The sequence below is a fragment of the Pelodiscus sinensis genome, chromosome 13 (genome assembly GCF_049634645.1).
Source record: "Pelodiscus sinensis isolate JC-2024 chromosome 13, ASM4963464v1, whole genome shotgun sequence".
NCBI lineage: Eukaryota > Metazoa > Chordata > Testudines > Trionychidae > Pelodiscus > Pelodiscus sinensis.
This window is the reverse complement of record NC_134723.1, coordinates 935,260-1,059,683: the sequence shown is the minus strand read 5'-3', so window position 1 is coordinate 1,059,683 and position 124,424 is coordinate 935,260. Positions and strand designations below refer to the sequence as shown.

The window sequence follows — 124,424 nt, the reverse complement described above, 5'->3', positions numbered from 1 at the left end:
GCCCCGACCAGGCAGGAGCCAAAGCAGAACGGACCAGAACTAACCCACCGCCCGCTGGACAGTCCCTGGGAGAACAAGGCCCCTTCTGCCGCCCTGGGAGCTGTCGGCCAAACCAGCCCAGCTGCGCTCAGGAGGTCCAGAGCAAGCGGTGGCCCCCTTCCTGGGCTCTGTGGGGCTGGGCCCAGACATGGCTAGCCCCTCAGGGCTCAGCAGTGAGATGGCTGCACCGATTCTAGGGCAAACCGCAGCCCTCCCCCTCGAGGCGGGTGTGAGCCAAATGGCCCCCAAGCCACCTTGTCCCGAGGCGCCTCACGGCTGCAGGGGCCATTTCAGATGCGGCTGGGGAGGGACCTGTGCACGCGGCCATGGGGGCAGTGCGAGGACAGCAGCTGGGCAGTGCTACTGAGCAGCAAATTGGAGGAGAAATTGACTCTGTCCGTCCTCCGCACACACACGCACCCCCCCCACCTCGCCAGGAGTTCCTGAACACTTGACAGCTCTAGCTTTATGGCCGGCAATTTAGCAAGTAGTTCTCGCTGACAGGCACGTTGCAGCCGCCTTCCTTCGGGATGACAAAGGTTAACTCACTTAAGAAACAAAGTCTGAGTTTTAGTGTCGATTACAAGGCTGGTCCTTGCCAGCTGAGCCCTGAAACAGCTGTGTAAGGCCGTGGCTCGGGCAGAGTCTGGTGGTGGGTGCGGTAATAAAGCAATTCCCCCGTGGCTCTGTGACGCTTTGCAGCTGTGCCTTCGGATGCCGAAGGTTACCTCAGTTTCAGTGCCGATTTAAAGGGCTGGTCCTCGCCAGCTGAGCCCTGAAACAGCTGGCGCACACAGGTGTCTCAGGCAGCTCTGGCTGCCAGGTTCCTGCTGCTGTTCCGCCCAAGGCCAGGCCAGCGGAGCGGCCCCGAGTCAGCCCTGTTCGGCACGTGCTTGCGTCCCGCTCAGGTGGAGGTGGAGGAGCCGTGCTCAGGAGAGGGGATGGACTGGCTGCGCCTGACGTGACTTGGTGTTTCCTGATACGTGCCCCCCAAATGCCACTTGTGTGAGGACGAACGCTGTCAGGGACTTTTCCAAACAGCAAAGCAATGCCATTCTCTCCTGACACGGGCATCGCACCCGGTGGCTGCTATCGATACCTCCTGTAGACATTCCTCCCTCAGCTGAGCCCAAGTAAACAGACCAACGCGCCTCCTTTATCAACAAGAAAGCGAAACTGTCCCCACCTCACCTGCAGAATTGGCTCTTATCAGCTTAGCAAGTCGCACAGTTCATGGTCTCAGACGCACAGTCCGTCCTTGTGCAAGACTAAAAAACTGAACCCTGGTTAGACCCCTGCACCGAGAACGCAGTGAACGCGCACGCACTGCCCTGCGAGTGCCACTTGTACCGCGCCACTGGTGGGAGTCTGGCGGCACTAGCAGCCTTGCCGGGATCCCTGAGCGCCACTGGTGGGAGTCTGGCGGCACTGGCAGCCTTGCCGGGATCCCTGAGCGCCACTGGTGGGAGTCTGGCGGCACTAGCAGCCTTGCCGGGATCCCTGAGCGCCACTGGTGGGAGTCTGGCGGCACTGGCAGCCTTGCCGGGATCCCTGAGCGCCACTGGGAGCCCGGCTCTGGCTACACTGCAAAGCACTGACGTGAACATGTGTAAAACCAGGGGACCCTCCTCCCCCCCGAGAACCAGGCTACTCCTGAGCTAAGATCACACGAAGGGAACCGCCTCGTAGCAAAGGGGCAGCGCTGCTCTGCTACTGTCATCGGCAAGCGGTGTGAGCAGGGCTGTGGTGGGCGGGGGCGGAGGGGGTGGGGTGGAGGAGAGGAGGGACATGAGGGGAAAGTGATCAGGAATAGCCAGCATGGATCCACCAAGGGCAAGTCCTGCCTGACCAATCTGATTAGCTTCTATGATGAGGCTCTGTGGACGTGGGAAAGTCAGTGGATGTGATAGACCTTGACTTTAGCAAGGCTTTTGATACGGTCTCCCACAATATTCTTGCCAGCAAGTTATGGGAATGTGGATTGGATAAATGGACGGTAAGATGGATAGAAAGAGGCTAGAAGGCCGGGCCCAGCGGGTAGTGATCAATGGCTCGATGTCAGGTTGGCGGTCGGTTTCTAGCGGAGTGCCCCACGGATCTGTTCTTGGGCCGGTTTTGTTCAACATTTTTATGAATGCCCTGGCTGAGGGGATGGATTGCACCCTCAGCAAGTTTGCGGCTGACACTAAGCTGGGGGAGAGGTAGATACGCTGGAGGGCAGGGGCAGGGTCTAGAGTGACCTGGACAGATTAGAGGATTGGGCCAAAAGAAATCTGATGAGGTTCAACAAGGACAAGTGTAGAGTCCTGCACATGGGACAGAAGAATCCCAAACATTGGTACAGGCTGGGGACTGACTGGCTAAGTAGCAGTTCTGCAGAAAAGGACCTGGGGGTTCCAGTGGATGAGAAGCTGGATATGAGTCACCAGGGCGCCCTTGTAGCCAAGAAGGCGAATGGCATATTCGGGTGCATTAAGAGGAGCATTGCCAGCAGATCCAGAGACATTATTCCCCTTTATTCGGCTCTGGCGAGGCCACATCTGGAGTATTGTGTCCAATTCTGGGCCCCCCACTACAGAAAGGATGTGGACGCATTGGCGAGAGTTCATAAGATAAGAAAACAATGAGGGGCTGTGACAGCGCGTCGGGGACCCCCCACCCTGCACCCCCGTAGCAGCGAGAGGAGACTCCGCCGGCCGGTAGAACAGGGGGGTTACTGCTTCCCCGGGTACAGCCCAGCACAGACGTGACGTGGTTACAGGAGTCAGGGCCAGGCAGCCTCAGCCCCCTTGGGGTGGGTCCACAGGCCCCGACTCCTCAGTACTCAGCTCAGTCTCCTCCCTTCATGTTTTCCCAGTCAAAAACCTGCCCCCTCCCCAAGCCACACCCTCCCTTTCACACCCCTTCCCTGGACAGGTGAGAACCGGTTGGTCCATGGATTACGTGGCCTGAGGGTCCTCGGGGACCCCCCGCTGGGCAGAGCTACAGACGCAGGCCAGCAGGGGTCACCCACAGCCCAAGCACAGTGCCCAGAGAATGGCCGAATGGACAGCACCCCCACTCCATCAGATCCCCCCCCCCTCGAGAGCAAACCAAGCAGAGCCACTCCTCTTGTAGCCTGGGGAAGTTCAGGCCCCCGCCAGGCACCCCAGCAGCTGTGACACTGGCGCCCCTTTGCTCGGGCCTGCCACGGCGCGGCCCTGCGGGAGTCGGCTCCGCCCTGTTCGGCTGCTGCGCGGCTTTGAGGGGCCAGCTCAGGCCCACTCCTCTGCGGCCGCACGAGCCCTTCCACGTGCCTTGGGGGGGAGTCTCCATCCCTAGAGGAGTTTCAGTCTCGGCTTGACACAGCCCTGGCCGGGTCGGTTTAGTTGGGTTGGTCCTGCCTAGGGCAGGGGGCTGGACTCGATGACTCCTGAGGTCTCCTCCAGCTCTGTGGTTCTATGAGGGTGGGGTGGGTGGGAGTCCCCCGGGGGGGGGGGTGCAGAGGGGGCCACGGGGAGCGGGGGGGTCTCATGGGGTGGGCAGGATGGAGGACGACGTGACGAGGGATCACCCTGGGGGGGTGGAGCAGAGGGGGCCACGGGGAGCGGGGGGGTCTCATGGGGTGGGCGGGATGGAGGACGACGTGACGAGGGATCACCCCGGGGGGGTGGAGCAGAGGGGGCCACGGGGAGCGGGGGGGTCTCATGGGGTGGGCAGGATGGAGGACGACGTGACGAGGGATCACCCTGGGGGGGTGGAGCAGAGGGGGGCCACGGGGAGCGGGGGGGTCTCATGGGGTGGGCGGGATGGAGGACGACGTGACGAGGGATCACCCCGGGGGGGTGGAGCAGAGGGGGGCCACGGGGAGCGGGGGGTCTCATGGGGTGGGCAGGATGGAAGACGACGTGACGAGGGATCACCCTGGGGGGGTGGAGCAGAGGGGGGCCACGGGGAGCGGGGGGGTCTCATGGGGTGGGCGGGATGGAGGATGACGTGACGAGGGATCACCCCGGGGGGGTGGAGCAGAGGGGGCCACGGGGAGCGGGGGGGTCTCATGGGGTGGGCGGGATGGAGGACGACGTGACGAGGGATCACCCCGGGGGGGTGGAGCAGAGGGGGGGCCACGGGGAGCGGGGGGGTCTCATGGGGTGGGCGGGATGGAGGACAACGTGACGAGGGATCACCCTGGGGGGGTGGAGCAGAGGGGGCCACGGGGAGCGGGGGGGTCTCATGGGGTGGGCGGGATGGAGGATGACGTGACGAGGGATCACCCCGGGGGGGTGGAGCAGAGGGGGGGCCACGGGGAGCGGGGGGGTCTCATGGGGTGGGCGGGATGGAGGACAACGTGACGAGGGATCACCCTGGGGGGGTGGAGCAGAGGGGGCCACGGGGAGCGGGGGGGTCTCATGGGGTGGGCGGGATGGAGGACGATGTGATGAGGGATCACCCGGGGGGGTGGAGCAGAGGGGGGCCACGGGGAGCGGGGGGGTCTCATGGGGTGGGCGGGATGGAGGACGATGTGATGAGGGATCACCCGGGGGGGTGGAGCAGAGGGGGGCCACGGGGAGCGGGGGGGTCTCATGGGGTGGGCGGGATGGAGGACGATGTGATGAGGGATCACCCGGGGGGGTGGAGCAGAGGGGGGCCACGGGGAGCGGGGGGGTCTCATGGGGTGGGCGGGATGGAGGACGACGTGACGAGGGATCACCCCGGGGGGGTGGAGCAGGGGGGGCCACGGGGAGCGGGGGGTCTCATGGGGTGGGCGGGATGGAGGACGACGTGACGAGGGATCACCCTGGGGGGGTGGAGCAGAGGGGGCCACGGGGAGCGGGGGGGTCTCATGGGGTGGGCGGGATGGAGGACGATTTGATGAGGGATCACCCGGGGGGGTGGAGCAGAGGGGGCCACGGGGAGCGGGGGGGTCTCATGGGGTGGGCGGGATGGAGGACAACGTGACGAGGGATCACCCTGGGGGGGTGGAGCAGAGGGGGCCACGGGGAGCGGGGGGGTCTCATGGGGTGGGCGGGATGGAGGACGACGTGACGAGGGATCACCCGGGGGGGTGGAGCAGAGGGGGGCCACGGGGAGCGGGGGGGTCTCATGGGGTGGGCGGGATGGAGGACGACGTGACGAGGGATCACCCCGGGGGGGTGGAGCAGAGGGGGGCCACGGGGAGCGGGGGGGTCTCATGGGGTGGGCGGGATGGAGGACAACGTGACGAGGGATCACCCTGGGGGGGTGGAGCAGAGGGGGGCCACGGGGAGCGGGGGGGTCTCATGGGGTGGGCGGGATGGAGGACGACGTGACGAGGGATCACCCTGGGGGGGTGGAGCAGAGGGGGCCACGGGGAGCGGGGGGGTCTCATGGGGTGGGCGGGATGGAGGACAACGTGACGAGGGATCACCCTGGGGGGATGGAGCAGAGGGGGCCACGGGGAGCGGGGGGGTCTCATGGGGTGGGCGGGATGGAGGACGATGTGATGAGGGATCACCCGGGGGGGTGGAGCAGAGGGGGGCCACGGGGAGCGGGGGGGTCTCATGGGGTGGGCGGGATGGAGGACGATGTGATGAGGGATCACCCGGGGGGGTGGAGCAGAGGGGGGCCACGGGGAGCGGGGGGGTCTCATGGGGTGGGCGGGATGGAGGACGACGTGACGAGGGATCACCCCGGGGGGGTGGAGCAGGGGGGGCCACGGGGAGCGGGGGGTCTCATGGGGTGGGCGGGATGGAGGACGACGTGACGAGGGATCACCCTGGGGGGGTGGAGCAGAGGGGGCCACGGGGAGCGGGGGGGTCTCATGGGGTGGGCGGGATGGAGGATGACGTGACGAGGGATCACCCTGGGGGGGTGGAGCAGAGGGGGGCCACGGGGAGCGGGGGGGTCTCATGGGGTGGGCGGGATGGAGGACGACGTGACGAGGGATCACCCTGGGGGGGTGGAGCAGAGGGGGCCACGGGGAGCGGGGGGGTCTCATGGGGTGGGCGGGATGGAGGACAACGTGACGAGGGATCACCCTGGGGGGGTGGAGCAGAGGGGGCCACGGGGAGCGGGGGGGTCTCATGGGGTGGGCGGGATGGAGGACGACGTGACGAGGGATCATTGGGTGGCGGCAGTGGTGGGGCTTCGGGAGGGACGGAGCAGGCAGGGGACGAGGCAGAGAGCAGACATGGCCACCGTCCCGACACCTGGGGATGGGCTGGTGTCAGCCGGGTCCCCCCTCCCACATCCCCGTCTGCAGGGGCCCGTGTTAGTTCACCCCCTGCACTGCCAGGGAAGCAGATCGGACCAGCCGGGCCACGGGGGGTAGCTCAGGGAGTGCTCCTAGCCGCGCCCGCCCCAACAGACCAGGGCTTGCCCTGCGCCAGCACGGCCCAGCCATTCTCACGCCTTCTCCTGCGGCTCAGCTGCTTTCGCTGGGTCTCTGCAGAGTCCCAGCTCAGCAGAGGGAAATGGCTGAAGCCACGGAGACAGAGCAGCATCTCCCCCTCCCGTGGCAGCCAGTGGCCTCGGCGTGGTGTTTCAGGGCTCAGCTGGCGAGGACCAGCCCTTTAAATCGACACTGAAACTGAGGTAACCTTCGTCATCCGAAGGCACGGCTGCAAAGCGTCAGAGCCAGGGGAGAATTGCTTTATTACCGCACCCACCACCAGACTCTGCCCGAGCCACGGCCTTACACGGCCGCCCGCCAGGCTTAGCAGGGCCCCAGACTCTGCCCGAGCCGTGGCCTTACACGGCCGCCCGCCAGGCTTAGCAGGGCCCCAGACTCCGCCCGAGACACGGCCTTACACGGCCGCCCGCCAGGCTTAGCAGGGCCCCAGACTCTGCCCGAGCCGTGGCCTTACACGGCCGCCCGCCAGGCTTAGCAGGGCCCCAGACTCCGCCCGAGACACGGCCTTACACGGCCGCCCGCCAGGCTTAGCAGGGCCCCAGACTCTGCCCGAGACACGGCCTTACACGGCCGCCCGCCAGGCTTAGCAGGGCCCCAGACTCTGCCCGAGACACGGCCTTACACGGCCGCCCACCAGGCTTAGCAGGGCCCCAGACTCTGCCCGAGACACGGCCTTACACGGCTGCCCGTCAGGCTTAGCAGGGCCCCAGACTCTGCCCGAGACACGGCCTTACACGGCCGCCCGCCAGGCTTAGCAGGGCCCCAGACTCCGCCCGAGACACGGCCTTACACGGCCGCCCGCCAGGCTTAGCAGGGCCCCAGACTCCACCCGAGACACGGCCTTACACGGCCTCCCGCCAGGCTTAGCAGGGCCCCAGACACGGCCTTACACGGCCTTACACGGCCGCCCACCAGGCTTAGCAGGGCCCCAGACACGGCCTTACACGGCCTTACACGGCTGCCCGCCAGGCTTAGCAGGGCCCCAGACACGGCCTTACACGGCCTTACACGGCTGCCCGCCAGGCTTAGCAGGGCCCCAGACTCCGCCCGAGACACGGCCTTACACGGCCGCCCGCCAGGCTTAGCAGGGCCCCAGACTCTGCCCGAGACACGGCCTTACACGGCTGCCCGCCAGGCTTAGCAGGGCCCCAGACTCTGCCCGAGACACGGCCTTACACGGCCGCCCGCCAGGCTTAGCAGGGCCCCAGACTCTGCCCGAGACACGGCCTTACACGGCTGCCCGCCAGGCTTAGCAGGGCCCCAGACTCCGCCCGAGACACGGCCTTACACGGCCGCCCGCCAGGCTTAGCAGGGCCCCAGACTCTGCCCGAGACACGGCCTTACACGGCCGCCCGCCAGGCTTAGCAGGGCCCCAGACTCCGCCCGAGACACGGCCTTACACGGCCGCCCGCCAGGCTTAGCAGGGCCCCAGACTCTGCCCGAGACACGGCCTTACACAGCCGCCCGCCAGGCTTAGCAGGGCCCCAGACTCCGCCCGAGACACGGCCTTACACGGCCGCCCGCCAGGCTTAGCAGGGCCCCAGACTCCGCCCGAGACACGGCCTTACACGGCCGCCCGCCAGGCTTAGCAGGGCCCCAGACTCCGCCCGAGACACGGCCTTACACGGCCGCCCGCCAGGCTTAGCAGGGCCCCAGACTCCACCCGAGACACGGCCTTACACAGCCGCCCGCCAGGCTTAGCAGGGCCCCAGGGCAAGGTGTGACGGCGCGTTGGGGTCCCCCGTCTCCTGCATCCCGAAATGGCACAAACAGACTGCACCAGCCGGTGGAGTAGAGGAAGTTTATTGCCTCTCCAGGATACAGCACAGCACAGATGGAATCTGGTCACAGAGCTGGGCTAGGATGCCTCAGGCCCCCTTGAGTTGGGGGGAGACTGGGCCCCTAAACTCCAGCTCCTCTCCCTAGGCTGTCTCCTCCATGCTCCCCGACAGCCACCAACCAACTAACTAACTTCCAGCCCTGCCCCCCAGTCAGGGCAGCATTCCACCTTCCTTTGTTCCTCTCCATGGGGGGTGTCTGGCCACTGGTTCAACAAGTTTGGCATTACCTCTGCCTAGTGAGGTTTTCCCTGCTGGGTCTTGCTCCAGACAGCAGGGGTCACCACAGCCCAGCAAGTACCCCCACTACGTCACACAAGGCAGGAGCTGAGACGTCAGCTGGCTGAGTGCAGGTGAGTCGTGGCTACATTCCTGGGCCCAGCTGTGATGGAGGCGGAGCGCCTGGGATTACTGGTCGCCCGGTTAACACTCGCGTCCGGGGGGAGGGTTGCGTTTTGCCTGAAAGCTGAGGACGCCCTCTGCCGGCTGTGCACTGACATGCTAGTCCCAGTGCCACATGGGGGGCTCCAGGGAGGCGGGGTACGGCTATGCAAGGGCCTCCTCTTGCGCTGTCCCCCGAGGGCTGCTGAGCTCTGCTGGGCCGGTTTTGCCGATAGCTCCTGGGGCGAAATGCTCCGAGCCCAGCAGCAGGAGGCTTTGGTCTCACAGTTACCTTGTCCCGCAGCCGGTGGCTTCTTTCTGTTTGATTTGCTTTGGCTCCTGTCCCTACAGGTGCTTTGCTATGGACAAGGAACCTTTCCCACACGGGAGGTAGCCAGGCACTCCCAGCCCCAGCACGCTGCCAACCCACCCACGGGCATTTGACTCAAGCGTGTGCGTCCCACAGCACAAGGCCAGGCCAGCAGCTAAAATTTTCTTCAACTTTTCTCAAATCCAAAAAGTTTTTAAAAATGGCTCGCCTGGGACCAGCCCCCGCCCAGCAGGGAATGGGCGGCGCCGTTTTGGCCTGGAGAGGTTTCAGCCCCTTACGGACAAAATTGGAATTGGCCCGTGTGGCCGGGAGCAATCGAATGGTTCAGTTTGTTTGCTGGCGCAGGGCGGGGAGCAGAGAGCAAGGAAAGGAATCCCACGGGCCCAGCTGGGCCTTGGAGCTGAGCGGTAGAAGAGTCTCAGGGCACTTCCAATGGGAGCTAAGTGACTCCTTGGCTTGGGAGCACTGAGGCAGGCCCCCGAGGGGATGGCTCCTAATGCACCTCAACCAGAGCTGGCGTCCTGTGCCCACCTCCGCCGTAGGCCAGTGTCCCCCACAACGGGTCTGTCTTACTCATTCATCCCGTTCTCTCTCCCAGCTGCATCTGTATCGATTTCCCATGCACCCTAAACCCAGATTAACCACCGCGCTCTCCCCTCCCGAGAAGGACACTGCCCTTGTCCATGGATGGGACGTACAATGGTGGAACCGGAATAAGCACCAGAAGAGGGTTAGGAATCAGCAAACAGGAGGAGAAAGGGGCCTTATAAATGTGCCGATCAACAAGCACTTAACAGTAATTGAGTGTTAGCAGCTGCCTGCAACACAACCAAGAGAGGGCAGAACATTCAGCGATAAGTGGCTGAAATCAGTCGCACGTCACCCAGAACGCAGGCAAACCCGCAGAACGGTACCGCTCCGATTCCTTGCAGATATTGGATTCCTCTTTGTAACCAGAGCAGCTCCTAGTCAGAACCCTCTGGTGAAAGCCTGCCCTGCCACGCCCCTTGTGACGTAGAGGGGGTACCTGGCTGGTTTCTATGCTGCTGGCTCTGGGGTAACCCCCACTGGCTGCCGTGGGTACCACGACCCAGCAAAACAGGATGAGTCACTATGCAAACCAGTATGGCCAGACACCCCCCATGGAGAGGAACAAAGGAAGGTGGATGCTGCCCTGGCTGGGGGGCAGGGCTGGAAGTTAGTTAGTTAGTTGCTGGCTGTCTGGGAGCATGGAGGAGACAGCCTAGGGAAAGGGGCTGGAATTTAGGGGCCCAGTCTCCCCCATCTCAAGGGGGCCTGAGGCATCCTAGCCCAGCTCTGTGACCAGATTACATCTGTGCTGTGCTGTATCCTGGAGAGGCAATAAACTTCCTCTATTCCACCGGCTGGTGCAGTCTGTTCATGCCATTTCGGGGTGCAGGAGACGGGGGACCCCCAACGCGCCGTCACACCCCTGCAGCGCTGAACTAGGAGCTCAGGGAGGACAGAAGTTCCACTCTGCACTGGGACGTGAGATTTCCAAATTCGTGTTTGTTCTGAAGTGGAAGATTTTGAAGTTTTCCGCGGGGAACAGCCAGCACAGTTTTGTGTGGGCTCATTTGCAATGTATCGTTTCCGTGTTGACTATTTGCATTTTGCATATCAAATATATTTTAATGGCACAATACACAACATGCTACACATGCAAAAAAAGAAAAAAAGAAACGAAAAGCTTTTTCAACCCAAAGCGGTTTCCTTCTGAAAAGGCTAGAACAGGCCGTAGCCACATCGCTGGGATCCCTTGTCCCCGTGAATTTCCTCCTACCCAAGGTGCGGGGCAGGCGGAATTCAGCTCAGTGCTTTCCCTGGAGCTGTGTATTCGATGGAAGACGGTTCTGCCCGCACACGCCCAGCCAGCGCTCCTCTCGACCAGCGGCTGCAGGCATCGCCATCGGGCCTTTGCTGCGTGGGGCATGAGCGCTGGCCTAGCAGCAGGAATCTACGGTTTCTAGAGCAGCAAGTGATTACGCGGCTTTGTCTGAGCCAGGACACTTCTCCGCCAGGGGCCAGGTTGCTACCAGCACACTCGGCGCGCCCGTGGGCCCCAGAGTTGAGCTCTGCCTCCCTCCGCGTGGGGAGGGGGGCGGGGAAGAGGGCTCGCTAAGGCGGAGCCGGGCTGGGCTCCTTGCCCTGCTGGTGGCCCCTGCTCCTCGTGGTCATTTGGTGGCAGATTTGAGCTTGTGAATAGCATAGGGGCTGGACTCTTTGAGCATCCAGATCTCCTCTCCCTCGTGGCCCCGGGGCTCCGTGGCGCCCTCCATGGCTGCCGTCAGCTCCGGGCTGAAGATGTTGTCGGACGCACGGTAGGTGCGGGTGAGGCGGCGGAACGAGGAGTCCGAGGAGCTGTCATCGTTGTGGTTGTCCTCAGCGTGGGCCTCCCGTAACTTGGCCCGGCTCAGCTCTGAGCTGCTGCCTGGCGCCGAGGCTGCGCAGGCCTCCTTCAGGTCCTGCAGGAAGGCCATTTTGGGGGTGAAGATGCAGAGCAGGACCAGCAGGCCCCCAGAGACCCCGCACAGAAAGTAGAGGCCCACCTTCTCGGGGACACCTGGGGAGAGACAGGCCAACACTTCACGAGGGCTTGCTGGATCACGCCCCTCCCCCTCGCGTGAGCGGGCAAGCACCGAGCAAGGGAGACGCGGATGCAAAAGAACAAGGCCCCTCCATCCTCATGCCAGGCAGGGACCCCCGTGGCTGTGACCACGCGTCCCGAGTGGCTGGTCCCGGCGGGTACATTCGGGGTCCGCTGACTAGCGCAACGCAAGTCGTGTTTGACTCCTGGCAGGGAGGGGCCTGGTGCCTCCGGCCTCACTTTGTAACACGGACACCAGTAACTCTCCAGGAGGGAGGCCTCGTTCGCCAGGGGGCCAGCGCCCTGCCCGGCTCCCCGGCTCGGGGCTGAGCCGTCAGCCCTGCGGGGCGCTGGCCCCTCCTCTGCGGAAAGGTGCAATCGGTGCCCTGCGTCGGGAGTGGGCCTGCAGCGCGGGGGCAGCCCTAAGCCAGCCCTGGTCTCACCCACGCCAGGACAGCAGCAAGGAAGCCGTGGGGCCCACACCTCTGCCCGGGCCCCTGGCTATGTTACCGGTTCTCCCTTGCGGCTGCGGCCACTGGCGCTAGGTCACTCAAAGCCCGACTGGCGCTGCCGCCCCTCGACGGCAGCACCCCCTAGAGGGAGCCAGGAAAGGGATGGCCCTGGTGCTCTGGCCTGTGGCCACGGAGGCAGGTGTCTCTGCTCCTCCCGCGGGTGCGTGAGGAGCGCAGCGGGCACCACAGGCATTAAGGGCCATGCCCCTCAGCTGGCCTGGGCACCCTCCGTGCCTGCGGGAGAGAGAATTTCATCCCGGGGTCTTTCTGTCCTGGAGTCTCCGCGACATGCTCCATCCCCGTGGCTGTAGCGTGGCAGTGGCCTACGCCCAAGGGTATCGGGGCGCCCACGGAGGGGAGGGCTGCTCCCCAAGTGCCCTGCGTCTCCCAGCACACTACAGCAAGAGAGACCAAGGGGAGCGTGGCTCTGCCCACGGGCGCGGAGCAGCCACGTACCCCGGAGGTGGGCAAACGTTTCCAGAGAGCTAGTAAAAATCATCAGATCTTCACGGAGCCTGGCCAGCCTGGGCCCACGGTACCAGCCACCTGCAGCGAACAAGGGGACATGGTCTTACTGGCCGGGGTGCAGGGACGCGGCTTCCCAGCGCCCTCCTCCGCTCTGCGGCCTGAGCCTCCCCCTACCCTGCCAACTTCCACTCCCCTCTTCCCCGCGAGGCAGGCGCAGCCTGTGTGAGAGGGGCTGGCCTGGCCCAGCCCCACGGGCCAGCATCCCAGGCAGTCCCCAGCCCCACGGGCCAGCAGTCCAGGCGGTCCCCAGCCAGCCTCCCTTCGCCCCCGTGGCCCAGCCCCCACTTACCGTGCGTGTAGTCTGAGAGCGAGAAGGGGTCTGGGGACTCCTGCCCCACCTCCTCCAGCAGCTGCCGTGGCACTGAAAGAGGGGAGAGGTGCTGAGTGGGCAGCGCAGCTGTAGCGGCTGGGCGGGAGGAGACACGAGGCTGCCCAGCCAGAAACGTACCCACGATATTCCCCGAGCCAAAGCAGCAGGCAGGAGGCAGCCCGGGCGCCAGGCTCCCTGTGGCAGGGGGAGGGTCTGTGGGTCAAGGGGGGCCGGGTTGGGTAAATTAGGGCCTGGGCCTTGAGCACCAGAGACACGGGCTCAGTTGGGGGCCTCCTCTGTGGCTGCGGTGGGCAGAGAGCAGGCTCCCGGGCTGGGCTAGCCGGGGCTGCCAGCAGGCCGGGCCGGGGGCTGCGGGTCAGCAGGAAGCTGTGTGGTCGAGCCGGGAGGGGGCCGGCAGCTTGCACAGAACCCGCCCAAGCCCAGGCCGGCTGGCCGCTGATCTGGCTGTCACGAGCCCTCAGCACCGTATGGTCCTTATGGACATTTCACTGAATGGGGCGCCCTCAGGGTCTCCTTCCATCCGGTCCCCGCCAGTGCGCGCGAGCTAAAGCGCCACCCACAAGTGGGGAGGCTGCCCGGGCTCCGGGACGCAGCGTCGCGGCTGGCTCTAGGCTCTCAGCCTGCCGCCCGGGCTCCGGGACGCAGCGTCGCGGCTGGCTCTAGGCTCTGAGCCTGCTGTCACCAGAGACCGAGGGCTCCACCTGCATCTGAAGTGACCCTGCCCAGCAGGTTCCCTGGGGCACTTTTGGCTTGGGGGATCAGGGGATGCCCTTCGTCCTCCAGACCCGCCCCCGGCCTTGGAAAGCGCTGGAGCCTTCCAGCCCCTCCCAGAGCGTCAGGCCCGGGGGTCTTACCGCAGGTGTAGGAGACCCTCAGCTGTTTCCTCACGCCCGGGAAGCAGGGGTCACCAAAGGTGGCCTTGTCAGCCGAAACGGTGCAGTTCTCCTTCCTGTGGCACTTCCGAGAGACTCTCCTCAGGGCGTCGGGCGCCGAGCACTCTGGAGATACAGCGCGGGCGTCACCGGCCGCCGCCTCGCCATCCCGCAGGGGCAGGAAAGCTCACGCCAAGCCAACGGCCCCGGCTCATCGGCGGGGGATGGGACCGGCGCCCTGAGGGTAAAGCCACGCGGCTCTCAGCCGACGGCACCCGCCCTTGCCAGCGGTCTCAGTGCCTGGGGGTTACATGCACATTGCTCCCGGAGCTCCCGCCGGGCCGCCGTCCGGACGCACCGCGGGAGAGCAAGCCAAGGAGCCCAGGGAGCCTGCGCTGCGTCCATGCCAGACCCAGGCCCGGTGAGGGGCAGCTCCTGGGACGGGGCCCAGGCAGGAGGGGCAGGGCTGGGGGCAGCCAATGCTCAGCGCCACCGGGACCACGATGCCCTCCCCAAAGCACGGCGCTCTGCCGGGACGCGTGGCCCTAGGGCCCCCGCCCGGCCATGGGCCTGTTACAGGCACACCCCTGCAGCCCTCTCCCCGCACTGGCGGCCAGCTGGGCTGTGTGGGGTCCTGCTGGGAGCGTCTAATGCCTACCCTGCAGCCCCTCGGCCTGCGTCACGGCCACGCTGAGCCCAAGGGCCGCCCAGCCCCGCGCCCGCCTCCCGCCCGCAGCCGGGGCCAGGTGCCCCTGGGGGAGCGCACGGAGCAGGCTGGCTAACGGCCTGTCCCCAGGGACTCGTCTGGCTCGAGGGCGCCCAGTCACCCTTGTGCCTCCAGCACGTCCCCGGCAAGGGGGCCGGGCAGAGTCCTCGCCCCCTGCCCACGTACCTGCGCCGGGGCCCGTCCCGCTCGCCGCGTCGCACTCCGGCTTGCCCCGCGGGGCTCTGCCGTAGCTGGCGGAGTAAATGGCCAGGACGGACTTAGCCCTGCACTGCAGCGTCAGCCTGTCGTTCTCACACACGGTCTTGACGCGGTGGTTGGCTGGGAGAGGAGAGTGCGTGAGCCCAGAGCGGGACTGATGCAGCGTCCGGGCCCAGCTGCGCCGCCCTCTCCGGAGTGGCCGCCGCAGCTCCTCCCCTTTGGCCTGACAGCAGCCCCCCCATCAAAAGCAGCCACAGGGGACTCCCCTGGCACCCCTGCCGCAGTCGCTGCTGGCCGGCGCGGCGGACACTTGTCCTCTGGGCTCACTGCTCTGCCACCCCGTGTGGTGGGCGCCGCACGCTGCCCGGGGGCCTTGCAGCAAGGCCGTTCTCTGGGCGGGCTGCCCAGGGCACAGTGGGGTGAAGGGACACGAAGCCCCTGGCCTGCAGTACAGGCAGCGCCAACGTCCCCGGCAGCCGGTGGGAGAGGCAGGGATGCTGCGTAACCCGCTCCGTGGCACTCGGAAGCCGTTTGCAGAGCTCACCTGGCCTGCACTTGTACGACACGATCAGGTACTTGTGGGTCCCGGGGCAGGGGTCCGGCCCGAACACGGGGCTGTGCACGGAGAACTGGCACCAGCGCTGGCCCTGGCACTCGTCCAGCAGTTTCTGCCAGGGGAGGGAGGGGCAGGAGGGAGGACAGACGTTAGTTTAACATCACACGTCCTGAGGTCACGCCGGCGTGCCCTGGAACCCCTCCCAAGGGCAGCCCGGGGGCAGGGCCCTGCTGCTGCTACCCCCACGCTCTCTGTTCTGCCATCTAGAGCAGACTGTTTCCGCAGGACCCCGGGCCAGGTGTGGGGGCCGGCTCTGTGCTCCCGGAAGGGGCTGCCTGGACCAGGCCTCCGAGCCACCTGGAGCACACAGAGCGCTGCTCCAGCAGAGAGCCACAGGGCCTGGGGCTCTGGCCACAGCTGGCACAATCACAGGCAACCCCTGGCCCTTCTGAATCGCCGGGCCCCCTTCACCGCCCCCGGCTTGAAGGGGTGTCCAGCTGGCTTCACTGAGTCTCAGCAGCCCCCCTTGTTCAGGGGCCCTGTGCTGAGCAAAGCGACAGTTCACCCCTCACTTCCTGCCAGCTCTGCAGGCAGCTTGTCCACCAGCGGGTCCTCGCCCCCCACATGGCTGCTGGCGCACACGTTGCCTGCAGACTCGCGGAGGCCCCGGCGGGGTCGGCTGTTTGCACCCAGGCTTGCTCAGCGGGGCCCGGTCTACATGGGCCTGGCAGGGTCGTCTCCCCAGCAGCCCCAGGGTTTTTCCACTGGCTCCCAGGAGAGCTGCCCCGGCTGTATCTACGCGGCCAGCCTGAGGCTCGCTGCTCCAGGCAGCCCGAGTGCCGAGTGTGGTGCAAGGAGGGGGCTGGGGAAGCAGGCTGCCGGACACCCCGTCTGCTGTCACGCCCCTGGGAGTCCCAGGTAAAGCCGTTCAGCAGCAGCAGCGAGACCAACGGGACCCCAAGCCCAGAACGGAGCCTGCCTCATTGCCAGGCTCCTTGGCTCTGGGCTCCCCGGCCTGCTGCTTCCACTGCCGCCACTGGGCAACCTGGCCGACGAGGCCTTGCACTCAGGGTAGGCCGGGGCGGGAGGGCCGCTGACCCACAGAACAATCCGTCGGGGAGAGAAGCAAAAGAAACCCCCTCGCTGACCCTCCCCATGTCCCCCTCACACCAGAGCCTAGACTGTGTGTGCCCCAGCCCTGCGGTGCCAGATCCAGGGAGGACGGGGGCTGCATCTGGCCCCACGGCCGGAGTTCCCCTCCCCTGAGTTAGAGACTCCCACTTTAATTTCAGTCTGGCCCGAGAACGCTGCCCGAGCAGCGCCAGAGTCAGCCAGCGACAGAACGGAAGAGCATCGCAGCTGCCAGACTGGGTCAGACCAAAGGGCCATCTAGTCTGCCCACAGTGGCCAGTGCCAGGTGCCCCACCCAATAGGTAATCCCCAAGTGATCCTCCTCTGTCACCCATTTCCAGACAAACAGAGGCCAGGGACACCCACCATTCCTACCCAGCCTGGCTAATAGCCTTTGATGGACCCAACCTCCATGAATCTATCTAGCTCTTTTTTGAACCCTGTTATAGTTCCAGCCTTCACCACATCCTCTGGCGAGGAGTTCCACAGGTTGGCTGTGCGCTGAGTGAAGATAAACTTCCTTTTGTTTGTGTTAAACCTGCCGCCTGTTCATTTCATTTGGTGACCCCTAGTTCTTATATTGTGGGACTAAGTAAATAACTTTTTCTTATTCACTTTTTCCACACCAGTCATGATTTTATAGACCTCTATCGTATCCCCCCTTAGTCTCCTGAAAAGTTGAAAAGTCCAATCTCTCTTTATATGGGACCCGTTCCAAACCCATCATCATTTCTGTTGTCCTTTCTGATCCTTTTCCAGTGCCAATGTATCTTTTTTGAGATGAGGCGCCCACACCTGTACGCAGCATTCAAGACGTGGATGTACCATGGATTTATAGCGGCAATACGCTATTCTCTGTCTTTCTCTGTCCCTTTTTGAATGACTCCCAACATCGATTTGCGTTTTGTGACGGCCGCTGCGCACTGCGGGGATGTTTGCAGAGAACTTCCACAATCGCTCCAAGATCCAGCTACCTCTCTGTCTCTGGAGTAGTTGTACCAAGTTAGCCCCCATCACGCTGTCTGTGGAGCTGGATTCTTTTGTCCAATGGGCTTGGCTTTACAGTGACCAACATGACATTTCATTTGCCATTTTGTGGCCAATCACTGAGCTGTCAGACTCTCACCGCACAGCATGTTACGTGCACTGGCCACTAGGTGGCGCTTCCTCCCACACTAATGCCATGAAAAGCCAGGCACCAGGGACTAGAGTCCTCTGTTAGCCACAGTGAGCATGGCCAATGTCTGTCCCTGTTCCCCCATTCTCGTTCCCTCCCTCCTCCATCCCCCTCTCTGCCATGTCCTTGTCCCCTGGACTCCCTGCGCCAGGCCCCAGGAGGGGCGGTGCCCACAGAAGCTCCCGGCACCATTGACGTGTGCTTGGTCTCTAAGGTGCTGCAGGCCTGTTCACTGGTTTTGAAGTTTTTACAATTACTGGCTGCAACTCGGCTGCTCCCTGAGGTCAGGCCCGAGGGCGCCGGGCTGGGGAGGTGCGACCCGACCGGTATTGGAAAGGGGCTGCCGGCAGCCCTGAACATGCATAGAAAGAGGCGGCTGGAGAGCAGCTCTGGGCTGAGCCGGGCTGGAGTCGCTTGCAGCTTGCAGGGCTGAGCTGAACTAAACCAGGCTGGTGCCATTCGTCACCCCGTGTGGCAGGCTCCAAAGCCCCTTCTTACAGCGCACCAGCGATGGGGGCACGCCTGCTCGCCTGCTCTGGGCTTCAGCACAGGGAGTTCCTCGGGGAGCCACTCCCACTGCTCTACGCATAGCACACGCCGACTGTGCATGTGTCATTTTCACAGCATCCTTTGGCGGAACCCTGGTGTGACGGCGAGTCGGGGTCCCCGGTCCTGCACCCCCGGAGCAGCCACAACAGTCTCCACCAGCCAGTAGAACAGGGGGGTTTATTGTTTTCCAGACTACAGCCCAGCACAGCCGTGATGTGGCCACCGGGGGCAGGGGCAGGATGGCTCAGGCCCCAGGGTTAGGGTCCATCACCCCTAGCCCCCAGCTTAGCCTCTTCTCTCCATGCTTCCTAGACAGCAACTGACCCTCCCCCCTCGCCCGCAGGTCCTTTGTCCCTCTCTTTGTATAACCGGTTTTTCTACCGTCCTGGAGCAGCAGGATACCCTGCGCTGGGCCGTGTCTACAGACGTCTCCCACAGCCCAAGCATAGCACCCAGCAAGGTACTGACACTGCACCACACCCGGGTTGGCTCCAGCCTTCACCAACAGGAGCCCCACGTGCAGCCAAAGCCAGACCTGCGCTGGGAGCAGGCTGGGAAGAATTATTTTAAGGGAACACAAGCAGCGCCTGAATGAGCGGAAGCCTCCACGCGGCCAGCAGTGAGCCGGAGAGACCTGGGTGTGGTCGTGTCAATGCAGTTTGCCCCTGCTCTGTCTGCCAATCCCGCAGTGTCCCAGAGCTCCCGTTGGGTACAAGCTGCCTTCGGACCGAGGGCAGGGTTACCCGGGGTAATTAGTGGGGGAGCACAGAAGCAGGACTGGGCGTAAGCTGTCCCAAGCGAGGGGGCCGGACCCTTGCTAGGCCAGTGGGGTGCAGGGAAAGGTCGGGCCCGGGCCCTTTGGGTTGCTGCACTGGAGGGCCCGAGGGAGGACGCTGACTCTTGCTGATGGTTTGTGTTGGCGAGCCGTTTGCGGGGTGCCCCCACTTCACAGCACGTTACTGCCTCCAGGCTGCTGGCAAGGCCCCTGGCTGGGGCACGAGCCGGTGGAGAGGGACCCCTAGATGCTGAACCGGCCCAGGCTGCAGCTGGCTCCCCCGTTCCACTGACTGGGCAGAGGGCCTGTGCATTTCCAGGGCTCCCTGGCTCCCCAGCTCCAGCGAGGGGCTTGGAAGGGGCTGCTGGGTGCGGTTTCTAATGAGGGAGCCTGGCTGCAGGTTTGCAGCCTTGTGGGGGGCAGGGAAGCCCCCTCCCCAGCCTGGCACTGCTGGAAGCTCCGCCACCCCGGGGAATGGCACGGAGAGGCCCAGGAATAGCCAGGAGCCATAAGGAGGGATGGGCAGGTGCCGGCCCCTCCCCAGGGAGCGTTAAAGAGACAGGGGCCTAGCGCGTCTTGCCACAGTCACAGCTCCCTAGGCCAGAGGGGCCTGTGCCCTGCCCAGCCAGGGACCCCGAGTCCTGGAGAGAAACGGCCCGTGAGGGGGAAGCCGCTGGGACTCCTGGGCCGTGGCTCCTGTGGCGACTCCCTATTCGAGATGTGCCCCTGGCTTCACTTCCAGCCCGGGCCCACGGCAGCCCTTCCGCGCGGCCGCCACGAAACGCTTGGTGCTCAGGGACGGCTGGCGAACCCAGTCACCCCTTGCCCTCGGTTCAGGGCGCCCTGGAGCCTGTCACCCGCGGGCCGGTCTTCCGACCCCTGCTGGTTCTCTCCAAGCTGTCTGCCTCCTCCCTGGCTCGCGGGTGCCAGAACCGGACTGTCCCGGCAGCGGTGCACCCGTGCCCGACCTGGCTGCCTGAAGACGGCCGGAGCCTAACCCAGGCAGGCGACAGTCACAAGCCCCTTTCTTCTGCATGCAGCCCAGGCGCCTCCCGGGGCTCCCAGAAGGAGAGGGGCTGAGAATGCGACCCAAAGGCCCTGCCCGGGGCATGGCACGCAGCATTAGCCCTTCGAGGTCGCTGGTATTGAGCGGAGCTCGGCCGGACAGGGCCGCACTGCACAGCCACCGGAGGAGCTGCCGTGTTCTGCTGCTCCCCTGCTGTGGTCCTGGGAGAGCCTGCGCCCCCCGCCAGGGATGGCAGCTCCGACCCGTTTCACTCGGGGGCCAGTGGCACCACCGGGTCACCGCCCGTCCGCAGCGCAAGATCCCCCAGCGGCGGGTGAGCACAGCCCTCCCCTGGCTGCTGGCGGCGCGGAGACGCGGGCGCGGCGGCGGAGGGGCCAACGAAAACAAGCCAGTGAGGTCTGCGGAACAAGCCGGCCGGTCCGGGTCCCCGGCAGGCGGCGGCGGATGGAAATGCTGCCCCCCCGCCCGCGAGCGTGGCTACGAGTTTCCCCGGGACGCCTGGTGAACGTCACGGGCCGCACATAGGCCACACCCACAACTAAATCTCTGCTTCGGGGGCCCCCTTGGACACCCCCTGGACGGATGCTTGGCTGCTCCTCGGAGCCGGCCCTGGAGCTAGGCGCCAGCTGCTCCAGCAGTCACAGGGCTCGCGAGACTCCCGGCTAACAGCCTCTGTGACATGGCCCCGGCCTGAGCCAGGGCTCCAACGGGCAGTGGCTGCACCAGCTATTCCCTGTTTGCCGTGTGGCCCGGCAAGGAGGGGCCCGGGGAGCGAGCCGTGGGGGCCCAGAGCGCTGGCACTGGTGGATGGGAGACGTTTGATGGGAACAGCCGTCGGGAACAGAAAGCCCGGCCCACGCGTGTGACTCCCCCGCACTTGGCAGCTGCCCACGCCGGGCTGTGGCCCCAAAGCCCCACCCCACCGGAACCGGGCTGGGGAGAGCCGTGTGGGCAGCTGTAGAAGCCGGCATGGAGCTGCGTAGCCTCCTCCTGAGTTCTGGCCCGCTGGCTGGGGCCGGGACACAGGCCAGGAGCTGTTCTCTGCATTTCCCTCCACATCCTGGGCCAGGGAGGCTCTGCTGCAGCTCCCCACGGCTGCAGGCTCCCAGGCAGGGCTCAGTGCTGGCCTGGCTGGGTCTGGGGCTTCCGGGGCGGGGTCGGGCTCTGGGGCCTGTCTCTTGCCTCTGATTCCAGCGCCACTGGCCCAGGGCCCCGCAGCAAATCAAGGTGGGAAGCAAGAGGGAGCTGGCATGGAGCATGGGCAGCGCCAGCCAGGCAGTCTGGGCAGGTTCTGCCTTCCCCTGCCTCCGCTACCCACTGCCCCTGTGTGCTGGTGCAGGGCGCCCAGGGCTCTCCCAGCTGCCTCAGGAAGGCTGCTCTTGGGGGGGGTAGGATGCCTAGGGAGGGTTGCTCTTGGGGGGGGTAGGATGCGTAGGGAGGGTTGCTCTTGGGGGGGGTAGGATGCCTAGGGAGGGCTGCTCTTGGGGGGGGTAGGATGCCTAGGGAGGGTTACTCTTGGGGGGGTAGGATGCCTCAGGAGGGTTGCTCTTGGGGGGGGGGTAGGATGCCTCGGGAGGGTTGCTCTTAGGGGGGGTAGGATGCCTCGGGAGGGTTGCTCTTGGGGGGGGTAGGATGCCTCGGGAGGGTTGCTCTTGGGGGGGGTAGGATGCCTAGGGAGGGTTACTCTTGGGGGGGGTAGGATGCCTAGGGAGGGTTACTCTTGGGGGGGGGTAGGATGCCTAGGGAGGGTTGCTCTTGGGGGGGGTAGGATGCCTCGGGAGGGTTGCTCTTGGGGGGGGTAGGATGCCTCGGGAGGGTTACTCTTAGGGGGGTAGGATGCCTTGGGAGGGTTGCTCTTAGGGGGGTAGGATGCCTCGGGAGGGTTGCTCTTGGGGGGGGTAGGATGCCTCGGGAGGGTTACTCTTAGGGGGGTAGGATGCCTCAGGAGGGTTGCTCTTGGGGGGGTAGGATGCCTTGGGAGGGTTGCTCTTAGGGGGGTAGGATGCCTTGGGAGGGTTGCTCTTAGGGGGGTAGGATGCCTAGGGAGGGTTACTCTTGGGGGGGTAGGATGCCTAGGGAGGGTTGCTCTTGGGGGGGGTAGGATGCCTAGGGAGGGTTACTCTTGGGGGGGTAGGATGCCTCGGGAGGGTTGCTCTGGGGGGGGTAGGATGCCTCGGGAGGGTTGCTCTTGGGGGGGTAGGATGCCTAGGGAGGGTTGCTCTTGGGGGGGTAGAATGCCTAGGGAGGGTTGCTCTTGGGGGGGGTAGGATGCCTCGGGAGGGCTGCTCTTAGTGGGGGGTAGGATGCCTCGGGAGGGTTGCTCTTAGGGGGGTAGGATGCCTAGGGAGGGTTACTCTTGGGGGGGGTAGGATGCCTCGGGAGGGCTGCTCTTAGGGGGGGTAGGATGCCTCGGGAGGGTTGCTCTTAGGGGGGTAGGATGCCTAGGGAGGGTTACTCTTGGGGGGGGTAGGATGCCTCGGGAGGGCTGCTCTTAGGGGGGGTAGGATGCCTCGGGAGGGTTGCTCTTGGGGGGGGTAGGATGCCTCGGGAGGGTTGCGTGGCCTGTGCCGTGGCAGGGAGGAAGGTTTTGAACGGTTCTTACTCCTCCTGCGCGGCTCTGGCCCCCTCACTCCGATATTCCCTCGTCCAGCTGCCTGGGCAGCCAACAGCCCGGGGCCGAGCGCTCCCACTGCGGGCGAGTCCAGAACACGGGGTGATGTGAGTGGAAGGGAGCCTTGGCTCAGCTGCAGAACCCGTCACAGCTCAGGGGCCAAGCCCAGCGGCGTCCTGTCCCGAGATAAGCCAGCAGGATGCAATTCCGCTCACAAGTAAAACGGCCCTTGGCTCATGGAGCAGAGGAGCAGCTGAGGCCCAGCCCCCGGCCCCGTTCTCACTGCCCGAGAGGTCAGCTGGGAGAGCCAAGAGTCTCTCTGCTGACTGAAGAGGATGGAGATCAGCTTGCTCCAGAGGGTGATAAATAACCAGCACAACAAAAATGTTCTGCTGGGACCTACATGGGGTCAGAACAGTTCCTGCCTGTTCCAGACAGCCAGGCGGCCTCCCAGCCCCACAGCAACTGGGGGAGAGGTCCAGACGCTTTAGAACCCCAAGAGATCACCTCGTTCTTTACCCAGACACTCTTCTTCCAATGGGGGACCCCGTCCACACCCGAGTGACCTGCCAGCTGCTGCTAACGTCAAAGAACTGTGGCCCCGCCTGGCTCCTGGCTCCTGGCTCAGTCTCTCCCTCCAAAGCCCCGCGAAGGCAGCTCTCTTCCCTGCGGCACGCAGTACTAAGAAACCGTTTAAGTAGGTTACCGTTTCCTTTTGCCATTGGACTCCCCACAGTAAAAGCACCGCTGCAGGGGTCTCGGTGACGAGCATGGGCGCATGGGCAGTCCTCGGGCCCTACGGGCTCAGTTACCTGTGTCACATTACCGAAATGGAGGGAAGCAGCCAGATCGCTGCTGCACCCCTAGGTGGGGGTGTTGGCCCCAGAAATTGGGATGAAAGGGAGCCATGGGGGGTATTGAATGGGAGCTTGTTGTTTTCTGATCCTGTGTACACTGTTTACGTGAGTGTATAATGTCTGTTTGTGTAGATCTGTAATCTGTGTGGAAGCTGAATATTTCTGTGAATGTGGTTAAGCATTGCTATGGACAGGCTGAGTAGTGAAGCCCGGTGGAACAATGGCCCTTGATGGCCCAAAGACACACCTAAAGCAGGAGGGCAGAGACCTAGGAGAGGCCAGCAGAGAGAGGCTGAGGACCAGGTGACCGGCTGAGACCAGAAGAGGCCAGGAAGGGGATAAAAGAGGCCATGTGGTCGATGCCATTTTGTTCTCAGCTCAGCACTTCATCCCAGAGGCAGCATTGCAGGGATTGAAGAGCCTGGAAGACCTGTGAACCCATCCTGATCCTAGGATGTGCAATAAGAACTTTTAAACCAGCAGCTGCAACATCTCTGCTAGAGCCTGCATTGAGGACTGGGAGATTCGGTGCATGTAACGTATTATACTTTAATAACCTTACTCTCAGGCTTTTCTTTCTTGTAATAATAAACCTTTAGATATAGATTCTAAAGGATTGGCCCAGCGTGATTTGTGGGTAAGGTCCAGAGGGTAAATTGACCAGGGATCTGTGGCTGGTTTCTTGGAACCGGACAGAACTTGTTCGGGGTAGGTGGGATTGGGTGCTAGGACCCCACACCTGTGTATAGGCTCGGGGCCATCTGGGGCACGGATATTGCTGGGGTGTCGGAGGGGTTTTGCTCGGGAGGCTTCAGGCAGGTTGCTGAAGCGCTCTGTGGGACTGGTTTGTGGCCTATTTGGAGAGGTCACCAGTCAGGGGGGGCTGTAAGGAGCCCCGGATTTGAGCAATTTGCCCTGAGCGGATGCCCTCAGCTGTGCCCAGACACGGCCCGGTCCGTCACAACCCGTCAAAGCAAAACAGCGACTTCCTTTGGTTCTACATCAGCAGAGTCCGGTGTGGATACAAAACTGGTATCTGCATAATTGCTCTTACAATGTCCACATCCAGCCAGCTGGCTACAATCCGGTGCCTGCCGGCTCTCCAAACTATGCCCAGGAAGTTAAAAGTCGTGGTATTTCTGAATTTCTCTCTCTGCGTAACATTCCAGATCCGCCCCAGGGCTCCCCCAACGGCCGCGACCTCTAGTTACAGGGCGGTCGAATGGCTCAGAGGCTGCTGGCAGGAGGTCTGACAACAGGGCACAGTGGAAGCCAGTGTCCTGTAATTCAGGAGGGTCCCGGTTTAATCGAGGGGGCTTATCTGGCCCCATTGCTGCCACAAGCTTCGTCGTAGCTGCCCTCATGACACCCCGTGAGCTGGGAAATGCTCTCAAGGAGACCTGAGCCCAGAGGAACTCAGGGTATGTCTACACTACCACCCTAGGTCGAACTAGCGGGGTAATGTATGCATACCGCACTTGCAAATGAAGCCCGGGATTTGAATTTCCTGGGCTTCATTTGCATAAGCCGGCCGGCGCCATTTTTAAATGCCGGCTTGTTCGAACCCTGTGCCGCGGGGCTACACGCAGCACGGGCTAGATAGTTCGAACTAGCAAGCCATTCCGCACTATCTGTACGCCTCGTGGAATGAGGGACACCCCAGTAGTCACCACTGCCGCGTCGTTAGGGTGTGCTGTGTACAGAGCATTTCACGCTAAGTCGATCTGCTACACGTGAGTATCATGTTGGGGCGTGTGAGCTGTGGAGTTCGGCCACGTACATGCTACTGACACGTTGCCAGGTTCCAAACACCCACAAGCAGCCTTCCAGCGCCACCAGCACGTTGATGGCTTCCCAAGGAGAGGCAATGGGGCACCACAGAACCCTGCCTGAGACAGCCCGGCCCCGTCGCAATGCTGCCCCCGGGTAACCCAGCAGGTGGGACGAGGGTGCCACAGGGACACTGGCACTGCGGGGGCCTGCTAAGGTACAGCCGATCTGTCTTGCGCTCAGTGCAGTGTGTGGGCTTTGTTTATTTGCTCCAGTCATCGGCTTGTTCTGCCTTGAATCCCTTTGCAGTTCGAGCAGTTCTCTCTTGTTCGAGCACAGCCCAGCTGTGTGATTCAAAGCTGGGGGGCTGGGAAGCTGGGCCGGACCTCCCTCCACACCGAGGGAGAGCGGGGATTTGTATGCGCTTGCAGGGGGCAGCTCTTTCTCTACAGTGTAAGGCAGCAGCATTACTGGGAGTTTATCTCCGCAAAGGGGTGTGCACATGCGTGCAAGGCGAGCCCCCCATGCAGAGTTGGCTAATGCAAGCGCTATTTATACGCCCCTTGCTTTGCTTTGCGAGAGGCAGAGGCGGCACGCCTACTGACATTGCTACTCGCATTCTGAAGTCTGATTTTGTAAGAAAGTCATTTTTACGTGAAGAGAAAGTTGGGGTGTGGAAGCCAGATCCGACCCCGAGAAGAGGGACAGTAATCTGCAGAGGCTGAGAGCCACTGGCTGACAGAACGGTCAGCGAGCTGTTCAAACAGGCCACTTGTAACAACGCGCTTTGCTTAGAATCATTCAGCTGTGTGCAAGTCCAGAGCTCTTTAAACACGCAGCAGGGCGTGTCTGGTATTCGTAGGACACTGTGCGTCAGGGATGATTAGTGACATTACTGAACGACACGCTGTTCTGGAAGAGCGCTCCGCCTCTGCCAATGGCTCTCAGGCGGTTCATGTGTCCGGTAGAGTTTCCTTAACAAGCCTGGGAATGTGTCCCGTGGAGAGGCCGGTTGGAGCGGGCAGCAGGCTGGAATTCTCAACCAGGGGTCGGGATGTTCAGGCAGTTCGATGGTTATTACATGTGGGGAAGGGGTTCCGAGCTGTCAGCCTCCACCCAAACCCTGCTTTGCTTCCAGCATTTAGAACGGTGTTAACTAGATTAAGGGTTGGTTTTAATGTATGGAGGGGAGGTCACACTCAGAGGCTTTCTGTGCGCTGTGGGTTGTGCGCTGTGGGCCGTGGGCTGTGCGCTGTGCGCTGTGGGCTGTGGGTTGTGCGCTGTGGGCCGTGGGCTGTGCACTGTGCGAAAGGGGTCACAGCACAAAAGCTTGAGAGCCACTGTTAGTGGCATCCAGAATCCATTTTGGGGGGTAACAGCCTCTGGACCACTCTTCCTCTCTAGGCCAAGCTCCGACATGGACAAATTTCCTCCCAGTTTTGCTTTGTAGGCCTGTCCCCAAATCCATCTAGGTTAAAAGTGGATCTGTGATGTCTCTTCTAGGTTTGCACCCCCGTGCACTTGCAGGAGCCGCCTTTCACCACCGCCCCCAGGCAAAACAGGGTCTGGAATTCTCCGGCACGTAGCAGGGCCGCACTGCAAGCTTCCAACCCACCCGTGACTTCTGAGTTGGACCCTGAGGCTACCGGGTTTGAGAGCTATTTGGCAGTTGAGGGGCTGCTCAGACAATCTGATCTACCTTGTCCCAGCTAGGGTTGCCAGATAGACCCCGCCAAAAAACCAGACACACTTGATCATGGGCGGGGGGGAGAGGGGGGAACTGGCCTGGAAGGGGGTGGGGAGGGAAGCAGAGCTGGCGGGGGGGTGTCCGGGGGCCGCAGGGCTGGCCGGGAGGAAGGGGGGGCTGGGAAGCAGAGCTTGGGGGGGTCGGGAGCCGTAGGGCTGGCTGGGAGGAGGGGGGCCCGGAGGAAGGGGGGTGGGAAGCAGACCTGGCGGGGGGGGGGGTTCAGCCACTGGCCACGGCCGGAGTCCTTTGGGCCGCACCCCTAGCAGGTACTCCCTTTAGTTGCGAGCAGAAGCCGGGTGGGGGGGTGGCTGGGATTCCCGCCCCCAGCCCTGCCCCACCCCAACCGGCCTTTGCACGTGCCCACAGGGCTCCCAGCACCAATCGTGGCCCCGCCTCCCCGTCGCTCCCCCGCCCCCACCAGGCTTCCATCCGGCGCCCTGCCGGGAATTCAGAAAATACCGGACATTGCACATTGCACATGTCCGGTATTGTCTGAATTTTTCTACTGGCCAGAGGGCGCAAATACCAGACCGTCCGGTAGAAAACCAGACCCCTGGCAACCCTAGTCCCTAACCCAAGGGCCCCCTACCCTGGTTTCCTGCACTCCCATGGAACGGTGCTACATGGGGATGGCAGGGCCCTTTGGCGCTTACCTGGCCGGCCGTGGCAGATGCGCACTCGGTGCTCTCCCCAGAGATATTGCCAGTGCTCGGGCAGAGGTTCTGGCTGGGCACCCGGCGCCCGTAAAACGCAGAGAGGATGCTAATGGAGGTCTTGTGGGGGCAAACGACGCCCAGTTGCTCCCCATCGCAGGCGTGGGCCGTGTGGTTCTTCAGCACCTTTTGGAGGTAACCTGAGAGGAGCCAAACACAGAGAAGTTGTGCGGGGCTCTCGTAGCCGTGCTGCAAAGCAGAGCCACGGGGCGACGTGCTAGAGCCACAGGGCAGGAGAGCATGTGGCCCCCGGGCAGGCTGCTGGAGAAAGGTGCAGGGCCTGCTGCTGCGGACGGGCCTGCACTGGGGCAGTAGCCCAGGCAAATGCAAACCCAGCGAGGGAGGGAGGGAATTGCACTTCTTGGCCAGGCAGGGGGAGAGGAAAGTTGTACATTGGGGTCTACCCGGGACTTGTCCCATTGGGATGAAAGTAACAAGCCGGCTTAGCCCTTCTGCAAGACTAAGCAAAGCTGGAGACAGCCAAGCATCGTAACCCATCTTAAGGTCAAAAGAACTGATCTGGGGTTTCAAGGGTTAGTGACAGAACCAACTTACTGCAGGAAGCGGCCGAGATGGTTCATAGCGTCCAAGGCCGGGGAGACAATTACACTCAGCTACTGTCTGCATAACAGAGCCAGTAATTCCCCAAGCAGTGCCTGCCTCGCGCCCAGCCTCCTGTAGCTCAACTAGGGCTTGTCTTCAAGGCAGACAGCCAGGCTTGGCTTGGCCAGGCCCAGTGCAGGAAAAGCGCCACGTCCCGTGGTGGCCCATGACTCACTGTCCGAGGTTCCAGTGGCTGGAAGTTGGTCACACCTTCGCCTGCCAGACTGAAGGGCCCGTAGTCACCAGTGCAGCCCGACACAGGTCTACTGGCCTCTAGGGACGCACGGCACTGGCATCCAGGGAATGGGAGTTCGGATACCCAGCTGTTCACAGCCCCTTCCTCCCTTCCTTCTCCGGCTCCCCAGCTGAGCAGGGGCTTGGGAGGGGCTCGCATTGAAGGCCTCTCCACGTCACTTCCACGAAAGCCGGCTTTGCCCTGAGGAGACTGGCCACAGACAGGGTCCCTGGAGCCTTTGGCCTATTGACTCTGGCGTGAAATCGGGAATCACACCACCAAAGCTGGCAGCATTGTACACGGCACGGCTAAGAAACCAGGAAAAACTTGTCTCTAGGCTCTGAGGGGCCACACGAGGCCTTCTGTCCCCAGGCGGGCCACTCCTCACCCTGCCCACAGCTCTCCCTGCGGGCCCCTCAGCCAGTGCCCCCCGCCTGCTCTCTGGCTGTTGGAGAGAGGTGACTCGATTAGTGACCCCGTGCTGCCCAGGAAAGCTCAGGTGGAGGGGCTCCCCCGTGCTGTACGGGAGCAGGATCTGGCCTCAGGGCACCACAGCAGCAAGAGAGACAGGGCTTAAAGCCAGCCAAGGCCGCAGCACCGAGAGCCACCGCCCGTCCCCTCAGCAGGTGCGCTGCAGCCGGAGATCTCCGACATTCGCGGGCGTGAGCTGGCTCCTCGGGAACCCTCCCTGCTTCAGGTCCCATGACCCCACAGGGTCCCACCACTGGACTCACACGCAGCCCTGGGTGCCCATCACTGGCCTAGTCGAGGACTCCGAGCAAAGGGAGGGGGGCCATGTGACTGGGCTGGGGGGCTGAGGAGAGAGCCACCATCTGCTCCGAGCACATCCACGTCCTCCCTTCGGAGCCATCCAGAAACCCCGGTACCAGGCTCTGCTGTACAATGGCCCTTTTAGCTCCCCACCAGTCAGAGCTGACACTGCCTCTCTGCTGTCTGGCGTCGGCACCCGGCCGAGCTGAGCCGGGCTCACGTCCACTCGCTCGCTGGCGCCCCACAGGGCTCCTGGGACACCGCAGCAGGCTGCTTTCCTGTCCCTGCGCTCTCGGCCTGGTCCCTCTTCCCGCCCCCGCGACGCAGAAGGCAGGATGGAAATGCAGCCAAACAGCAGCTTTGGGGGGAGCCCACCGCCCCCAGGGGCCGCAGTGACATTCTTTGGCACAGGCTCTGGCTCCAGATAAGAACCAGGCTGACCCGACCAGGGCCAAAGAGGGGAGCTCTGGGGGCACCGGGGCAGGGTCACCACAGAGCAACACGCGTGCCCTAGAAAAGTGCAGCTGTCACAGAGTCCAGCGGGACAAGCGTGAGATGTGGCCCAGAGGTCCAGTTAGCATCAGCTCATTTGTTCTAGGAACATGCTAAGCGACCGCCCCTGCTCCGGAGAGCTCGCCAGCTAAAAAGAACAGGCAAACAACGGGTGGGACAAAGCACTGCAGCTGTTCCCATTGTATGGATGGGGAAACTGAGGCTCGGAGAGACAAAGTGACGTGCCCCAAAGCCATGCAAGGCAGTGGTGGTGGCAGAGCCAAAAATGAACCAGCTTGGCGCCTTCGGCTTTAACATGTGAAACAAGGCAGCCCGCGCCGCACTGGCTAAAGGGCAGGGCTGAGCCAAGGGCAGGGCCCATACGGTCATTGCAGAGAAACGAATGAATTCTCTGCACTGGGCTTCACTGCTGAGGGGGATTCCCAAACCGGAGCCGTTCTTCTGAGGTGACAAACCCAAGGAACAGTCCCAGAGTGAGGTGTCATGAGAGGAGGTTTTGGAACAAAGTTAAATGCTCAATAATTTCAAAGCATTTAGAACTGGCCGACCAACGAGGAATTCTAAAGGAAGATACAGCCAAAAGAGCACCTATGCAGAGGGTTATACCGCGGAAATGACAGCTATCTGGGCATGTCTGCAGAACGAACGACGAGCGAAAAGCCAAGACCCTGGTATTCGACATAATGGATGGTGCGAATAGGAGAGGCAGGCCCCACGGAGAAGGGGAGATGACAGAGTAGATTGGTGCGGAGCTAGTCTACAGAAACTCGGCCACTCCGCACTGGACAGGGAAAGATGGAAGGAAATCGTGAGGGAGGCATCGGCCGCCAACGGGAGCTGAGCCCATGGTTGATGATGATGATGATGAAGTGTAAGAATGTACCAGTCTGCGTGGCCTATGAGCCAAACCCTGAAGACAATAGAGCTGCAAGGGATTTACACTGATGTAACTGACCACAGACTTTGGCCCTTTGGTGCCAACAACTTCCATGTGGGTGCACTAGAACCGGGAGAATTGTTTGGGTTGAGTAATAAATTCACCAATTAGAATGCAGCTTTGTGGCAATCAGGCTATTTAAATCTTGATGTAAAGACTCCAGCTTACAGAGATTCTACCATTTACTCTATTTCAAACTGGAAAGTGACCCAGGCCGCAGATGAAGCAAACCCCCCCTCACAGTCTCTGCCCCTTTGACCGGGGGAAATACACCAAATACATCAACCAGTTAGACCCTGGGCACACAGGTGAGACCCAAAAGTTACCTATAGTAACACAGAGCCTTCCCTGTCTAGCTTCCCGTCTCCAGCCATTGGAGTGCCTACATTAGCTAGGCTTGGCCCAATGAGCAATTATTATTATTTCATTTGCTGTAATTAATTATTTAGGAACCAGAACCAGACATTATTAAAAGAAAGACCCTTAAAAATAGCAAGATTCAAAGAGGGCCTGGACATTTATAAGGCTAAGCTGGAGATAAGACTATGCAAACATCAGAATCAACACCACCCAAAGTACTGGGAAAAGATACAAAACTTCCTGCTTCAGAGCTTAACACAACCTCTAGCTGCCAGGGATCGGGGCGAGATCCTTGCACAGTACTAGCAAGGCTGGCAGGTGGGTTAGGAGTGTCAGAATGAAGCAGACTTCAGCCCATAGATTCAGTTCAAGGAACAGGATCCGGGCATGCTGGGAATTCTCCTGCCTCGGCTCATCCCTCTCCCGGCGGTTATGAGGTTACCCGAGCCCTGCCTGATGGAGTCATTTCCCTGATCCCACGGCAGACCTGCCTGCTGCTCTGAGCACCCTCTTGCTGCGCATTTGTGCTTCCCAAGGTGCCGGGGCTGAAGGAAAGGCAAAGAGCTCAGTGTATTCGCTGACCCAGCTCTGGGCTGTTCCCCTGCAACCCCAAATGTGCAGCTGTTTCAGTCCGCTGCCGAACGAACGGGAAGCAGCTGGGTCACGCTCAGACATGTTTTAGAGTCTCTGGACCAAGGGGGGGTCTCTGTCTGGTGAGGCGCAAGCCCCGAGGCTGAGCTGTGCTTTCCTCGGCTTCCTTGGAGACGTGGCCCCTGCGGGAAGGGTCACGGCAGGGCCAGTTTCTCTACTTGCACACGGGCGTGACACCAGCACGGATGCGGCAGGATTGTGGGCGCACTGCTGGGGCCCAGGGATGCACGTAACTGGCTTGTTAATTCTAGGGCCGGACACGGAGCTGCTTGACAAAACCTCCATCTGCTACTTCAGCTCCGGGAAAGGCCCTTGAAGCAGGCGTTAGCTCCCGCCCAGGACCACAGCAGTGCCCGGTGCCAGTTCAGAGTCGGCCCTGCGACCCCGAATCACTGCCCACCCCTGGCTCTGAAGTCCGGCCCCATGAAAAACTCCAGCGGCTCTCAGCCCAGCCAGAGACTCCATCTGTGCCTGTGTTCAGCCTGACCCTGACGCCTGCCAGGTGTGCGGTGTTATCCGGACAGTCCGGAATTGGTGCTTTCTGAGCTGAGACAATGGAACTGTCGGGTCTTTTCTAGCTCAGCCGGAATGTCGATTGTGATGTGATGTCAAGTGCGTCCGGTATTTTTGTTGAAACCATCTGGCATCCTGTGACATAGTGGGGGGTACCTTGCCGGTTGCTGTGCTGGGCAGTGGGCTGTGGGTGACCCCCACTGGCTGCTGGCTGCAGCACGGCCCAGCAGGGCAGGGGGTGAGTCATTATGCAAGGGGGCTCCGAACCTGTCTGACTAGTTATCTCCCAGGGAGCGGAACAATGGGGAGAAGGGGAGTGGAGCCCTGGCTGGGGGCAGGGCTGGAAGTGAGTTGGTTAGTTTCTGTCTGGGAAGCAGGGGAGAAGGAGCTAGGGAGGGGGCTGGGATTGTAGGGCCCAGCCACCCCCATCTCAAGGGGGGCACTGAGGCCTCTTAGCCCCAGTTCCTGTAACCAGATTCCATCTGTGCTGTGCTATATCCTGGAGAAGCAAGAAACTCCCTCTGTTCTACCGGCCGGTGGAGTCTGTTTGTGCCACTACAGGGGTGCAGGAGGCGGGGGACCACGACGCACTGCCACACAGCCCTCCTGACCCTTCCCTTCATTCTGCGCAAGTTGCAGAAGCAAAACATTGCTCAAAGAAAGGTCCTAAATAAAGATGGCAACACTGGGCTGCCCTTCAGGGTCAGGCTGTGCCTGCCTCAGTTTCCCTCATTGTCTCCCTCTGGGGCAAACGCAAACCCTTCTGGCCAGAGAAGGCTGTGCTGGCTGTGCTGGGGCAGGGCGAGTGACACCGCTAGTCTGCAGCTCCGTCATGGAGAACAAAACCCCGTCACACTGTGCCTGCTCCTCCATCCCTCCACAGGCCTTTGTTCCCCGGTCACCCACGAGTGCCTGATGCGTAGTCCCAGTTCCACTGCCCTGTCCCAGGGGCACACTTGACATGACATCACAATCGACATCCCATCTGAGCGAGACACTACCGGACCGTTCTATTGTCTCCTTTCTATTGTCTCAATGTGTCTCCCGGACAGAGAGCTCCAATACTGGACCGTCCGGTTCACAACCGGGCACCTGGCAGCCCTGCGCACCACTTGGCAGGCTCGCCGCCCCCGCCAGGCCTCCCAGTGGCTTTCCACAGAACTCAGCAGCCCGATTACTGCCCCTCTGGAGCCAGCCTCTGCTCCTTCCTCTGTGCTCTGAGCAAGCTCTGCCCAGCCTCACCCCCTCAGGCCCGGTGCCTTCCCTTAGCTGCCAGCCACGGGGCCTGGGACCCAACTCCCTCTCCAGGTAGCACGCAGGTCCTGGGGTGCCTTTGCCTCCAGCTCACTTGTTCCAGGCCCAGACCTGCGGGGGCAGGGAGGAAACAGCCCCGCGGTGAAAGCCTCCTTGAGCCTCAGCTCACATACGGGATCGGCCTAGAACCCGTTTTCTGCTGTGGGACTCTGCCATTCGACCCTTGCAGGGAGGGCCCGGAGCCTAGGCCCTTGGGAGCAGGCACAGGGTGGCCACGGCTCGGGGAGGCTCTGAGATGGGCCAGACGGGGAACAGCCAGCCAGCCTGGACTCAAGGGGGTGTGTGAGCATCACTCATTCCCTGCCCCGCCAGCACCAAACGCAGCCTCCCAGCCCGCCCCCGGCAGGTCGGAGAGCGCTGGCCCGAGCGTACAATGAGAGGAAGTTGCCCTCCCGCCTCCACCCTGCCCCGTCCTCATCCACTGTCCGCTGAGGAGCAGTAGCAGTGACCCCCCCCCCACGGCGCCAGGCCCCCCACTCACCTGAGAACTCCGGGGCTGCCCGCAGCACCGTGGAGAAGCAAAGGGCGCCCAGCACTGCCCCCAGCCCTGAGACCTGCACCCCCAGCATTTGCCGAGGCACAGTCATCGCACGCTGCCCGGGGCCAGAGCCAGCGGGGCTCCAGGCTGGGTGGGAGCTCGGCTTTTATTGCCGCCGGTGCCGAGTGCTCAGAGGCACCCATTGTCCGTTAACAATGGGTGGTTCTTTGCATTGCCAGAATGACTAGCAACTCTGTGTGGGGGTGTGTGCACGGGTGTGGGGGTGTGCACGGGTGTGGGGGTGTGCACGCTCGTGAGCGTGCGTGTGCACACGTGAGTGTGCACGGGTGTGTGCGCATACCACATGTGTGCCCCTCACCCTTCCGTGAGAAATGCCTCATAATTGACCAGTAAAGGCTCATTGGCAGAGCTGGCTGCTCCCCCCTTCTCAGGAGGCGTGTGGCCCTGCAAAGGCCCCTGGAATTCTGCAGTGAGGCGGCGCCGGGACCGGGTGTGCAAAGCTCTCCTGGCCAGTGAAACTGGCAAAAACAAGCGGAACACAAACACCGTCCCTCCCCAGATCGGGGTGGGTGTTGCCAGATTGCTAGCTTGCACCGCTGCTTTCTCCGACCGGCAAACAGCCGTTTCCCCTGCTGAAAGCACAGAGCGACACACTGAGTCAAGTCTCCATCTCGGCAAGCGCCTGCCACACACGGGGCTGCCAGAGGACCCGCTGTGGCGCAGTGGGGGCTGCCTACTCTGGGGGCCTAGGCTCACTCTGGTTGGGCAGCCGCTGGGCGCTAGCTGGGCTGTGGCCGACCCTACTGCCCTGTCAGTCAGCACGGCCCAGCGGGGGGCGCCCTAGGACCCGCATGTCCCCTAGACAATGGCCCAGCTGGTGCTCACCTGACCGGGGAAGGGTCTGAACAAAGGGAGGGGGTGGCTTGGAGAGGTGTGGGGGGGAGCATGGAGGAAGCAGGCTAACCAGTGGAGGGGGTCAGGGGCCTGTGACCCCTCCCCCCAAGGGGACGAGGGCTGTCGGCCCGTCCTCTCACGCCTGCATCGTCCCAGGCCATGCTGCACCTCGGAGCAGCAATACCCCTCCATTCTCCCGGCTGGCGCAGACAGACGGGGGCAGGGGCGGGGGCTCCCCGAGGCACCGTCACACACGCGCACCCTGCGCCTCCCTCCCTAGTGCCCATTAAATGATCCCCCGCTCGAACACTCAGCTTGGGGCGATCGAGGGGGCTGGCTCTGCCCTGCAGCCGGGCCCCGTGTGACCGAGGCAAACGGGAGGGTTGGGCCCAAAGAAATCTGATGCGGTTCAACAGGCCGAGCGCAGAGAATCCCAACCCTGCGACACTGCAGAACAGGCCCAGGGTTACAGTGCATGAGAAGCCGGAAGTGAGTCCAAACTGCGCCCTGGTAGCCAAGAAGGCCAGCAGCATCCGGGGCTGCACTAGGAGGAGCGCTGCCAGCAGATCCAGAGATGTCATTATTCCCCTTTATTCGGCTCTGGCGAGGCCACATCTGGAGTATTGGGTCCAGTTCTGGGCCCCCACTACAGAAAGGACGTGGACGCACAGGAGAGGGCCCAGTGGAGGGCGACCAAAATGATTAAGGGGTGGAGCACACGACCTCCGAGGAGAGGCCGAGGGATTTGGGTTTGTTGGTCTGCAGAAGAGAAGCGTGAGGGGGATTTGAGAGCAGCCTCCAGCTCCCTGCAGGGGGGTTCCAGAGGGGAGGGAGCCAGGCTGGTCTCAGCGGTGACACGGCAGAGCGCGGAGCACTGGTCCAGGTGCAATGGCGGGAAGTCCTAGGAAAAGCTGGTTCCCCAGGAGGGTGGTGACGCACTGGGACGGGTTCCCTAGGGAGGGGTGGCAGCAGCCACCGATAATGACACACTCATGGCCCTTCCCTTCTGGAGCAAAAGCGAGCTGGCTCCTGAGGCGGCTTTAGCTCCAGAACTAGGCTCTTCGGCTGAGTCGGACAGAGATTCCCCACTAAGGCCCAGTTCAGCCACGCCCCCTGCTCCTGCGCCCCCCACCCCCACCCCACTGGCCTTTGGGGCCGCAGAGCCAGAGACACGGAGCCCTCCTCCCGCTCTGGGTTTGCATCTGAAGAGCTGATCGATTTGCAGGGTTTTCCATTGGGCCCAGCAGCCCCCAGTCAGCAACGGGCAGGGCACGGGGCAGAGTGAAATTCTCCAGCTTCTCCTCAGTCCCTGGCCGGACCTGCCCAAGGCCCTCTTCACCAAGCAGCCCTCTGAGCGAGCGGCACGTGGGTGGAGCAGGCAGCCCCCAGCTCTCCCTGCCACGCTGCCCCCAACTCGCTCCAGACAAGGGCTGAGCCAGAGACACGGGACTGGAGCGGAAACTCCCACCGAGTTGGGGGCTGCTCAGATTCGGGTTCTGCTCAACCCACAACAGCGAGAGGCCGGAGGGAGGCGGCTCAGACCCTGCCCTGGCGCTCGGGGGCTTTGCGCAGCGGGCGGGAGGGATCGCGAGCAGAGCTGCCAGCGTCTAAGGCAGAGCTCGTGGCAATCTGGCCTGGCCTCACCCTTTCTGTGGGCGGGGAGGGACGTGCTTTGGAGTCGGGACTTTTTGCCTCCTGACAGGAGAACGGGAGAAGTGACGGCTCCAACTGATGCGGCACAAGGCACTTCCACCCCGTTTCCTGTGATTGGGAGGCGCCTGCAGGAACCCAAGAGAAAGGGCCTTTTCTGGGACGTGAGCCCACAGCTGAGGGCGCCCAGGGCAGCAGCTGGCCTGCTCGATAGCTGGCGGGGACCTCGTGCATGCTCTCCGATACACGGGAGGCTGAGTCACCGCAGGGAGGCCCCTGGGGAAATACTCCCGCCCCAGCAGTCGCCGCACACCCCTCGCGCTCCTCCTCAGTTCAGAAGTCAGGAGGAGGAAGGAAAAGGCCTGCGACAGAACTGCCCATGGCCGAGTGGTGCTAGCGCAGGGCTTGGGGTGTCTTCATTGGGGGCTGCTTCGCTGGTCGCTGCCTGCCTGCACTCGGAGCGGAGCAGCGTGTGCAGCCAGCAGCGCGCACAGCAGGGAGGATGGCCAGCCAGCGGCACGGCCCTCGGAGGGAGCCCGAAATTGAGCTTTTTGTGAAGGTAAGTTCCAGAGACTCCGCGTGCCGGGCTCGCCGCGGGCAGGACAGCGCCCCATTGAACGCGCGGCTCCTAGACGAAGTTACCCGCAGGGGTTCTGGCAAGTGCTGTAGCATTGCCGAGCGCAGGGACTGTCCCATCCGCAGCTGTGAGTGGCACATACGGGCAGACAGACCCGCGTCTACGGGCGTGTGCACAGTGGCTGGAAATAAAATGTGTCAGGCCTGTGGGGGAATTCCCAGCCTCGGCTCTCCGAGTTCTGGGCACCCTCCTAGTTAGTGCCAAAGGAACCGGTGGGCTAGAAAGCTATCACGGGATCCAGTTCCTGTGGTGTGTTGCTGTGCTAGGCTGACATAGCTCGGACAGGCATGTGCCTTACAGACCCTGCTGCGGCATGGCCCTAGCCAGAGGAGATCCTAAACCAGAACACAGACAGTCAAAGCCAGCTTCTCTCAACGCTCTGGTTGCAAGCCAGGCTCTCTTTTCCTCTGCGTGTGTCCGCACTGCGGTGGAAGGCCGTTCTCCCCTCCGTTAAGTGCTTTGGAAGCCGTTTCCTTCAGGACATTTCAACTCCCCTCTTCAAAACATTCGTAAGAAAACTGCAGAAAGCAGCAAACAAACCTGAGAGCCTGAATTTCCAAATGACTGCAGAGCGCTTGCCTGCCACTGAATCCCCTGACCTGGCGTGTTACATTGATACGCCCTCCCAGGCACAGAGCCACACGGGAGCTCGTCTGGGGCGTTTTGACACAAACAGCAGATGCTCCAGATTTCAGGCAGCAAACAGTTGCGATGGTGCCTTGAAATGAGCCAGCAGGTTTTACTCTCCAGCGGTTACACCGACTCTGCCCACAGCAAGTAGCAGAGGGCGCCGCAGGCCCAGGCTAACGCCGGGGCGCAGGGTCTGTGCTCCTAGTGGCGGTGCATGGCGGCCCACAAGCAAGCTCCTCAGGGCCCGGGTAGACGAGAGTATCTGGCCCTCAGCTCTCACTGCCCGGGCCAGCGCGGCCGAGCCGAGCCGCTTGCCGAGAGCCAGGCCAGTGATGGTCTTTCCTTTGGTCAGAGCGGTTGGCCCAGGGAGTTTTGCCGATGCTGTTGGGCCCCTGCTGGTCCCTCCCCGCCTTAGGGAGAGGCAGGAAAATGACACACAAGATGGTTTCAAAACTGCATCTGAGCCAAGGGGCTTTTCTCAGAGACGGGGAACCGAAAACAAAGGCCTGCTCTGTACTTCCCCAACGCTCCCCCACGCTAGCAGCAGAAAGCCGTTCGGGGTAAACGAGCCGCCTCCCCGTGTTTAACCGTCCCGGCAGGCAGCACTGATGAAGCAGGGCCTGTCCAAAGGGGCGCGGACACGCACGGGCCCCAGTGGCAGCTGTAGGGACCCGGCTCCGCTCAGAGCCAGATCCTGCTCCCGGGCGAACACTGGAGAGGCCTCAGAATCAGAGAATCTGGCCCTAAATCCTGCCCCTGCTTTGGGCTGGGAGGGGGAGAGGAATCCCGGGAGGCGCTGAGCAGCCTGGCTCCAAGCCGCTCACAGGCCTGGGTTCTTGGTGCCTGCTCTGCTCATTGGCCCATAGGGCATGGCTGGGACGAGGCCGCTGCCCGATCACCCGCCTCTGCTAACGTTCCCAGAGGGGCAGTTCCCGGCACTCCACCGAGAGTGGCTTGGCCTGGCTTTTCCTCCTTGCAACGCCTGCACCCGCAGACGGGGAGATCCGCGCTGTGGCCGCTCTTTCTGTTCCCGAGGCCTGTGCGGGTGTGCCAGGCCTGCCAACACAGTCAGCGCCAGCCCCTGGCATGGCCCTGGGCGAGTCTTCCCTGCAACTCACTGGGCTTGGTCACACTCCTGTGCCCCACTGCAGCTGGCCTCCCTGTCTTCTGAGCCACTCCATGCTGTCAGGGAGCTGCAGGGAAGCTTGTCTCTGCTTGCGGGGGGACTGCATGTGAGCAGGGCAGGGGGGCAGCTCTGGGCACTGAGACTCTCTGGGTGTCTCATGGGCCAGGTTAGCAGAGATGGCCGAGGAAGCTGCTTGCCCTGGGGATCACATCTGCGGCTGCCACTAAGTCGGTCCTCACGCCCATTCAGCCTTGGCGTGTGCCATCCTTGCAGTGCCGCTTGCTTCGCAGCCGTGGAATTAGGAGAACACTCGCTCCTTGCAAACAGGGCACCAGAAATCAGTGGGCAACAACTTCCCGCTCTGTGGCCTGGCCTGCACCCAGATCCACCCTCCGGCACCGAAACGCTCCGCTTCCCATGATCAGCCAGCGCCCGCACTGTTACCTGCACCAATTTCTCTTTCCCTTCCACACTGCAGGGACACGCACCTCTACCCAGTTCCTAGGGCTCAAGGTGCAACCCTGTGATTTTACACACCCACCCTCACCCATTCCTAGGGCTCAGGGCACAACTCCCTGCCGGTTTTGCAGGATCTTTAGCCACTGAGAGAGCCTCACACAGTAACGTCCTTATCCTCTATTGATTGACAATTCCCAAGCTAGCAGAATGCACATGCTAAGCGCACAGGGTCGTGCTCACCAATCCTGGTACAGGCAGGCAGACTTCCCCCGCTGGCCAGGCAATATCAGTCTCTCTGGTCTTAGGCTGTGTCTGGGAGGTGAGTTCTTCTGTTCCAGGTCTTCCCCCTTCTTCTTCGTGTTCCTGGTCTTCTTCCAGCCTTGTCTTCCTTCCTTCTACTTCTGTTACTTCCGGGCCTCTTCTTCCTGGTCTCCTTTTTGAACCCTGGTTTATATAATGAAACCTGAGTCTTGCTTAGCTAGACCCTCACCAATTAGTTTAGTATAATTTTCCTAACCAATCCTAACAAAATGACCTAACCAATCCTACCCCACCACCTTCATTGATTTACACCTGGCAAAATTACTGATCCAGCAGACAGAAACCGTTACAAACCAGACCGAGATCACAGTCGAACAATAGGCCAGTGCAGTGACAATGCTCATAGGAGGAGGATTCCACACCATCCTCTGTGGAGAAGCAGTTTCTGGCCAGACAGAATGGTGGGACTCACGTTTCTTTACCCATCCTGAGATCTGTCTCTTTACCTGGTGACAGTGGGCGGCTGTCAGGGCAACGTCCCCTCCTCACAGCCTGGGGTGACACTTTTTAATACAATTTAGATGGAATTGTGAGGCTGTGACTCCAGACCTTACAGTAACGGCTGCTGCTCTTCAGTCTGGCTGCAGAAGGCGGCTCTGGTTCAGGCCTAGCACAGGCCTTCCAGCATGGCCACAGAAAAGCCAGATTGTTACAACGTGGGTTTGTGTTCGATTCGCTGCGGTAGCAAAGGGTCCGAGACAGGCCACCTAGCTCCCCAGCCTTCCAGCACCCAGCGGTCTGCAAAACGGCAGCTACTGCCTTGTAACGCAGCAAGCAGAACTCGGTGGGCGTCCAGTGGGTTTCCTCAGGCACCCGCCGAGAGGGGCGAGCCGCAGCGGCTGGGCAGCATGGACAAGGGCCCGCAGTCTGGGAGTCCTTGCCTTGAACTGAGCCATCCCAGCTCTCCTACAATGGCCTGGGCTGCTCAATCCAGAGCCCGGAGGTGCCTGTCTGTGTTTATTGATCAGGGCTTCCCGGGGAACGAGGGCTGGAACTGGGTCTGGAACGGCAGCCCCGGGGTTTGCCCAGCAGGCTTGCAATGTTCTTCATTTTTGTTGCCCTGGCTGAAGACCGAGTTTCGTTTTTACAAGGGGAATTGTTTGTCTGGCTCATGGAAAATCTGAGCCGCTGGGAATTTACGCCTTGGCCCTTTAAATCAGCAATGAACAGTGAAAAGAAAACAAACTACTGTTCTCCTGGAAAACATTCGTGCATTTCCCCCCACACCCTCCCTCTTGAGTTTTAGCTCCTGCTAGCAAGGGGCCTCCCTTCCTGTCCAATCCATTATCAAACTCCATCCTCCTTTTGTGCCTGCCTCCCCCACCGCTGCCACCAGCACTGAGTGCACTGGCTTTCCCCTCCCTCTCTCACTTCCTGCCTTAGAGCCCCTGACAACCCACCATCTAGAGACAGGCTTTCCAATCTGGCTGCAAGAGGCAGAGAGCTTCCGTATTGCCTTCCCCTCCGGCCCAGCTCCCCTCCCAGCAACAGGACCATACAGCCCTGGCCTAAAAACGCCTCACTCTGCTGGTGCTGGGTCATGATCCCAGCAGCCCCCCGCTCCGCTGGCGATCAGCACTGGGGCATGGCAGGCACTCAGGTACCATGGCAACAAGCTTGGTATCCAGAGCTAGATGATGTTCAGTCTTTCAGGGGCTTGCTGCCACGTTCGCTGGAGTCGGACTCCAAGGCCTCCCTGGCCCGGCCCGGGGCCCCGTGTCTGGTGGGTCCCTCATGACGCTGTAGGCTGGGGTGTGGTGTGAACTAAGGCCTCCGCCTTGCGCCCCACCTGGTGTATGTCAATGTCCGGGGCTGAGTCGTCGTGGGGATCATTCGCCAGGAGGTGGGATCTGCCCGGCGATCAGCACACGAGGCCTGGATCCCTGGCAGAGCTCTGCCCAGAATGGCCCTTCCCCAGGGCGGGGCTGGCTGTGCCCGGGGCTCCCCAGGGCCTCCCCTTCATCTTCCCATGCAATGTTGAGCAGCCGGGTGCCCAGCCTTGTGGGAAGGGATTCCCCAAACTCAGGAGCCGCTCTCTCCATGGCAGGCGCCGGGTCGCTGTGGAACGGGGTGGACTGGACCCTGACCCCTAACAAGCCCCCTTAGAAAACCTACCCCCAGGTTAATGTTGCAGCCTGGGCTCATACTGAGACAGCCTGGAAACGGGCCCTGGGCTTAGGGGAGAGCTCTCGGCACATCACACCACAACGCTGCCCTGAATGGAGAGAAAGGGACCTTTGAGGCTCTGGGCCTAGCCCCCCTGGGCTCCCAGCGGGACGTAGGGGCTCAGTGCCTTGGGGGATCTGGGCTTGACCGACCCTCCCCAGAGTCGCCTGGTGTGCTGGCCTGCCCGGGCGCCAAGCCGAGCGCAGCACGAGCCGGCTGGGGATCCATCTGGTGTCTCCTCCCGCAGGCGGGCCTGGACGGCGAGAACATCGGGAACTGCCCCTTCTGCCAGCGTCTCTTCATGGTGCTGTGGCTCAAAGGCGTGAAATTCAACGTGACCACGGTGGACATGACGCGGTAAGGACCCGGGGACCCCTGGCACCGGGCCCTCCCGAACACAGCACCGCGGCGGCACTCAGCGCTCCCCTTTGGCTGCGCGCACCAACCAAACCCCAGCGCCCCACGGCTCCTGGCTCTTCGCACGGCCCTTCAGACCCCCCTGCCCGCTGCCGGCCGTGGCAATGGATGGAGCTGACCAGTGTCCTTGCAGGCCATGCCCTGCTAGCAGCCCAGCAGTGGCCAAATTCTCCCCCCTGGCGCTCCCTCCGCCCTGCCGCCGAGCTCCCTGCAATGACCCAGGGTTTGCCAGCAGGGAGTCTGGGCCCAAAGCCAGGCCCCTGCACTGCCTGCAAACGGCCCAAGTGCCCAGGAAGAGCCGCCGAGGGCCCTGCAGCGCCAGAGCCGTGACGGGAACCCGAAGTGGCTGCATGTCGCAGGGCAGACTCGCCACCAGCTGGGTGCTCTGGGAATTAGCTCGTTGGCTCGAGCTGGCGTCTCCCCGTGTTCGCACTCTCCCCTCGTCTCCAGACCCACGGCGCCCCCTCAGGACACGGCCCTCCGGCGGGGGGGGGTGCTCCACTGTGCACTCCAGGGCCCTCCCCCCCCAGGGGCACCCCGTTCCCCTGTACCCCCCTTACCTCAGTGACCCACTGCCAGGCTAGATTCGGGGCAAACTGCCATCTGCAATGGCCACTGGCGAAGGGGCTGGACCTGCTGCCTTTGCCTCACCTGGCTGCTTCAGGCCCTTGCTTGGCCAGAGTCTCCCCAGCCCTGCTCCGCCTCCTGCTCTCATTCCAGGGCGGGAGCCCTTCTCTCTGCAGCCCCGCTGGGCCCTCAGCCCTTGCTAAGGGCTGGGCTTTTGCCCTTAAAGGGCCAGTGCCACCCTGCCCTTCTCCCACGGGCCACCCCCGACAGCTCCCAGGGGCCAGTGCTCACTGGATGCTCAGGGGAGAATTTGGCCCTTTCTCCAGGAGCCTCCATGGCTCTGGCTCCACAGCCCAGGCCCCGAGTCTGTCTCCGCACTGCCTGCTCCGCGCACTAGTCCGTCCTGCGCCACGGGGCTTGGAGGAGCAGGCGGGACAAACCCGGCAGGGCTGGGCAAAGGTTACGGCCTCTCGGTCCCTTTCCGCCCTGCCACGCCAGGCCCTGCGTGGTGGCTGCGCATGGTGGGGAGATGAGCGTGGGGCCCCGGTGTCTGTAAACACCGATTCCTTGCAGGAAACCCGAAGAGCTGAAGTCTCTGGCTCCAGGGACCAACCCTCCCTTCTTGCTGTTCAACAAGGAGCTGAAAACAGACTTCATGAAAATCGAGGAGTTCCTGGAGCAGACGCTGGCGCCGCCGAGGTATTTGTCAGCTCCTCTTTGCCCCCTGCAGCCAGGAGAGCAGAGCGGGCCGTGGCCCAGCGAGCAGAATGCAGAAGCCTGGGCCCCAGGCCCTAGCTCTGAGCAACAGGCCTGCACTGCCGCGCCCCGGGAAGAAGTGCGAGGGGCTTTTCCCGCGTGGGAGGCGGTTGTTTGAGGTTGCGCCCCCCACCCCTCCTTTATGAGCAGCGAGGAAGCGGCTTGGCCTGCAGATAACACAATGGGAGGAAATTCCCCTGCTGATCTCCGGCTGCAGGCGAAGAGGGGCCGGGGCTGCGGGGAGAGCGTGCAGCTGGGAGAGCCAGGAACCAGCTGCCATTAGTTCTGCAGCAAGGGCGGGGGAGGGATCTGGACCGTTTTCTGCTTGCTTGGCAAGGGGCCGCGAGCGCTCCAGCCCTGGGTTAGGCGCGCAGCCGAGCGGGGACCATGCGTTGCTCTTGGCTCCCGCGCCGCTGCCGCTGTGATAAACAGGAGACACCTGAGCGGGCGGGCCGGCTCCTCCCTCGGCCCGTCACCAGCTGCTCTAGCCGGCGGGGCTCTCGGCACGGAACCCAAGCGGCTCCGTGGGCAACGGGGAGCAGACGCCCAGCCTGGGTCTCCTGCTCCGGGCTGCCCGAGAACTCCCCGCGGCCTCGCCCGGCTCCGGGCCACGCGCGCCACAAGGCACGGCCGAGCCTGCTGGCAGCGGGCTGGCGGGAGCCCCGCTGAGTCCTGGGGCCAGAGCTGCAAGTGCGCTCAGCACACGGGGCACACGTTGGGGGCCAGGATCTTGGCGGGGGTCGAGCCCTCTGGCGGCCCCGGCCGCGGGGCCTGACCCTGGGAGCTAGCGGCCGAGGCGCGGCTGGGGGAGCATGCCCGCAGCGCCTGTGGGACACACCAACGCACAAGGCTCAGACCTTTCCCCAGGCCTCTGCTGAGCATGAGCCAGGCTCTGCTGTCCCTCCTGGCAGCCCCCGGCCCGCAGACGGGGTATGTGCGGCCCCGCTCAGCGCCCCCCTTGTGCCCGCAGTCCTGCCGCTCCGCTCCCAGCCAAGAGCGGAACGCTCCGTAGCCCCTCACATCGGCGCCAGGGGCAAATTCAGGCCCTGGGCCAGGAGTCCCACGGCCTCCCCATGGCCTGTGCCATCGTTCCAACAGGCTTCCCGCCCTAGTCGAGAGCCGCCCGCCTGGGGCTAGCCCGTCGTCTGCCCAGTCCCGCCGGGAAAGCTCAGGGGTGCCACTCAGACTGGGGGGAGGGGCGACCTGCATACTATGATGGGGGGTAGACAGGATAGCAGCTTCAGCAGTGTTCCTGAGCATGCTCAGTACGAGCCAAGCGGCACATTGGGGGGGAGCTATTCCATTCGACCCCCTCCACACACACATATCACCTTTCTAAGGCTGCTAAGGCACTGGAATCAGAGAAAAGATTAATAGAATCCTAGAACACGAGAACTGGAAGGGACCACGGGAGGTCGAGTCCAGTCCCTGCCCCATGGCAGGACCCAGCACCGTCTGGACCATCCTTGACAGGTGTTGTCCAACCTGCTCTTAAACATCTCCAGGGGTGGAGATCCCACAGCCCCCCCAGGCAATTGATTCCAGTGTTTAGCCACTCGGACAGGCAGGAATTTTTTCCTAATGTCCAACCTAAACCTCCCCTGCTGCAGTTTAAACCCCTCGCTTCTTGTCCTGTCCTCAGAGGCCAAGGAGAACAATTTTTATCCCTCTTCCTTGTGACACCCTTTTAGATACTTGAAACCTGCTGTCATGTTCCCTCTCAGTCTTCTCCTTTCCAAATTAAACAAGCCCAACTCCTTCAGCCTTCCCTCATCGCTCATGTTCTCTAGACCTTTCATCACTTTTGTTGTTCTTCTCTGGACCCTCTCCAATTTCTCCACATCTTTCTTGAAATGTGGTACCCAGAAGTGGACACAAGACTCCATCTGAGGCCTAACTAGTGCAGAGTAGAGCGGAAGAATGACTTCTCGTGTCCTGCTCACAACACTCCTGTGAATGCTGCCCAGAATCATGTTTGATTAAATCACGTAATTTAATTCTTGAGTTATGTTAGTGAGGAGTAACTAACGTTTCCTTAGTCTATTTTCCGGCACCATTCATGATTTTCTAGACCTCTAACATATCCCCCCCCCCCCCCCACTCTTTAGTCATTTCTTTTCCAAGCTGAAAAGACCCAGTCTTGTTAATTTCTCCCCATATGGAAGCTATTCCTTACCCCTCGGCATTTCTGTTGCCCTTTCTGTGCCTTCTCCAAATCCAACAGATCTTTTTTCAGATGAGGTGACCAGATCTCACACAGTATTCAAGATGTGGGCACACCATGACTTTATATAGAGGTAATACGACATTTTCTGTCTTATCTGTTCCTTACCTAGAGATTCCCAATATTCTGTTAGGTTTTTAGTTTTTACACCGCCACTGCTCATTGAGTGAATGTTTTCAGTGAATTAGCCATAAGGATTCCAAGATCTCTTCCCTGAGTGGTAACAGCGATTTTAGAGCCATCATTTTTGTATGTCTAGTTGGGATTATATTTTAATATGGGCATTACTTTGCACTCATCAACACTGAATTCTGTCTGCCTTAGTGTTTCCCAGTCACCCAGATCTGTGGGATCCATTTGTAACTCTTTGCAGTCGGCTTTGGATTTAACTATTTTGAATAATTTTGTCACATCTGCAAATGTTGCCACCTCGTGGCCTCGCCCTTTTCAGAGAACATTGAGAAGCTGAACAGGACTGGTCCAAATTCAAATCCCAGCAGCACAACACTCCTCGCTCTGTTTTCTCCTGTCTTTCAAGTGGCAAGCCCAGCAATGCTTTCATGATGCTCTAAGGACCCGTCAGTGACTGGACGCCTGGCCTGCTAGTCTTGATCACCTGCCCTTTCCTCTGCTTATAACAAACTCCCTGCCCCCAAGGCAAAGCTGCCTTGGAGCCGGGCCTGCATCCTGAAGCAGACCTCTAGTATGAAATCTAGGGATTCAAACTTTGGGCAGGGGGCCTATGGCCCCAGCCCCCCTGAATAGTGCCCTTGGGTAAGCTCAGCCAGGCCGATCCCCTGGGGAACCTTCTCTAGCTGCACCTGCTGCCAGCGGCGCTGCCTTTTCTCAGCTCCGGGGCCTGTTAGTGGCCAACCGGCCACCTGGCCACTAATGGCCTGCAGGTGGGCTCTGAGGAGGCTGCTCTCCTTAGAGCGGCGCACAGGAAAACCTGCTCCAATGCTTGGGTGTGGCTGCAGACCCACCCCCTGCTGGGAGAGGTTTGGGGATGGGGCAGGAGGAGGCTTGTGTGCTACAACCAGAGCTAGCCAGGTCAGAGCCAGCTTGGGTCTGTCTAGAGGGGCTGCGGTCCCCCTGTGGCTGCAGTGTGGACAGACCCTCAGTCTGGGAACCCCCCCAGGGCCAGGGCAGGGCCCAACCCAGCAGCTGGGTGTGCGAGGCAGACTGGGATCCGCAAAGGGCGTGGATCCCCATCCCCTCCTGGGCCAGCTCCGCTGTCCCCTGGGCAGGACGCTGGAGGAGGCTGAGCGCGGCAGGGCCCAGGGCGTGTGGGCGGTGGAGTCCCCAGCCAGTGGAGCAGAGCAGCAGTGAATTCTGCTTTTATCTGCAATTATCTGTTTGAGGTACCCTCACCTGAGCCCCAAATACAAGGAGTCCTTCGACGTGGGCAGCGACATCTTCGCCAAGTTCTCGGCCTACATCAAGAACCCTCACAAGGAGGCGAACGAGAGTAAGAGCCCCGGGCCGGGCACGGGTGTCTGTCCTCGCCAGTCGGCGCTGGCAAAGCCGAGGAGCAAAGCAGCCCCCTCAGCCGGGGGCGGGGGAGGGCGTCTCAGCCGCTCAGGCCGTGGATGTGGGGATGTCAGTGCCCGGGGGGTGCAGGCCTCCGGGGGAGGGAGAGGGGGCGGGGGCAGGGTGCCTCAGCAGCAGCGTTAGCAGCAGGATCTGCTCCTTGTGAGGGCATCCGGTGGGGCAGGCGTCCCCGCTGTCTCCCACCCTGCACCGGGCCAGAGGCCTCGCCCGGCCCCCCGGGAGGCTCACAAGCCGTAGCTTGTCCTGCCCGCGCCTGGAAGCTGCGCAGCATCGGGGAACGTGGCCCCGGCGGTGCCGGCAGCGAGCCGAGCCCCACACCTCCCACACAGTTCTGGCACACACTGCGGGCCGTGCGCCAGGCCCGCGGGTCCAGCTTGGGGAGGCGGCTACCACCATTCAGCCCAGCCCCCTGCTCCGAGAGGTGGCAGCTGCCCCGGGGCGCTCCACCGCTAGAGCTCTTTGGGAGGTGCCAAAGGCTCCATCCCGGAGTTACTCCACCGAAACCCTGACCCGGGCGCGCGGGAAACCCCCCGGCGTGTCTGGCTCAGCCCCTCGGCCTTGTCTGCTGGGCGGGGGCAGGGAGCCTGGCTCTGCCCACGCGCTGGGGCAGGTGCGTTATCTGACGCCGGGGCCCGACGGCGCGCTCCGCCCCAGGGAGCCGCTACCGCGAGCGGGGGCGTCGTGCCGCTGGCAGGCGAGAGCGGAGACCGCGCGGGGTTTCCTCTGACACGGTGGCTTCTCCCCGGGGGCAGGTTTTGAGAGGGCTTTGCTGAGGGAGTTCAGACGCCTGGACATCTACCTGAACAGCCCACTCCCCGAGGAGATCGAGCAGGACAGCCGCGAGGAAGTGCCGGTTTCCAGCCGCAAGTTCCTAGACGGAAACAGGCTGACGTTAGCCGACTGCAACCTGCTGCCCAAGCTGCACATCATCAAAGTAAAGCCCCGAGCTCCAGGGGCCAGGCTCACCGGGCAGGCCAGGGAGGGCAAGGGCCTGCGGGAGTGGGACTTGGGCTCCTAAGTCACTTAGGCCTCCGGCCTCAATTGAGACCAATGTCGGTTAGGCACCGAGGGTCTGAGAATCCCTCCCCCGTCAGCACAGGGCCCTGGGCCCTCCAGCTAGAGACCAGAGCCAGCTGAGACACCGTCCAAGTCCTGCTCACAATGGCCTGACTCAGGCCTGGCTGTGTCACCCCTTTGGGCTGGCCTCCTGCTGCGCCGCAGGGGCGGTTAGCTGAACAGAGGGCTGGAGCGGCAGGCTGACATGGCTGAGCTGGGGCTGAGCAGCAGACGGGTGCATTTCACCCCAAGGCGCGTGAAGGACGTTCCCCTGCTCCAGGGATCTAAAGCTAACCCGGCAAACACTGGAGAGAAACCTGTCGGGACCCTCCCCCCCCCCCCACGGCCCCGGCTCTTTCGTGGCCAGCTCTCCAAGGCCCTGTCCCCCGCCAGGCCGGCACAGTGGTACCTTCTTCCCTGGGAGCTCTGAGGTTACTCTCAGGGGGGCAGAGCCAACAGCCCGGCGGGACCCGTGGCAGGCGGCTGAGCCCAACATGGGGACGGCAGCCGAGCGGGACCCAGGGCAGAGGCGGAAACCCCAGGCGGGGAACAGCGGGGTCAGCAACCCGAACCCTGAGAGGCAGGGCCGTGTGGCTGGGATGCCCCAAAGCTGGGGGCTGCAGCACCCCCTAGGCCCTGCTCCTGCAGCTCTGAATCAGTGTGCAGCGAGCGCGGACAGGCCTGGGCCACGCTCAGACTGAGCTGTGGGGCGGGGAGCCAGCAGGGACGGGGGCGTTTTGGGGAGCTCGGTGGCTTCCCTGTTTCACGACTTCTGCACCTGCGCCTGTGGCCTGCCTTGACCAGCCTGCGGGGGGCAGCCGGGCCTTCCAAAGCGAGCGGCCCAGCCCGCTGCCCGGGCGTGGACCTGGGGGCGCTGGGCACCAGGATGCTGCAGAGGAGCCCAGGAACGGAGGCTGTTTGTAACGCTGCCGGGTGCTAGTCCCAGCGCCCGGTTCTGCTCTCGGCTCCCGCTGATCGTGGGCTCAATACACCTGAACGCTGCTGTGCAGAAGCAAAATGCCACTTTTAACCATCTTCCTTGACATGAGGCCAGCACCGAGGGTTTCTGTACCTGCTCAAAAGCAGGTTAAACTTCCCCTGTAGCTGCATTTAGCCCAGCCCTGTGTCTGTGGGTAGGGAGGGGTGTCTGCGGCTACCTGTCCCTGTACTGCCAGCTCCAGAGGTGTGGGGCTGACTGGTCAGCTCATAGCTCAACCAGGGATTTCCCTACACCCCCCTGGGGGCGTATACCCCCTGAATTTCCCCTACAGCCCCCCCAGTTCTGTGAACGATGGTGCCATACAGCCCACCTTCACCCTCACGGTGTCACCCCTCATCGGCCCTGACACCCCCCCGTAAATTCGAACACCCCCCATTTCAATTCCTGGGGAGGCACAGAGATTAGCTGAGTTACCCAAGCTCACGCAGGAGCCACTGGCGGGGCTAGGCAGCGAATGCCGAGTTGGGGCAGGCCAGACCAGTGCCTCGAGCACGCAGGCTGGGGGCCTCCAGCTCCGCAGGGCAGGATCCCAAGGAACAGTCACCAGCGTTTTCTCCCCCGCCCAGGTTGCTGCCAAGAAGTACCGGGACTTCGAGATCCCGGCGGAAATGACGGGCGTCTGGCGCTACCTGCACAACGCCTACTCCCGCGACGAGTTCAGCCACACGTGCCCCGCCCCCGAGGAGATCGAGCGCACCTACGCCAGCGTAGCCAAGAAGATGACCTAGGGGCAGCCAAGCGAGCCGCTGGCTGGAGCCCCTTCTCCTGGAGAGCTGCCGCCTTCTGCATGGCCAGGCCAGGAGCACAGCCCGGTCCTGGCACCTGGCGGAACCTTTCCGGTGTGCTAGGAACAGCCTGTCAGAAACCAGCCCCGCGCTTCCGGCTGCTGCATCTCCGCGCCTGCTGTGGCTGCGCCCGCGTGGACACTGCCCCGGGAGGCAGCTGCTTCCCCCTCCCGAGAGGCGAGGGCTCCCAGCCTGCGAGTGGGACCCCGGCGCCTGCCTGGTGGAGCGGAGGGAGGTCCTACAGCCCAGCCACGGGGTCAGCTGGCCCGTGTGACGCGGGGCACGGACCCGCGCTGAGCCCAAGGCGTCTGGAAGGCACATGACGAGAACCCCACTGCGCCGGCGGGTTGGGGCCTCTCGGCGAGGCTCTGGAGACGCGCCATCCACTTGCTTCGGAGGCTCGGCGGCCCGGGGTGCAAGGCTGGGGTGGCTGGGGGCTGGGACCCAGGTGTCCAGCACGGCCGGCTCTGCAAGCCACAACATGCTGGCACACGCACCGAGCTGCCCCTCCTCCTCCGCCAGGTCCCCCGTCCTCGGCAGAGCGCCCTGGTCACACGCTCAAAGCCGCGATCAGCGTGGCAAGCCTTCCACGGGCCTGCCCTGCCTTAGTGCTGCAGCACGCGCAGGGCAGCGGGTGGAACGGCCCCCGGCCCGCCCCGGCTGTGCCCGCCGCCGGCCACCCAGGGAGGACAAAATTCATTTCCCGTCTAAAACGAAGGGTGCACAGCACATGGTGCCAAACCGGCGCGCCCAGGCCCACGTCTGCTGACCAGCAGCCCCGGCGCGGCCCGGCGCCCCACGTGAGCACAGAGCGACTCAGGAAGCAGAACCACCCTCCCTCCAGCCTTGCCAGCTCGGGGCAGAGTCCAGGAGGCCGCTGGCCGAGGCTTGCAGGAAGGGCCTGTCCAGGGCTTGCCAGCTCTGCCCCTTCCTACCCTGCTCCCATCCAGCGTCGCCACCCTTGGCGTGAACTGGCCACCGAGCAGGGCCCGCAGGATGCTGGAGACACTGCATGACCACGCTCCCCTCCTCCGCCGGATTGGTGCCAGCGCGGCTCCTCCCCTGCTCTGAGCCTAGGAGCCTGGTACCCCCCGCCAGCACTCTGCAATGCACTGTCCTGCCGGAGCCTGCTGAGCCGCGTGTGCACGGGGGGGGGCAGAAGCCCCTGGCCGGCACCCCCGGCCCTTCACCACAAGGCACCGTGCAAGCCGCTTCAGAGCGAGGTTCGGGTTTCCCGTGATACTCGACTGTCACCACCCGGCCCCAGGCCGCCGGCCCGGGATGCTGAGAGCCCCCGAAGGCTGCCAAGCAAGGAAAGGGGGGGGAGGGGCCTGCTGGGAACGTGGGGCAGGGATGAGTAATTGCCCTTCTCAAATAAACATAACGCCCTCCACTGGCCGTGCTGTCCCTGGGGCGGGCTGGTCCCAACACGCTGTACAGATGAGGGGCCCTGCCCCCCCCTGCAATGCAGCCCGCTCTGGGATGGCACACATCACCTGTTCTGCACCCCTCTTCTACGGAGCAGTGTCACATGTCCAGGACTCCAGGGACTCCCCGTGCAGCATGGGGGAAGCCAAATGCCCTAGCAACCACGGGGGCATCCTGCAGGCTGTTGCTCCCTGCCATAGGAAGGAGGCAGGCCCAGGAGCAGGGTGGGGCCCTGGCTCTCTGGGGGCGTCGTACAGATCATGCCAAGCCTGGGCACCGCTGAGGGCGTCTGCTGACGGCGAATTGCTCAAAACCAGGGTTCCTTACAGCCCCTTGTGATGGCACGTTGGGGTTTTCCCGTCTCCTGCACCCCCGTAGTGGCATGGACAGACTCCCCCAGCCAGTAGAACAGAGGGAGTTTATTGCTTCTCCAGGATACAGCACAGCACAGATGGAATCTGGTAACAAGGCAGGCCTAGGATGCCTCAGCCCCTCTTGAGATGGGGGAGCCTGGGCCCCTAAATCCCAGCCCGTTGCCTAGGCTGCTTCCTCCATGATCCCAGCCAGAAACCTCCCTAACTCCCTCACTTCCAGCCCTGCCCCCAGCCAGGGCTCCACTCCCCTTCTCCCCATTGTTCCGCTCCCTGGGGGGTAGCTGGTCAGACAGGTTTGGAGCCCCCTTGCATAGTGACTCATCCCCTGCCCTGCTGGGCCGTGCTGCAGCCAGCAGCCAGTGGGGGTCACCCACAGCCCACCGCCCAGCACAGCAACCAGCAAGGTACCCCCACTACATCACAGCCCTGACTGGAGACCTTTCACAAATAGGCCACAAACCAGTGACACCGAGCGCTCCAACTGCCAATCCGGCCAGCCAGAAGCCTCACGAGCAAACCCCTCGGACACCCCAGCTCTCCCTGCGCCCCAATCAGCCCCGGGCCTGCCCACAGGGGAGGGTTCTAGAACCCAGCGCACCTCCCCCCAACGGGTCCTCCCAGTCCAAGAAACCAGCTACCGATCCCCGGTCAATGTACACTTCAGATCTCACCCACAAGAGCCCGCTGGGCCCGTCCTGTAGAACCTAAAATCGAAAGCTCATTAACAAGAGAAAGGAACGGGGGCAAGTGAGGCTGTTGCGGAGAACGCGTCACACTCGCCAGTCCCACGTTCCTGCTGCAGGCTCTAGCAGAGATGTTAAACTGCCAGCGTAGCAGGCTCTGGTTACACCCGACATCAGGACGGGTTGGCAGCCCTCCCCGGCTCTGCCCCTCGCAAGGCTGCCTCGGGGCTCAGGAGCAGGACTGCAGGCCAGATGGAGACGCCAGGCTGGAGCGGGTCACACGGGCGAGTGACCAGTCTGTGTTCCACACGCCGGCAGCCCTCGTGCCCTGGCCGGCCTGCAGGCGCTCAGACGCAGCCCTCAGGTGTGTGTTGGCCCCTCCCAGAGCCAGTGTCCATGCAGCAGGGCTAGTTTGCCCAGCCAGTCACTGACCATCCCTCCTCACTACAGGCAGCCCAGGCCCATGGCTCCCTCCCAGCCAGAGCGCGCACCCCGCGCCAGCCCAGCGCCCCTAGGCAGAACTCCACATGCAGACGTCACACGCGCGTCAGACCCCGACTCAGCAGAGCATCAGCTGCTGTTTGGCCCTCGCACGGCCCCCTTGGTACAGCGTTCGGGGCAGCCCCCTTCCCCCTGTGGGCACACCAGTGAGCTTCCTGCTCCCTTTACACTCCAGTCGTGTGCAGGTGCACGGCCCTGCCCGCGCGGGAACACGGCCAGGCGCTCGGTCTTAGCCCTGCCCGCAGCTTGGTGCCCACGTCCCCGGGAGGAGCCGAGAGCGGGCAGCGCACTTCCTGCTGCTCAGCCATTTCTGCCCCAGGTGCTTGGCCACAGAGGGACATGCTGCACTTAGGCTGCTGTTCCGTGGCTGGCGCCTCCGTGGCCACAGAGCGGCTCATGCTGTGCCAGTCGGTACATGGGCGCCGGAAACCTGTGCTTTGCAATGGCGCGACCGTTCGGTATTCTCCCTCTAAATCGCCCACTGCTCCGGGAGCGGGGCAGGTCGTGCTTTCGCCTCCTGGCCTCCGCTCGGGCTGCCCAGCCCACAACACGCTCCTTTGTCTGCAGTTTGCCACGCGCTGCGCGGGGGGCAGCCCTTCAGGAGTCCTCCTGCAGAGCAGCACCTCAGCGCCATGCAGTGGAATTCACCCCACAGGGGCCTTTAAAGGGACCAGATCCCTGACCACATGCTGCAGGAGATGTGACTCCAGTGGTTTGTGTGCATGCAGTGGCAGGGGAACACGTCCCTGGCACTGTTACCTATACTTCAACATGGACCATTTCATCTGAGCAGTTGCCCTGTTCTGTCCCTCAGTTACCCTCTTACAGACACTCTCCTCTGCCCCAGCAAGTCCTGGTTACGTTCCGGCTATTTCCAAGGCAGCGCAGGCTCTGCCATGGCGGCGGGAGGGGGACGAAGGCAGGCGAGGAAGGGCACGCACGTCCGAGGGGAAGGGCTTGCTGGCTCTCCCGGTGGAGACGTCCCAAGGGCTGGTGACACAGTACTTCTGGGAGCAGGCTGGGACGAGGAGAGGAGAAGGGTGGCAGCCGACGGGAGGGGCAGCCGAGCTGAGCCACGTGGCTGCCGGGAGCGAGCTGGGCATCCATCACTCCCTGGCAGCCAGCTCTGAACCAGGCAGGCAGGGCTCCCTGGGAGCAGTCAGACCCATAGGAGGCTGTGCGGTGGAAAGGCAGCTGCTCCTGGGAGCGTGTCAGGAAATGTCGGGTCGAGGGCCCGCAGGATTGTGGGGCCCCGGGCAATGGGGGTGGCTCTGCACTCCCAGAAGGGGTGGGGCCCCGGGAACCAGCCCCCAGCACGGCCCAGCCCACCCGGTGGCCCCTCAGTCACCCGGCACACGTGGCGCGGGCTCTGATGTGTGCGCTGGGGCACGGGGCTCCCACAGGGACTTAAAGAGCCTGCTGGGCAGGGAGGCCGGGCGCTCCAGGCCCTTGTGTGTCGCCAGGCCACGGGGAAAGCACCCCCCCCCCCCCCACGCGGGCCTGTCCTTCACAGAGGTTTGGCCAACCTCTTCTGAAAAGCCTCCCTAGGTCGCCCGCCCGCCCACTCCAGCCCCAAGGGTACCGGGACCCCCAACCCGAACCCTCCCCCCCTCGCCCGCCCGCTCCAGCCCCAAGGGTACCAGGACCCCCAACCCTCCCCCCCTCGCCTGCCTGCCCGCTCCAGTCCCAAGGCTACCGGGACCCCCAACCTGAACCCTCCCTCCCCCGCCCGCTCCAGCCCCAAGGGTACCGGGACCCCCAACCCGAACCCTTCCCCCCTCGCCCGCCCGCTCCAGCCCCAAGGGTACCAGAACCCCCAACCCTCCCCCCCTCGCCCGCCCGCCCACTCCAGCCCCAACGGTACCGGGACTCCCAACCCGAACCCTCCCCCCTCGCCCGCCCGCTCCAGCCCCAACGGTACCGGGACTCCCAACCCGAACCCTCCCCCCCTCGCCCGCCCGCTCCAGCCCCAAGGGTACCGGGACCCCCAACCTGAACCCTCCCCCCCTCGCCCGCCCGCTCCAGCCCCAAGGGTACCAGGACCCCCAACCCTGCCCCCCTCGCCTGCCCGCCCGCTCCAGCCCCAAGGGTACCGGGACCCCCAACCCGAACCCTCCCCCCCTCGCCCGCCCGCTCCAGCCCCAAGGGTACCAGGACCCCCAACCCTCCCTCCCTCGCCTGCCCGCCCGCTCCAGTCCCAAGGGTACCGGGACCCCCAACCCGAACCCTCCCTCCCTCGCCCGCCCGCTCCAGCCCCAAGGGTACCAGGACCCCCAACCCTCCCCCCCTCGCCTGCCCGCCCGCTCCAGTCCTAAGGGTACCGGGACCCCAACCCTCCCCCCCTCGCCTGCCCGCCCGCTCCAGTCCTAAGGGTACCGGGACCCCAACCCTCCCCCCCTCGCCCGCCCGCTCCAGCCCCAAGGGTACCGGGACCCCCAACCCAAACCCTCCCTCCCCGCCCGCTCCAGTCCCAAGGGTACCGGGACCCCCACCCCGAAACCTCCCTCCCTCACCCGTCTGCTCGGACTGGGCGTAGGTGTCTGGGCCAATCCACATGCGGGTGAGTCAGTGGGAATCACAGCCCAGCGCAGGGGGACACCGGGTCCAGAGCAGACCCCCCCAGTCACACCCAGGACACCCCCTACACACCCATTTTCCAGCCACCACAGCAAGCTGGGGCCCCTTCCTTGAAGCCGCAGGTTGGAACAGCTGACACCAGGGGCCCCGTCCTGTCCCTTCTGCCCGCTATGGCCAAAGGGCTCCGGGGACAGGGCAGCGCGGACGGGAGGCGCGGGCCGTTCGCTGGTTCCTGACGCGGGGCGTTGATTTAACGTTGGCTCTCCCGTGCGCCGGGGGGGGGGCGGGCAATTCAGTGCGTCTCTCCCCGGGGGGATCAGGGCCGCTGGAGGGGGGGCAGCCCCCCGTTTGAGAAACGCTGCCCTGAACGAAGAGCAGATCTAAGCAGAGGGAGGCAAAGCAGCTGCTCCCCAAGGCAGAGGTCCCTTGGGCCTGAGCGCAGGGACCGGACGGGCAGGTCTCTCCAGTGCTACAGCTCAGTGACTCTCTGGTCCGCCTGTTTTCAGAATGACTCAGTCCCGACTGTCCCGTTCCGCCCTGCAGCCCCCGCCCCACAGGCAAACTGGCTCCCCCCAGGACGGCCTGGCAACCCAGCGAGACTGCACAGTCACAAGCCTCCCGCCCCCTCCCTCCCCACGGGAGTAAAACCACAGCCCCGAGCAGCGGCTGGCTCAGTGCCAGGCCTGCCTGGTATTAATCACTGGCACCAGGCCTGCCGCGATCTCGCAGCGGCTGGGAACCCCGTGAGAACCCTGAACGGCTCCATGGAAACTCTGGCTGCTGAAAGGTTACGCTGAAATGTCACCAGCCTTTTCCACCGCTGCGGCTCGTGTTGAGCAAAGCACGCACCCCGCGAGCGCCGCAGCCTCTGCACGGGCGGGCAATCCCCCGTCCCAGCACCCGTCCCCGAGACCCAGGCAGGCACCAGCTTCTGGACTGAGACCCGGCAGCTGTTACCGCCCACAATGGAGCAGCAAGGGAAACACCAGATGGGCTTGGGCAGAGCACTGGAATGAGCCGGGCCTCAGTTTCCCTCACTGCAAACTAGAAATACTGTGGACGTAGCTCGTAGGTCACAGGCTGACGGGATGAATTCTTTAGCATTTGCAAAGTGCTCTGAGAGCCTCACGCTGGCAAAGCCGGCCACTCACCTCGCTCTCCCTGCACCAGACCGTACAGGCAGAGCCTCTTGCTCGGCTCCTCGCTCGCTCCCACCCTCGAACAGGTCTCTCGCTCGGCCTGCCACCGCGCAACAGAGGCTGCTGAGTTTAATCAGCGCTGAGCAGTCCCAAAGGCCTGGCGCTCACACCACTGACGCCGCGGCCTTGCATCCGCTATGCCCTCCCGCCGCAGCAGGAACAGAATCGTGGGAGCAGGCGCGAGCGGTGCCCTACCACATTCCCGCGGGAGAATCCTCCGGCTGGGGCTCTGTAGGGCCGGAGCTGGCGCGTTGGGTCTGCCCTTCGCTCTGCCTCGCTCCCAGCGCGGGGTCTGCACGTCTCTGCGGGGACGTGAGCCGCCAGCTCGGTGCGTCTCTCCTCCAGCCACGTCCTGCCTCGCGGTGAGGTCCCTGCCCTGGCAGCGCGGGCCGGGGAAACGGGATCCGGTGGGGAATAAGGAGTGTCCATGGCCTAGCCGGGGAATGGGGGGCTCTGGGTTTCCTAAGGAGAAATGAGCCCATCAGCCATGCTGCTCTCCCCAGCTGGCACAGGGGACAGGCCTCAGGCAGCATAGGCTGGTGGCTAGGGCCTTGCCAGGGGACTGGGTTCTCCCCGACCTGCTGTATGGCCTTGAAGGAATCCGGCCTGCTGGTCTAGTCCATGTAGGGCCATGGGCCGGCGGCCGTCCTAGCAAGAGAAAGCCTGAGCCCGCGCCCGCTAGCAAAGCCAGACCATGCTGGACGCCGCAGTCAGGCCCTGCCACAGACACGGCACCGGCTCGCTGTCTGGCACAGGGACTGGCAGAGAACCGCCAGCGTCACTAAAACCAGGCCCCCCAACGGGCGCTCGGCCCTGGGTATCTTGGAACCACATTCCAGAGGACTAGCAAAGGCACAGCCCGACCTACTGCTCTCAGGCAACACCGTAAACACGCTCCTGGCGATGGGGCAGCACGTAGCAGCCCTGAGCCAGACAAGGGCAGGAGACAGGCGAGCGACTGGGGACGCTGGGTGTGAACTGCAGGTACAGGGTGTCGGGTGGGTAGGTACCCACCACAGGCGCATGGTGCCTGCCTCACCTGTGTCACTGTATGAGAGAGAAATCACCCGGGGGCACCTTTCTCCAGCTGAGGGTGCTGTTCACAGGCGCCGGCTTCCCTCCAACCACCCTCCTTAGGGTAAGACAGTTATTGAGGGTGACGGCAACACACAAACCAGGTTCTGAAAACAAGCGGCTCCCCTCCCCCAGAGGGACCCCCCGTATGCCTAGCGGATTCCTCACACGTTTGCTGGCTTGGCACAGAAGACAGAGCATGAGAGGCGTGTCCAGAATAAATTAACGTTTACGACGCTTACGACACATTCCAAGTGTCCAGCCTCACCTCAGACACACACACGAGAGGGCGTCACCCGCTCCGCTGGTCTCTCCACTGCAGCCGGAGGAGAAAGGCGATTTGGTCAGGTCCCAGGGTGCACTCAGAGCCGGGCCCCTGGTGTGGCTTTGTGTGGGTTTCACACACCTTATGTTCTCCTTGTGCGTCAGGCTGAGATGGACCCACAATCGCACAGTCAAAGCCACGAGCCTCTGCTGGACTCCACTGGGCCTGAACCAAAACCCACAGCTAAGCCTGGCCAGGTCTGAGCACCCACGCGAGGGGCGGCTGTCCAGGGGCGGGAGCTTTGTTCTGGGCCCGGTTCCAGAGTCCGAGCTCTCTGGTTGCGTGCACATCGCGGCAGAGTCACACCACACGGGAATCCAGAGTCAGCCCCTCCGCACGCGAAGGCTCCCTGGCGCTCCTGTCTTCCTCCCAGCGCCAGCGCCCGGAGCGACAGGGCAAGCACGCCTGGGCGTGGCTCGTAGCTAGAGGAAGCGGTGACCTTCAGGGGCTCTGGTCTTTCTTCGCTGCCCTGCAGTCTCACGGAGCTCAGAGGAACATCAGCCCAGCCTGCAGGCCACGCCCTGCTCTTGGGGAGGTGGCCAAGGCTGCTTCTTGTGCCTGCGGGAGGCGGCGAAAGACCCCGGGATTCCGACACTGGAGAAGAGCACCTGGAATAACCCAGCAGGTGCAGCGGGATCCCAGTCTCAGAGCAGGCCTGGTCGCCCCCGTCGCTCGGACAGGCCTCTCTGGCCAGGCCTGCCGAGACCGGAGACAGAGGCTCGGGAAACACCCGTGAGCCCGCAAGGAGCAGAGCCGCCAAAGCAGCACTGTAGCGCCCCTCCTCTGCGTCTCCATCCTTCATCTGCCCTGCTGATGCCAACAGGGCGCCAGAGCTCCCCGAGCCAGCAAACTCCAGCTGGCCCGTGGCACTGGAAGAGGCCAGGCCCTTACAGTAGCCTGGACCAAACCCATTGGCACAGTAGCCTTCCTCCTCCCCAGCCTGGCAGCCTCCTGAAAGGAGCTGGCTTTGGAGTCTTTCTTGCTCCACTGGGGAGTTACCCCTGGCGGCAAGTCCAGCCACCGAGCTCAGCGTGACGAGCGCGCCTTCGAGGTCCTGGGCAGGAGCCTTGGTGCGGAGGTTCCCATCCAGCTCGTCACACCGAATAGCCTGCCACAGAGGAACCGCACGTCAGAGCCGGGCTGCGGAGTGGAGGGGAAAGCCAGCCCATCCACTGGCCAGCGCATCCGGCCACCCAGGGCCCCATGCTCTGGGCAGCCCGTGAGGCCCCGGGGACTAGCAGAGGCCTGGCGCCAGCAGCAGGGATCAGGCCCACCCCTGCGCTCCCTGGGTGGGAAGCAGAGCAACCCGCCCCTGGCCCCAGCTCCAATGCCTGGGAACGTCATCGGGTGACCCCTGGCGCCTGTGCCCGCTTCTCCGCTCCCCACGCCCGCCGCAGCCGGGTCTCCTCTGAGCCGAGAAGCCCCCGTCCTACGAGTCCCTGCTGCTGCAGGAGCTGGTCCACACCCGCCGCATCCCCCCTTCTCCGACTCCAGACCTGCGCGCGGGATTCACGGTGCGGCCGCCCCCGGGACTGGCCAGGGACACTCGCATTCGCTCTGACCCTCCAGCCCTTCCCCAGGGTGCCTCGCATCCCGGGCGCTTGCTGGGCGGCCGCTGCACACCGAGCAGCCGTTTTCAGAGCCCGCCCAGGGCGACTCCGAGACCACCAAGCTCATTTTGTAGGCCTAGCAGGGTTCTGGCTCCCCGGGGACATTACTCTGCACTGCTCTCCAGCCTGAGCGGCGCCAGAGGGGTCTCATGCACCTCGCCGCATGCCGGGCTGCAGCCTCTTACGAACGCTGAGCCGAGCGAAGTGCTGTGCGGCTGTGACTGCTTCCTGCACGCTTCCCCGCTCGCCTGTTCCCAAGCTGCCTCCAGGGCCCCCGGGTCCTGCATCCGCCCCCCAATACACCCCCATCAACGCACCCCCGCACAGCCTCAGCCCTGGCACGGGACTGGCCACGGTGCTGGAGCCAGGAGCGGCTGCTGCTCACTCACCAGTGACTTGGGGAAGGGCATTTGGGAGATGCTTGGGTACGTGTAGAGCTTGAGGATGTACAGGCCAGCGGTGCTCAGCAGAAGCAGCACCAGGACGGTGGCCAGAGCCATGACAAGGCCCCAGAGGGAATCTGAAAAGAATTAACAACAGTTCTAGAGGGGTGGGGGAACCCGATCACCTGACTGCTGCACGGACGCCGGCGTGTGCTGCGCCCGCCAGTCACAGCCAAGGAGGCCGCGGCGTGCTCAGCGCCTGACCTGCACTGGTGCCCCAGGCGCTGCCCTGGCTGTGCCCACAGAGGGGCCAGAGATCTCCTAGCAGAGGAAGGGGAATGCTCTCCCCTTGGTATTCAAACCCTGGACTTGCCCCGGGCTCTCTGAGCAGACAGAGCAGGGGGCGCCGCCCACCCCATCTCCAGCGAGGGCCTCCAGTCACTGAGCCATAGGCACGTCCTGCTCCTGGGGCCGGCAGAGTCCATGTGGCTCTCCTTTGCCCAGGCTGCTGGAACAGGCTCACAGCTGGGGGAGGTTCCAGGGCACAGCTGTGGCTACCTCCTTGTCCCGCTCGGGGGCTCCCCTCACAAACTCCTTAGCAAACCCCCCGGAGCAATGACCGTGCCCACGGAGCTCTGTGCAGTCTCCCAAGTCAGCCGCACAGGCTACGAGTCCCCTCCTCTTACAGAGATGCAGCCATGTCAGTCTGCTCTGGCTGAACCAAAAGGCAGGACTAGGCAGCACTTTAAAGACTAACAAGATGGTTTATTAGATGATGAACTTTCGTGGGCCAGACCCACTTCCTCAGATCAAATAGTGGAAGAAAATTGGCACGACAATATATATCAAAGGATACAATCAAAAAAAGAGAACACATATAAAAAGGACAAATCAAATTTCAGAACAGAGGGGGGATGGGGGGGAGGTTAATGTCTGTGAGCTAATGATATTAGAGGTGATAATTGGGGAAGCTACCTTTGTAACGGGGAAGGTAATTAGCATCTTTGTTGAGGCCCAGTTGTAAAGTGTCAAATTTAAGCATGAATAACAGTTCAGAGGTTTCTATTTAAAGTCTTGTGTTAAAATGTCTGTGAAGCAGGATGCAGGTAGTTAAGTCGTTGAGACAATGCCCTTTCTGGTTGAAATAGCAAGAAACTGTTTTTTCTTTGTGAAACTGTCTGATATCTGTTTTGTGGGCATTGATCCTTTGGAAAAGTGTCTGAGGCGTTTGTCCAATGTACATAGCAGACGGACACTGTAGGCACGTGATAACATAGATTATATTTCTGGATGCGCGGGAATATGTGTTCTTGATCTTATAACTGAATTGGTTAGGTCCAATGATCGTGTCAGCAGAGTAAATATGTGGACAAAGTTGGCAACGGGGTTTGTTGCAAGGGAAGGTACCAGGGTGGGTATTAGTGTGGTATGTCCTGTGGTTGTTGGTAAGAATCATCCTGAGGTTAGGTGGTTGTCTATAGGAGACTATGGGTCTGACTCCCAGAGCCTCTCAGAGGGTAGTATCCTGTTCCAGTATAGGCTGTAGTTTGATAATGTGTTGGAGGGGTTTAAGTTGGGGGCTGTAGGTGATGACAAGTGGTGTTCTATTGTTGGTTTTCTTGGGTCTGTCTTGTAGTAGATGGTTTCTAGGTATTCGTCTGGCTCTTTCAATTTGCTTTTTTATTTCTCTGGGTGGGTAATTGAGGTTTATAAATGCTTGGTAGAGATCCTGAAGTTTCTGGTCTCTGTCAATGGGATTAGAGCAGATGTCAGCATTGCATTACATTACAGCTACCATTACAAAGATAGCTTCCCCAATTATCACCTCTAATATCATCTAATATATGGTTGTGCCAATTTTCTTCCACAATTTGATCTGAGGAAGTGGGTCTGGCCCACGAAAGCTCATCACCTAATAAACCATCTTGTTAGTCTTTAAAGTGCTGCCCAGTCTTCTCCTCTTACAGACTCTGCTCTGTGGCTGGGAGGCAACGCTCGCTCCGTCCCCGCACTGAAGCCCGGGATCTGAGCAGGGAGCATGGCAGCGGCACTGCCCTGTTGGGCCGTACCTGCCGGACGGTCCGGAGTCTCAATACATCGCGCAGCCGCCTTGCTCGCCTCTCTGCTCACGCGGGCTGTGACGCAGTAACTGGTGCTGGCTTTCAAGGACTCAAAGGTGTGTGATGTGATCTTGCCCACGGGCTCCAGGGACACCTTCGGCGAGAGGGAGACCGTGCCTGAGACCCCCGCCTACCACTTGCGGCCCCGCTCCCTGGCTCCTCCTGGGACAGCCTGCAGCGGAGGGCGGCGGCCAGGAGCGAAGGGAAGCACGGCCGTGTGTCTTAGCCAGGCGCACACTAACGCATGCCCTTGTAACCTGGCAAGGAGTCCTGCATGCTCAGGACGCAACGCAAGCGCTTCCAACGTCACTTCGACCCCGGCAGCCTTCTCATCACGCCCGGAGCACCAGGAAATAGAAGCGTCTGCGCCTCAGTCTCCCATTCTCTGCTTTCTCCGCCACATCCCCCTCCACAACTCGCCTCTGACTGAGGCACCCTGCTCCATCGGGCCCCCCTCCCGCCCAGCACTCTGCCTTTCTCCAGACTTCCCTCCAGCACAGGTCGTCTTAGAGCAGGACTCAGGCAGCTCTAATCACCTCTCAGAAGTACTCTGCAAACCTATTCCCTAGCTCAGCCTGCAGTTCTGTTCCTGAAGTCTTCCCCCTTTACACCCGTCATCTACTGGGGTCAGACACATTCCTCTCTGCCCTGCACCGCCAAGAGATCCGACTGGTCTCCTGGTTAGGGATGGATCCTCCAGTCTGGAAAAAGAAGAAACCACCCCCATCCTCAAGCCTTCTTAGGATCCAGCTCTAGAAACAACCTCGATCCCCATCTCCAAACTGCTGGACCCAGAAGCAGAGGTGCCAAACCACCAGCAGGAAGGGTGGAAGCTGGGACCAGAAGCTGAAGGCCCAGAAAGCCTGATCTCATCAAATTTCCAACCCAATTTTGCTGAGTCAGGAAGATCAACCAAGCAACCAAACTGACATTTTCTACCCAAACCAGCCCCTTGTGAAAGTCACCCAGCCTCAGGCCGCACAGACGTGTGGAACTGCCTCTGCCTCCCGACAGGCTGTGCACGTAGCTTACGCTGTTGATGGGAACACCTTCTTCGGAAAGGCTGAGCCGGTACATCCAGTTGGGTAGCACTTTCTGGACTGACTTGTAAGTGCCATTTCTCCTGCGATAAGGGGTGAGTGGCATGGAGAGATTTACCGTCAGATTCTCATTCGCCAATGTCAGAGTCAGGTTAGGGGGACCCAGAATCGCTGTGAAATCAAAAGAGGAAAGGCACAATTGTCAGGCGCCTTGTTCCCTTGGAACCAATCACCTTCTTTTTCGAGATTCCGGTCTGAGTTTGGTAACTTCATCCTCTCTCCTGGGGGCGGAGGGCAGCTCCATCGGGTGCTGACAAAAGCTACAGAACCGCGCTCAACTATTCAGCTGGCTCCCTCTCATTAGCACCTGTTCCCTGCTAACCTGTCCTGTGCTTCTCGCACTGCAGTCATCTCAGGCCTGCTTAACCCTGCAAGGGGCATGTCTCCACTCTGCAGAGAGAGGGCTCTGTCCGCGCAGCCGGGGCTGACAGTCAGCTTGTCAGAATCCTTCCACCCTGAGGAGGGGCTTTGCGGCTGGCAGGAGAGCGCGCCTGCCGACAGAGCAGCGGTCACAGCTGCGCTTGCCGCTTCACGGTGAAACAAGAAGTCCCCCGGGGATCACACTTTGGTTCACCTGAAGCCCAGTGGAGGACTCCAGACAGCGTGCACTAACCTGCAATGACAGCAGCCCCCGGCCAGCCCTTCCCAGGCGGAGATGCCCTGTCCTCGGTCAATCAGACTGAAGGCACAGCTTTCCGCGCACACCAGCCGCGTGCACAGGGTGCGTGTGCTCAGCCACATGGACGGCGAGAGCGGCCGCTGCAGCGCGCCCCACCGTGCGGCAGCTTCTGCTAATGCCAGCTGATGGGCATGTCCCTGGGGCAGGAAACGGGCACTCGGAAGCTCCTGGAGAGACTGGAAGCCCAGGACGTGTCTAATGCTAGGACGCAGCTGTGGTCCGGAGAGGCCCCTGGCTTGGCAGCGCCATCACCCCTCCCTCTCCAAGTCACACACATTCCCTATTTGCGCAGGGCTTGTGCCCAGGGTTTCGTTCTGATATTACTGTGGAGCTGAGGTGCTCTGTCCTGGGGCCGACCTCACGGTGCTAGGCGCTGTACGTGACGGAAGGCTGCTCTGGGCCCCAACAGGTTACCATCTAAGTCAGCCTGGGCGTTGCAGGAAGACTGGCCGCCTCCCCGCGAGTGCACTGGACACAGCAGAGATACTGTAGGCTGCCGATCCGCTTCAGCTAGATGCCCAGGGCATCACCCTCCATTGCTGGGATTCCTGCGCCCTTTCTGTGACGCCAAATTCCAAGTGGAGAGGCCTCTCCCTCCCCAGGTAGCTGTCTAGGGAATGCAGGGCCACATCTCCACGCACACGGCCCTGGCCCCTCACTCTGCACGTCCCCAGGGACCCTCCGGGAGGCCCTGCCAGACTGATTTGCAATCCCTGTCTTGCCACCGCGCTGCGCCCCAGCAGGACCATCTCCCTGCCTCCGCCAGCCATGGCGGCGCCAACACGCTGGCACAGCTGACCACCAGCGTCCACGGCAACGGGCCTGGCCGCAGCACGACCACAGCTGGGCTTTGCTACCGCCCGGCAACATCACTCCGGTGGCAATCCCAGACCCTCCTCCCTCGGCACAAAGGTCCAGAGGACGGATTCCGGCCGAGGCCTCGGCCGCCAAGAGCTGTCAGCAGGGCAGGCTAGTACCCGGCAGCGCCGGTCCCAGGAGATCAGTGCAGCAGGGGATTAGGGAATCTCTCTTATGGGACCGACGTCTGCTGGCGAGAGAGACCAGCTTGTTGCTCCCAGAGCGCCTCTTCTTCAGGGCTGAGCACGGCCCTTCGGAGCGCGAAACACTCGTCCCTCCAACAGCGGCTGGCCGGAGACAGGGTGTCCCCTCCCCTGGGAAGCAGCTGGGGCCTGCCTGGCTCATCCAGGCCGCTGCTTTCCAGTGGGGGTGGGGTTGGCATCGGCCCCATTCTCTCTGTCTGGGGCTCTGCTGGCAGCTGGCTCCCTGCACTGCCGCTGCCCAGCAGCCACTCCTCACGTCCGTCTGTCCAGCTGCTGCCTCTGGTCCGCCCTGTCCGGCGCGCAGGAGAGGCACCTCGCCTTTCCAGAGCACCTGTCCCTGCCTTCGCCAGCCAGCTTCTTCCCCCACGGCCGCTGGCTCAGAGGGGTCTCTCACGCCCCACCAGCAACCTGTGAGCCCGGACTCTCTCCTCCTCCTCCCACCCCCGCCCTCGCCTCCGTCTTCCACCTTCCCTGGGCAGCGCCCAGCAGGCTGGCCCCCGGCCCCGCAGAGGATCCTCTGTCACCGTGGAGCCTGGGCCTGTCTGCTGCTTCAGAGGGAGGTGAGACCAGGATCAGCCCAACGCAGCCGTGCCGCATGGGGACAATTCCTTCCCTGCCCCTGCAGGCAGCCAGCGTCAGCGCAGAGCCAGGCACTGGCAACGTGCTGCGCGAAACTCGGCACCCGGCTCTGCGTGGCCCAGGCGCGAGCAGGTCCGGCGGTTCCCAGGCCAGGTGTGACTGTGACCATCCAACCTGCAGAGGCCTGAGACCTTCTCCAGAACTTGGGGGTCAGCCCCTGGCCTGTTCAGAACGCGGCAGCCTGACTCGCCGTCATTCCCAGCACGGTGCCCGCCATTCCATAGCCCCTCCCGCCAGACACCGGCCCGCCCGCCTCGGTCCTTACTGTCTCGGTACGGCAGCAGCTCGTTGGACACGGCCCAGTCGGACACGCGGGCTCCATCCGTGGCTCTCACCCTGGCCCAGTACATGTTGTGCATGTCTTCGAAGTACAGCCTGCAAGTGGGCGCCGCCCCGGGGCCGTCCCGCCAGCAGGGGTCCACTTTGGTCCAGTCAGAAGAGCTGCGTGCGGAAGCAGCCAGTGATGCAACGGGGAGCCCGCGGCACCCGCCCCGCACCTCCTCCCCCACCCTGGCCAGGAGGAAAGACCTTGCTGGGGTGAGCCAGGCGGGAATCCTGTGGCCAAGACCGATGCTCTGCCCCCCGCCCCCCTGAATTCAAAGGCAGCCCTCGCTTGCTGCTCAGTCCCTCCCCTGCGGGCGCAGGCAGGAGGTGACTTGGGCAAAGGGCTCCAGACAAACAGGCCGTTGGGAGCCCTGCCGCGACCGACAGACTGGACACAAAGCGGCCACCCAGCTTCTGCCCAAAGCGTTTGACTCAGGACAGAGAACGGCTGCCAGCGGAGCCCCCCTGGGCTATGGGAGACCGGGGCTTAATGCTCCTTCTCCACCTCAGGCGATGGGACTTGATCCTGGGGCTCCAGGACAACGCCCCAACATGGGGGTCAGCTGGGGCAAGCCCCGCCCACCCACACCATCATTAGCTTTTGGAGGATGGACTTGAACATGGGGCCAGCCCAGACGCAAACCCTGCCTGTAAGATGGGCACCAGCATCACCCCCTGCTCCGCCGCCAGAGGGTGAATCCAGCCCATGACAAGGGTTGAAAAACCCCATTTGGGGTCCAATGACCTGTATTTCATTGGACCCAAAACCATGTTCTTTCAATTTGTAGAAGAGTCTTGCAGTCCCGGGTTGGGTTTAGATTTCACTGAATTCTTTAACTTTCTCATTTTAATTCTTTTAACTGATTCTGATTTTTCAAATCGGCCATAGAACCTAAAAATCCATCCCCCTCAGCCCTGGGTAGAAGAGGGAAGCCAGGTGGCCATGAGGAAGGCAGGACTGCAGAGCGCAGAGACGCCCCCGAATACACAGAAGGTCAGTCAGCTCACAGCTATGACATACCGCTGGCGACTTTCAACCTCGTATCGGGTGCCATTGCCCGAGCTGGCACCGGGCTCCCATGCCAAGAGAGTGTGGAAATTCTCCGATGTTAGCATCACATTCTGTGGCGGAGACAGCATGCCTGGAAAGGAAATCAGAGGGAAGCGGATCGGCCTCCTTGCAATGAAGGGAACAGAGTGCTGCTTTCCTATTGTGACATAGTGGGGGTACCGGGATGGTTTCTATGCTGCTGGCTCTGGGGTAACCCCCCCCTCCTCCCAGCTGCCGTGGGTACCACGACCCAGCAAAACAGGATGAGTCACTATGCAAAGGGACCTCTCAACCGGTATGGCCAGACACCCCCCCATGGAGAGGAACAAAGGAAGGGGGAATGCTGCCCTGGCTGGGGGGCAGGGCTGGAAGAGTGTTAGTTAGTTGCTGGCTGTCTGGGAGCATGGAGGAGACAGCCTAGGGAAAGGGGCTGGAGTTTAGGGGCCCAGTCTCCCCCATCTCAAGGGGGCCTGAGGCATCCTAGCCCAGCTCTGTGACCAGATTACATCTGTGCTGTGCTGTATCCTGGAGAGGCAATAAACTTCCTCTATTCCACCGGCTGGTGCAGTCTGTTTGTGCCATTTCGGGGTGCAGGAGACGGGGGACCCCCAACGCGCCGTCACACCTATCGCTCAGCTGCCAGCGATGCAGGACGCCAAAGTACATCTCAGTGTCAGCTGGGATCGCTGCAGCACACGGATTTCTCCTCCACCACGCTCAGCCTTTGTTCTGCTGCCTCACACCCCTGCAATCTTTGGTTTGAGCAAGCTACAGTCTGCCCTGCCCAAGCACCCACCGCGAGATCAGACAAACCTGCAGGCCCGGTTTAGCCTAGTGCAGTGTCCCTGTCCCAGGCCTGCGTGGCTGGCCGCCACGGATGAACTAGAAGTGCATGGGTGGGGGGAGCTAGTGCAGTCTGCCTAGCACAAGAGCAGTCTGAAAAAGCGCTAGGTGTTTTGTGTTTTAAAACATCTACGTGAAAACCTGCATTGGAATTCTTCATTGCTTCCAGAAACATGAAAGCTGCAAACCAAAACCAAAAAGTTCACAGACTCAGGGAGATTTGGGCTGGAAGTGACCTCAGGAGCCCAACTGGTCCAAATCCAGCTCAAAGCAGGACCAACCCCAATTACATCAGCCCAGCCAGGACTTAAAACCTCCAGCACTGGCGATTCCACCCCCGCCCTAGGGAGCCCATCCCAGCGCTTCCCCACCCGCCTAGGGAAGGAGCTTTTCCTGTTATCTAACCTGCAGCCCATTGCCCCTTGTTCTGCCCCCACTGAGACCAGCCTCTTTGGAACCCCCCGTCCGGAAGCTGAAGGCTGCTCTCAAATCCCCCCTCCCTCTTCTCTCCTACAGCCTAAATATTCCCAGTTCCTGCAGCCTCTCTTCATAAGACACGTGCTCCAGGCCCCTCATCGTTTTCTTATCTTATGAACTCTCTCCAGCATGGCCACAGCCTTTCCATAGTGGGGGGCCCAGAACTGGACACAATACTCCAGATGTGGCCTCGCCAGAGCCGAATAAAGGGGAATCATCACCTCTCTGGATCTGCTGGCAATGCTCCTCCTAATGCACCCGAATATGCCACTAGCCTTCTTGGCTACAAGGGCGCCCTGTTGAGTCACATCCAGCTTCTCATCCACTGTAACCCCCAGGTCCCTGTCTGCAGAACTGCTGCTTAGCCAGTCAGTCCCTGGCCTGTACCAATGCTTGGGGATTCTTCCCTCCCAAGGGCAGGACTCTGCACTTGTCCTTGTTGAACCTCATCAGATTTCTTTTGGCCCAAACCTCTAATCTGTCTAGGTCACTCTGGACCCGATCCCTGCCCCCCAGCCTATCTACCTCTCCCCCCAGCTTAGTGTCAGCCGCAAACTTGCCGAGGGAGCAATCCATCCCCTCAGCCAGGGCATTACTGAAGGATGCTGAATAAAACCGGCCTCTGAGGCACTCCATCCGATAGTGGCTGCCAGATGTACGTTTTCTTTTTTGTTATTATTAATTTCCTTTCTCTTTCTCTACCACTGGAAAAAAGTGGAAAAATAGAAGAGAAAGGAAAGTAAAATCCCCCACATGGAAAAATTGATTTTTTAAATTTGGTTTGTGACCAATAAACCTGCAAAAATTTAACCAATTAAAAATGTCAATCCAAAGGAAAACGTGAGTTGGTCAAAAAAGTTATTTTGCATATGAAAAAACTCAGCTTTAATAAGACAATTGTCATCTCTGTCTGGAGGTGGGAAAAGATGTCACTGCGCACACATCATGCATGCTGCACAGCCTGTAGCCTGGACAGTCCATGTGTGCACAGAGGACTCTCTTTACAGTTTCTTCTTTCTGCTTCCCACGCGGTGCTTGATTATATTTTCAAACTGCCCCTCGTTGGGCTCCTTGCCCGGTCAGCCGCCTGCTTTTGCTGAAGCGTTTTTTCCTACTAACGTGCCCATCGTTCCTGTTCCAAGGCTCTGAGATAGGCAGAGTTGCCCGGGTTGTCTCGGGGGTGCTGGCAAGGCAGGCGGTCAGAAATCTTGTCTTTTGCTCGTAACAGAGCCTGCCCTTTACAAAGCCACCGGCCACCAAGCCTTTGCATGGAGGAGAGCGCGCCTGCGGGGCCGAGACTGAACCCGTGCCCAGGCCTAGCACGGCGAACCCTTCCGCAGCCAGCGCCACCCTCTCTCTGCTTGCCAGGCCACAGGCCCTGGGGAGCTTACCCGGCAGGAGGGGCTGATGGAAGAGGAGCAGAAACACTCTCAGTGCGCCGCGCATGATGCCGCGCTGCTCCCCACGCAGTCACTCCCATCGGCGCCCGCGTCCTGCTCGCGCGCCCCGGAGCCAGGCGCCTGCAGGGAGAAAGGCGCAACCCGCGCTGGTTACTTGCGCTACATGCAAATAGCTGAGAGGGCTGCAAACCCCGTCGGGTGAGGCGCAGCCGGCTGGGGAAGGCATGCCCAGGTCACGTGACTGCCTCTGTGGCTGCAGGCACAGGGCGCTTGCCAACCAACACCCCCCGTCTCCATGGAGAGGAAGCGACCGCAGGTGAGTGACTCACGTGGCTTGTCCTGGGCCATGAGTCACACATGCCGGTCTGCAGCCAGCGCCCCTGCTGCGCCACGCCGGGCAGGCTGGCCTACTTGCCACAGGCCCGGCGTGGCGGGGGGGACCGGCCACATTCCAGCCCCACCCCCGTGATCCACACCACGGAGCCGTCTCCTGGCTGCTAGAGCCGCCCGCCGGCCACAGGGCGCACCCTAGGGCAGGGCCGAGGCTGCGGCACAGTGACTCGCGGAATCGTGGAGCTGGACGGGACCCGAGAGATCGAGTCCAGCCGGTGGAACAACGAGCTTTGCCGGTGGCCCTGAACTTCTTGGGCAGCCAGCCTGAGGAGCAGCAGCCATTAGCTGTAAGGCCTGGCGCCTCACCCTCACCTTCCATCTAGGCTGTACGACGCTAGCGTGAGCGTCACAGCCGGCTGTGCGAAGGGTCTGTCCTACTGGCCCCCACTGGCCCCCACTGGCACCAGATAAGAAACACATCGGGGGGGGGGGGGAGAAGGTAAAGAAAACGGAGTTAACAGCATTTCGTCTGGCAAGAAACTGTTTGCCAATGGTTGTGGGTGTGGAATCCGCAATCTAGGCTTATCGTCCTCAGTTCCCATTGTCTGTCTGTGGGAGCTGTCTGGCTGGTAACTGTTTGTCTGCTGCATAATTAATTTTGCTAGGTGTAAATCTACTAAGGTGGTGGGTCTGATTGGTTAGGTAATTCTGTTACAGTACATTAGGGTTGGTTAGTAAAATTATACTAAAATAATTGGTTACGATATAGCTAAGCAGGACTCAAGTTTCGCTATATAAACTGGGGTCCTAGAAGAAGAAAAGAGGGAAGAAGGAAAAGGGGGAAAGCAAGAAGAGGAAAGGGAAGGAAAGAAAGAAAGAAAAGAAGAGCAAGAAGGGGGAAGACCTGGAAGAACTCCCCTCCAAGACACAGCCTGATACCCGAGCTGCTGAGACTTCTCTGCACGGTTGTGATGTAACAGCCAGACCCAGAGAGACTGATGGTGCCTGGCCAACAGGGGAAGTCTGCCTGCCTGTATCAGGACTGGTGAGCATGAGGCTGTGCGCTTCGCATGTGTATTCTGCTTGCTTGGGAATTGTCAATCAATAGAGGATCAGGACATTACTGTGTGAGGCTCTTTCAGTGGCTAAAGATCCTGCAAAACCGGCAGGGAGTTGTGCCCTGAGCCCTAGGAATTGGGTAAAGGTGTGTGTAGGAAGTTGTTACCTGCAGCACCTTGCCCTGGAGTGGTTGACAAGGGAGCTGCACAGGCGAGCCAAAGTGCTGTCAACAACCCAGGGAACTACAGACCAGTCAGCCTTATCCCAGTCCCTGGAAAAATCATGGAGGGGTCCTCAAGGAATCCATTCTGAAGCACTTGGAAGAGTGGAAAGTGATCAGGAATAGTCAACATGGATTCACCAAGGGCAAGTCATGCCTGACCAACCTGATTAGCTTCTATGAGGAGATAACTGGCTCTGTCAACATGGGGAAGTCGATATGGATCTGATATCTCTTGGCTTTAGCAAAGCTTGATACAGTCTCCCACAATATTCCTGCCAGCAAGTTAAGGGAATATGGATTGGATAAATAGACTGTAAGGTGGATAGAAAGCTGGCTAGACTGTCGGGCCCAGTGGGGAGTGATCAACGGCTCCATGTCAGGTTGGCGGTCGGTTTCTAGTGGTGTGCCCCGAGGATCGTTTCTAGGGCTGGTTTTGTTCAACATTTTTATGAATGACCTGGCTGAGGGGATGGATTGCACCCTCAGCAAGTTTGCAGATGACACTAAGCTGCGGGAGAGGTAGATACGCTGGAGGGCAGGGATAGGGACCAGAGTGACTTAGACAGATTAGAGGATTGGGCCAAAAGAAATCTGATGAGGTTCAACAAGGGCAAGTGTAAAGTCCTGCCCTTGGGACGGAAGAATCCCAAGCATTGGTACAGGCCAGGGACTGACTGGCTAAGCAGCAGTTCTGCAGACAAGGCCCTGGGGGTTACAGTGGATGAGAAGCTGGATATGAGCCAACAGGGCGCCCTTGTAGCCAAGAAGGCTAATGGCATATTCGGGTGCATTAGGAGGAGCATTGCCAGCAGATCCAGAGATGCCATTATTGCTCTTTATTCAGCACTAGTGAGGCTACACCTGGAGTATTGTGTCCAGTTCTGGGCCCCTCACTACAGAAAGGATGTGGACTCATTGGAGAGGGTCCAGCGGAGGCGACCAAAATGATGAGGGGGCTGGAGCACATGACCTACGAGGAGAGGCTGAGGGATTTGGGTTTGTTCAGTCTGCAGAAGAGAAGAGTGAGGGGGGATTTGAGAGCAGCCTGCAACTTCCTCAAGGGAGGTTCCAAAGAGGCTGGCGAGAGGCTGTTCTCAGTGGGGGCAGATGGCAGCACAAGGAGCGATGGTCTCAAGTTGCAGTGGGGGAGGTCTAGGCTGGATATTAGGAAAAACTATTTCCCTAGGAGGGTGGGGAAGCCCTGGGATGGGTTCCCTAGGGAGGAGTGGAATCTCCATCCCTAGAGGTTTAAGTCCCAGCTTGACACAGCCCTGGCTGGGATGGTTGAGTTGGGCTGGTCCTGCCTTGGGCAGGGGCCGACTCGATGGCTCCTGAGGTCTCTGCCCACCCTGGGTTCTCGGATTCTAGCGCCTCAGTAGCACACAGTTTGCCTCTCACCTCTTCGTGTTAGACACACAGGGTAGTGCCAGAGTCCATCTGTCTTTGCCTTGAATGACTTATTGGCGGAGCCATGAGCTCCCTCTGACCACCAGCCCAAGAGGTTTCCCATGCCCACCAGTGCCCCAAAGCGACGGCGGCTCCCTCAGGAGGAGGGGCAGAGCAGGGGGAAGAGCGTGTTGATTGCAGCTGGGGGTCTGGCTGCCGGGCTGGAGCCTCAGCTGCGGGCTGAAGGGCTAACCACCCTTGCTGGGACGTCAGCCAGTCCTGCAACGGGAGGCAGGTCTGCAGGGAGCTAGGCCTGTGCTGGGGAAATCGCTTCCTCCTTTCCTAAGCCATGGCTGAAAGGCAGAGCAGAGCCAAGGCCCAAGCCCTGGGCTGGCTCCGAGACACCCCCAGAGCAGCCGCACGCCTCGGGGACGGGACGAGGCTGTGGACACCGCACCGTGCAGCCACTCGCAGCGTGGCCAGCGGGGGCCAAGTTCCGCTTCAGCCCGGCGAGCTCAGTGCCAGGACCCCACAGGAGCCATCAGGCAGCCCCTGCTGCCGGAGAGCTGAGCTGCCCGGAGAAAGGGCCAGATCAGCCTTGAGGGGTGCCCAGGCAGGCCTGCAGCCGGCTGTGCTCCAGCTTTGCTCTGAGGGGCACCCCCACTCTGCAGCATGGGAAGGGCTGGATCTGGGGGAGGTGGGTCTCCCAGCGGGGCAGAGGGAGCATTTCAATGCCCCAGCTCAGAGTGACTGTGCGGGGTGGGCGAGCCCCAGCGGGATGGATGGCTCCCGGGTAGGGAGCCCACTGGCCTCAGCTCCGTGGGGCAGCAGCCCCTGGTGCCAGGCTGTGGCAGTGAACCCCCCCGGGCCGCGCCGGGCCTGCTCGAATCCTGGTTGCCTGCTTTGCAGGGGCCATTCTGCAGCATCCCAGACATGGAGAGCGGCCGATTGCAAGGAAGACACGTTGGTCCTCAGACCAAACCAGCACCCGGACGAGAGGAACAGCTGCGAGAATCTCTCCAGCCTGTAGTTAGGAATTGTCCCAACTCTGCCTGACCTGGGCCTTGGGCCGGTCTACCCCGGGCGTGCGCGGCTAGCGCACCTGCAGCTGCTTATCCAGTGCTGGGGCGGCGAGTTCCATGGACTGCTGCATTCCTCCTACACTGTAAATCCGCTGCCTTACAAATGTCATGCCCTCCCCGTGCTCTTTTCTGAGATGGGGCAATGAAACAAGGAGCCACGTTTTCTGCTCTGCTGTAATTTCTCCACTTGCCCTGCTCCAAAGCTGGGAGGATCGGAGTGAAGGCTGCAGTGCACAGGGACTGTCGACACGACACAAGACCAATTGGAGTTAAGTGTCTCTGCCCCCCACCTGTGCCCTGCACCCTGGCGCGCACAGTGCAGAGGGTGCCAAAGCGTGGGGGGCACCGCACCGGGGAGGTCCTCCAGCACAGCTCCATCTCCAGTCAAGCACTTAGTAAACGTTTAACGCCCTGGGACTTGTGCAATCTTGCTGAGGCCTCGCAACCCGCACGTGGGTGATCCCAGAGCACCACACAGAGCAGTTTTACTTCGGAGACGCTGACCCACTGCTTGGAGTGTGTATTGTTAGGGGCTCCCGGCCTCACAAGGAGTCAAGACAGAAGCAGACTGTGAGGGACTCCAAGAAGATCTCACCAAACTGAGTGATTGGGCAACAAAATGGCAAATGAAATGTAATGTGGGTAAGTGTAAAGTAATGCACATTGGGAAAAATAACCCCAACTATACGTACAGTATGATGGGGGCTAATTTGGCTACGACAAATCAGGAAAGAGATCTTGGAGTTATCGTGGACAGTTCTCTGAAAACTTCCACACAGTGTGCAACGGCGGTCAAAAAGGCAAATAGGATGCTAGGAATTATTAGGAAAGGGATGGAAAATATGACACAGAATATCTTACTGCTCCTGTATAAAACTATGGTACGCCCACATCTGGAATACTGTGTACAGATGTGGTCTCCTCATCTCAAAAAAGATATTTTGGCCTTGGAAAGGGTTCAGAAAAGGGCAACTAAAATGATGAGGGGTTTGGAACGGGTCCCATATGAAGAGAGGCTAAAGAGACTGGGACTTTTCAGTTTAGAAAAGAGGATACTGAGGGGGGATATGATAGAGGTATTTAAAATCATGAGTGGCGTGGAGAGGGCTGATAAAGAAAAGTTATTTATTAGTTCCCATAATAGAAGAACTAGAGGACACCAAATGAAATTAATGGGTAGCAGGTTTAAAACTAATAAAAGAAAGTTCTTCACACAGTGTGTAGTCAACCTGTGGAACTCCTTGCCAGAGGAGGCTGTGAAGGCTAGGACTATAAGGGTATGTCTACACTACCCTCCTAGTTCGAACTAGGAGGGTAATGTAGGCATACCGCACTTGCAAATGAAGCCCGGGATTTGAATTTCCCGGGCTTCATTTGCATAAACTGGGCGCTGCCAGTTTTAAATCCCTGCTCATTCGAACCCCATGCCGCGTGGCTACACGCGGCACGAACTAGGTAGTTCAGACTAGGCTTCCTAGTCCGAACTTCCGTTACTCTTCATGGAATGAGGAGTAACGGTAGTTTGGACTAGCGGGGTAGTGTAGACAGACCCTAACAGAGTTAAAGAGAAGCTGGATAATTTCATGGAGGTTCGGTCCATACAAGGCTATTAGCCAGGGGATAAAATGGTGTCCTTGGCCTCTGTCTGGCAGAGGCTGGAGAGGGATGGCAGGAGACAAATCGCTTGATCATTGTCTTCGGTCCACCCTCTCTGGGGCACCTGGTGCTGGCCACTGTCGGCAGACAGGACACTGGGCTAGATGGACCTTTGGTCTGACCCAGTACGGCCGTTCTTATGTTAAGGAAACAAAGCGTGTGCATTGGGGGCTATAGACTGGGGCAGGCAAAAGGGCCTCTGCGGGCTGGATCCGACCCGCCAGGCAGGTTGACCTGGCCTGCAGAGGCCCTGCCACGCCCCCACCCCAGGCGATTAGGGCAGGCGGGGGGAGCACACAAAGCACCCGGTAGGGCAGGGGACTTTGCACACTCCCCTGCCCCTCGCCCTGATTGGCCTCCTCCCACCACCAGGGGCCTGGGCGCCTGGGGAGAACTTCTGGGGCAGGCTAATGGTATTGACAGTTCATTTCCCAACAGGGCGTTAGTGGTGGGCTTCAGGGAAACGTTTGGGGCGGCCTGCGCAGCAGCATGGGCGGGGCCGCTCGTTTCACGCGTGCAGCCGTGCGGCAACGTGCGTAGAGGGGCTGAGACCCACTGAGCCACGCTGCAAGCCCTGCGTAGAATGGAAACACTTCAAGCTGCCCCGCCCGGCCCACGTGTGCCCAGGCGCTTGGAGAAGGAAAGCAGCTCTGTCCAAGCAAGCCCTGGGTCCTCGACTCCGTCCCCTCACCTACCTGAGGGCAGCCGCTCCTCCGGCTCATGGGTCTCTCCCACGCCAGCAGCCCCCACCTGGGCTCCGAGCAGCCTTGCTCCCCGCTCCCTGCCTGACTGGCAGTTCATGTCCTTTTCCTGGTTTCATCTCTTCCTTGTTGGTGGCAGGGCTGAGCTGCTGGAGCCGAATTCCAGCCGCATCGCTGGCTCCCTCGCCTGGGAGAGCAGTGCCCTCCGCAGGCAGCGAGGAGGCACAGCCCAGCCCTCGCTCCTGGATCTGTCAAACCAAGGGCTGCCCTCTCCCATTGCCAAGTGACACCTCTGGCTAGCGCTGTCAGGCCTGGCAAGCAGGGCCAGCCCGCGAGGAGCCTCCAGCACAGCACGCGCTGTGTATTAGCCTCTCGCGCGTCTGCCTCTCGGGGGGCCCTTTGGAGACCCAGCCGCCTGCCAAGGTTGAAGGCCCCGTTTAGCCGATTAAACGCGCCCGCTTGACAAACCAGCCTTTCAGCCAGGCCAGCGAAGCGTTTACAGGATCTTACCAAAAAGCTCCCCACTGGCTTTGGCCTTAGTTTGCTGCAGTGCCGCTGCCCTGCTCCACTCCAGCCGCCTGGAGGCATCTCTGTCCAGTCCCAGCTCTGCAGCCGGGCTGTGGAGGGGGGCAGGGGCACCCAGCAGGTGAGACACACACAGCGCTGCCCAAGCGACGTGCATAGTTCTGCACTCTGCCCACTGGCTGGCCTGTCCTCTTCAGGGAGGAGGGATCATCTGCACCCACATCTCACCCAGACAAGGCCTGGGAAAGCTTCCTAGGCCCTCCCCCCTCTCTAAAGGGAGGGCATCGTTTGGCCGACCACCACCAGACACCACTGTGAACACCAGGATACCCTCATCCCTGCCCTTAGCGAGGCAGTCAGCTTTCCCAGGAACATGGACGGACTCGGATCGGTCAGAATCCTTGCAGGAACATCAGCCATACAAAGCTTGATCGCTGGACCTGGTCACTGCAGGCCAGCAGCCTCCTGAGTTTGCACCCACTTTGCCAATTGCACATGGGAGAATGTGCACGATTGCTTTGGGGTCCTTTGTGTATCCCTGGCCCTCCTACAATAAGCACGCGGGTTTCAAATGTCACCTTGAAAACGTGTCATGAAAACTTCCCAACCCACACAGCTCCTGGTTTTCCCATAGAAGTCAGTACAAACCGTTTCACTGGCCTCGAGCAGAATTGTGCAGAGGTACCACAATAGCTGCCTTGCCTGGGGGTTTCTCCGAGATCACTAATCAGTAGCGTGATTTTTTCCACAATGCTTGGAACAAGCAAAACCCAGGAAGTTTCTGCTATGACACTCGATGCCCCAGAGCAATGTCCTGGCACCCTTGGATTCACCACTGCCATGTAATGATGATAGTTTTGTGCAAAGTAAGCCTGGTGAGTATCAGTCTAAAAGTCTTGATGAGCTAAACCGTAACTGCGCATTGGGCTGATGTGTTAACGCCGTATGGCCATATCTACACAGCAACATTATTTCAAAACAATTGAGTCCGCCCCTACACAGCAGGCAGTTATTTCAACATCATGTCAAAATACTGTCAAGCCAGAGGACTTCTTCCTCCGACTCCTGTAACCCTCACTGTACAGGGAGTAAGGGAAGCTGGGGAAGGGCACTCTCTCTCCAAGTGAGTGATGTGTAGACAGCACCCAAATGCAAAAGAAGCTATTTCAAAATGAGCTACACAACGGACGTCGCTCAATTTGTACAGCTTATTTCGAGTTAAGTCCTGCGGTGTGGATGTGTCTTATGAGGCTATGAATACGTTAGTACAGATGGTGTGAAGTTAGCACGAGAACCACGGGTCACCAAATGAAATTAACAGGTAGCAGGTTTAAAACAAACCAAATAAAGTATTTCTTCATGCAGCTCACCTTCAACCTGTGGAACTCCCTGCCAGAGGATACTGTGAAGACTAGGGCTTTAACAGGGCTAGATAAATTCATGAAGGACAGGCTGTTAGCCAGGATGGGCAGGGAGGGTGTTCCTGGCTTCTGTCAGAAGCTGGGAATGGGTGACAGAGGAGGGATCACTTGATGATTTCCTGTTCTGTTCCTTCCCTCTGGAACACCTGGATACTAGGCTAGATGGACCTTTGGCTTGACACAATGTGGCTGTTCTTGTGTTGGAAACACCCACGACAGGGTAACCGTCACATACCAGAAGCAAGACTTTCTAATATTCTGTTAAAAACAGGAGACCCCCATCAGGGAGAGCTGGCTGAGTTGAGTTTGTTTTTTCACAACTTACCAATATAACCGACGAAATGCACAGAAATGCAGCCAACTCCGGTGCAGTGGTGAAAACTCTACTCCACAGACTGACAGTAAAAAACCAAACCAAACCACGGACCGCTCTCCCGCAGCAGCATAGCGGTCTGCGCTGGAATTGGGATAAGCCAGCTCTCATCAGGAGTGCGCATGCACCAGGGGATTTTTCACACCCACAACTAGAGATGGCTTCAATTTACATCTCCTCTGAAATCCTGCACCCGGCACTATGCCGGGAGCAGCTCGGGGGAAGAGCACCCTCAGCGTTCCTCGGAGCCTCCTGTGCCAGACACATGCAGCCCAAACCGCCGCTAGTCGGCGACATCCAGTGAAAGCACAAAGCCTGGGATGCTGTGGCACGAAGTGCAGCTTTCAGCAACGGGACACGGCCATGCCATGAGCTGGAGGGATGCAGTCTCTTTAATACCAGCCGAGTCATTTACATTCGGTCAATATACACCATTGCTCAAAAGAAACGGCTGCCAGCCCACGCTGCTCGTGTGCGCCCACAGAGCCAAAGGAGAACAGAACCCCCCTCCAGCTGCCCAGGTACACCCTCTGAAGGGGGAGGAGTGGAAGAGGCTGGGGCAGCTGTGTCACAACCTGCTGCCCCAGTGGAGTGGACGAGAAAGGAAGAGCTGAGGAGAAACCCATCTCCCCTTTTCAGTGCTTCTGGTCTCCCGCGGTGGGAGCCCTCTCCCCGAGCCCACAGGCTCCAGGGCAGGCAGCCCCGGCCAGAGTGGCTGCTCCTGAAGGGCAGGTGGGCAGCCCTGCCGTTGGTGCTCAGTGCTTGCCACAGGAACAGGACCCCCGCTCAGGGAAAGGGTTGGCCCGGCTGAGCTCAGCTGGGCTGCAGGCACGCAGTGCCCAGGTGTGGCAGGGACTGGAAGCAGAGCACGCCGGCTGCATGGCAAGCGTCTTACGCATTCACGGGCGTTTTGACCACTGCTCTCCAGCAGGCCCCATGCCCAGCCCACCCCTGCCCTCTGGCTGTAAGAGAAATAGAGTAGGGGTCTCCCAGTGGCAGCCCCCTTATCCAGCAGGCGCGGCCAGGCACACGAGCCCTGCGGGCCCAACCTATGAGAACTTGGAGGCTCCTAAAGCAAGAGGCTGGAAAGGGAGGCTGGCTCCTTCCTTCCCTCTCCCAGGTGGAAGCCGGAGCTGAGCGTTAACACCTGCCCACTGCCTGGGTCCTGGCTGCTCCAGAGCGGAGGTGGGGCTGTGTGTGGGGGGAAAAGGGGGGTTACTCCTCTGATGGACAGGCACCGATGCCCACTGCTAGCTGTTGGGGAAAGGATGGTCCGTGTTCCTGCCATCAGGGAATCCTGGGAATTCAGTGGCATGATTTTCCGGGGCAAACCCAGCCTCCAAAAGCCTTCTCCAGGTACCGAGCCATAGCCAGTGTCAGATGGTCATTGTGCGGGCCTGCCACCACCTGGACTCCCAAGGGAAGGCCCTCACTGTTCAAGCCCAGCGGGCACTGGGTGACAGGCAAGCCCAGGACATTGAAAACAGCTGAAAGAAAGAGAAGGGCAGATCAGAAGAGACCCAAAGCGCCCGTCCGTGGTCCCGTTCCCATCAGCGGCCGAGCTGGCAGGGCCTCTGAGCCAGGGCAGGCAGCGAGCACCGCCTGCACGTAGCTCAAGCAGGAGGGGTGTTTCCCGAGTCGGTTCGACTGGGGAGTTCCCTGGCCTTGCCATGCAGGTCGGCCTCCGTCAGGGGGCTCAAGCTTCCTGCATCGTGACCCACTTCCGACAAAAGGATCATTACACGACCTTCGGAAGGGGGCCAAAGGTGCAGCCCCGCTGCTCAGAACTGAACACCTTGGGCTTCCGGCCCTATGTGGGGCTCAGTCTTTGGCTTCTGCCCCAGGCTCTAGCAAGCCTAGTGCCAGCTCTGGCAGCCCCAATGAAACAGGGTCCTGACCCTTCCCCTCCAGGCGCAGAATCACTGTTTTCAGTGCACCAAGGCATGTGCCAAGAGAAAGAGAGAGCCGAGCCGGGGCGCTCTGCGGATCACCGGGGTGGCACTGAGCGGCCGCCCAAGTGCCCAGCTCGCAGGGAGCCCCGGTTCTGACCCACAGTTTGAGAACTGCTGGACTAGATGATCACAGCCATCCCCTCTGGCCTTCGAACTGAGGAACAGCCAAGCTGCGTGCTGGCTGGGACTGCGAGCCCTCCCGCATTCTCCAGGGCGAGAGAGCACACGGCTGGGCTGCCTCTCGGACCTGGGAACGCCTTTCCCCGGTTTTCCAAAGCGGAGCCTCTGTGAGAGCGCCCTCTCTTGCTATGCTTGTGCTCCCGGGAGAGGCCTTTTGAGCATGCATAGAGCGCTCCGACTGCTTCTGGCAAGGCCACGGCTGCCAGCTCACGTGCCACCAACTGCAGGGCCGCTCACCTGTGTATGCGAAGTTGAAAGGCATCCCCAAGGGAGAGTAGTGCTTAGGTGCCACGACGGGGTGGGAAGGGTACAGAAGTAGCCCATCCGACCCCAGCAAGTTCATCATCTCCGTCCGCAGGCTGCGGCCCATGCTCACCAGCTTGGCATTCCCACCAGGGGTGAGTTTCATCAGCTTCTCCGTCAGGGCCAGGGCTAGACAGCAACACAAATGCAGCATTGAGACAGCACGTCCACAGAGCAGCCCCCCCGCCCACCACAGGAATGGCTCCAGAAGCAGGTGGGAGGAGACTGTCTGCCCTCAGGCTTGCCCGTGGCTACAGCAGGAGGGCTGAATGTGCTTTGCCCTCCACACTGACCAAAGACTCTGGGAAGACCATGAACTCCTTTGCTCCATGGGGTGGACATAAAGAGCGCAAGGTCAAAGGGGTTCAGCTATACGAGAGGCACGTGGGGTGGTGCGCGTCTGCTTCTTTGAAAGCCAACCATTCTCAGACTGAGTCGAACAAAATACTCCGGTCGGGGAGCACGGCACCCCCGGCCCTGCCCAGAGACTTGCTCCCAGAAGCGCACACTGACTCAGATGAGAAACTATTCACTCTCCAACGTCTACGAGGTTCACCCTGCCAGGCCTTCCCCAATGTTTTACCCAGGATCATTTTAAAGGACTCAAGCAATGAGGTTTCTGCCACTTCCCACAGGAGATTATTCTGCAGCCCCTGACCTCAGCTTTCAGAAGTTTTTCCTAATATGTCACTTACGTTAGCCTTTGCAAAGAAACACCCTGAATACTTCCTTTTCGTCCTTAGCATCTGTAGGCTCCAGATATTTGGAGATACCTGCTATGCATTATTGGAAACACTTCGTAGCTGCCTTGAGCTCAGAGAAGCCAAACCAAAAAACGGAGTGGAGGCACCATTCCAGTAAAAAGCCCAAGAGCCAGCAAAGAGAACTCCCACCCACTCCATAACAGAGCTCCCAATGTTCTGAACTCAGTCACGGGCCACAAGCATACAGATCCTTTACCTCCCTGAAGTCCTCCCTCACTTAGAGCCCTGTAAACCCTGCTAAACACAGCGTCTTGGGGGGAAGTGGCGCCCGCGCAGAAGAGCTCACAGCTGCTTTTAGGACAGTGTGAAGGATTCCTTCGCGGAAACACTAAACTGTTGTTCTTTGAGGTGTTTCTCATGTTCCTTACAAGCAGGTGGCACAGGCAGTCACTGGAAAGTTTTCCCTCTAGCGGTGCTCATTAAGTCGGCTGTAAAGCCCCCTGGAGCTGTGTCTTCATGGCACTGCACAGAGGGGCCTGCCAACCCAATACCTCTTCAGGGGCAGGCGGTAAGTCTGGGAATGGACAGGCACAGCACATCTCGAAGAACAGCGACGAGATGGGGAACCACTCTCCCTAGGAGAGCTTGTTCATGTCAGTTCCAAGGACGGAACTGCCAAGCTTTCCCTAGGAGGCAGGACCGGAATTCATGGAATGGCTGCCGAATGCTGGCTAACAGTGTAATGAGTGTGACCTGACGACCATATCACTGCCCTGCAGATCTCCGGGAGCGGGACTGCCGCAGAGGAGGCCTGTGCTCTTGTAGGACATGCCATCAGTGTAGGAGCAAGCATCTTTGCCAAACCATAGCATGCTCAGACACAGGACGTGACCCCAATGAACCCTTCATCCTGTCTGGTTCCGCGACATACATCTGGTTCAATGTATGAAACCGCTTTGTGCCTTCGATATGAAAGGCCAATGCCCACCGAATGGGTAGTCTAGATGGTGCTGGGTCCTGCTGTCAGGGCAGGGGTCTGGACACGACGATCTCTCGAGGTCCCGTCCAGTTCTAGGGTTCTCCAGCTCTATGATTCTAACCCAATGGGTACCGCTAGGGGACAAACGTTCCAGCAACGTGCATGTGGCACGCACACACACCTGCTTGGAATCAACAGAAGCAAGCGCTCAAACAAGAACTCAAGCAATGGGGGAGGGATTTAAGGAGGCTGGAATCTGGCCCAATTATCCCAATCTTCCAAAGAGATCCCATTTCATAGCAGCAGGTTGAGCAATAACCCTGAGAATTCACTAAACAGAAGGGCCCATTAAGAGGGGCTGGACTTTACCAATGGCAGGGATGGTGTGAAAAGACATCCCCAGGAACCATTTCATCAGCTCCCACAGCGGCCACACGGGCTTCCCATGGTCCCCAAGCAGGTCTGTGAACAGCTGTGCGTCCTGCAATTAACACACATCATGTCCATGCTGGCAGGTGGCTGCGGTTAACAGGCAGGTAAGAGAAAGCGCTGAACCCACTGGCAGCAGCATGATCACAGTCACCAGGCTATCTGCATTTCTGTGGAGCAGGGGAGGGGAGACCAGGGACCAACCCCCACCGATACCGGAGCAGAGCTTCTCTCTCTGGAGCTGGAGAGGAGGAAGCCTGAGGGATGGGGCACAGCAGGGCTGCTTGGGATTGTGTCTTTCAGGGGAGCTGAGCCTTTTTGCTATTTGCACATGCACTCCACTTAGCGTGCTATGGGATTCTGACAGGAAATCCTGCGATGCAGAGCTTGGAGCTCAGGACAAGCAGTGAAAAGAGTCAGAGGAAATAAATAAGAGTGAGAGAGACGATGGACACCAGGGATCTAAGCAAAGCACCAAGCGGGTAGCTCTGCCATACAGACCTGCCAATGAAACTGAGCATGGACCTGCAGCACTGTTGACACTATATGCTGGCTAGCACATATAACATCTACCCCAGCGTTTCAAGAGGGGCCTGTCACGCACCTGGCCATCGCTGTCCTGGGAGGACATCATAGCCGACCAGATCTGGAAAGCGTACTTCATCTTGTGGATTGTTACGTGCTGCACTTGGACCCCCAGCTGCGTCTCCAGGTGCTCCACCACCTTATGGAAATACAGGAGGAAGCGCGTAACCACCCTCTCGTGTGCCACGCCATGCTCTCAGCAGCAGCGAGACCCCGGTGGCTCTGGGTAAAGCAGAGTGCCGAGGCCAGTGGGCCAAGCACACCAACGGAGCGGTCCCACGGGAGGTGCAACCACGCCTGGGATGGAAACACGGCTTTAAAAGTTAACCATTTAAACCAACACAAATATTTCATTTAAACACTCAAACGAAACACTCCAGCATGTGGCTCTGCAGTGGGGCCGCTGGGGTCAGCGGGCCGGCAGGGGGCTGGCCAGGCATCCTGGAGCTAACGGGTAAGACTAATGTTTACCAGTTACCATTTACATCTCTACCATCCCGATTTCTATTATTTGGCTGGGCACTACCGTTCCAGACATGCAGGTCTCCATAGCCAAGGCCGATAGCTAGAGTCTGCCCTGTCCCTTGAAACCTGCCAATGCAGCTCTCAGCTGAACAAAGTCAGGGCGCCCAGAAGCTAGAAGCAAGGGCCGAGACTAGAGCAGGACTTTTTAAGGACACAGCATCTTTCATCACCAGGTACAGCAGAACGCTCCATCACCCTACCTGGGACTTGGCAGGAACGCTGGACAGCCTCGTCTCAGGTACGAGCTCATGGCTCGTGTTCACGCATGACTTGGCCAAGGCTGGCTCTACCAGACTGCACATGCACTGGTACTAGAAATACGCCACGAGATCGCAGGTTCACACTGTCTCTTCGGGACGGGACCTAAGCGGCAGTGTCCTAGCTCCGTGAGCTGGCTCAGCATTCGGCCAGACCCAGCTCTCCAGGGACGCGAGCCCCCGTGGAGAACGCCGGCAGCACACCGCTCTCTCAGGCTGTGACAAGCCCTGGTCTCCGCGGGGCCGGGACACCAATCGCCTGGCAGTTTGAGAACATGAACGCTCCCACTGGAGACTGGACAGGCAGTCCCGTTCCTTTGGCTTATGACTGGCATCAGGCTCCCCCGCCAGCATGATCTTGGTCCAACTGATCAGAACCCGTTCAAAGGTACTACAGGTTGAACCTCTGCAATCTGGGGCGCTCTGCTGTCAGCGCCTGTGGTCTGGACCAAAGAGCCAGGAGCGGGAGCCAGCTGGGAGTCTGGCAACCAGGAACTCCAGCTGGGGCCAGGGAGCTGACCCTGACCGGGAGTCCCAGCTGAGGCTGGGCAACCGCAGTTTGACTGGCGGCTGGGAGCCTCAGCTGAGACCAGGCAGCCACGGCCAGTAGTTGGAGCCCCGGCCGAGCTGGCAGCACCCTCGGTCGGCGGCAGGGTGGGAGGCTCCAGCCCGGCTGACGGCAGCGAAGCCAGCAGCAGTCTGGGAGCCCCATACCGGAGCCCGAGCCCAGCGGTAGCAGGACCGGAGCCGGGGCCAGAAGTGGACTTGGCAGCAGGGACAGGCCAGGAGGCCAGTGGCAGGGAACCTCTGCTAATCTGGCAAATTCCCTCGTTTGGGACCAGTCAGGTTCCAGTGGTGCCGGGCCAGGGAGGTCTGCCCTGTAGCACGAGGGCCATTGTCAATAGGAGACGGAACAGACACAGGTAGAGCAGGTCACCTCTCACCCAAATGACTCTCAAGCTCTCCCTGCTGCCCTGCCTACCATGCTTCTTGCCACCTGCATGGCCAGGTCTTACCTTCCTCTGGGCCCGAAGAATTTCCTTGTCCACAGGGGACACAAAAACCGAGCCCCCATCATGCTCCATGCTGTAGAATTTTACTTTCTCCAGCGAAACCTCTTCATCCAGCTTCAGCCTGCAGTGGAAGGAACCAGAGCTGGGAACAGCCCCCATCTCCTGCTGTTCCCTCAACACACGCAGACGCTCCGCAGCAAGCCAGTCCGGCTCTGTCATGTTAGGAAAGACACCACCTCCTAGGGGTCAGCGTAAGTACAGCAGGCTGCTTGCTGCTCGGTCCCGCACTGTCCCTGGGGCAGCAGCTCCCACGTTCCTCGTTTTACGAAACTCCATTTCAGATTGTCCAGCCAGCCGCAAGCATGCAGCATGCTGGCCAGCCAGTGCAGGGGCAGCTGCAAGGCTGAACCCCGACATACATGGGAGACGTGCGGCAGGGAGCCGGTCAGGAGGCAGAAGCAGGGCGAAAGACTCTACAGCCCTGTGCTCACCACTGGTGCCTCTGCAGAGAGAGCTGGGGTCTGTGCTCGGGTACTGTCAGACTTTCAGGCTCTTCTCCTCCTTGCAGGACAGGGAGGCCTCAGGGTGCCAAGGCGCAGGCCCCCGCTGGCCAGAGTGCTTCTGTCTGCGGGAATGGAAGGACTACCCTGAATGCGCTGAGGGCAGCGTAGCGGGAGGCCCCAAGAGCAGCCACGGCCATGGGAGCTGGGATGAAGGGGAGTGGCTGCAAGAGCCTGGCAGGGAAGGAGGGAGACGAAATCCCTAAGACCCTGCATTCATTTCCAGCTGCTCCCCACGGTCTGGGCCTGTGAGGAGAGCTGTTCCCGCAGCAGATCTCACTCCCTGCATGAAGTTGCAGACAGACAGACTAGCCCTCCCCCGCGGGGCAGCCTGACTGCCCATGGGGCGACAGTGAGAGCCGATGCAGAGACTGACCCGGGGCAGGTGATGTGTTGGCCCCACTGCTGAAGGAGCAGCTCTGTCCTGCAAGACGCCACACGTTCACATCCCTGAGTGCCCCTGACAAGGCTTCAGAGGTTTCTGCAGGTTGAACTCCAAGACATCCCCTCCTGATTGGCTATTAGGCCTGGCCTGGCACAGGAGAGGAAGGCAGGGGAGCACGCAGCCCCCTTGCTACAATTACTTGGCCTACTTTCTGCTCCGGCCACTCCAGAACGAGAGAGTAGCCAGCAACAGAGAGCTGCTCACAGGGTCTTTATTCAGGCCTATAACACCAGATACTGGATCCACAGGAGTAACCAGAAATAATCACATTATGCCTAGAAAGCGGCTGAGGTCAGTGGTGAGTGTCACTAAGGCTACGTCTAGGCTACAGGCTTCTGTTGAGAGATACTGTCGACAAAGAGCGTCTAGACGACATCCAGTTCTGTTGACAAAGCAAGCTGCTTTGTCGACGCAAAGGACGGTGTAGATGCAATAACGCCTTCTGGCCACAGAACTCTGTCGACAGACGGCGTTATTCCTCGCAGAATGAGGTTTACAGCCGTCGACAACACTGCTGAGTCCTGTTGACGTTATGTCAACAGAACTCGGCGGTAGTGTAGACGCAGGTATCGTTTTGTCGACAAAACCCTGTAGTCTAGACACACCCTAAGTGACAAAAGCTACCTACTTTCTGACTCCAGGCCCCGCCATGATCCTCAGCATGGGCTCCAGGTCCTCAGCATAGCGACACATGGGGCCTGTGCACAGGAACTCCGTCCGCACCCCCACAGCATTGGGGAACTGGCCATCATTGGGGACCACCCCTAGAAGGGCAGAAGCACAGGAGTTAGACACCACATGGCAAAGTATAACCTGGCACAGCTGGGGCACTCAGCACCAGGGAGCATGGGAGAGCCCATTCACGTGGTCCTGTGACAGCAGGCCACGGAGGGTGGGGGGAGCGCACAGCCAAAATAGACCAGAGCAGCGTGCTGCTCGGCTACTCACACGCGGCTGCCCAGCCACTAAGTTACTTGGCAGAACTTCATGGCAACGAGAGGCTCCCTGAATAAAGACCCGCTGCTGACTCCACAACACCAAGTATTTTGTTGCTGAATAAGACACGTTGACTCGGTCAATGTCCTATTGCAAGGATCTGGGATGCAGCGTGCAATCAGGCCTCCTGCCACCCCTTCCCTGAATTAGGGTCTGTCTACACTAGCACCCTAGTTCGAACTAGGGGGGTTAATGTAGGCATTCGAAGTTGCAAATGAAGCCCGGGATTTACATATTCCGGGCTTCATTTGCATCTTGCCATTTTTAAAGCCCCGGTAGTTCAGACTCCGTGCCCGTGGCTACACACGGTACGGAGGAGGTGGTTCGATTAGGCTCTCTTAGGAGTGGCCAGGCTGGATCAGACCAAAGGTCCATCTAGGGCCCGATGCCAGGTGCCCCAGAGGAACAATCAGAACAAGGCAACCATGGAGTGATCCCTCCCCTGTTGTCCAGCCTCAGCTTCTGGGTCCTAAAATACAGGAGGCCCGGTCAGCGGCTCTAATGTCTCAGTCCAATTCAGCACTAGCTTCCAGGGACTCACACCGGGGAGGAGTTTGGCTTCCCACGTCCAGCAATAAGCTGGTGCTGAGAATCCTCTCCAAACAGATACACACAGGCCACAAGGGGGCAGCTGAACTCCCCACCCACGTCCTCTGCGGCTCCCCACCGTGTCATTTCTGAGTAGGGGGGGCAAAGATGCAAATTTCCCCTCCTGGATTCTTGATACCTGTGGTGGGCTTATGTCCAAAGACGCCGTTGAAGAAAGCTGGCATCCGAATGCTGCCGCCGATATCGGAGCCCACCCCGATGAGGGAGCAGGCAGCCCCCAGGGCACAGCCCTCCCCACCTGCACAACAACAAAAGGCAGAGATGTGTCCGCTCCCTGGTGCTAACTGCACACTCCTGCGTTGGTGCCAGCGCTCTAGGCCCAAGGGACGGCCACATCACCGAGGCTGCCGCCCCGTGCCGAGCCTGAACTTCACTTACTCCAGTCCCGAAAAGACCGGACCTTTGGTGCCACAGGCAGAGCCAGGAGAGATCAAGGTGCCACCAATGTCAAGGCCCACGTGAGGGAGGGCAAGTGGTAGGCGAGATACACTAATGAGCTAAAGAAGTGATCCACCCCTCTCGCTGCAGCAGCCCGAGAATCCCCCCATGGTCCCTGCCTATCTGACCTAGGGGGATGCCTCCCTGACCCCAGATCTGGTATCAGCTTGACCCTGTGCACATGAGCAAGACACTCCAACCAGGCACCCAACCAAGCCAATTCTCTAAACTTCAGGGCAGCAAGGAGACCGTATAAAGGCAGAAGCAAGGTGGGAGAATCCACAAGATTCCACCTCCCATCTGTTCCATCCTCTAATGCCTCTGTGGAAGAAATGGTCAATTGAAACACTCCACTTTCAGCCTCTTCTCCTTCAGCAATAAGAGTTAGGTTTGCTGAAATCCATTATCTTAACCCACTAGTCGACTAGCGATGCGACTCGTCACTCCCACCTCCCCTTGCTGCCTCTATCAGAGAGAGGCAGGAGCCGGCTAAAACGCTAGTTCCCCCCAGCACAGTCTCTGCGGGGGGCAGGGAAGCAGAGGCACAGCGGAACGGTGCGAGCGGGAACCGGAGCAGTCTCTGCTCACACTGCTTCTGCTGCGATTTGGCTTTTGAAAATTGAGAAGGAGAAGCCTGGCAGGGAGTGCAGGACTCCCCCGCTGGCCCAGGGCTTCCATTTGAAGTGTACACGAGCCCCACGAGGGTTCTTGTACATTTCAAAGGCTCAGAGCCACCAGGGGAGTCCCATGCTCCCTGCAGGGCTGAGAGCCCCACTGGGGCTCTTGTACATTTCAAAGGCTGAGGCCCAGCACTGGCTTCTGCTTTCGAAATGTACAAGAGCCACGCCCAGGCGCTCTAGGCAGGGCTTTCGCTTTTGAACTGTTGCAAGTTGCTACAGTTCAAAGGCGGAGGCGCCCTTATAGACTAATGGAAATCCCATTGACTATTCGATTAGCTAATTAATCTAAATGCAACATCCCTATTCCCACATCTGTTGCGGGTGCAACAGGGGGTTGTCACTAGCACAATGCTCAAGAGCCAGCATTCACCTTTGCAATTCCCCTGCATTGGGCTGCCCCTGTGCTACGACAGCTGTTCGTGTGGCTAGCCAGTGAATCATCTGCAGGGCTTTCCAAGCAAGTGATCAGCAAGAGGCCTTTGACAAACTCATCTGTGCATGGCAGCACTGGCTCCTTGCCAGGAGGCATCCACTCACCTGAGCTGCCACCCACAATCCTTTGCAGGTCATATGGGTTGTTCGTTCGGCCGTAGACATTGTTGCTAGACTCATACCACATGCAGAGCTCACTGCAATTGGTCACACCCAGAGGAATTGCACCAGCTTGCTTCAAGCGTGACACCACCAGAGCGTCTGACGAGGAGATCAAGTTGCGGCGGCTAACCAAGCCAGACGTGTTGGGCATGCCTATGGCGACAAGATCAAACAGACACCGTGCGTGAGAGAGGCCACGAGCAGCCACTCTAAATAACAAGCTCTGCCTGTGTGAGATCCCGTGGACGGCTGACTGTTCCGGATGCTGCCAACATCCAGCAGGAGGTCTCACCTGATGAAATAACACATGCCTCACCCCACTTCCATCCTCAACAGCCCACTGCTGATTTCTAGGCAAGTTCGCCAATCCCCCAAAGCCAGGGAAGCATGCCTGGTACCCCAAGCCCCTAGCAGCAATGCCTGGGTCCACACCCTCCCTCCCCAGGGACAGGAAACCTTTCACAAAGCCTACCTTGGCGCTCTGCCATGCAACGTGTGTCTCAATCCCGATGCACCTGGGAGAACACACGGAAGTGCATCTCCTGCCTAGGAAGGGCTCACCAGCGCTAAGATAACCTTTCAGAAGGCTACCCGGACACCGAATAAGAACATCTTTGCTCTTTAGTGTGATTAGTAAAAGGGCACCTAACCTACTTCAAATACACAACTGTCAAAATACAAAAAGATCAGAATGAAAAGCAAAAATCTCTCTCAGCAGCAGCCTACTGAAGGTAACAGCAGCACCAATGAGCAGCCCCTGCACCGTACTCTGCTGCTTCTATCCAGTGGAGAAGCTAGTTAATAGTCCCCTGGACGATCCGCGCTCGAGTGGGTCTGATCAGGGCTGGGGTGCTCTGCGCACGCCGGGGTGCTGTGGGGCAGAGAGCGGAATGGCCTCCGGGACACGTGCCGTGCACTCTGGAGAGGACAAATGCAACAACGCTCAGGGAGGCAAACGATCCCATTTGCCAAGTCCAGCTCAGCGGGTATTTCACGGTTCTACACAGAACTCCCATAACCCAGAGTGCTGGGCCAGGGACACTAGCCGTTGATCAATGGCATGTCTAGTACTGAAACCAGAGTCACGGAACGAGGAGCCACAGGAATGACACAGGCCTGGCCGGAGAGGCAAGCACTAGGAAATGAGAAATTAGGCTAGGAAAGGGGAGCTCCTCCGTGCAGCTGAGCAGGAGGCATTGAGATGGCACAAAGCGACGGGGCAAGAGGGAAGGAGAGTGTTCCAGGCGGCTGTCCGGGGAAGCTCATGCTGGAGGGAGCAGCGGCTCAGCTGCAATGGGCCAGGTGACATTTGCACCCGGTGGGTCTGACACGGTTCCATGCAAAGAGACTGGCAGGAAAGTTCTTGGCAGTGGAGTTGCAGCCACTCTGGGCCCAGGGTGCCGGCGAGACGAGGCGGGTGAGGAAATCTCTCTTACCGGACCAATTTGACATAAGCACGCCCACGTGGCGCTCTCCCCAACAGGAGTGGGCCTAACAAGACATATTACCAGCCCCATGCAGGTCTCTCGGGAGGCTGTTGGATTCAGTTTAGCCGGGTCCACCACTTGGCCCCTGGCCAAAGCCACCCCTGGTGAGCAAGGAGCAAACTGAAAACAGGCTGAAGAGTAAATCCAAAGAGCACCTGGGAAGCCGGGGTGTAAACGCACCGTGCAGCGCAAAGGCCTCCTTGACGGTGAAAGGAACCCCCAGAAAGGGACATTTTTCCTGCAGGGAATCTTCATCTCCACGGCCCTCCGAGAGCAGTTTGTCCACCTGGGAGGCCTCCTGAAGGGCTGCATCGAACCTGGAGGGATGGTTGGGAAGTCAGGGGGGAGAAAATGGGTCAGTCCCCGTCCAGACTCAGACAAACCTCCAGTCCACCTCTAACCAAATCCCAACCAGCATCGGACTGGGCTGACCAGCCTGCGAGAAGGGGCGGTCAAAGAAAGAGAAGGAGTTAGCAAAAAATAAGTAGGCTAGTGTGTTCAAAGCAGAGACCCGTGAAGCAACCCGTGACTTGCCTGCTTACCCCAACGCTAGCCCTTCCCAATGGCAAGCCTTCCTCCGGCCAGCCCCTGAACAGGAGAGCGGGTGGGGAGGAAATCTGGCCTCCAGTCCCAGCTCTGCCACACACTCACTGTGAGAACTGGGCAGAGTCCCTGGTCTGTAAGACTGGGGCAGTCATGAACATTTGCATAGCGCCTTGCGACTCTCAGCAGAGAAGAGGCATATTGCCACCTTATTTCAGTGCTTCCAGTTATAGGACAAGCTGCTCCCAATGAGTGACAGACACACCAGAAATCGCAAGTAACCAATTTCTACTTTGTCAGAAAATAATTGAACACTGTCTATGTCCAATCTGTGCAACATCTTTAGGGCAGACAAATGTTCCTGCAATTAAAGGGATTCACCACTTGCTGCGATTGGTCCCCAAACAGCATAACGTCCATTCATCAATAACTAGCAACAGACTAACTCACTTTTCTGTGTTTCTCTGCGTGAGTGTGAAACTAGTCCCAAAAGAGTAAGAACCGATCTGTACATCCACTCAAACAAATCAGCTGTCTCTGTTTCCTAGAGCCGCCTGGAAGCAGCAGAATATCTGGGAGGCATGCCATGCCCAGGGCATTAAAAAAATAGCAGTATGCTCACTGGAAGCTTGTGTTTGCAGGAATTCTCTGACTCAAGAGATACAGAAAAGCTCTGCCCATCAATACTGTACATTCATGGGAAATGGAGATAATTTACACACACATACGCATCGCATGTTTTAAAACGATTAGATTGATTTAAAATTATTCTGGATTCTGCCTGTGAAAGGCAACAACAGTCATTTGTATTTGTTGCCTCCCCCTTGGAGCAAAGGAGAACAGCAAGGCTGTGTAGACTGGCAAGTTTTTCTGCAAAAGCCACTGCTTTTGCGGAAAAACTTGCCAGCTGTCTCCACCGGCCGCTTGAATTTCCATAAGAACGCTGACTTCCTACTATCTGAAATCAGTGCTTCTTGCGGGAATACTATGCTGCTCCTGTTCGGGCAAAAGTCACTTTTGCACAAAAGGGCCAGTGTAGACAGCTCAGATTTGTTTTGCGCAAAAAAGCCCCGATCGCGAAAATGGCCATTGGGGTTTTTTTGCGCAAAAGCGCGTCTAGATTGGCTCGGACGCTTTTGCGCAAAAAGTGCTTTTCTGTTACAAAACTTTTCCGTTAAAAGCATTTGCGGAAAATCATGCCAGTCTAGACGTAGCCGAAGAGTAAAGAGAAATGGAGCAAATATCAATAGCTGCTTGAGGCTCAGTGAATTCAGGGCTGGTATAAAGAGGCATAAGGTTGACAGCCCTGTGTCCTCTATGTATCCATGGCAACATGAGAACATGCTGAGAATGTGACGGTTTTGAACAGTTCTCGCTCTGGTTTATGAACAGAATGGGCTCTGTCTGGTATTCCAACCCTTCGGATCTGCAGAATGATCACTGACAGTTACACGTTATTGGGATAGGCATGAGCCACTTAAGACACAGTCATTTGGTCAAATCTAGTTACTTGCTAGGTGTATACTGCTTGTAGATAAAGAAGAGCTGCGTCTAGACTGGCAAGATTTTGCGCAAAAACTTGCCAGCTGTCTACACTGGCCGCTTGGATTTGCGCAAGACACTGACGTTCTAATGGAAGAATGCAGGGCTTCTTGCGCAAATACTCTGACGCTCCCGCTCAGGGATAAGCCTCTTGCGCAAGACACTGACGATCTAATGGAAGAATTCAGGGCTTCTTGCGCAAACACTCTGACGCTCCCGCTCAGGGATAAGCCCTCTTGCGCAGGAATACTTTAGACAGGCACCTTCATTTTTTGCACAAGAAAGCCCGATGGCTAAAATGGCCACCGGAGCTTTCTTGAGCAAAAGTGCGTCTATACTGCGCACGGGTGCTTTTGCGTAAAAGCACTTTTTGTGCAAAAGCATCCTTGCCAATCTAGACGCTCTTTTGCAGAAATACTTTTAACAGAAGAACTTTTCCGTTAAAAGTATTTCCGCAAAATCCTGCCAGTCTAGACGCAGCCAAGATGTCAGCAAAGAAAGCCTGTGCTATGGGCAAGAATAACAAGGCTGCTCCACCTACCACAGCATCCCTCAGAGTCAGTGATGATCACTTTCCCCTAAGCCATGGGGTGACTGCCTCAGGCCAGATGGGTGCAGGAGGGTGGTAGAAGTAGATTAGCCCCAGATTAAATAGTCCCTTTTCCTGGGGTGAACTAACAAACAGGCTAATTCAGAAGAAGCAGGAATTTGCCAGAATCAATTAGGGCAGACAGGCCAAGTAAGACACCATCAATTAAGCTAATTGGGAGCTTTCCAGAACCAATTGAGGCAGGCTAATCAGGAGCCAATAAAGAACCAGTTGGTAGTGGATAATAAGGCCTCCCTTTCTGTTAGTGGCTGTGGAAGGGCTGGGTGGAACAAGCGTGGGCCAGTACCGCGAGGAAGGGACTGTGGCTGGGGAAGGGTCCCAGGGGATCACAGCTGACAGCTGCTGTTGCAGGGTCCCTGGGCTGGAGAGGAGGGAAAGCCTGGGTTCCAACTCCCACTATGCCATGGGAGAGCTGATCTGGACAATGGGATGCTCCATAGGGGAAGGGCTAGTTTGGGAAAGGGACTGTCCTGCCCGCACCACTTGGAGCAGCAGCAGAGACTACAGGGTTTGATTCCCTCCCCTTTCCCCATGCTGGCCAATGCTGAGGGTGGCTAAATAAGTGGCTAGCTTGTGCCCCAGGGAAAGTGCCTAAACCCAGGGCTGCCATGAGCCTGAGTCAAGCCGTCTGCCTGGAAGGGCCGGACTCCCCAGGGCGGGGAGGGAGCTTCGACACGTGTGGGGTAAGCGTGCAGTGCTAACAGGTGGGGGGCAGGCAGCCCTGATTTGTGGCATACATCCTCTGTGGTTGAGGAGTGGCTCCGTGTTCATGTAGCCCCTCCCTCGGTGAGCATGATGGGAGGGGGGAGGGGTACATCTGCAAAGAGGGAGAACTGCATCGGGGCTGGTTATCTTGCCCTAGTGCTGCCCATGGAGCTTGTAACAGCTGTTGAACTGGAAGACAGAAAAGTCCATTTCCCACCTTTCCCCGGCTCACCTGTCCTTGACAATCGCATTGACAAGCGGGTTTACCTCCTGGATCCGCGTGATGTAAGCCTGGACAACATCCGTGCATTTCACCTGCAAAAGAAAACAACAGAACCTAACTAGGCCCAGGTGACAGGGAAGCTGCTGATCATGCCAGGATGGTCAGGCTTTTAGAGTCTTGAGATGGAGGAAACTACATTACTGCTCTTGTGGAACTGCCTTTAGCCCCTATATATCCCGGGTCACTGGGTGATAGTCACTTACCTCCGTAGCCGCTTGACTTTCCCCAAAACTCCTATCTACCCCAGTAGCCATTCCCCTGGAATTCCCACTGAAATGAATGGTCAGGATTTCTCCACTGAAAGTCTAATGCATAGGGATCAGCCAGCCATTATAGAAATGCAGCCAGGGCACAAAGTAGCAGCCTCTTTACAGATCACGTAGCAACCCTACCCCACAGATCATGATAAGCAGCATATCCAGCTTAAAATGGCATGGGGAATCAGTAGACTGCAGGGACAAAAGCTGGCATTTAGCCAAGACGCAGAGGTTTACGCTCTCGGTCCGACTAAAACTGACACCGAATTTTGCACCTCGTATAAAGACAGATCATTCCACTGCCATGCAAATACAATCTCGCTCATGATCAATTCTGCAATTTTTTACTGATGACAACAGGGCAGAGTCTTGTTTTTCATCAGACATTTCACAACATGCTGCTGGATCTCTAACTGCACCTACTGCTCTCGGGATCATAGTGCTAAAGAGATGCAGCTCAGCATCCAAGGTACGTGTGGCAGGGGAGCGGACCGGCACTTTAAAGTAAAGAGGCCACAACAAAATTTCCTGGCACCTTTTTTTTTTTTGCTCAACAAAAATTTTCCTGACCCCGGGGGGGGATCATGAATGTAAAAAGGTTGAGCACCACTGACTTAGACTGTTGGCTTCCCCAAATGAAAACCCATTACAAACGAGTGCTGGCATAATTACTATTCCAGCTGAGCCTCAAGAGAGTAGTGTTACACAACTGCCCTTTCTGAAGCATTGTGTTACTAGTGCAGTAGGTCTCTGCCCTTGGAGACTACAGCTGCATTGCTGGAAGACAGCAATGGAGCAGCCAGGGCATGCACAAACACATGCACCCAGTGCTTAATTTATGCCAGGGCTGAGGCTTGGCAGTTCAGTTATGAGAATTAAAAAATGGCTTGAGCTCCGGCACCTCTTCCATTACAATGAAGCCCTACATGTGTAACCCACATGCCTGCTGAGCGTGGTGTCCTGTCCCATCTAGTGGCTCCCAGACCGCTGACAGAGAAGCATGAATCTGCTCCACAGCCTTAGCTACCAGCCAGCTGGCTTTTAGCCCATGCCCTGTGACCCAGAGGTTCCAGGTTTGCTTCCACCTCTTGGCGTTCCACGTGCATTACTAGGGCAGTGGGGAAAAAATCTCCCTCTGAAATGATTCATTCATCACCCAGCTGGGTATAAAGCGCTCACTCACCCACAGCTTAGTGAATGAGGGACTGCAGAAATGCAGGCTCCCAGAAGTATTTACAGGCCTGGCACGTCAGGAAGATCAGGCATTCATTACACACCAGTTCTTATGAGGAGGGTTTTTGTCGTGCATTCGAGTGCTCAATGTCACAACCCTCCTTGAGGACTGAGAAACAAGACAGATCATAAAAACGAGGAGATGATCAGGGCTGCTTTTATGCCAGATTATGGCCCATGGCAACTTTACCAGGGAGGCGTGTCCTACGCCCCTCCCAGCAAACGGTGCTGGCTAATCTTGATCTAAGTAGAAGCGCATTCGTGTACATGCCCAAGGAGGCAAAGGGTAAGTCTATATTGCAGATACAGCTGGCTGGGCCAGTTTACTCCGGCTTGCATGAGAAAGGGGAGCAGAAGGGGCCAGAATGTGGAGACCCCGCCCAAGGGGACAGAGCGCAGTGGGGGGAACCCAGAGAGCGCAAGTGGGTGATGCGCACCAGATCCCTCCCTCAACCTAGGGACTAAGCCTGGGGGGTTCCCCCTCACCGCAGGGGGGGCAGAGCAAGGCAGGGGTTTCGGGGGGGAGGGGGAATAGGGGCATAGCAGGAGACCTGACACCGGGTGACAGGGGCAGAGCGACAGGGTCCCTTCCACCCAAGCTGGGGACAAGGGGCTGGCCCTGGGCAGTCTCCCCTCACCACGGGAAGCAGAAGGGCGGAGTGAAGTGGGGTATTCAAGGGCAAGGGGGGATCCTTCCATCGGGGCAGAGCGCAAGGGGGCGGAGCACAGAGGAGATCCGAGGGGGGCAGCCGGGGGAGGACCCGGGGATAAGAGGGGGGTCAGAAGGGGTGGGACATGGGGGCAGAGGGGGAGGGGCTGGAGGAGCAGGGCAGGTCCTGGGGGGGAAGGAGGGGCAAAGGGGGAGGGGTGGGGGAGCGGGGCAGATCCTGGGGGGAAGGAGGGGCAAAGGGGGAGGGGCTGGAGGAGCAGGGCAGGTCCTGGGGGAGGAAGGAGGGGCAAAGGGGGAGGGGTGGGGAAGCGGGGCAGATCCTGGGGGGGAAGGAAGGGCAGAGGGGGAGGGGCTGGAGGAGCAGGGCAGGTCCTGGGGGGGAAGGAGGGGCAAAGGGGGAGGGGTGGGGGAGCGGGGCAGATCCTGGAGGGAAGGAGGGGCAGAGGGGGAGGGGCTGGAGGAGCAGGGCAGGTCCTGGGGGGGGAAGGAGGGGCAAAGGGGGAGGGGCTGGAGGAGCGGGGCAGATCCTGGGGGGAAGGAGGGGCAAAGGGGGAGGGGCTGGAGGAGCGGGGCAGATCCTGGGGGGAAGGAGGGGCAAAGGGGGAGGGGCTGGAGGAGCGGGGCAGATCCTGAGGGGAAAGAGGGGCAAAGGGGGAGGGGTGGGGGAGCGGGGCAGATCCTGAGGGGAAAGAGGGGCAAAGGGGGAGGGGTGGGGGAGTGGGGCAGATTCTGGGGGGGAAGGAGGAGCGGGGAACATCGTGGGGGGAAGAAGGGGCAAAGGGGGAGGGGCTGGAGGAGCGGGGCAGATCCTGAGGGGACAGAGGGGCAAAGGGGGAGGGGTGGGGGAGTGGGGCAGATTCTGGGGGGGGAAGGAGGGGCAAAGGGGGAGGGGCTGGAGGAGCGGGGCACATCGTGGGGGGAAGGAGGGGCAAAGGGGGAGGGGCTGGAGGAGCGGGGCACATCCTGGGGGGTCGGAGGGGGTAAAGGGGAAGGGCCTGGGGGTACAAGGAGAGTCAAAAGAGGCGGGGCGCGGGGCAGAGGGGGCAAGGTCCAAAGGGGCGGAGTCAAAGGGGGCAGGGCAGAGGGGCGAAGTCAAAAGGGGCCGGGCAGAGGGGCAGGGCGAGAGGGGGCGGGGTCCAAAGGGGCGGGGCGCGGGGCAGAGGGGGTGGGGTCCAAAGGGGCGGGGCGCGGGGCAGGGGAGAGGGGCGGGGTCCAAAGGGGCGGGGCGCGGGGCAGGGGAGAGGAGGCGGGGTCCAAAGGGGCAGGGCGCGGGGCAGGGGAGAGGGGGCGGGGTCCAAAGGGGCGGGGCGCGGGGCAGGGCAGAGGGGCGGGGTCCAAAGGGGCGGGGCGTGGGGCAGGGCAGAGGGGGCGGGGTCCAAAGGGGCGGGGCAGGGGAAGGGGGCGGGGTCCAAAGGGGCGGGGCGCGGGGCAGGGCAGAGGGGGCGGGGTCCAAAGGGGCGGGGCGCGGGGCAGGGCAGAGGGGGCGGGGTCCAAAGGGGCGGGGCGCGGGGCAGGGCAGAGGGGGCGGGGTCCAAAGGGGCGGGGCGCGGGGCAGGGCAGAGGGGGCGGGGTCCAAAGGGGCGGGGCGCGGGGCAGAGGGGCGGGGTCCAAAGGGGCGGGGCAGGGGAAGGGGGCGGGGTCCAAAGGGGCGGGGCGCGGGGCAGGGCAGAGGGGGCGGGGTCCAAAGGGGCGGGGCGCGGGGCAGGGCAGAGGGGGCGGGGTCCAAAGGGGCGGGGCGCGGGGCAGGGCAGAGGGGGCGGGGTCCAAAGGGGCGGGGCGCGGGGCAGGGCAGAGGGGGCGGGGTCCAAAGGGGCGGGGCAGAGGGGCGGGGTCCAAAGGGGCGGGGCAGGGGAAGGGGGCGGGGTCCAAAGGGGCGGGGCGCGGGGCAGGGCAGAGGGGGCGGGATCCAAAGGGGCGGGGCGCGGGGCAGGGCAGAGGGGGCGGGGTCCAAAGGGGCGGGGCGCGGGGCAGGGCAGAGGGGGCGGGGTCCAAAGGGGCGGGGCGCGGGGCAGGGCAGAGGGGGCGGGGTCCAAAGGGGCGGGGCGCAGGGCAGAGGGGGCGGGGTCCAAAGGGGCGGGGCGCGGGGCAGGGCAGAGGGGGCGGGGTCCAAAGGGGCGGGGCGCGGGGCAGGGCAGAGGGGGCGGGGTCCAAAGGGGCGGGGAAGGGGAAGGGGGCGGGGTCCAAAGGGGCGGGGCGCGGGGCAGGGCAGAGGGGGCGGGGTCCAAAGGGGCGGGGCGCGGGGCAGGGCAGAGGGGGCGGGATCCAAAGGGGCGGGGCGCGGGGCAGAGGGGGCGGGGTCCAAAGGGGCGGAGCGCGGGGCAGGGGAGAGGGGTCCAAAGGGGCGGGGCGCGGGGCAGGGGAAGGGGGCGGGGTTCAAAGGGGCGGGGCGCGGGGCAGGGCAGAGGGGGCGGGGTCCAAAGGGGCGGGGCGCGGGGCAGGGGAGAGGGGCGGGGTCCAAAGGGGCGGGGCGCGGGGCAGGGGAGAGGGGTCCAAAGGGGCGGGGCGCGGGGCAGAGGGGGCGGGGTCCAAAGGGGCGGGGCGCCCCCTGCCCGAGTCCGGGCGCCCTGCCGCTCCCAGCAGCCCCCGCGGCCGCGCGCTCACCTGCCGTTGGCGGAGGCGCCGGGCCAGCTGGGCGGCCGGCAGCAGCAGCAGCGCCTGGCCCGGCGGGGGCGCGCAGCGCGCGGGGGTCCCGGCCGGCGGGGCCGCGCGGGGGCGGGGGCCGAGCGCCGCGGAGGCGCGCGCCGCCAGGCTGAGCAGCACGAGCAGGGCGCGCGACAGGAGCCGCAGCAGCAGCGCGAGGCAGCGCTCGCCGCGCGACAGCGCCATGGCGGGGGGGACCCACAATGCAGCGCGCGGCGCCGCCCCTCCCGCCGCCTGCACAGCCCCGGGGGCGGGGCGCGCCGGGCACGGCTGAGGGAAGCTCGCAGCCGAGGGGGCGGGCGGAGCAGGGCGCGGGGCGGGGTCTGCTGCCCCCCGCCGGCCCCCGTGGGGCCCCCCCCAGCCCTCCCCGGGCCTGCATCGCCCCCCAGCACCCGGCCTGCTCCTGGGGTCCCCCCCACATCCTCCTAGGGGCAGCATTGCCTGGACACCCCCACACCACTTGGATTACCCCTCCCCTCCACACACGCCTCTTGCCAGGTATGGGGTCACCATCCCTCTGCTCCCCGGTGTGAAAAGGGCCCTAGGGCTCAAGCCATTGGTACATGGAGAGGAAGCCGGCCTTGCGGGGCTCAGTCCTGCAGCGATGCATGAGAACCTGCAGAACAGGGAGCCCCAAGCCTTCCAAAATCACAACTGGCTTAAACTAATGACTAGCAGGCTCCGTGTGTTGGTCCTTTGGTGCCATCTGCACTAGAGTTCACCTCTTCAAACATGGAACATGAAAGAAATCCCAGGAGCGGAAAGCAAGGCAAGCAGGTTTTGGCTGAGTATTTGTTCTGCTGCAGCGCCTCCGTGCTCCAGCTCTGGGAGGACGGGGGGTCAGAGGACAAGTCGCAGATCCCAGAACCCGGCGCAAGCCCTGAGGGGATTCATTCCCTTATCAAGCTGCTTTATGGCTGCAAACTCCAAAGCTCAACATTTGAGCAGCCAGCGATTCCCGGGGGAGCACAGGCAGAGACACCAGGGTTTCATGGGACAAACGTCAAACGTAACCCTCAATCTCCCAGGAGGGGACTCTTCATGCTGCATGCGCCTTCAGAGGCAGCAGCCGGGCCCGGGACTCTTCATGCTGCATGCGCCTTCAGAGGCAGCAGCCGGGCCCGGGACTCTTCATGCTGCATGCGCCTTCAGAGGCAGCAGCCGGGCCCAGGACTCTTCATGCTGCATGCGCCTTCAGAGGCAGCAGCCGGCCCGGGACTCTTCATGCTGCATGTGCCTTCAGAGGCAACAGCCGGGCCCGGGACTCTTCATGCTGCATGCGCCTTCAGAGGCAGCAGCCGGCCCGGGACTCTTCATGCTGCATGCGCCTTCAGAGGCAACAGCCGGGCCCGGGACTCTTCATGCTGCATGCGCCTTCAGAGGCAGCAGCCGGGCCCGGGACTCTTCATGCTGCATGCGCCTTCAGAGGCAGCAGCCGGGCCGAGGACTCTTCATGCTGCATGCGCCTTCAGAGGCAGCAGCCGGCCCGGGACTCTTCATGCTGCATGCGCCTTCAGAGGCAACAGCCGGGCCCGGGACTCTTCATGCTGCATGCGCCTTCAGAGGCAGCAGCCGGGCCGAGGACTCTTCATGCTGCATGCGCCTTCAGAGGCAGCAGCCGGGCCCAGGACTCTTCATGCTGCATGCGCCTTCAGAGGCAGCAGCCGGGCCCGGGACTCTTCATGCTGCATGCGCCTTCAGAAGCAGCAGCCGGCCCGGGACTCTTCATGCTGCATGCGCCTTCAGAGGCAGCAGCCGGGCCCGGGACTCTTCATGCTGCATGCGCCTTCAGAAGCAGCAGCCGGCCCGGGACTCTTCATGCTGCATGCGCCTTCAGAGGCAGCAGCCGGCCCGGGACTCTTCATGCTGCATGCGCCTTCAGAGGCAGCAGCCGGCCCGGGACTCTTCATGCTGCATGCGCCTTCAGAGGCAGCAGCCGGGCCCAGGACTCTTCATGCTGCATGCGCCTTCAGAAGCAGCAGCCGGCCCGGGACTCTTCATGCTGCATGCGCCTTCCGAAGCAGCAGCCGGCCCGGGACTCTTCATGCTGCATGCGCCTTCAGAGGCAGCAGCCGGGCCGAGGACTCTTCATGCTGCATGTGCCTTCAGAGGCAGCAGCCGGGCCCGGGACTCTTCACGCTGCATGTGCCTTCAGAGGCAGCAGCCGGCCTGGCCCGGTGTGGAGGCTTGCGCTGCCGGGGATGCTTTGGAACCAGGGCAGCCAAAGCCTGTAGCGGCAGCTTTGGCACTGAGCCCTGGGCGCTGCTGCACAAGCCAACCCCCCAGGTCCGCAATGGAAGCTGGTGCTTCTGAGGAGCCAGCTCTGCAGTCCTGGGGCGATGAAAGCGGATCCCTTCTGCAAGTGGTGTAGCCAGAAGGGGATAGGTGGGTGGGCAATGGCTGGGAGGGGAGCAGCACCAGGCCCCTTCCCCCCTTCCCAGCTGGCCTTGGAGGAGAGGGAGGGAGGGAGATGTTCTTGCCAGGGGCCCTGTAAAAATGTGGGCCACCCACTTTGCCCCCCTGCTGGAAATGGGGGTTGGGGCCAGGGCTTACCCTGCTCCGCCCACCTGGGGCTCCAGCAGGGGAGGTGGTCGGGGTAGGACACGGGCTTGCAAGCCCCCAATTCTGCTGTTAGGAGCTCTGGGCAGGTAGAGCAGGACGTGGCTCTGGCGGGCCTGTGCACTAAGCGCTGGCCCACTGGGAGCTATGCCCCTGCCTTCTCCAGGTAACAAGTCCGTGAAGTCCCACCCCCTGCAGAATGGCCAGGTGACACTCCCTCTGGTGCACCGGGCGTTGGCCAGACCCTTGTCTGACCCAGCCCGGCCGTTCTTAATGAGGAGCAATATTAATTTCGGGTGGATGACGCAGCATGATTGAGATTTTGGCCTAAGACAAAATGTAGGCGTCATTCGCTTTTAGAAAACTTCTCATTTCTTTCTTTCCAGAGACTGTCCCAAATCTGTTGCATGGCCTTATGTCTGAGGAGTCAGGCTGCTTCCTTTGGAAGTTAATTTCCTTGGCACTGAAATGGATACCACCGGCATCAGCTGCTAGCAAGCTAAGGCACTCACAGGAACATCTGGTGGAATTTAGGAAATGTATTGGTGACCCGGGTGCAAAGCTAGGTTGTACAGCGCTCTCTCCCTCCCAGCAGAGTGCAGGGAAACTTCCATGTTCTATTGATTTTCCTAGCCCAGCTTCCGAGCTGTGCATGTGCTCTTGCTCTGTGGCCGCGCGTCAAGGTCCCCCCGCCTCCTGCACCCCCGTAATGGCACGAACAGACTCCACCAGCCAGTAGAACAGAGGGAGTTTATTGCTTCTTCAGGATACAGCACAGCACAGATGGAATCTGGTCACAGGGCAGGCCTAGGATGCCTCAGCCCCCCTTGAGATGGGGGAGCCTGGGCCCCTAAATCCCAGGCCCCTTGCTTAGGCTGCCTCCTCCATGATACCAGACAGAAACTAAAATGTCCCTTCCAGCCCTGCCCCCCAGCCAGGGGCTGGCCTCACCCTCCTTCCTTTGGCTCTCTCCCTGGGAGCCAGCTGGTGGGACAGGTTGGGAGCCCCTTGCATAATGACTCATCCCCTGCCCTGCTGGGCCGTGCTGCAGCCAGCAGCCAGTGGGGGTCACCCACAGCCCACCGCCCAGCACAGCAACTGGCAAGGTACCAACGCTACATCACATGCTCTCTTTCTCCCCCTCCCCATCTTTGTTAGTGCACCTCTAAACAGCACTGGAATCATTTCACTGAAGAGCAGTTCACAAGCCAATACCTCCTGGGAGTAGCTAGTGCCACTCAGTCCGACTGATCTGGAGCCACGCCAGTAAAACAGCCATTGCAGGTCACGGCGCCGCAGGGAAAACAGCTGCACTTGATTTTATTTTTATAAAGACAGTAGAATAGGAAGCAGCAAGTGGGGAAGTGATGCTTGCTTCGGTGAGACCCCTCCAGAATGCTGCACACAGGCCTGGACTTGGGGTCCAGGTTTTAAGGAGTGTGTTGAAAAATCAGAGAGGCTGCAAGAACCACAAAAGTTAACTGAGGGCCAGAATAAATGGCTTAGACAGACAGACCCAGAGGGATGAAAACCCTTTGAGCTTACGGACCAGATCAAGAGCTATCTGAAGTGCCTTTGCAGGGGGAAGGCACGGGCTTTTAAAGGGCTCTAGCCGAGAGAGGCACAAGCAGAACCAATGGCTGGAAAGAGAAGCCAGACAGTCCCAGGCACACATTAACGCTGCTGGCTAAGTGGCACCAGCTACCAAGGGAGGTGGGGAACTTTACAAAGGCTGGAGTCTTTGAATGAACAAGCCTGGAAAGAGGAGGATGTTCCAGACTTGGGTTATTTGAATGGAGCCCTCTCTTGCCTCTGGACCCTCCAACCCGTTTCCAAGCACTGATTTCCATGGAAGTTGGAGGCCCCACTAGCTCTAAAGGCTGGGCTTGGAGGCTGCTTTAGACAGAAGTGACTGGGCTCCAGGCGGAGGACGCAGGGGAAACGGAACGGCAGGCTAGCCCAGAGGTCAGGCTAGAGACTCGCACGCTCCCTGTGGGTTTTCAATCCTATACACGAGAGTGCATGGCAGAGCCAACGGGAAGCGAGGTCACCCCAGGGCCTGCCCGCACGTGACAACGCTGCACTGCTAGAGGGCTGCTGACGGCACAGGGATGGACTTGTGTGTGTCGCTTGTGGACGATGCAGCCACCTCGCAATCGTACTACCGAAAGCAGCAGTGGGAACAACACGGCAGGGGGGCGGGAAGGGGGCTGGCCAAGGCCCCGGAAGGATGGGTCAGCAGCCGCTCAGGCTACATTGACACTGCATGGCACCACGGCTCAGCTAGCACCTCAGCCAGCTCCAGCTGGGAGCAGTCTTCCCTGGGACTGGGTGCTAGGATGACCACCCAGGAGAGAGTCACAAGCCGCCCACCTGATTAGCAGAGCGCCCCCAGCCAGCAGCCTGCGTCTCCAGTGGTGGTACACATGCTTCAGTTCACACAACAAAATTTATCCTGCACATGGATGGAAAAAGTGAGAGAGGACATTGGCTGGTGGGGCTAAACCCGAGTGGAGAGCAGACGTGGGGCCAGGCTCTGAGCCCTTCCACGCTAACTCCACGTGCGAGAGAACACACCGCAGGTCACTGGGCTAAACCCGAGTGGAGAGCAGACATGGGGCCAGGGTCTGAGCCCTTCCACGCTAACTCCACGTGCGAGAGAACACACCGCAGGTCACTGGGCTAAACCCGAGTGGAGAGCAGACGTGGGGCCAGGCTCTGAGCCCTTCCACGCTAACTCCACGTGCGAGAGAACACACCGCAGGTCCTGGGCTAAACCCAAGAGGAGAGCAGACGTGGGGCCAGGCTCTGAGCCCTTCCACGCTAACTCCACGTGTGAGAGAACACACCGCAGGTCACTGGGCTAAACCCGAGTGGAGAGCAGACGTGGGGCCAGGCTCTGAGCCCTTCCACGCTAACTCCACGTGCGAGAGAACACACCGCAGGTCCTGGGCTAAACCCAAGAGGAGAGCAGACGTGGGGCCAGGCTCTGAGCCCTTCCACGCTAACTCCACGTGCGAGAGAACACACCGCAGGTCACTGGGCTAAACCCGAGTGGAGAGCAGACGTGGGACCAGGCTCTGAGCCCTTCCACGCTAACTCCATGTGCGAGAGAACACACCGCAGGTCACTGGGCTAAACCCGAGTGGAGAGCAGACGTGGGGCCAGGCTCTGAGCCCTTCCACGCTAACTCCACGTGCGAGAGAACACACCGCAGGTCACTGGGCTAAACCCGAGTGGAGAGCAGACGTGGGGCCAGGCTCTGAGCCCCTTCCACGCTAACTCCACGTGCGAGAGAACACACCGCAGGTCCTGGGCTAAACCCAAGAGGAGAGCAGACGTGGGGCCAGGCTCTGAGCTCTTCCACGCTAACTCCACGTGCGAGAGAACACACCGCAGGTCCTGGGCTAAACCCAAGAGGAGAGCAGACATGGGGCCAGGCTCTGAGCCCTTCCACGCTAACTCCACGTGCGAGAGAACACACCGCAGGTCCTGGGCTAAACCCAAGAGGAGAGCAGACGTGGGGCCAGGCTCTGAGCCCTTCCATGCTAATTCCACGTGCGAGAGAACACACCACAGGTCACTGGGCTAAACCCGAGTGGAGAGCAGACGTGGGGCCAGGCTCTGAGCCCTTCCACGCTAACTCCACGTGCGAGAGAACACACCGCAGGTCACTGGGTTAAACCCAAGAGGAAAGCAGACGAGGGGCCAGGCTCTGAGCCCTTCCACGCTAACTCCACGTGCGAGAGAACACGCCGCAGGTCACTGGGCTAAACCCGAGTGGAGAGCAGATGTGGGGCCAGGCTCTGAGCCCTTCCACGCTAACTCCACGTGCGAGAGAACACACCGCAGGTCCTGGGCTAAACCCGAGTGGAGAGCAGACGTGGGGCCAGGCTCTGAGCCCTTCCATGCTAACTCCACGTGCGAGAGAACACACCGCAGGTCACTGGGTTAAACCCAAGAGGAGAGCAGACGAGGGGCCAGGCTCTGAGCCCTTCCACGCTAACTCCACGTGCGAGAGAACACGCCGCAGGTCACTGGGTTAAACCCAAGAGGAGAGCAGACGAGGGGCCAGGCTCTGAGCCCTTCCACGCTAACTCCACGTGCGAGAGAACACGCCGCAGGTCACTGGGCAGCCAGTTGGCTGACAGGGTCTTGCAGTGCACACACAGAACGGGGCCTGTCCTCTGAGCAGTGGTGTGCTGTGCACCAATGCCAGCGAAGCTGCCAATACAATCCCCACCATAGAACCCTTCCCAAGCATGCGCCACTTGCTCCAAAGCTACAAACGCGGAGCTGGATCCTCACCTACCTCGGGTGCAGTTGTGGGCCCCCTGGCAGCTGGCCCATGGGCTGACTGACAGTGTGTCCGAGAACACCCATAGCCCCGCGGGAACGCAGTCTTGCTGGCGGTGGCTTGGCAATCCCTGGTGCCGGTAAGCCAGGCCCTCCGCTTTCCCTCCCTCTCACTGCTCTTGGGCGGGGGGAGGGGGGGGGGGCACATGTTTACTACTGACCCGGGCTGGAAAGAATCTAAGCACGGAAAGGCTCCTGCTATTTCAGGAATGCGTTTGCTTTGCAGCCCCTCTCTGCTGCATCTGCTGCATGTTAACGCCACAGCTTCAAGTGCAGCCCCTGCCTGCGTATGTCCCAGACCTCCCTGCTCTGACTCCTCTTCCCCCGCCAGGCGAGGGCACCGGCGCCGCCGACAGAGGAACTGCCCTCGTGTTCGTCTCTGCGCCAGAAGCCGCCCCAAGGCAGAGGCAGCAGAATTCTGCACGGACCCGAGAGAGCCTGGCTTCCCCAGGAGCTAGCGGTGGTCGCGCCGGGGCTCATGCCACAGACGAGTCTTCCAACCCCCAAGCCCTGAATGCTCCCACAGCCCCGGGGCACAGTCCTCTCAAGTAACAGCAGCTGCTTCTCCTCGGCACCCCCAGCTCAGAGAACCGTCTGTCGACAATGGGAGGGGAGCCAACCACTGGGATGGGCCACAGCCCACGTGTCTCCACATCGCCCCACCGCGCTGAGCACCGCCTGCAGTCCTGGCCCCCTTCGAGGCCTGCTGGGGTCTGGCCACAACCCTCCTCCCTTCCCGGCCCCAGTGCTCTGCCGTGGCTGGCGGCTCCTCCGCCCAGCCTAGGAGTCGGCCTCCTCGTAGACGTCGGTGCGCAGGCAGTACAGGATGGCTGCCCCCAGCATGAAGATGGCGGCGCCCCAGCCCAGGCCGTACCCCCAGCTGAACTCGTGGTAGCTCCTCAGCATGCTGCTGTCGATGAATTTGATTGGGTAGAGAATCAAGGCGCACACCTGCAAAGCCACTGGTACGGGGAGAGACGGGGGTCAGCGTCCTTGCCCTGGGTCCCACAGACCTCCCAGCCTGTCTCTTGGGCAGCTACGGTCGCCTCTTTCCCGAGGTGCGCCTGGCCCCGGGTCTGTGGGACCAAAGCTGGGAACTTCTTCACCACAGTGCCCTGCCAGCTGGTAGGATGCCAGCAGCCTACGCTTCCTGCAAGCGGCTTGCTCTGGCTCCCTTCTCCTCTCCCCACGAGCAGCCTGCGTGTGGCACTCGGCACGCTGGCCTCAGGCCCTTTCTCCCGGCCCCCAGCGGCAAATCCCTCCGCACAGCCACAACCTGGGCCAGACCCTTCCATTTGGGGCGGGATGGAACGTTCCCACCCGCAAGGCCGGGAGCAGACTGTCCCGGGACAGCTCACAGCCTCTGGCCTGAGCTGAGCGGGAACCTCCTCGGGGCACGCTTGGATCTGGAGGCTTCGGTAGGGCTTTGGCCCCGCAACACCCGGGGGGGGCGATTCCAACCCTGCCGTGAGCACGTTCCCTGCCCAGACCCTGGAGAAGGGAGCAGGCAGGCCGCACACAGTAATATTAATAAACCCAGCGCGCCCGGCTCTTCCCACGCTCAAACTGCAGAGCGCAGGGGCAGTGAGTGCGAGCCAGGACTCGGTGACCCGTCGCTCCTCGACTACTCGTGTCGTCAGACACTGCACCGACCACACGACTAGTGAGCTGCAGAGCACAGGGGCAGCGAGTGTGAGCCAGGACTCACTGACCCGTCGCTCCTCGACTACTCGTGTCGTCAGACATTGCACCGATCACACGACTAGTGAGCTGCTAGCGCAGGGGCAGTGAGTGTGAGCCAGGACTCGGTGACCCGTCGCTCCTCGACTACTCGTGTCGTCAGACACTGCACCGACCACACGACTAGTGAGCTGCTAGCGCAGGGGCAGTGAGTGTGAGCCAGGACTCGGTGACCCGTCGCTCCTCGACTACTCGTGTCGTCAGACACTGCACCGACCACACGACTAGTGAGCTGCAGAGCGCAGGGGCAGTGAGTGTGAGCCAGGACTCGGTGACCCGTCGCTCCTCGACTACTCGTGTCGTCAGACACTGCACCGACCACACGACTAGTGAACTGCAGAGCGCAGGGGCAGTGAGTGTGAGCCAGGACTCGGTGACCCGTCGCTCCTCGACTACTCGTGTCGTCAGACACTGCACCGACCACACGACTAGTGAACTGCAGAGCGCAGGGGCAGTGAGTGTGAGCCAGGACTCGGTGACCCGTCGCTCCTCGACTACTCGTGTCGTCAGACACTGCACCGACCACACGACTAGTGAGCTGCAGAGCGCTGGGGCAGTGAGTGTGAGCCAGGACTCGGTGACCCGTCGCTCCTCGACTACTCGTGTCGTCAGACACTGCACCGACCACACGACTAGTGAGCTGCTAGCGCAGGGGCAGTGAGTGTGAGCCAGGACTCGGTGACCCGTCGCTCCTCGACTACTCGTGTCGTCACACTGCACTGACCACACGACTAGTGAGCTGCAGAGCGCTGGGGCAGTGAGTGTGAGCCAGGACTCGGTGACCCGTCGCTCCTCGACTACTCGTGTCGTCAGACACTGCACCGACCACATGACTAGTGAGCTGCAGAGCGCAGGGGCAGCGAGTGTGAGCCAGGACTCGGTGACCCGTCGCTCCTCGACTACTCGTGTCGTCAGACACTGCACCGACCACACGACTAGTGAGCTGCTAGCGCAGGGGCAGCGAGTGTGAGCCAGGACTCGGTGACCCGTCGCTCCTCGACTACTCGTGTCGTCAGACACTGCACCGACCACACGACTAGTGAGCTGCAGAGCGCTGGGGCAGTGAGTGTGAGCCAGGACTCGGTGACCCTTCGCTCCTCGACTACTCGTGTCGTCAGACACTGCACTGACCACACGACTAGTGAACTGCAGAGCACAGGGGCAGCGAGTGTGAGCCAGGACTCGGTGACCCTTCGCTCCTTGACTACTCGTGTCGTCAGACACTGCACTGACCACACAACTAGTGAGCTGCAGAGCGCAGGGGCAGTGAGTGTGAGCCAGGACTCGGTGACCCTTCGCTCCTCGACTACTCGTGTCGTCAGACACTGCACCGACCACACGACTAGTGAGCTGCAGAGCGCAGGGGCAGTGAGTGTGAGCCAGGACTCGGTGACCCGTTGCTCCTCGACTACTCGTGTCGTCAGACACTGCACCGACCACACGACTAGTGAGCTGCAGAGCGCTGGGGCAGTGAGTGCGAGCCAGGACTCGGTGACCCGTCGCTCCTCGACTACTCGTGTCGTCAGACACTGCACCGACCACACGACTAGTGAGCTGCCCCCTCTGAGCATGCTCAGGGGGGAGGCGTTTCCTTTCGAGCAGCCGCGTCTGCCCTGTCTCCGAGAGCAGCGGGGTGAAGGTACCTGCAGCCAAGAGGAGAACAGCGACGCCCCGGTAGTGCCGCCGGTGGGCGCCCAGGCAGAAGGACACCAGCGAGCCGAGGAGTGACAGGAAGGTGAGGGTGGCTGCCGTCAGGATTAACACCAGGGTAGCCACTTGCCAGTCTAGAAGAGGAAAGGAGACAACTGAGGAGCGTCCCTCTTACTGAGGAAACAGAGCAGGTAACAAACCACCCCGAGGCCTGGATTCTTCCGTAACCTTCAGATACCCGACGCCCCCGGCCCCCGGCTGGAGGGAGTCCAGCAGCCCCTGGGCGCATCTCTCGCTGGACGGGGTCATTCCCACCAAACCAGCGGGCGTTTCGTGCGGCTGCAAGCCCCGTGCCCCGGAGCTGACTGCTGGAACCAGACGGGGCTTCCCACACGGGCTTCTCCGCAACCGGGAATCTCCTGGAGGCGTCTCCCGTTCCCAGGCTGGGGCCAGAGGGCAGGCAAGGCCTGAGTGTAAGTGTGTGCTACACTCTGCCCGCCTGCCGGTCCTCTCCATGTGGGCAGGAGACAAGTTTGGGAGGGGCCAGGCCCGTCTGCTTCGCCCGTTCTACCCTGGTTTGCTGCACCAACACCACGGCACTGAGTCCAGCCCAGGGTTACCAGGTAGCTTCAGAAAAAATACCGGACACACTTGATGGGGGGAAGGGACCGGCCGGGAGGGGAGGGAGGGGACGGGAAGCAGGGCTGGTCAGGGGCGGGGGCAGCGGGGCTGGCTGGGGGAAATGGGGGGGAGTGGGGCTGGCCAGGGGAGATCGGGAGAACCGGCTGGCAGGAAGCAGGGCTGGCCGGGAGGGGTCGGGGGGAGTGGGGCTGGCCAGAGGGGAAGTGGGGGGGAGAGAATCGGCCGGCAGGGAGTGGGACTGACCCGGGCACGTGTAGATCCCAGGGCACTGCCCGTCCCGCGCACGGTCCTGGTGAAGCACGAGGAGTCCGGCTACGGCTCCACCACGCGCTGGACCAGCGCTCAGTTGCACGGACGAGGCGTCTCCCAGCGCTGCTCCCCCCCCGCCGTCGGGCGCCCCGCCGGGGAACCAGAGAATCCCGGACACTGCACATGGCGCACGGCCGGTATTGCCGGAATTGTTTTACCGGACAGTGAGCCCACAAACCGGACTGTCCGGTTGAATCCCGGACACCCGGCATCCCTGGTCCGACCGCGAGGGCCGGGACTCCCAGCCGCATTTCTGTGCGGGACCTCGCTGCGAAGGAAACGGGATCCCGCAAGAAGACACAGGGCTCCCCCCAGCAAATACCTTCCGCCATGGCAGCCTGCGCTAGAGCCCCTCCCCCCGCGGGGGACGGCTCCGGGCCTGCGAGCCACGCCCGCTGGACCCCACCTGTGAGAGCCCCGGGACAGCCACGTAGGGGGGTCGGGAAGCTGCTTCTCGGGAGGTTTCCAGGGGAGGCTGGCGCGTCGTCTGCCTGGGGGGGGGGGTAGGCACAGCACAGGCTGAGAAACAGGCCCCGAAAGCTGGGCCCTGGGTCACAACAGGGCATTTCAGCCCCACTCCGCCTGTCCCAGGCTGGGGGTTCTGCAGCGCGCTGAGCGGGTGACACGACATGGGCTGTACAGGCGCAGGGCGGCCCGGACAGGCGCAGGGCGGCCCGGACAGGCGCAGGGTGGCCCGGACAGGCGCAGGGCGGCCCGGACAGGCGCAGGGCGGCCTGGACAGGCGCAGGGTGGCCCGGACAGGCGCAGGGCGGCCCGGACAGGCGTGGCTCTTCCGAGGCAGCGCGCTGAGTGGTTGTGACACGGCACGGGCTGTACAGGCGCAGGGCGGCCCGGACAGGCGCAGGGTGGCATGGGCCAGGCGCGGGCGGCCCGGACAGGCGCAGGGTGGCGTGGGCCAGGCGCGGGCGGCCCGGACAGGCGCAGAGTGGCGTGGGCCAGGCGCGGGCGGCCCGGACAGGCGCAGGGTGGCGTGGGCCAGGCGCGGGCGGCCCGGACAGGCGCAGGGTGGCGTGGGACAGGCGCAGGGCAGCCCGGACAGGCGCAGGGTGGCATGGGACAGGCGCGGGCGGCCCAGACAGGCGCAGGGTGGCATGGGACAGGCGCGGGCGGCCCGGACAGGCGCAGGGTGGCGTGGGACAGGCGCAGGGCGGCCCGGACAGGCGCAGGGTGGCGTGGGCCAGGCGCGGGCGGCCCGGACAGGCGCAGGGTGGCCCGGACAGGCGCAGGGCAGCCCGGACAGGCGCAGGGTGGCGTGGGCCAGGCGCGGGCGGCCCGGACAGGCGCAGGGTGGCCCGGACAGGCGCAGGGCGGCCCGGACAGGCGCAGGGTGGCGTGGGACAGGCGCAGGGCGGCCCGGACCGGCGCAGGGTGGCCCGGACAGGCGCGGGCGGCCCGGACAGGCGCAGGGTGGCGTGGGACAGGCGCAGGGCGGCCCGGACAGGCGCAGGGTGGCGTGGGACAGGCGCAGGGCGGCCCGGACAGGCGCAGGGTGGCGTGGGACAGGCGCGGGCGGCCCGGACAGGCGCAGGGTGGCGTGGGACAGGCGCAGGGCGGCCCGGACAGGCGCAGGGCGGCCCGGACAGGCGCAGGGTGGCGTGGGCCAGGCGCGGGCGGCCCGGACAGGCGCAGGGTGGCCCGGACAGGCGCAGGGCAGCCCGGACAGGCGCAGGGTGGCGTGGGCCAGGCGCGGGCGGCCCGGACAGGCGCAGGGCGGCCCGGACAGGCGCAGGGTGGCGTGGGCCAGGCGCAGGGTGGCGTGGGCCAGGCGCGGGCGGCCCGGACAGGCGCAGGGCGGCCCGGACAGGCGCAGGGCGGCCCGGACAGGCGCAGGGTGGCGTGGGCCAGGCGCAGGGCGGCCCGGACAGGCGTGGCTCTTCCGAGGCAGCGCGCCAGGCCTGAAGGGGGGCCAGTTCTGGGCTGGAGCTCCCTGCCCCCAGGCCGCAGCACGCGGGAACAAAGGAAGCATCAGGAAACGTCGGCCTGTTGTGCCCCAACAAAGGCCTGGCCCGGGCGCCCATTGATCCAGTGACTGCAGGACAATGCCCCCCCGCCCACGGGCCAGGCGGAGGCTGGGGAGGGAGAGGCCACCCAGCACCCCTCAGGAACAAAGAGCCTCTTTGTGGGGAGCCTGCTGCAAAGCGGGGGCTGGCGGAGCCCGGGGGTCATGGAAGCAGGAGGCCCCGGCCCCGCCCTGCGACAAGGCGCGTTCCCAGCCGGGCTCATGGCAGGCCAGGGCGGCAGGAGAGCTAAGTGTGGACACAGTTACTGCAGCAGGAGCCCCACTGGGGACCGCTCCCTGCGTGGGGAAGGACCCAGGGTTCCGGGGCAGAGCCTGGATCCCCCCAGCACTCCTTGGCGACCCGGCCCCCGACACCGAGCAGTCCTGGGGCACCTCGGGCCCAACACAAATATCAGTATTGAGGGGCATGGGCACCGCCCGCTGCCCTGCAACTGGGCCCCCGCGCTGGCGCCACCCGGCCGGGGCCTCGGGCTAGTCCATTGCGAGGGAGACAGGGTGGAGCCCGGGGCCCATCCAAGGCCCAGCAGTGAGCGCCTGGCCTGGGACGGCCGTGGGAACACACCCGTCTGCTCAGCGTAGCCTGGCATCTGCGCAGGCCCGGCGGAGGTCCGGAAATGCCTCTCACCAGTCTCCCGGGGCTACCTGCTGGGGGGCTACGGCTTGCTCCTGTTTCCAGTCTGGGAGGCAGCCGGATGCCTGGGTTCTGTATCGAGTGCAGGGCTCCGAGCCGGGCCCCACAGGGCCGTTCTCATGCCCTTCCCCTCCCGCAGCGCGGGGCCCGCTGCCCTTTGGGCCCCACGGATCAGAGCCACGGCTGGCTCATCCTTCTGGAGCGGGAACTCTCCATCCACCGTCGCCTTGGTGTCCGAGGGCTCCCCGCCTCGGGGCAAAGAGCAGCCGCGTGCAGGAGGCAAGTGTGGCCCGGTCTGAGCCCGGCGTCCAGCCGCTCGTCGGCTTAGGGGACCCTTGGCAAGGGAGAACAGGGTCAGGGCGGCTCCTCTGGAGTTAGACTCGCCCCAGCCGAATGGGCTCCTGCCCCCACCCTGACAAAGCCAATGCTGCTCGCTCACGGGGTGGGAGCTTTCTGTCAGCCAAGTGCGACAACCAGTGTTTACACTGGCGGCTGACAAAGCCTCGGTCACAGGCAGACCCTCCGTGCCCTGCTGACTCATCAGATGGAGCCTCTGGCTTTTTTCAATGGTTCCCTGTGTAGCCAGCGTCTCTAGGCCACCCTGTTCCAAACCAGTTCAGTGGGAAGTCCAGCTGACAAAGTACCAAGTCCTGCCCCCGCTCCAGCGCCGTTGTAGCCAGGAGACTGTCCCGAGGATGCTGGAAAACGGGAGGGGATGCTGAGAAGAGCCACACAAGGGGCCATGGCTTGCAGCGAGGGCCCAGCTCGCGCTGGCCATGGTGTGAAGAATGACACAGGCTGACGTGAGCTTACGTCCCTCGGGACACAGGAGAAGGACACGAGCCCACGGCTGGACGCTGAAGCCAGACACATTGAAATGCAAGCGAAGGCGCCCGGCCTCGCAGCCCCAGTCACTAACTTTGGGAAGAAAGTCCCTGTGTCCTGCCTGGACGGAGCAGCAGGCGCCCGGTGGCTCTGGGGGAGACCGAGGCAGGTGGCCGGCTGAAGGGCCTGGTACAAATCACAGGCAGCATAATGAACGGCAAACATCTGTTCCCTTCCCCTGGCCGGGGCCCTCCCCCTCCTTCCACCCTTCCCCCGCCCAGTTTTCCTGGCTGAGCTGCTGCTCACAAAGAGCAAAAGAAAAGAGGTTTCAGCGGAGGCTCCCCTTCTGCCGCCCCCCTTCCTGGCCGAGGGCCACAGCTCCTGGCCACCACGGGCCCCTCGGACGCTTCCTCCCCCCGCGGTCCCCTTGGACAGCCCAGGCCTTCGCCATGCAGATGCCGTGATACCCAGAACATCTGGCCTGAGACGGTCACGTACACGCGCCCGAACGGCGGCTTCTTCAGGGGTAACTGCACGGTCAGCAGGGCCCATTGTGATAAGGGCCCGGGCCAGAGAATGTCATGCCGTGGTTCCTGCAGCCAGCCTGAAAGCTGTGCCGAAGAGTCCCGCTCCTCCTCCCTCAGCAGCCCCACGGCCCCCTTCCCGCACAGGCTCCCTCCCCCACAGCCGCCAAGTCAAACCAAAGCAGCCCAGTTTGCAGTGTAGACCAGCCCCGGTCACGCTTCTCTCATGGCCCTGCCTGGTAACGAGGCGCTGGTCTCCGCTGGGTCGGCTCCGCGGCAGCACAGGCGCAGGAGCTGGCCACGAGGCCTCTAAGGCGCCCACCACGACCGGTGCCCAGCAGCTGGGGCCTCACACTCGAGGTGCCCAGTCCCATCGCCCTCGCCCCGGGCAGCCAGCGAGCAGGGTCCAGGCGCTTTGCTCACTCAGGTCAGAGGGGTCCAGGCGCCTCACTTTCCCACATGACCAGCAGAGCCCGAAGCGCTTCATTACGGCAATTCAGGACCCCATTTTACTGATGGGGAAACTGAGGCACGGGGTGGGCAGCAACGTGCCCAAGGTCACCCACCCAGCAAGCCACCGGCGGAGCGGAGAAGAGACCCCCTCTCCCAGTCGCGGCGCTCTATCCACTAGGCCACGCTGCCGGTCTCGCTTTTGCTCTGAAGGGAGGGAGGTTTCGCCTTCTCCCGAATGGCTCTGCCCCCGCCTCTCCCACTGGCCTTGTGCCGAGACCCCCGCATCGCCAGGCGAGCCCGGGGCCCGCCGCTGGGCCCCGCTCCGGACAACGCGCGTTCCCACGGCCCCAGCTCGGGATCCCGGCGCAAGCAGAGAAGCGGCCCCGCGGAGCGAGCCGGGAGCCGGGAGCCGGAGCCAGGCTCGCCCCCCGCGCAGCGCCGCGCCGCGCCCCACCTGTCCGCAGCGCGCCCGGCGCCCGTCTACACGCCTCCCACAGCGCCAGCGAGCCGCGCTCCGAGGTGACCCAGGCGGGGCTCAGCAGGGCCGCCAGGGCCAGCGCCAGGGCCGCCAGCAGGCACGCCAGGGCCACGAGCTGGAGGGGAAGGAGGACGCGCCCCGCGCCCATGGCCATGCTGCCCGGGAGCGCCCAGCCCAGCCCTCGCGGTCCGAGAGCCGAGCCCCGGGGCTGCCTCCCCTGGCCGCCGCTGTCAGCGAGTCCCCCGCAGGGCCCGTGCGCCGCCGGCTCTGCCTCATTGCCAGGGGGCGGGGCGGGGCGGAGAAGCGGGCGCTGTGCAACACCAGCCTCCGGCCCGGCCCTGCGGGCACGCTGACCGGCGCTCTCCTGCAGCACAAGGCGCAGCCTGGCTTGGTTCCTCAGCTGGAAAAAGAGGGGCCTCTGCCCCGAGAGGAGATGATAAAGGTCCTTGGAGAAGGGAAATGGAGCAGTTCAAGCCCCCTTCAGCGCAGGAACGCTGGGACAGTCGGTGGAAGGAAGAGGTGGCAAACGAAGGAAGTCACTCCGCTCTGAAACGGCAGCTGACCTGTGGAACTCCTCGGCACAGGAGAGCATGGAGGCCAAGAGTCTGAAGAAGACTGAGCCAGAACATCTCGAGTTACAACAGCAGTTGCCAAGATCAGCCGTGTTTGGGAAAGGACGCTGGCCCTCAGAAAGTCAGTGGGGCTCGGAGGTCTCTCTCCGCAGACCCTGCCCTAGCCAGCGGGATAGCATGATGAGCCCAGTGCAATGCCAGTGCTATCCGGAGGAGCCTGAGTGCAGGAATACCTCAGTGGATTAACAGGATGGTTTTCGGCCTGTTAGACTTTGGCCTAAAACCTGTCTGGGAGTGCCAGTGTCTCCCTCCAACTCTCCCATGCGGGGATATACTCCTTGTCCCCTAGAGTTGTCTCTGACATTAACAGACTCCTTCCCACCCCAGCTGTCCCTGGGAGGCAGGGATCCATGCAACCAGCCCACACAGGACTCAGCTGCATGGGAAATATCCCGTGGAAGACAGAGGCGAAGGAGCAAGGGACCGAGAGATGATATTTGTGGGCAGCGTCCCTGGGGGTGCATCTCAGGGCTGGCTGAGCTGTGAGCAAAGTAACCAAGGCCCCTAGGAAATGGACAATCCGTCTGTTGGAAGGTCCTTGCTCAGGGTGCTGGCTTTGGGGCTGATTGACCCGGCAAGCACCTGCCACAAAGGGGATGCAAGAGCCTGCAGCAAAGGAGAAGGTGAACAAATCTCACTGATGCGAGTCTGACCCGCCCCCACCTCCCCCACTTGAGTCAAACTGCGTCTGGCCACTTAGTGAGGATGTGGCAGGCGACTCGCTGCCCGCTTGCCAGGTCTTATCCTGGGCCACAGAATGGAAGGCATTGTGAGAAGCCCAGCCCCTGAAGAATGGGAGAATCCTGCTTAAACAACATGAGGATTTACATTTCTTGCCTTCAGGGGTGCACTGATCAGCCTGGAGACATGAGCCCTAGACACACACCAGCCAGCAGGCAGATGAAGAGAACCCAGCAATTCTTGTTGGTGATCTTGTGACTGCTTAAGGCAGTTGCATGATTCTAGTTACTGGAGGTGGCAATAAGAATGCTAAGTTGAGAACTGCCCCAAGAGACCCGGGACAGAAGTGTACGAGCTCTCTTGCTGCTGGTTTGGCTGCAGGTCCTTTGGACTTTGGCCTGCCAGGAGAGTGGCCTGGCTGGTAACGATACAAAGGAAGGAGGGAGAGAATTAACTGCAGCTTTTCAGGCAGGCATCCATCATCTCAGGCAGCAGCCTCATCTTTAGAGGCGGAGATGGGTTAGTGTCTGTTTTAGGCAGATCAAGAACGGAACATTCAGATCCCAGCGTTCTCGTTTGCTAGTTTTACTAACCCATTTTATTCCTACACTGCCCTGGTAGAAGAACGAACCCCCTCCCCCAAGAGCACCACCCCTACGTCGTTAGAACGTAATGGACTGTCCCTATGCCTAGCAGAGCATTAAAATCCAAGGGACGGTTTGGACCTAAGCTGCCTGAGTGACCATTTTAAGAGGCTTTGGACAAGAACGCAAGTACCTTGGTCTGGATCACATGGAAAGTTCAACTCTGGTAACCCGATCCAACCGGCCGAGGGACGCTGAGACCTCGGGGTGTTCAGACAATGGACGTGCTGGTTTCAGGCCTTATCTGAGCGCCATGCTGATGTTTCTGTAATAGACAGAACTGTACTGAGGAGTAAAAAAGCCTTTTAACTGCATCTTATTAACCCACCAAAGTTGCATTGAACTCGCTGGGGCACAATTTAATTCTGAATAATTGATCTCTTTTCTGGCCTGTTACCGACGCAGGTCTCAGTAACGGCAGGAGTGCTAGCCTACCACAAAGCTACTGATTTGCAGTAACTGGTGCTAAGAAGCTAATTGAGACATTATTAGAGGTGGTTAATGTGTGGCTGCAGGCAGGCACACTGGCTCGGGAGGGGTTTCTGAAAAAAGGAGCTTTGGCTAACTGGAATTCTACCGTATATCTTGTATAAAACGCAGCTCTTAGCCTGTGCTCTAGGCGGTCTTGCACTTTGAGAAGACTTTTTTGCTAACTTTCCCCACCCAATAACTCATGTAAATAACAACTCAGCTGTTGCAAACTGGTTTCAGATCTCTGCCATCCCTTGCCAGAGTCCTTGCGCACTGGGAAAGCGAAGGGGCCGTGCAGCGTGTGAGGAAATCCCATCACTTAAGCCTATTTCCGACAGGAATGCCAAAGCTGAAGGGCTCTTGTGGAGAACACCTTGCCAGCTGCTCCCTTGCTCTGGTCAGAGCAGCTGTACTAATAAATCATCCCTCCTGAGAAACCGAGAGAGACCATCTAGTAGTGTGGGAAAGGCCTGCCTCCCTCTTGCACACACCCCCTGGCCACCGATTTCAATGCCAGCCAGACCGGGCGTGGTGAGGGGGCCTCTCGCCCTGTCCCACTAGAGCCAGGGAGACCCTCTGCCGTGTCTCATGGGGACATGGTCAGGAAGAGGGCCTGGCGTTGCAGCAGCACTCAGACTGGGGCTTGCTTTCAGTGGGGTTAGGTGGCTTTCTGGGGCGCTCGACCTCTGCTTGGCACAATAACCCCTGGAGGCTGGCAGTGGGCACTCAGCACCTGTATTCAGAAATCCCCAGGGCTCCTTGAGTGGGCTGGGGGACTCCCCCCCCCCCCCCAGAGGAAAAGGTCTTACGGGGGTTGTTTGGGATTTTCGAGACATCTGATTCTCTCTGAGCCGAGCCTGAAGCTGCCCAGAACTTGCTGCCTCTCAGCGTTCTACAGCTGTCCCCGGTGCCCCGCCCCGAGACCCCGGCCACTCGCTGCACGTCAGCGGAGTCAAGGCCACGTTTCAGGTGCCCAGCTCCTTCCATCTCCACTACTGAGTGTGGAACGGTCTCAAGCTCTGATCCATGAACCTCAGCATCTGCCACTTAATCCCTCCTCCGGGCCCTGGCTGGGCTTTACCATCTGGGCAAGAGGGGGAAATGTGGGACCCCCAGAAGGTGGAGGAACTTCATGCCTGAAGTGCTGATCTCCTGGGTGGCCTCCAGAAGCTGCTGCTCTTTCACAGACAGGAACGGGTGGGTCCACCAGTGGCTATTAGCAGGGCTCGACAATTTAGGTAATTACTCGCCACGGGCTGGTGAGCCCTAGCTCTTAGCCACGAAGATTAGGGATGCAACCTAGAGTTGCCAACCTTCTAATGCAGGATGGGAAACCTTTTTTTCCTATCAGGGGCCACTGACCCACAGAAAAAAACAGTTGGGGGCCCACACAGCTCTGTGAGGGAGGGGGACCCCTGTCTTGAAGTAGGTGACTTCTGGGTACCTGTCTGGCTCTATTTCTGCCTGATAAAGATCTTGTAGGTGTTCGTCTCTGTCTGTGGGACTGGAGCAGATCCGCTGGATCTTAGGGCCTGGCTCTAGACAATCGATCGTGTGATGGACGCTGGAGGCATGTGGGTAAGAACAGTGGTCAGTAGGTTTCTGGCATAGGCTGGTGTTTATGTGACCATCATTTATTTGCACTGTGGGGTCCAGGAAGTGGATCTCTTGTGTGGACTGGTCCAGGCTGAGGTTGATGGTGGGGTGGAAATTGTTAAATTCCCAGAGGAATTCTTCAAGGGCCTCCTTCCTGTGGGTCCACATGATGAAGATGTCATCCGTGTAGTGCAGGCAGAGGAAGGGTGCTAGGGGCTGAGAGCTGGCAGCCATAAAGACATTGGCATATGGTGGGGCCCTTGTGGGTGCCCATGAGTGGGCCACTGACTTGAAGGTATAAATTGGCCCAAACTGGAAATAGCTGTGTGTGAGGACAAAGTCACAGAGCTCAGCCACAAGGGTGCCGTGGCCTCTTCAGGGACAGACAGGCCCAACAAGGAAAATAACAGACCACCACTGGTCACCACTTACAGCCCCACCTTAAACCCTGCCAGCACATCATTGACAATCTACGACCTAGGCTGGAAAACGGTCCCTCAACTCTCTCTGGCCTTGGGAGACAGGCCAGCCCTCATCTACAGACAACTCTCTAACCTGAAGCAAATACTCACCAGCAGCCACACACCACACCTCAGGTGCACTCACCCAGGAACCAATCCCTGTTGCCGTCTCTGTCCATGCACCCATACCAGCGACAGCGTCACAGGACCAAACCACATGAGCTACACATCAGGGGCTCCTGCAACTGCACATCGTCTAACGTGAGATATGCCATCAGGTGCCAGCAATGCCCCTCGGCCATGGACACTGGCCAAACCGGACAGTCTCTGCCACAAAGGGTTAATGGACACATCAGACATGGGGAATGGTAACACACAAACCAGAGGGACATTTTAACATCGGGTCACTCACTCACGGATTTAAAGTAGCCATTCTCCTACAAAGGAATTCACCACCCAATTACTGGAATTCATCTACAGAATTGACAGTCCCCAGGGCTTGAATGAAGACATTAACTGGTCGATGGATTACAAAGCCAATTTTCCCTGCCTTTGACATTTGCATGTTCACATCTAAAGCTGTGAATGGGACACATCCAGGCCACTTAATTAGCCTCATCACCAGCAGTCCTACAGTTGATGGGTACATGCTTTTGCTGCTACATACACCTTGGATTCGGTTATTTGCACTCCAGCTCATCTGCGGAAGAGGGTTTTACCCACAAAAGCCTATGAGCCTATCTATATTTTTGTTACTCTCTAAGGTGCCAGTCTAAGGGAATTGAGGTGCAGGCTCAGGCTTTGGGAGGGAGTTTGGGTGCAGGGGGACTCGGGGCTGGGGCTAGGGTTTGGAATGCAGGCTCCAGCTGGGCACCGCTTACCACAGGTGGCTTCTGGGTGGTGGTGCAGGGGGCTAAGGCAGGCTCACCCCTCTCCTGGCCCTGCACCACTCCCAAAAGCAGCCAGCAAACTCTCCATCCGTCCCTCCACCTCACCCCCGCTCTGGGAAGATGATGTACAGATTGCAGGGAGGGGCATCCTGACATCAGCACCTCTTCCTTTTCCTCCTGTGCCCTGCACAGCAAGCAGGAGGCTCCCGGGCCTGGGAGCTGCTCAGAGGCAGGGACAATAGGGCAGTGCTGAGGGGCAGGTGAAGAGCCGGCACTTGACAAGACTCCTGGCCAAACCTGTCAGGGTCCCGTCAGAGGCTCCACGATCCACCTGTAGCTCTCGATCTCCTGCTTGGTGACCACTGGTCTAGCGGAACGGTTCTACGCAGCCAGGGAGGTGCCAATGTGCCACGCGCTAGCTGGCCGGGTGGCTCCGACTACAGCGCACTAAAAGGCCCCTAGTGCAGGGCCCCCTCAGCCTGCTGGAAAAGCTCCACAGCCCACCCAGGGATGGCGTTAGGTGCTCACAAGCAGGGCTCCGGCCCTGGGTGGTCGTGCTCAGGACACAGGCTTCAACCCCGTGTGGTGGAGCCTGGGCCCCAGGGAGTCTTATGCTGACCCTGTTTGGTGGCCCCCAGACCCTGGTAATCACTGCCCTAGTGTGCCCTGCCCCCCTCATCCTCAGCCGGGTAGATCAGTGCCAGGGAAAGCCTCGTGCCCTGGCTGCACACCCGCTGGCCGGCAGAAGCATGGCAAGGGGAAGCTGCTCACTGCTCCTTGTGGAGCACACGGGCTGCTTTCCCCGCTTCTAAAACAAACACACAGCACTGTGCTGCATCGCTGCCTCGTGTTAAAAATCCAGCGGGGCCAGGCTGGCCGAGCACGCCTGGAGAGCTAGCACAAGGCTCTTCCCTCTCCCCCTGCTCAGCCTCAGGGGCCATTTCCTCAGCGGGGTGTGAATGGAGCTACGCTGACTGATAGTGCTGGGCCTGTGACTGTGGTTTTAACACAAATTTACAGTCAATGACATTTGGAGAACAGAGGCCTTGACCTTTCATCAGTAATTAACGAATCCTGAGAGCTCCCAATTTAAAAGACAGGGATGCTCCCTTCACCAAAGCTTTGGGGGCCGCGCGGGTCCATGTACCAGACCCCTTTGCAGCTACTGGCAGGGTTGCCAGGTGTCCAGTATTGAACAGACGGACACGTGGCAGGGGTGGGGGGAGCTACTGGTGTTTGCAAGCAGGCACCCACAGCAGTTACCAGGCAAGCACAAAGCACCCAGCTCACATGGGCAATCACGGCATTAGCAGCAGGTTTCCAGAAGCTGCAGTTCAGCAGCCCACTCAAATGGAGGACAGTGATTGGTTTATTCCTGACTGATCAAGGCACACAGGCGGGGCATAGCCAAGATGTGGATTCAACGAAGTAGGAGCAGTCATGGCTCCTGCCAGTCCCCGGTCAGTGCAAAAGCTCCACCTGCTGCAGATTATACAGAAAAGCCAGGCAGCCGGGGGTCTCAGTTCACACCCCACTGTAACCACAAAGCTGTGCTTGGCTTAGAATCCCTCCATGAGAGACACAGCCACAAACTCGCTGGTGGGAGGGGCTCTTGAGCTCAGAGGCCAGACTAAGCAAAACCTGAAAGCCTGGAAGATGCTTATTGGGATTCTCCTACCCCCAAAATGCCAAGGCACTCAGCATGTCAAAGCCACGCGGTGGAGGAATTGTCAGCCAGGTGGCTGCTGTAAATCCTTACTCGGTATTTTTTGCAGGCAAGTGAGCACAGGCTAAATGCTAGGTCATAGCACAGGGTAATAGCAATAACACGTCCCTACTTCATACCAGAGTGCAAGGTGGAGACTTCCCGTCTCACTTGGCTTGTGTGTGGCTAATCACAACATGCTTTCGGCTCTTGGCTGTCACAGGGCTGTTGCTGCTGATCTACAGTACACCAGGGAATGGATCTTGCGCATTAAATCCGGTTTTTACAGAAGCTACTGTAGCAATGGTCTGACACGAAAACCTCCCGTTGTTTTTATTTTGTCATTTTTAAAAAGAAAAAATGAATCTAAGTTTGGGCTAAAGCCCCATTGAAATGAGATCAAGGCCGTGCTAGAAAAGCACAAACCAAACAATGCTTTGTCTAACCCTGAGCGGCCCAGTGCTGTGCTCTCCCGCCATGCTGGGAAAGTGCCGAAACCAAGCCCCCTATGGTTAGAACCACAGACACAGGCGACTCTCATACAGCACAGAACTGCCTGTAACGCCCCACTGCCCCGACACGGATTCCTATGGCATTAAGTGCTGGACAATCAGAACAAAGAGGGGCCCGGAGCCATTTTCATTAAACTGGCCTACGTCTGCGCTGCAGTTCTAACAAGTTTTAAAGTCAACTTGTCTGATTTTAAGCCAGACTGGAAAGCTTCCTCAGCAGAGACATGCCCTATAGGGCTTCAGCCTATTGCCACCTCTGCCCCAGAACATTTTTCACATGCATTCGCCTCACTATTTACAGCAGTAACTTAACTGTAAGAACATCTTTAACCTGTTTTTTAAAATGGACAGCAATTTAGTTAATGGGCTGCCCAATATGGCAGCTTACATTATAGGCAGGCTATCGAGTGCATCGCAGGGCCCCCACATCATGTGCGGTTTTATTTTTTGAAATGTGAAAACCATGTTTTGAGCAGCGAATGATCTCAAGTTAAAACCCACAATTAGGAGTTTAA

The 124,424-nt window shown here is 60.9% G+C and overlaps 5 protein-coding genes across 11 annotated transcripts; 1 reads left to right on the top strand and 4 right to left on the bottom strand.

Moving 5' to 3' along the window:
• Positions 1-8,396: 8,396 nt before the first annotated feature.
• Positions 8,397-34,218, bottom strand: LOC142831318 (protein eva-1 homolog C-like). 2 transcript variants are annotated; one of them, XM_075941273.1, is made up of 8 exons: positions 34,027-34,218; positions 27,589-27,788; positions 15,280-15,403; positions 14,703-14,855; positions 13,793-13,936; positions 12,897-12,968; positions 12,536-12,625; positions 8,397-11,543 (listed from the first exon to the last, which is right to left on the bottom strand). In XM_075941273.1, exons 1-8 carry the CDS (start codon positions 34,130-34,132, stop codon positions 11,155-11,157), a joined length of 1,278 nt encoding a protein of 425 aa, XP_075797388.1. In that variant the 5' UTR covers positions 34,133-34,218; the 3' UTR covers positions 8,397-11,154. The 2 variants fall into 2 exon arrangements, with proteins under 2 accessions (XP_075797388.1, XP_075797390.1); XM_075941275.1 differs by lacking the exon at positions 12,536-12,625.
• A 2,411-nt stretch (positions 34,219-36,629) lies between these two features.
• On the top strand, positions 36,630-51,676 carry CLIC2 (chloride intracellular channel 2). Its single transcript, XM_075941276.1, has 6 exons — positions 36,630-37,147; positions 42,175-42,284; positions 43,485-43,610; positions 47,253-47,359; positions 48,195-48,376; positions 50,065-51,676. Exons 1-6 carry the CDS (start codon positions 37,091-37,093, stop codon positions 50,224-50,226), a joined length of 744 nt encoding a protein of 247 aa, XP_075797391.1. The 5' UTR covers positions 36,630-37,090; the 3' UTR covers positions 50,227-51,676.
• A 4,086-nt stretch (positions 51,677-55,762) lies between these two features.
• On the bottom strand, positions 55,763-79,114 carry LOC102453029 (uncharacterized). Of its 5 annotated transcripts, none has more exons than XM_075941260.1 (8): positions 76,566-79,114; positions 70,123-70,251; positions 67,382-67,502; positions 66,302-66,477; positions 63,590-63,768; positions 62,507-62,651; positions 60,444-60,574; positions 55,763-59,552 (listed from the first exon to the last, which is right to left on the bottom strand). In XM_075941260.1, the coding sequence occupies exons 2-8, from the start codon at positions 70,175-70,177 to the stop codon at positions 58,575-58,577; spliced, it is 1,785 nt and encodes a 594-aa protein (XP_075797375.1). In that variant the 5' UTR covers positions 70,178-70,251; positions 76,566-79,114; the 3' UTR covers positions 55,763-58,574. The 5 variants fall into 5 exon arrangements, 4 of the variants coding, with proteins under 4 accessions (XP_075797375.1, XP_075797373.1, XP_075797376.1 ...); XR_012907037.1 differs by lacking the exon at positions 70,123-70,251 and having other exon boundaries at positions 55,765-57,507; positions 58,388-59,552; XM_075941258.1 differs by lacking the exon at positions 70,123-70,251.
• A 150-nt stretch (positions 79,115-79,264) lies between these two features.
• Positions 79,265-107,340, bottom strand: FAAH2 (fatty acid amide hydrolase 2). 2 transcript variants are annotated; one of them, XM_014573365.3, is made up of 11 exons: positions 106,981-107,340; positions 95,259-95,341; positions 91,807-91,943; positions 90,083-90,292; positions 88,546-88,665; positions 87,451-87,586; positions 85,821-85,938; positions 84,042-84,161; positions 83,378-83,489; positions 81,260-81,454; positions 79,265-80,377 (listed from the first exon to the last, which is right to left on the bottom strand). In XM_014573365.3, exons 1-11 carry the CDS (start codon positions 107,170-107,172, stop codon positions 80,196-80,198), a joined length of 1,605 nt encoding a protein of 534 aa, XP_014428851.3. In that variant the 5' UTR covers positions 107,173-107,340; the 3' UTR covers positions 79,265-80,195. The 2 variants fall into 2 exon arrangements, with proteins under 2 accessions (XP_014428851.3, XP_075797378.1); XM_075941263.1 differs by lacking the exon at positions 106,981-107,340 and adding an exon at positions 100,071-100,319.
• A 201-nt stretch (positions 107,341-107,541) lies between these two features.
• LOC142831317 (transmembrane protein 47-like) lies at positions 107,542-117,255 on the bottom strand. The gene is made up of 3 exons (XM_075941271.1): positions 116,294-117,255; positions 110,408-110,548; positions 107,542-107,986 (listed from the first exon to the last, which is right to left on the bottom strand). Exons 1-3 carry the CDS (start codon positions 116,469-116,471, stop codon positions 107,805-107,807), a joined length of 501 nt encoding a protein of 166 aa, XP_075797386.1. The 5' UTR covers positions 116,472-117,255; the 3' UTR covers positions 107,542-107,804.
• Between the last annotated feature and the right edge of the window lie 7,169 nt (positions 117,256-124,424).

Coding starts and splice junctions, on each gene's coding strand:
- LOC102453029 (XM_075941258.1), bottom strand. CDS start 76,671: ATGAACTGCCAGTCAGGCAGGGAGCGGGGAGCAAGGCTGCTCGGAGCC. Junction 67,503..76,565: donor GGAGGAGCGGCTGCCCTCAG/GTAGGTGAGGGG, acceptor TTTCCTTTCCAG/GCATGCTGTCTCCGCCACAG. Junction 59,553..60,443: donor TGCCCTTCCCCAAGTCACTG/GTGAGTGAGCAG, acceptor CCTCTGTGGCAG/GCTATTCGGTGTGACGAGCT.
- LOC142831318 (XM_075941273.1), bottom strand. CDS start 34,132: ATGACTGTGCCTCGGCAAATGCTGGGGGTGCAGGTCTCAGGGCTGGGG. Junction 13,937..14,702: donor CGGGACGGGCCCCGGCGCAG/GTACGTGGGCAG, acceptor CTGTATCTCCAG/AGTGCTCGGCGCCCGACGCC. Junction 12,626..12,896: donor GCTCTCAGACTACACGCACG/GTAAGTGGGGGC, acceptor TGTTCGCTGCAG/GTGGCTGGTACCGTGGGCCC.
- LOC142831317 (XM_075941271.1), bottom strand. CDS start 116,471: ATGGCCATGGGCGCGGGGCGCGTCCTCCTTCCCCTCCAGCTCGTGGCC. Junction 110,549..116,293: donor GCCGGGCGCGCTGCGGACAG/GTGGGGCGCGGC, acceptor TTCCTCTTCTAG/ACTGGCAAGTGGCTACCCTG. Junction 107,987..110,407: donor TGTTCTCCTCTTGGCTGCAG/GTACCTTCACCC, acceptor TCCCCGTACCAG/TGGCTTTGCAGGTGTGCGCC.
- CLIC2 (XM_075941276.1), top strand. CDS start 37,091: ATGGCCAGCCAGCGGCACGGCCCTCGGAGGGAGCCCGAAATTGAGCTT. Junction 42,285..43,484: donor ACCACGGTGGACATGACGCG/GTAAGGACCCGG, acceptor GATTCCTTGCAG/GAAACCCGAAGAGCTGAAGT. Junction 48,377..50,064: donor CCAAGCTGCACATCATCAAA/GTAAAGCCCCGA, acceptor TCCCCCGCCCAG/GTTGCTGCCAAGAAGTACCG.
- FAAH2 (XM_075941263.1), bottom strand. CDS start 100,295: ATGGCGCTGTCGCGCGGCGAGCGCTGCCTCGCGCTGCTGCTGCGGCTC. Junction 91,944..95,258: donor AATGCGATTGTCAAGGACAG/GTGAGCCGGGGA, acceptor CCATCCCTCCAG/GTTCGATGCAGCCCTTCAGG. Junction 88,666..90,082: donor GATTGTGGGTGGCAGCTCAG/GTGAGTGGATGC, acceptor GTTGTTGTGCAG/GTGGGGAGGGCTGTGCCCTG.